This window comes from Brienomyrus brachyistius, chromosome 23, assembly GCF_023856365.1.
Source record: "Brienomyrus brachyistius isolate T26 chromosome 23, BBRACH_0.4, whole genome shotgun sequence".
NCBI lineage: Eukaryota > Metazoa > Chordata > Actinopteri > Osteoglossiformes > Mormyridae > Brienomyrus > Brienomyrus brachyistius.
The window spans coordinates 19,024,162-19,167,338 of NC_064555.1; the positions used below are offsets into that span (position 1 = coordinate 19,024,162).

At 44.9% G+C, this 143,177-nt stretch overlaps 7 protein-coding genes across 28 annotated transcripts in view; 4 read left to right on the forward strand and 3 right to left on the reverse strand.

Annotated features, from left to right (window-relative positions):
* Positions 1-7,874: 7,874 nt before the first annotated feature.
* Positions 7,875-11,380, reverse strand: LOC125719514 (stathmin-like). The gene is made up of 5 exons (XM_048994373.1): positions 11,274-11,380; positions 9,680-9,720; positions 9,307-9,479; positions 8,906-9,097; positions 7,875-8,478 (listed from the first exon to the last, which is right to left on the reverse strand). The coding sequence occupies exons 2-5, from the start codon at positions 9,693-9,695 to the stop codon at positions 8,422-8,424; spliced, it is 438 nt and encodes a 145-aa protein (XP_048850330.1). The 5' UTR covers positions 9,696-9,720; positions 11,274-11,380; the 3' UTR covers positions 7,875-8,421.
* Positions 11,381-28,248: 16,868 nt separating this feature from the next.
* LOC125719266 (serine incorporator 1-like) lies at positions 28,249-35,180 on the forward strand. The gene is made up of 10 exons (XM_048993882.1): positions 28,249-28,400; positions 29,100-29,261; positions 30,072-30,259; positions 30,472-30,551; positions 31,053-31,190; positions 31,293-31,462; positions 31,551-31,641; positions 31,962-32,106; positions 33,012-33,227; positions 33,965-35,180. The coding sequence occupies exons 1-10, from the start codon at positions 28,362-28,364 to the stop codon at positions 34,101-34,103; spliced, it is 1,368 nt and encodes a 455-aa protein (XP_048849839.1). The 5' UTR covers positions 28,249-28,361; the 3' UTR covers positions 34,104-35,180.
* Positions 35,181-36,351: 1,171 nt separating this feature from the next.
* Positions 36,352-49,544, forward strand: LOC125719413 (transcription factor HIVEP3-like). 4 transcript variants are annotated; one of them, XM_048994159.1, is made up of 6 exons: positions 36,353-36,842; positions 41,521-41,782; positions 42,049-45,705; positions 46,158-46,338; positions 48,565-48,688; positions 49,284-49,544. In XM_048994159.1, the coding sequence occupies exons 3-4, from the start codon at positions 42,490-42,492 to the stop codon at positions 46,251-46,253; spliced, it is 3,312 nt and encodes a 1,103-aa protein (XP_048850116.1). In that variant the 5' UTR covers positions 36,353-36,842; positions 41,521-41,782; positions 42,049-42,489; the 3' UTR covers positions 46,254-46,338; positions 48,565-48,688; positions 49,284-49,544. The 4 variants fall into 4 exon arrangements, with proteins under 4 accessions (XP_048850118.1, XP_048850116.1, XP_048850115.1 ...); XM_048994161.1 differs by lacking the exons at positions 48,565-48,688; positions 49,284-49,544 and having other exon boundaries at positions 36,352-36,842; positions 42,049-45,468; positions 45,579-45,705; positions 46,158-46,296; XM_048994158.1 differs by having other exon boundaries at positions 48,565-49,544.
* A 10,659-nt stretch (positions 49,545-60,203) lies between these two features.
* edn2 (endothelin 2) lies at positions 60,204-64,262 on the forward strand. 2 transcript variants are annotated; one of them, XM_048994499.1, is made up of 5 exons: positions 60,204-60,369; positions 60,981-61,131; positions 62,217-62,330; positions 62,451-62,543; positions 62,688-64,262. In XM_048994499.1, exons 1-5 carry the CDS (start codon positions 60,306-60,308, stop codon positions 62,698-62,700), a joined length of 435 nt encoding a protein of 144 aa, XP_048850456.1. In that variant the 5' UTR covers positions 60,204-60,305; the 3' UTR covers positions 62,701-64,262. The 2 variants fall into 2 exon arrangements, with proteins under 2 accessions (XP_048850456.1, XP_048850455.1); XM_048994498.1 differs by having other exon boundaries at positions 60,230-61,131.
* A 12,615-nt stretch (positions 64,263-76,877) lies between these two features.
* Positions 76,878-113,401, forward strand: LOC125718669 (phosphatase and actin regulator 4A-like). 18 transcript variants are annotated; one of them, XR_007384873.1, is made up of 15 exons: positions 89,105-89,895; positions 97,110-97,277; positions 97,409-97,489; positions 97,642-98,862; positions 100,061-100,492; positions 101,732-102,488; positions 103,151-103,350; positions 103,878-104,049; positions 105,676-105,731; positions 105,980-106,041; positions 106,215-106,352; positions 106,499-106,575; positions 106,704-107,469; positions 107,514-107,557; positions 107,602-108,450. XR_007384873.1 is itself a non-coding variant. In XM_048992621.1 (14 exons), exons 2-14 carry the CDS (start codon positions 83,610-83,612, stop codon positions 106,717-106,719), a joined length of 3,393 nt encoding a protein of 1,130 aa, XP_048848578.1. In that variant the 5' UTR covers positions 76,878-76,994; positions 83,586-83,609; the 3' UTR covers positions 106,720-108,450. The 18 variants fall into 18 exon arrangements, 2 of the variants coding, with proteins under 2 accessions (XP_048848578.1, XP_048848577.1); XR_007384876.1 differs by having other exon boundaries at positions 106,704-107,425; XR_007384877.1 differs by having other exon boundaries at positions 106,704-107,337.
* LOC125718670 (DNA-binding protein HEXBP-like) lies at positions 104,180-105,667 on the reverse strand. Its single transcript, XM_048992622.1, has 2 exons — positions 104,619-105,667; positions 104,180-104,450 (listed from the first exon to the last, which is right to left on the reverse strand). The coding sequence occupies exons 1-2, from the start codon at positions 105,604-105,606 to the stop codon at positions 104,269-104,271; spliced, it is 1,170 nt and encodes a 389-aa protein (XP_048848579.1). The 5' UTR covers positions 105,607-105,667; the 3' UTR covers positions 104,180-104,268.
* Positions 113,402-138,159: 24,758 nt separating the features above from the next.
* The window catches only part of LOC125719541 (terminal nucleotidyltransferase 5A-like), a 7,185-nt gene continuing 2,167 nt past the window's right edge, over positions 138,160-143,177 (reverse strand). The window contains exon 2 of the mRNA XM_048994413.1: positions 138,160-139,244. Within this exon, the coding sequence (XP_048850370.1) occupies positions 138,219-139,244 (1,026 nt within the window). The 3' untranslated portion in view covers positions 138,160-138,218. The remainder of the gene's footprint in view (positions 139,245-143,177) is intronic.

Consider the following 143,177-nt stretch of genomic DNA (forward strand, 5'->3'; position numbering starts at 1 on the left):
GCTAGTTCTGCCCTCTGGATAAGAAACCACAGTGAGGAGATCTGTGACCGTTTGAAGCTTCTTTAAATTTTGGTAGCAGGAGCTAATTAGGCAAGTCACAAGAAATAGCAGCCAGCTCCTGGTTCTATGGAAACACGCAGACCTGCTGTATGGAAGATTCCGTCAGCGCCCTGCATTTCAGGTGGCTGCTATCATGCACACATAAAACAGTTTTTCAATTCAATTTTATTGGTGTAGCACATTATTTTATTTGTGTTCACATTGCATTGTCTCAAAGTGCTTTACTTTATCCCTGCCCAAAGCCCCACGAGAGCAAGCCAGAGGCAACAGTGGCAAGGAAATTCTCCCTAGAAGAAAGAAGCCTTGGGAGGAACCAGACTGAAAGGGGGAGCCCATCCTCCAGGGGGCAACAGAGGAAATCATGCCCTCAAGGATTGCCCAATCCCAGTGAAACCCTTCTAGTAACATCATCAGCTTGTAGGCTACATGTGGCTGGAGAACCGCCCAATCAGAGCGAAGCCCTTCTAGTAACATCATCAGCTTGTAGGCTACATGTAGCTGGAGAACCGGCCAATCACAGTGAAACCCTCCTAGTAACATCATCAGCTTGTAGGCTACATATGGCTAGAGTACTGCCCAATCATAGTGAAGCTCTTCTAGTGACATCATCAGCTTGTAGGCTACATGTGACTAGTGGACTGCCCAATCACAGTGAAGCCCTCCAAGTAACATCATCAGCTTGTAGGCTACATGTGACTAGAGGACTGCCCAATCACAGTGAAGCTCTTCTAGTGACATCACCAGCTTGGGCTGCACTCCTGCACTGAGAGTGGATATTGGAACCCTATAATAGCTAATACATTTCCATTTTACAAGGCCATTTGCAAAACCATGACCTGCAGTGAGAGAGAGGCTGCTCAGCAGTCAGGGCTGGTTAGTGTGAAATGTATTAATAGTAGCTCATTTGTGAACAATATGGCTTCAGTATAACACAATCAATAAAGGTTAGGCAGGAACATTACAGTGGAATAAATGTGGCTTCCTGTCCTGATAGCCACACAGAAATAGCCCAGGAATGTTCTGCCTGATCCCCCACACGTTTGCCTACTGCAGCCTTGGCTGACATTTACGTTCACCCAGCAATATCGCACCCCCTCATATCTGCCGCCTGCTGGGTAAGTCAGTCTTACCAAGGCTGCTTTGTGAGCTGTTGATGCTTTTAAAAATCTGTGCAGTCTTGAGGCTGAAAGGCTCTATACTGCCCTTTTAAAAGACATTTTTCTGTCTTAGCTTGTTGGTTCATATCAATAAAAAAATCTGATCCCCCTCCCCTGCAATTTCACCCCCACACTGGGTATTACACTCATACTCTATGATGGCCCCACACTGGCAGACATAATGCACACGGCTCCCTCTCTGCAGAGCCATGTACTTTCTGAACATAAGACAGGTCACATGATACCATGAAAGACAATGGATTTCTGGCTAAGTATCATTGAATCCAGCAAGAAAAGTACAAGCCAAACAGAAGCAGACGGAGATAATTGGAACCTTGCATGTGATAAGTTATTCTCGATAAGACAGGGAGAGAAAAGAAGCTTCTGCAAACAAGCGAATCCTCCCTGACCTCTCCGGAAGAACAGCCGTGCGCTCAGCGATATGCTGCGCTCCCGCCATATCAGCTGTGCGGTATTAAACATCCCCGCCAGGTTATCGAGCGTGCTTTCCGTCCCTCATGCTTATCGCCATATGCCAGTTTTCCTTCCCACAGGGGAAGCAGAATATCAATGGAGCAGAAGCAGCGCAAGCGGTCATGGGTCCGAGGGCTCGGAGGCTGGACGTGAGGCTGTGCGGGAATGGCTGAGCAGCACGTAAAATGAGGACGACAATCAGCGTCCTGCCCTTGAATGTCACAGCACAGGACTGCGAGGCGCTCATTGTGGGGAAGCGTCCTCCAGGGGCCCAGGGATGCTGCAACGTGAAATACTCTGAAGTGCTTTTGGGATCCCATCATTTACTTGGATAATGAAACGACACATATTCATTTGCAAAGTTGCAGTTGTTTACAGTAGGTGACAATTCAAGGGTTTTTACTTGAATTGTGCAATAAATCAGCCATTTCATTTACCGACTGACTGCTAAGATTGACTAAATTATCTGCATGGGTTGTGTTTCAGCTGAATGAGAAACAGCAATCTGACTGCTGGTGACTTTTTCCTTTTTTGATGTTCCCTCATGTAGTTAATAAGTTAGTTAGTTATCCCCCATCCATATCCCAGCAGACATAGCTCATACACTAAATGTACTACATCCACATCCCAGGACTCAGCTCATGCACTAGATGTGCCACCCCATCCACATCCCAGGACGCAGCTCATGCACTAGATGTGCCACCCCATCCACATCCCAGCAGACACAGCTCATATACTAAATGTGCTTCACCCCATCCACATCCCAGCAGACACAGCTCATACACTAAATGTGCTACATCCACATCCCAGGACGCAGCTCATGCACTAGATGTGCCACCCCATCCACATCCCAGCAGATACAGCTCATATACTAAATGTGCTTCACCCCATCCACATCCCAGCAGACACAGCTCATACACTAAATGTGCTACATCCACATCCCAGGACGCAGCTCATGCACTAGATGTGCCACCCCATCCACATCCCAGCAGACACAGCTCATATACTAAATGTGCTTCACTCCATCCACATCCCAGCAGACACAGCTCATACACTAAATGTGCTACATCCACATCCCAGAACGCAGCTCATGCACTAGATGTGCCACCCCATCCACATACCAGCAGACACAGCTCATATACTAAATGTGCTTCACCCCATCCACATCCCAGCACACAGCTCATGCACTAGATGTGCTACCACATCCCAGCACACAGCTCATACACTATATGTGCTGCTCTATGGGAAGGAAAGCTGACGGAGAGAGTGTGATGCTCTGGGCAATGTTCTGCTGGGAAACCTTGTTACTTTGGCATGTACCACCTACCTAAACATTGTTGCAGACTAAGTATACCCCTTCATGGCAACTGGATTCCATAATGGCAGTGACCTCTTTCTCCATAATAATGCACCATGCCACACTGCAAAAATTGTTCAGGAAAGGTTGAGAAATATGAAAAAAAATTTGAATTCCACTGATCTCAATCCGATTGAGCATCTGTAGGATGTGTTGGACAAACAAGTCTGATCCATGGAGGCCCCACCTCGCAGCTTTCAGGACTTAAAGTATCTGCTGCTAAGGTCTTGGTGCCCGATACCACAGGACACCTTCAGAGCTCTTATGGAGTCCATGACTCTGTGGGCCAGAGTTGTTTTGGAGGCACAAGGGGAACCTACACAATATTAGGCAGGTGGTTTTAATGTTATGGCTGGTCAGTGTTTACATATACAGTATTTCTGTACTTCTGGTATCATCCTTTTTTGTATATTGTATATTTCTATATCTAGCCCTGTGTGTCTCTATATATGCCATGTTGCAATGACAATAAGAGATCTTACTTTTTCTTACCTACTATATTACCGTACATTTCAGATGCAGCAAAGCGATCCGGTCCCAGGGCACTTCTAGCCTAGCAGTATTTCCAACGGAGAGTCTCATGCAATGCCAGTCTTCGTGAAGGTTAGGTCCTCAGCCAAGGCTGAGCTGATGAATGTGTCTTTCAAAGTCAAAGTATACAGAGAGATGAAACGGCGAAGCTCAGAGACCACAGTGTAAAGATAAAACAAGACAATGTGCAAAGGACATACAGGACAGTGCAATTTAAGAAGAGGTATGCATCGTGCAATATATGGTAATGTGCCGTATTAGGTAATGTGCAATATTGTTCAAATTATATTATACATATGTTAAGTGTTTAATTCAATCAGAGGTAGCAGGTTAGTCCTGAGGTTACCAACATGTACATTGTAGTAGCATGAGTTCACAGTGTAAAACAGTGTATGATGATAACAGCAGTAATATGTCAAAAGTTTCAGCTAAAAATAGGAATAGAAGCAGAATAATGGACCAGACAGAGAATAAAGAGGATTCTTTTCTCTTTATGCACGAGTCTCTGATTTAGTGTCTGTGAAATGTGTGCGTTAGTCTGTGTCTAAACGTGTTTGTGCGCTTGAGCTTATGAAATGTCTGTAAAATGTTTTCGGCCCTGAGACAGGCAATGAGGCAGCACTATCTACAAATCACTCTCTACACCAATGGTGTACATGTGTTTGAGAGCAATGCACTTCCAGTCTTCAGGAACACTCATCATTTAGATCACTGATAGTAAAGTAGTTAGCTTGTAGCATTTTTGTGTATACTTCTGTCTGAGAACGGTGTAATGAACCATTTTTGGCGATGTGTGTAATACTGAATAAAACATGCCAATTACTTGGCATTTGTCAATCAGTCTGCAGGATTTATATAAGTTATTAAGTCTGGCAGCAATTTCAGTGCTTATCAAATGGATTTAAAGGTATGGAACAAAAAGACTGTGATATAACCAAATCTACTTGTACTTTTAATTTTTATTAAAAAATTTCCCTCTAACAAACAAAATGATCATTCTGAATGCAATAACCACTGATGTAGACTTGAGGACACCCTATGTAATCAGTGTGAGTTGATCGAGTGATGATCCCAGGTGCCTGTGCTTGTGTAGGCCTCACTATGCTATCACCTGTGTAATCGGTGTGTGCCGATCGAGTGGCGAGCCCAGGTGCCTGTGGAAGGCCTCACTGTGCACTCAGCTGTGTAATCAGTGTGAGCCGATCAAGTGGCCCTGCCTTCGTCTCGGTCTTGTCTTGGTCTTGCCCTGCCTTCGTCTCGGTCTTGGTCATGACTTGGTGTCGTTTTAGGTGGTCTTGACTACATCACAACTTTTGATAGAACGGGACAAATGCAGCTAGATGTTTCCTTATAAAGTCAATTAGGACAAAATTCCACCTCCAGCACAGAGAACAATACAGTATGTGCAACATTGTGTTAGCATGACCGTTAATGGTGCGATGATAGACAGGTAAAGCACAGTACAGGCCCTTACATGGCGGTTTGCATTCGACCAACACTTTCTATTATTTTTTTACAGTTCACAGGTACTATATATAGTTATAAACCAAGAGCCCACAGATGATGCAGGCTGTCATGAAAATTACCTCTCCAGCAGGAAGTTATTTCTAATTATAATTTAATCCAGAGGACATCCTGTGTTTTTTTCTTTCCATTGACATTATCAGACAAACAGCTTCCTGAAAGTATGATTAAAAAAATCTCACGTAGCTCTTTCTTATTTCTGCTTAAGACTAATCGTGCTGCTTTCTCCCAGTGACAGCTGACATTATACGTTCAATACAGAACCACCAGACGTGGGATTGTTGTGGCGATGATTCCGCCAATTCCCAATGTGATCTGACTATGTCACAATGAAGGACAGTACATTATGAGGAAATCATATGCAGAGCATCATGGAAACAGAAGGAGAAGTTCTTGTTGTTCTTGTTCTTGTTGTTGTTGTTGTCACTTCAGTTTGGAAGGATGCAAAGATAGCACCATCTGTAGCACATTGGGAGTATTGTGAATGAGGAACTGCAAAAGTTAACGTTGCCAAAAAATAGCTCCTCAGACAAGACAAGAGTGCCACCTGCTGCACAAATGTATTATTGAATTCAACTTAAGGCCAGCAAGGACAAAAGCAGAGGGAGGAGAGAGGAATGAAGTTTTTGCAAACTGAAAACGTCCATCCAGCCATCCAGTTTCGCTAACCGCTTGTCCTATTCAGGGTTGCAGAGGGTCAAGAGCCGATCCTGGAGGCTATGGACAGAAGGCGGGGAACAACCCAGGATGGGGCGCCAACCCATTGCAGGGCACATTCACATAAAGCTGAAAATGTATTGCATCAATTCAAAACAGCAGCATGTGACTCGACATAAAACACATAATTTGCAGTGATATATATTATCACTCGATGTCTGTTTGTGACCAGTGTAAGGCTGAGATATGTAAGCATACTGTCGCTAGCAGAGTGGACATAGATCTTGTTTCCATTATGGATCCTGAACCTTTGGTTTACCATTTGTACATATGCAAGATGGTTTTCTTATCCCTGAAGAGCAGAGCGCAGGCAAATAGACAGATCTGACATTGTATACACGGCTTCATGTGTTATTACATTTAGTAGACTAACAATTAACACATTAGCAATTAATATTTTTAGAGGTGTAAGTCAATGACTTGGCCTAATTCACATTGTCCAATTATAGCCATTGCAGAGCAATAATTGTTTTAAAATGAAGAGACCATTCTATATTTAAAAAATCTGCAATTTTAAATCATATTTTAATTATGGTTCTGCTGGCAGAAGGTTACACTCAGCAGAAGGTTACTTCCAGGCTCAAAGTTACAGTAGACAGTAGTTGCAATACACAGGAACAAGGTGAAGCAGGAGATACAGGCAATAACCAAAACCCAGCCAGTTAGAGAGCAGAAGTGACTTTCTAATGTCAGAGATGATAGTCACCTCACCCAGCAGTGCCTCATAAATCAGAGGATGACCTCTAGTGACCTTCAAAAATAATGGGAAACATTAAGTGCAGATCTGAAGTGCACTGCTAGGACAATTCATAACAGGCTCCCAGAAGCAGGACTGAAGACCCATAAAGCAAGGAACAAGCCCTTCATCAATGAGAGACGGAGAAGAATCAGGCTGGAGTTTGCAAAAAGATGTATGTTTTACCAGGGCGTACGCCCATAAATTGACAAATGAGTGAAACTGGTTTTTCCAGAGCTCTGTATCTCTCTCTCTCTTTCTCATATATAAACAATGCAACCTGCATTATGGCCTTAACCATATTTCCATTGTTTGATAGTATCCATTCAAGGCTGAGGGTCTTTCCTTCCAGGCATTTGCTACACTTTATTTTGAATTTAATTTAATGGGTTTCACAGACACATGGACGGTAAGGGTGTAATCAGCTTGTGACAGGAAAATATATTAAATATTTTGTATTAAATATATTAAAATATATTGAAAGATGAGATATCAAATGATTTTTCACAGCTAAATAAAATTTAGCAACATATTTCATATTTTAAACAGATTTAATACAAGCCTGAGTTAATACAAAACATTCTGTAATGTAATGCAGTAAATGAATTATAGGCCCATAACAAAGAGAGCTGATACCACAGTATATGTAACTGAGTTTGTATTCCACTGGAATAAGCACAGGACACCATTACTATCATATCGCATGAATACAAAGCTATATAATGCTGAGCTTCGATGTACTGATTTATCTTTCTTGCTTGTGCTCTTAGTACAACCCCAGCGGGAAGCGATTGTCCCAAAGCTTGTGTCAAAAATATTCAGTTCACTGGACTACTTGCCCCTTTGTCTCAAAGGATAAAAAATATTTTTAAGTATCACTACAATCTTTGGTTCTCAGTAAAAGTCCTTCGGCATCTACTTCAAATAGTCATCTTTTAAATCCAAAGCTCATGGTCACATTTCTGCAGATCTCTGCCCCAGGCTCCCTTTAAAAACCGAGTTACGTTTTTTTGTGTTGTTTGCAGGCAGGACTTCTGCCTACATACAGTATTTCACTGACACACTTCAATATGATGGTTAACTAGAAAAATAACCGAATAAATGACTCATCTAAAGTTAAACTCATCTAATCTAAAGCATTGTCCTGTTGCAGGTTCACGTTGACATTTCTCATGAAAATGGGCGTGGCTTGAATTCCTGTGTGCCTCAACATGAATCAACCAATGAGAATGCAGGACAATAAACATTATCGAGAACATTTCCGACCAAAATCTCTCATGCCATCCATCGGAATTAATTTCCACACAAATCAGCCACATTATTTTCTCAAACTTTTATTTTGTAGAACACAGTCATGTCACCCAGTTATGCACAAACCTGCCCCAAAGTGCATGAACCCTTTGTGCCACATCAGAGCATCAGGCCCCTCTGGAAGGTGGTAGAAACAGTTGTGCTTTAAATCGTACTAAACTAACTTCGGCATTCAGCTCCCCAAACAGTAAATACAGCAGCAAGGCAAGCAGGAGAAGCACGACTAGCAATGTCTAAACACCACAGCAGACTAATATACTGGCGCTAATGTTAAGTCAAGCACTTTCTACTCTGACAGTGTCTGATGGGTAGAAACTTTGCTTACTTAGTTTGCTCAGAAGCAGTGAGAAAGCGTATAAACAGACGGAGGCTGATGGTGAAGCACACAAAAGAAGAAGCCCATCAGTAGTAAATGTGGACAGAGGAACAGGAGAATTAAAAAACAATTTCCATGTCTGCCCAGCCTTTTTGGAGAAAGGCTGAAGAGATAAAGGAGGGAACAAAAAAATAGATCTTTAGATACATCAAAACCCTCCCTGAAAAAAATCCCATGTTCAGTTTTCGTCGTCCTTTGTCTCTTTGTTCTTCCGCACCTCCTCCAGCTTCTTGTCCTGAAACAGACAAATGAGAAGCATTTAGCAGGCAGGCATTTCAGCACGTGCAGAAGGTGGCATGGCACTGGTGATGTCAGACAACCGGGCACCTACAGGTCCAAACAAACTCCACTCCGGGGGAGCGATACCACCCAGTGAAAGCCTGAGGATGCAGTGGCTGGCCAACATCACAGCCCTTCCAAGCCTTCAGTGAAATTTATCTGATGCAAGTTAACTGGCAATTCCAGGCAGGGGTGTTCTGCTTTTAAAACAATCAAGACACCCAGGAATTTGAAAATCTCAGAGAATTTCCCCCTTTAGTGAAGAGCAGGTTGCCCCATTGCACTGCGTGAAGGTGGGAGGCTTTGGCTGGCGTTAAACCTCAGCTCCCGACACAAACACTGTCGGAAAACACGGTATGGCCGCTTGCTCGCCAGTCACATGCCTTCTCTTTGAACTTCTCATTCAGGGCTGCCATCCTGGCCGTGCGGTTTTCCTTGTTGGCCTCCATCTTCTGGTTGAGCTTCTCCTCGGCCATCTTGCTGAAGTTGCTGCTCTCCTCCTGCGCCTTCTGCTGCACCTCCTTCTCGTGCTCCCTCTTCTCTGCCAGGTGCTTCAGCACTTCTGCTTCATGAGACTGAGGAGAGGCTCATGTTACAAACAAACTTGCCGTTTCTAAACCAAAATTACACACATGGAACTGGTAGGAACTTATGCTATTACTCAAGCTGAAGTTTAATGCTCAGATAAATACTGTGCACTAGTCGGGAAGCTTCCTCTATTTTTATCCTGGAAGTTATTGAATAGTTCACAAGTATCAGTCAGGTGCCAGAAGGCTTGCCATACTTTGCGCCTTTCTTCGGCAGCATCCAGTTTTTTCTGGATCTCTTCCAAAGACACGTCCTTCTTCTTGGGGTTGGTCAGGGGGAATTCGCCCTTGGAATCCCCACTGGTGGGACTCAGGAGAACTTCGAAGGCCTGCCCAGAGGCGCGCTTGTCCAGCTCCTTCACCTGAATGTCTACAGATGCAGAGACATCATTGACCAATTCACTGCCTTGCTCAGAGGATTGCAATTCAGTCCCTTTTATAACCACACATGGCAACATGAACACTTCTCAGTTCTCTACACTTTTGGGGTCAGCTGGTTTTGTGTTGAAAATGCAAGCCACGCATTATCATTATTAGGTAAGCAATATATCCAAATAAGAAGGAACTTACTCCCAGAGGATGCCATTCCGACAGGAAAAAAATCGGTTCACCTAAACATACAAAAAAAGTAATTGTGTAATTAGCATTCCAACGTTCAAGTTGAAAACAGCCATCAGCGCCCTCTTATGGCGGAACTTAGAAAATCGCCGCACTTAGCGATTCCTCATACTGGCGTATGGAAATAGACTGACGTGTTGTAACACAGCAAACCAGTTTCTTTTAGACGCACAAGCCCCACCCGTATGGAGTCGCAAAATGTCCATCCAGGACCAAAAAACAATTATATAGGTCAACATTCTCTGGCCCTGGAAACCAAGATATGCAAGATTTGTACCCAACGAAAATGCTGTAGTAATATATTAGGCTCATTTAAAAATTAAATTAATTTCAAAGGTACATGAAAATTGATATTAGCATCTTTTACAAAGAACATTTTTAAAGCTAAGGAATCACTTTTTATTCGACATGGTTAAAATTTTGAACAAAGGCGAACGCAGTGATTGAAGCACCTGCACAGGAAAAGTAGCGTCTCCCTTTCATTCTGTCAACTGTTACGCACAGAAACAGGTCCACACAAAGGAGTGCCATCTTTAACCAGCACGTCCACAGCCGCCCATTGTTTCTCACAAACCAAACATGTTCCCACAAAAAATGATGACATTTTTACCCAATTTACGCGACAGCCATGATGTCGTTGCGTCTATCAAGAAAACAATTCCGTAACTCGGAGCCACCCTCTCCTCCATCCGCATGGTTAATGTGACACTCCCAGGTTTTTTTACTGCACATTTTTATAACGATATTTTGCTGTAACGTCTGTGTCATATGTTGGAAGCATAATCTGATGTAAGTAGCATATTTCTACATTTTAGTTACTGCTGTTACCAGGGTGGTTCTTCATTTTGCATGAGGAGCATCAGCATCCCTCCCGTCGGATTTTCTCCGACAGGAGATGCCAGCTGCGAACAAAGGCGAGCCGGGAACGCGCCCAGCACCGCCCGCACGCCCGCGACCATGCCCGCGCAGCATTGCCAACAAAGGGGGAACCCATCGAGCGCAGTTTCGAGGGCTGCGTCCGTCAACATCACGGAACACTCCGGTGAACACACGCTGCCATCGCCGCATGCACCTGCCGCGCATTGTGTGTGGCTGGCATGGGAACGAGTATCCCCGCCTTAGCATCAGCACACCGCCTGCAGATTAAGACGTTTAGCTAACAGGCAATATATACTGCGAAATTAAGACGAGTCAGAAAACAAACGAAATTTATCCCATTTGGGTTTTTATCTTCTCCCCCATCGGACTCCGCCTGTCGGTGTCAGCACACGCCTTTCTTCCAGTATAACAACGGACTATTAAATAAATCTCATCACGCACTACCCGTAACAAAAACACGGCACAGATAAAACGAGTCCAACACAATATTGCGTCGATACCAGTTTTAAAATGCTATTTTCATTGAATGTTAGATACCTCGCTGGCTACAGGTCTGCCATAAAATTTTGATTGAAAAATTGCATCCTTAATATAGCATTTCACATTTTTAACAAGAAAATATTTGTTATAATAATGATAATTCTCATCTATTTTTAGTTACACCCACCTTCACAAGAGCAAATGTGAAATCATACAATACGCCCCTCACAGGTCTAAATTTCTTCTACAGCCTTGTCTTACCAGTTCGCGCAAAAAAGGACTGAAACGAATGTCGTCATGTTTGATCCTCTGCCCTGATTGGCTATGCATAACCGGAACCCGAGTCTGCAACGTTCCCCCGACCATCTGGAAGTTGTAGTTTTTTCACTTTTAAACCGTCAAAACAAAAGCACGCGGCCTGTATTTTTTTTTCCAACCGTCCATCCTTTGGTTATGAGGTAAATGTGTATGAGCTCCGTTTTTCTAATGATACAGTTTATATCACAGTTGAAGCATTACAACATATCATATGAACTGAAAAGGGTTCTGATGGTTATTTTTGTTCATGTTCATTTATGGTTTTAAGATTGGATGGTGTTTCGGTTTGAATCAGACAGGCATTGTACCTTCACGGAGCCCGAAGTCCAGAGCCTAATCGCAGTTCTGTAAAGCACTCTGATATTCTGATATGTGTATTTTTAAACTACTGAAAGTATATATATATATATATATATATATATATATATATGTCTGAAATACTATAGGCCTGACAAAGGGGAAATTGGATGAGTTGTGTCCATAAAATGGTTCACCAGTCACTCAGATGTCTGACTCATCAAGAAATGCATCAGCTAGGTGGACTTTACCGTAGGCTGTCTAAGGAGTCCTCTGCTATATTTGGTCTTTGCCAGTGTTTTGCACTGCACATTTGCCTTGTGTTAGTACTGACATGTTGTTTCCAACAATGCCAGTGAACCTTCTTTTGCTCTTCGTTTTAAAATCGCCAATTAGGTACCATATTGTAGCTAGATGCTATCCGTTGCTCTGTATCCAAGTGTGGACTTTCCATAGAATCATGACGGAGGTACCGCGCAATGGAGTCTCACTGCCTATAAGAATGCATTGTCAGCACTTGTTCCTTTTTTTTGTCAGAAAGTGAGGCATATGAATACTGCGTAGTGCAACCTGTGCTGCTCTGGTTTTTACCACATGGGCAGGCTGACAGGAGCATAAGACTGAAACCTTTGTTTGAAAACCACGCACCCAAAAATAGTGACAATGTTTCATAGCTTCCCAGGAATCAAAGGCGGTTTCCTGTCTGAGAAACTTAGAAGTTACATTTATGGTTTATCATGATATCATCAAATGATACCTACTATGTATCATCTTTTTTTGCCATCAATTATTATTCTACTTCATCTACCATTTTAAGATTTTGAATACTGACTGTTAAATATAACTTACGTTTTATCCGTTTCCAGTCTCAGTATTTCGACAAACTTTTGAGGTTTATGTAAATATGTGAAAACTATTTAATTTCAAATCAATGTGTTTTGACAGTGCTTTTTTGTCACGTTCATCAGTATGCAGTTTCACAATCCAACCATACTTGACCCTTTAAAAAGTGTATTGTTATTCTCAATCTTACTCACTAAGGAGCCCAAATACAACTTTAATACACTTAAGCCTTCATCTTTTTTTATTTATGTGCTGTTCACATTTCATGGGCTTTTTATAGCAATGTCACCTACCTTTGTTTTTCCTGAGAATGTCTATCCTTGGAAATTCTCAAAACACTCAAGGGGAGTTATGTGGTTTGTATGGTTTCGTGTATGAATTCTTCATGCTCCCAGATCTGTCTTGGAAGACAGATGCAGTACTGAAGCTGAACACGCATCCTGGGCAAAGCTGCTGGGTCCAGCTTTACCTGATCTTCTGCTGGACATACTGACCCTGACCCTAAACAACACAGGTCATTCTTTGAAGTGAACTTTGACACTATTTAAAGCAGGCAAGTCCCATTTTTGGGAGACAAGCTGGCTCTGTCTCTATCAGCCACTGGGAGACTTGTCGTTCTTGTCAGTCCTTAATTCTCCATCCTGCTTTTTATGCATTTTTGTGTAGCTTTGTATTCTTCGGCATTGGAAGGGTGACTGAAGTTCTTCAGCCTCATTTCACTAGTATCACTGGCCCCTTTTCAGGATGTCATTGTATGACTTTTGATTTTCAAGGTTATTGCCAACTTCCATTTAAAATATCTTCATTGGGTTCAAAAAGCCAAGATATAGTGCAAATATGCATCACGACCCTCCATTCCCTTTTAATGCAGTAGTATGCACCGTACAGCAGTACAGTACAGCAGTCTGCACTATGACCCTCCATTCCCTTTAAATGCAGTAGTATGCACAGTAAAGCAGTACAGTACAACAGTCTGCATAATGACATTCCATTCCCTTTCAGTGCAGTAGTATGTACAGTACAGCAGTACAATGCAACAGTACAGTACAGTATTCTGCACAGTGCCACTCCATTCCTTTCCAGTGCAGTAATATGCACAGCACTACAGTACAGCAGTACAGTAAAGCAACCTGCACAGTGACTCCCCTTTTTCAGTAGCAGTGACACCGATGCTATTGACTGACAGTCACTGTGCATCAGTAATAAACTGTAATTATAAAGCAACATGGTTAAACGGTGCCATTCACCACATAAGCAAAGAAAACCTGATACCCTCTGAACCGAACATTTCTGCTTCCAGTGAAATGTGATAGAACTCAGATTATGTGGTTGTAGAATACGACCCTCCCCCATCAGTGACTGAAACATCCCTACTGTACTTCTTCTGTGCTTGTGTAGTATTGTCGAAATTAAAGGTGGCCATGTGCAAATAATATTGCCGATATTAGCTAAGAATGAAGAAAACGATTCCTTTGACTATTGACCCAATTCAAGTATTAGTGAAAGCATTGGAGGTTATATTTAACGGAAGTTTTCCACCAGATATGGATCCAGACATGGAGCAGGTAAGCGAGCTGTGGACTATTGGGAACAAACCTGGTTATGAACTGGAGTCCAAAATCGTAGGTCGGACACCAAAAAGCAGAAGCCGGAGCTACTGCCCCGAGTGTAGCTCAGGAATAAGAGACAAGACTTTTGGGTTTAAATGTCAACACAGTGAAAGAGCCACAGGTGAAAACAGCCAGGTGATTGGCCTTCCTGTGAGAGGGAGTGCTGGTGATTGGGCGAACCAGAAGCATGTGATAGCGTGACATGATGTGAGCAATGATGATGGCACAGGAGGCTGTCTGTGCCCCGCCAGTAGAGGGCCTCATACTGTAGCCCATTAGGTGGCTTCCTCATGCTGTCTTCAGTGCCACTGACCCAGGGATAGCTGACTGAAGCTAGGGTTAGGCGTAGAAATTTTATGCCTTTTTCACACATGAAAAGGTGTTTTTTTATGATAGTTTAGGCCCCTGTATGATGGGAAGCCAGTTTAGTTGGATATAATTGCAGATTTCACACTTTCCAACAGCCTGCTGTGTCACCCTAAGACTCCAAATTAGGGTTAGGGCCCATCAGACTGAAGAAGAGGCACGACCCACTCTCATCTGGCTGCACACTGGAACAACAGGAGTGTACAAGCAAGCGCTGTGTATGGTTCATTACATGGCAGCCCATCTTGGTCCTGGAGGACTGTGTTTTGTCTTGATCCCTGTTCTGGAAGGGAAGGATATCTTCAAGGATATCTGATCAAATCATATTAGCCACAAATATTCCACAAATGTCAACCTTTCCTTTGCAAAGCTTTACTTCTCAGCAAGTTAACGAGAGAGCCGCAGACAGATAAGCTGCAGGTAAAGGGCTGGATGCCCCTGCTGTGCCACCCAGCACTTTGTCATTACAGGGCTGCCAACTCTCACGCATTTGGCGCGACACTCTTCTGGGCTCATACGCTCACACAAGAAACCTTACAGTGAATCTGGAGTGTTCCATTATAAACCTAAAATTATCTACTTCAAAACCATTGGGGTCATTTTTGCAAACCCTACAGGCTATTCACAAGGTAATGAAACTATTACATAGATGCAAATGTGTTTACAGATTTGTCTCAAATTGAACATCTAAGTTTGCGACCCTGCAGTAGCTGTCTGCAAGGCTACACCTAAAATTAATTTGTGCTGTGACACCTGCTTGAAAAGCAGATACACAGAAACCATCACAAGTTGCTGTTTAAACTCTCTCTCACACACACACAACCATACATGGACAGACAGTCTCTGTGCTGATGGACTTTCGGTGCCCAGCACACTATCAGCATGGGTCTGGCTCACTGCTTGGATCTCACTGCTTGGATCTCACTGCGTGTTCCAGTGAGGTTGGCCTGATGATAATAATCAGGACCCTCTGACTAGTTAGTTGCTGGAGTTTGCAGGCTAACAGCATATTTTGACCTAAAAGCTACTCCGCATTAGAAGGTCTGTTAATAATACACTCAAAAAGAACTTTTAATGTTTATATAGTTTTGGCTTATGCGAAACAGCATTCACAGGCTCTGCTGGACTGGTACAGACACTGGGCATGACTCAGTATCATAAAGTTATTCATGCCACCCCATGAGGTATTCGAATGATGAAGGAACCACATGGAGTGGCACATGCAGAGCACAGCCATGGCAGTATCACTTTAAGATGTAAGAACATAAAGAAACCACCAAACCTTCTTCCCGTCCAAATGATGTCATGCTACAGTATATACAACTGTATTTCTGACCTCTCATTATTTCTATCCTCTCATTAATATGCAAGTTTTCTTGGATAAATCAGAACAGGGAGCTGAGGATATATGAGTCTGCTTGAGACTTCAGGGACTTGCATAAGAAGACCTGTTTGAAAAGGCCATTTTCAATACTGCACACAGCCGAAGTCTCCACATTGACCTTCCCTTGGTCCTTTTCATATTTGTACTGGAAAAAGTTTCAAACGGATACCTTTTCGGATGACTGAGTGGAAGGCAGTTAATCTTGCAGTCTAGACTGAATTTGGTCAGCATTCTGCCCTCAGCCATAGAATGCAGATGAAAGAGCCCCCCCCCCTTTGGCAACACAAATGGGGAACTGAAATAGGAATAGGACAGGGTGAGCCCCCTCACCTGTAGACCAGACAGCGGAAGGTGGTCTGGATGTTATCCCCCATAATGCAGACTACCAGATCAATCAAATAAAGGTAAGAGTCGATTCCGTCGTCAGGCCTGGTGTCATTTGTGCTGACAGTGTTTCAGCTCCCACCGTCAACTGCCGCTACATTACTGATGTTCCCCTCCAAGCCTCAGATGGCCCACTTTCATTTGTCCCATGTGTGGTTATTTTCTGTGTCAACGACAGCTCCTTCGGGGCAAGGTTTCCATTAGAAACTACAGGCTCTGCTGAGGGTAAGAGGAGGTGCAGAGGAGGTGTTCGGCACTGATCCCCTCTATTACAGCCATGGGAGGAAGACGCTGGAGATGTGGGAAGGAGGCAGGATGCTGAGTGAGAAGGTGAACAGAGCACTGTGCAGATGTGTCAGGCAGCCAGAGGGAATCATGTGTGGATTACATTCATGTTGGTGTAAAACTATGACTTAATGTCTGTCAAAGTGTGTCAGCTTGTCCATTTCAAAACTGTTCTTCAGGTTACCCCAGTACCTGCAGCTACCATCTAATGAGCTACTGGTGAAATCTGATAAATACATAAAAGGAGAGGTTAAGGAATCAAACTTGTAAAGTTCTATACATACAGCAAGATTTCAGGAACATTTTGGAGAACATAACACATTCTTATATTTTTTTTGACTTTTTATTTGTACATTTTCTAATGTTAGCATGTGTTTTTTTCCTGAACAGATATACATTTACTACCAAAACAAATGACTTTAAGTGAAATGCCCTTGACTGCCTCCAACATTGATAAGCACTGTTTATCTGCCCACTGCCATGATGGCGTGAACTGAGCTGTGCTAGAAACTGCTTCGTTTGTGTGTCAGTAGTACAGTGGCATTACTGACATTCACACGGATATGATGAATATGCGAGTGAAACTCCGACTGGTGCCAGAGCTGCTCTGTGGGGCTTGGGTCAGGAGTCTGTGGCGTGCAGTTTAGTGATGCAGTTGTTTTGTAAAGTGATGAATTTCTGCATGACGTTTTCTCTCCATTTAGCAGTTGATTGTGCTTTTTGGTCACTGACGATATGGCTGAGATCTGTGGCCACACTTTCTGCAGTCGCAGTGTCAGCCACTCAGATGTCTACAGCTAAAATGTACGCAGTCGCGTTATCTATAACCGCATTGTCTACCTCTGTGATGTCTGCAATCGAAATGTCTGTAGCCGCGTCGTCTGCAGCTGCGATGTCGACGTCCACACTGCAGGACTCGTCGTATTATTGTGCTCTGATTAGAAGCACCAAGGCTGTGGTCACTGTAAGAAGCTCTACAGTGAAATTCTCCAGCAGAGGTGTTTAGTAGACATTTAACGCTGGATTCGGACAGATCGGGGGGGGCAGGGGGTGATCCTGTTATCCCTGCCACAACACATGGAAGGATGCATTTATGAGACACCTAGTGAATAAATAACTACTTCTGTTAATACCAAGCTGGGGCTGACAGTCGGTCTCCTTGTCACAGGAAGATGACATCACCGCCCACTGAAATCCAGCAGAGAGAGTGAGGCTATGCTGCTGGTCAGGGCACAGTGTGCCTTCCTCTGGGCTCACTTTGCATGTGAGAGCAAGTCATCTAGGTGGGTGCAGAACTGCACCTCTGATATGGTTCATGTTCACATCAGTTTACTAGCATTTTATTATACAACTGTATATTATTACAGTATCCATCCATCCACCCATTGTCTTGTTCGTTATTCTGTTCAGGGAGGCAGAATTATTACAGCATAAGTATAATTGGGCAGAGAGTATTAGAGACGATGCGAAGTAATGCAAGTAGATTCCATAAAGAGAATCTGCCAAAAATGGTCAGTGAAATTTCGTATTTGTTATGATTGTGTAATGTGCAGTAATGTGGGATATAACAGCGCTCTCAAGAAAAGCAGCCTCAGTGCTCCGCTGTATCTGGATGTGGTTTCCATGGCAACAGTGCCTGCAGACTTAAATCCAGACAGCCAGCCTGCTGCACTAGCTGCCATGCATGTTTACCCGGAGATGGCACCCTCTCTCCTCCGTGTCCACCTTCAGCAGTCTGTAATAACAGGCCAGGCTCCTCACAAAACACCCTCCGTTTTTCTATATGGGCAAATGGAACCATCTAGATTTCCTGATGGTTTATGATTATGTCAGCAAACCTGAAAATGTGTATAAACAAAGCCAGAGATCCTTTCTGAAATGTGTAACCTTATTGTTCAGCCAGCACCCAAACCAGTATTTCACCCTGTGCCTAAAAAAACAACATGGTAACAAAACTATAGATTTCTTCTTCTTCCTTCTGTTCGGTCACGGCTTACAGGTCTCTTACCTATTCTACTTGGAAGTCTGTCTGTCTGTGTTGGTCTGTCTGTTTATCCATGTCGGTCGGTCTGTCTGTCTATCTATCAATCACCCTTCCATAACAATTCCTTGAAATGTTTACATCTATCAGAACTCGCAATGTCTCACCATTTTGTTCTTTTTTTTAAACGGCTAGTTTTCTGTCAGCGTTTTACCTGTAATAAGTAAACAAATGGCTCCCTCTGGTGGTAAAGAGAATCATAACGCATTTCTGATACCGCAGCAAAAAAAACACTGAAGCGATTAATCATCCATCCCATAGGCGAGAGTTAATATTTCACGTGGTCGCATCTGCGCGAGAATATCATAATAATTCGGATGTTTTCCTCCGGCACGGGTATTGTGTCATTGAATTGTGACTGCAAGTTTTTTCTTCTTCCCTGGCTCAGTGTGTCTCTTTCTTGTTTTGCTGAGTTGCTCTCTCCCTACCTGCACGTGGGAATACGTACGTATAGGCGCCGATGATAAAACGGTGGTGTTAACGTGTTACAAAAACGAAGTGGTCTGTAGCTGATTATTTTATAAAGATAAATGATAAGAAAGAGGAGCATGCTGGTGGAGAGGAAGAGCCAAAGAGAGGTCCACTGACCGACAGACTTGAGTGACAAAGAAAATAAGGTTATAAAGCTAATGTTCAGATTAACCTGACCGACATGAGGCCCGTCTCCATTATGCTTCACGCAGTCATAGCTAGTGAACAAAGGTGGAGGCGGCTTTTTTTAATTAACAAAGCCACAGAAGTAAAGGACACACCAAAATGAGCATTATTACTGTTTTAGCTGAGGATCTTCAGACGACATTCAGTCTGTTAGAAGAAGACAGTGTGTCAAGAAAATTATTGTAATTACATTCTTTCAAGGTTAAAGTATAGGGCATGCTTTTTGATAAAGCATCTGTCCAAAGTGCACAACTATGTGTGTGTGTGTGTGTGTGTATTTGTGTGTATTTGTGTGTGAGCGGGTATACCTATCCTTATGGGGACACAATGTCCCCATAACTTGATAAATACCCGTTTTTTTTCCCTTATGGGGACCGGTTTCCTGGTGCCCATAAGGGAAAACTCTATTTTATAAAAATCAGTGACTGCTATGAAAAAACTAAAAATGCAAAAACTCTTGCATTTTACTTGGTTACTTATGGTTATGGTTAGGGCAGGGTGGGGGTTAAGGTTGTCATACTTAGCGTTAGCATTTTTCCCATAGAAGTGAATGAATGCCCTACATGTGCGAGTGGGTGTGTTTGTCTATTTGTGTGTGTGATCGAGGGTGTGTTATTTCAAAATAATGGTTAATAATGGTTAAAATGATTTAAAACATAAGTTTCTATGCCTTTTTAGTCGTTTTCCGATCATATTACCATTAAAAGGAATATATTTATTGTATTCCAACATGGATGCCAGTCGAATTGTTCACTTCCAACTATAGCACTCAACCCTCAAAGCATGCTGACATCAGTGTCCGTACTTCCATACGGGTCCAATGATCAGTAATCTTATGATCAATGATCATAATAGTTATTCAGAAAACAAGCTAAATTTGGCAAACAGCTAAAACTACCGCTGTTTAGTGGTCAGTGACGTCCTCCACATTTACCTGTGGAAATCACCATTTACCTGCAGGTACACTTAATTCAGGCCCCTTGAAACAAATCAAGGCCTGAGACAAGCCAGTTGATTTAGTTTTGGCTGATCGGCAAGTGTTTTAACCAAGCCCCCCCCCCCCCCCCCCAAACGTGATAACTATTCAGCCTCCCTTTGGACGGACCTCTCAGACACCCAGTAACCTGGAGCCCTTTGAACATGGAAGGAGCAAATAACAAATAAAATGAAGACGTCACCAACATATCACAGGGTCCACCTCATGTGAAAGGCATAAGGCAGAGCAGACGAAAACAGCACAACCGATTTCGATAGTGTTGATCATTAATGGGCACTGGGCAGATGGGCTGGCATGTGGGGAATCACTTTTTAAAATAATAATAATAATTTGGATCACATAAAATCATATATAATTATTAGCAATACATAATATTTGCCAGAATAATTTACATATTATGTCTTTGATATTAAAAGTTTTGTCTTGCGTACGCCACACCTCTTTGTTTCAGGAATGAGTCTCACTCAGACTGTCTTTCTGAATCTCGAGTTTATCACGGTAACTTTTAAGCCTTTCAGTGCCATTATATACAAAGGTCTTGATGGGAAATGACACAGCAATCTGATGTGGAGCACTGTCCTGCTTGTGTAGAAACTGGTCATGCATGACCTTGTAATGCTATCGCTCAGGCTGGCTGACTGTCATAGGCAGCAGGTAGGGGGCCCAAGTATTATTTTAAAATTTTCACATTGACGTGGATCTGCTGCCCCTAACCCTCAGTATGAAGGAGTTACTGTATCGAGTTTTGAGTCACTGTCAATCTTTCATCAATACAAAAACTAGGGTATGCAAATCATGACAACTGTCCATCAGCATGCTGCACCAAAGGAAGGGTGCGACCAAATCATGTGCTGGTGCGATCAAGTGAGAAAGCATCAGTGCTACCACTGGAAAAGTGGGGCTGGAACTCTACACCTGAGCCATGCACCTACCTGTCATCAGCACGTCTTCTTCAGGGTCACAGTGGGCAAGATGCTACAGAGCTTGCATCATGCATCCAGACATGCTAATTGCTGTACAAGGATCTGAGGTACTGCAGTCTATAAAAGATGATCAGCCTCATGTTATAGGGCTCCACACGCCTATTCCACACGCCTACTCCACACGTGTACCCCACGCGCGTACCCAACACACATACCCCACACGCCCACATGCAGGGTTTTGTTTCTGCCACTTTCTCCCATTTCATGGATTGATCACTTGAGGCAGTTATTCTGCAACTAGGCGCTCCAGTTTTGATTTAGGAAATGAAATGTTACCTATTTGTTTGACTCTAGAAATTCTGGGGAAGTACCTTATGTTAAGGTGCATGAGCAGGGCTTCTCCCTGTGTGTGACTCCATGCCACACGTGCTGTCTGTTCCGTCTTCATTGAGGTTCCCTTTAATAACGCACCCCTGTCCCCCACTAAAAGCTAGTCTGTGCTCCTCATGCTAAGGAGTCTGCTTCTCTGAAGACCCCTTGCAGATTATGCTGTGTTGACACTCAGATCTGACCTTATTCTGCACACTCAGTGTCAGGTGCATCCAGAAGATTCAGAGTAACCAGCAATTCCTTCTACACAAGGCTAGCTGCTGAACAGCTGATGGAAACCTCAGTCTTCTTCTCCACACTCATTCCTCTGTGTGGTCCCCCTTCCACTCCCTTTATCCATCTTCTTCTCCAAGATCGACTCCTCCTTCTCTCAGTCCCTGGTTCTCCCAGGCTCCAAGGCTTGGACCTTGAAATCCATCCTTCATCTCTTGCATACTCACTGTTTTCAGGGAACTCCAACACTTCAGGACACTGGACCTAACCCAGCTCGTCTAGGAGAGCCCAACAGGGAATGAGGTCAGTATGCAGTGCACATGTGGTGAAAGTGGGGCAGATGCAGTAAGGGTCAGTAAGGGGATGGTGCATTTTAGCACCATTAGGTGGTTCTGTAAAGGATGGGGTCATAGTGGGCTTCAGCTAGTTGAGGGCAGTGCTGATATTAAAGTGTACGAGGCAGCATGCTGTAGCATAATGAATGGGTTAGGCTCATACTGAAGTGTACGAGGCAGCATGCTGCAGCTTAATCAATGATTTAGGCTCATGCTAAAGTGTACGAGGCAGCATAATGAATTGGTTAGGCTCATACTAAAGTGTACGAGGCAGCAAAATGAATGGGTTAGGCTTATACTAAAGTGTACGAGGCAGCATAATGAATGGGTTAGGCTCATACTAAAGTGTACGAGGCAGCATAATGAATGGGTTAGGCTCATACTAAAGTGTACGAGGCAGCATAATGAATCGGTTAGGCTCATACTAAAGTGTACGAGGCAGCATAATGAATGGGTTAGGCTCATACTAAAGTGTACGTGGCAGCATGCTGTAGCATGATAAATGGGTTAGGCTCATACTAAAGTGTACGAGGCAGCAAAATGAATCGGTTAGGCTCATACTAAAGTGTACGAGGCAGCATAATGAATCGGTTAGGCTCATACTAAAGTGTACGAGGCAGCATAATGAATGGGTTAGGCTCATACTAAAGTGTACGAGGCAGCATGCTGTAGCATGATAAATGGGTTAGGCTCATACTAAAGTGTACGAGGCAGCAAAATGAATGGGTTAGGCTCATACTAAAGTGTACGAGGCAGCATAATGAATGGGTTAGGCTCATACTAAAGTGTACGAGGCAGCATAATGAATGGGTTAGGCTCATACTAAAGTGTACGAGGCAGCATAATGAATCGGTTAGGCTCATACTAAAGTGTACGAGGCAGCATAATGAATGGGTTAGGCTCATACTAAAGTGTACGAGGCAGCATGCTGTAGCATGATGAATGGGTCCTTTCTGGAACCCACCTGTCAGGGCCAGCTTGACCATCTTGGCCAGCTTGAGGGGTAGATCAGATGGACCCAGCTTTGCCGGCGAGCCCAGTTTGTCAGGCAGAGTGTTTCTATGACTGCAGCACCCTGATGAGGAGAAATCCAGCACAAGCTCCAATTCCATCATCCTAGAAGAGGCGCCAGCTAGCCGGGATGGAGGAGGATAAGCATTACCCTTATTAGTCATCTGAAGATGCATCACTGCATGAGTCTCTCAATGCACCCTGGGCTCCAGAACTCATTTTACCTTCATTGCCCCCTTGTGGGAGTTCCTGAAGTACACACATCCAGATATGAATGTTTCAAAACATTTGCAGCACTGCATTAGAGTGGCAGAGGATCTTAAAACCAGGAAAGGCAGATGCGATACATGGCACTGTCACTAATGCTGGCTAGTGTAAGGATAAAGGTCATCTCAAGGTCTGCTCCTCTGTGTGAGACACATATAATTTACTAGAAACTTGCTGCATACATGTACACTTACCCATATGCAAGGTGCTTCTCAATGCAACGGAAAAAACCTGGATTTGCGCAAACATCTCTGTGCTACGGCTTTCTTTAAACAGACTAGCAGATTTTCTTGTTAACTGCTAATGCTGCCTGTCACGGGTCTGTGGATAAAGATGGCAGCCCACTTTAATTGCAGGGGATTCCTGTCACTTCCAGAAGGGTGACCGGCAGCCAGCGACACTCTTCCTACAAGCATATGTGCCGCCGGATTTGTTTGTGCTTGTGCCTGTGCCTGTGGGGGCAGATGGCGGATGACGGTCTTTTCAGGGAGACTGTCCCGTTACCCGCAGTGTGCTTCTCATTACAGATTCGCATCAAGACAGACGTCGATGGCAAAGCATTCATGGGTTTGACTATGAACAGCCAGCTATTAATTGCAGAGGCATCACCCAGGTGCTCCTAAAATACCGGGATATCATTATGAAATATGTTCTGTTGGTGTAGAAAGTTCCAGTGTATTTCTCAGGATAGATATAGAAAGGGTGCAGTGCTGAACTGTAATACCACTGCAGGGCACATCTGTGGAGTCTGCTGTTCCTCAGTCATTGGAACTGATATTAAAGAAACTGAGAACTGATTCATCAAACGGCATTCCCAGCAGAGCTTCTGGACTGTGGTCACACAAAACGGTACAGCTGATACAGGTTAAAGTAAACCAGCACAGAAGTGGAATTCAGCCCCTTGTATTGTTTCAGGAATAAAAATCGCCTGTGAAGGCAGAGGAGCGATACATGTAACCTGCCTTTTCCCAGGCAGCCAGCCATGGGGTTTGCTGCTAAATGATCAGCCAAGCAAACGCCTCCCTCGGATCCTGACTGGCCTCTCTGTGGGGTGTCCAGGGGCCCAGTGTCAATGTGAAGGTGCCCCTAACCCCGGGAGGAGGAGGTGACACACTGTAGCTTGTTTTAGCTCTCAGGCCTGCTCTGCCTAAGCCTATAAATGGTAGAGAGCAGAGCCAAACCAATGGGTCCTAAGGCACCAGGGACCCAAGTCAAGGGCAGAAACGCAGCATATCCTGCCTACGCTTCAGCACATACTCCTCACTGCCAAACTAATTAACTGCACAACAGTGCAGGAAAGGAAAAGCAGGGTAACAGGCTGCCTGCAGGCCTAAACAAGGCAAGATATCCTGCCCCCCCCCCCATCCTGTGACGTCCTCCCTGCCCCCCCTCCTGCCAGTGACGTTCTGCCCCCCTTACATGTGATGTCCTGCCAGCCCCCCCGCCTATGATGCCCCCCCCCACCTGTGACATCCTGCCTACCCTCCCACCTGCCAGTGACGTCCCCCCCCTTCTACCTGTGATGTCCTGCCTGCCCCCCCCGCCTGTGATGTTCTTCCTGCTCCCCCCACCTGTGACGTCCTTCCTGTCTCCCCTCCTGCCTGTGACGTCCTGCCTGTGACGTCCTTCCTGCCTCCCCCACCTGTGACATCCTGCCTGCCCCCCCGCCTGTGACGTCCTTCCTGCCCCCCCTACCTGTGACGTCCTGCCTGCCCCCCCTACCTGTGACGTCCTTCCTGCCTTCCCCACCTGTGACATCCTGCCTGCCCCCCCGCCTGTGACGTCCTTCCTGCCCCCCCTACCTGTGACGTCCTTCCTGCCCCCCCTACCTGTGACATACTGCCTGCCCCCCCTCCTGTTACGTCCTTCCTGCCTCCCCTCTTGCCTGTAACATCCTGCCTGCCCCCCCCACCTGTGACGTCCTTCCTGCCCCCCCTACCTGTGACATCCTGCCTGCCCCCCCCACCTGTGACATCCTGCCTGCCCCCCCTACCTGTGACATCCTGCCTGCCCCCCCGCCTGTGACGTCCTTCCTGCCCCCCCTACCTGTGACATCCTGCCTGCCCCCCCTCCTGTTACGTCCTTCCTGCCTCCCCTCTTGCCTGTAACATCCTGCCTGCCCCCCCCACCTGTGACGTCCTTCCTGCCCCCCCTACCTGTGACATCCTGCCTGCCCCCCCCACCTGTGACATCCTGCCTGCCCCCCCTACCTGTGACATCCTGCCTGCCCCCCCGCCTGTGACGTCCTTCCTGCCCCCCCTACCTGTGACATCCTGCCTGCCCCCCCTCCTGTTACGTCCTTCCTGCCTCCCCTCTTGCCTGTAACATCTTGCCTGTCCCCCCCCACCTGTGATGTCCTTCCTGCCTCCCCCACCTGTGACATCCTGCCTGCCCCCCCTCCTGTTACGTCCTTCCTGCCTCCCCTCTTGCCTGTAACATCTTGCCTGTCCCCCCCCACACCTGTGACGTCCTTCCTGCCCCCCACACCTGTGATGTCCTTCCTGCCCCCCACACCTGTGACGTCCTTCCTGCCTCCCCTCTTGCCTGTGACATCCTTCCTGCCCTCCCACCTGTCTGTGACATCTATTAACACCTAATTGTCTGTATAATCATTACCTTTTCAAATAAGCCCAGGTCCCGGTCCCACTGACAGGCCGCAGCAGCACCAGAAATCCTTACCTAACCGCAAAAAAACCTTACAACCAGGGCTCGATTGTCATGGGATGCACATGAAAGAAAGGCTATTATTAGTGTGGATAAACGATTATGCAGATTGCAGGTGATTGCTTATCTGAGCCTATAACTTGTGATCTGAGGCTATAAATGCAAATCTCGAAAAGGATAAACCATCATCGGCGGAGCCAGGCATGGTGAAGCAGCCAGTGCCGACAAAAGGGCTGCCGAAAATTACACACACCACTTTGAAACCATGACACAGAGAAATGGTGAGTACAGTATGAAATTGTTGTTTCTGCTAAGCTAGGTACATTTTACAACTTTTTGGTGAGTACGCTAAGAAAATTCTTGGTGTTTCTGGGAAATTACGCACATTATACAACCCTTTTTTATTATGAAAAAGTTAGGTAAGGGGTGCTTTGGGAGGTTCGGAACGCATTATTATTTGGGGAAAATAGTCTCGACTTACGACCAACTTGAGTTACGACCAGCCCTCACAAACAAGTTGAGTTCGTAAGTCAAGGGTCCGCTGTATATCAAAATGCTATTCATGTTTTACGAGAAAATGCAATAGGCCTACATACGTTGACATGCTGTTGTTGTTGTTTGAGAATACAAATTAAATGTTGTCAGAAATCTTTGTTTACTACGCTCTTGGAAAAGTGGATTCAAACTTTCAGAATGCAGTGTGTTAGAAAGCAGTCGTGTATCCACCTGGAAAAAGGCTTATCGGACAGGGAAAACCACGCGAACTAAACTTGGTTTAGGTTGTTAGCAGTAATGTTTACTTACTGATACATACATCGCGAATGGTTCAGCTTGCTTCTTATGGTAAAACGTAACATACAGAATGAAGCTGCACTGGAGAGTGCCGGCGCTGTTGGGGGAAGCACAAAAAGTGCTGCTATTTCTAAGAATTAAAATATCTGTGCCACTTATTGGTCCGTCTTGCTAAAATATAGAATGGCTGTTTCATGTGTCTAGTGGTATACCGTAGCATGTAGTGTAATTCTGCATCAATTCACATCTGGTGTGGACAGCCTCGGGTTGTTATACAAGGGTGTTTGCAGAATCCGCGAGACATCCGGTTTCAACAGCGTATTGGAAATGTGGCTATAGTAATCAACAGGTCTGATGAATAACACGCATCTTTAGGAAATGTAGCTGTTGGGGGAATTAAATATCAAAGCATCAATTTGGAAATGTTTTATGAATCGTTTTATTCATGGTAGAATTTCCAAATAATAAAATATGTAATGTTTTAATTACTCCTCATCTTTAGACAAGTCACCAAAACCTGATAATATTGTCTGTTCTTATAGCTGTAGAGGAAAAATAACACAACGTTGTCGAATGTATGTTACGTGATATGCAACTTTTATTGAAATGCTTATAACGGTCAAATAGTCTTAGATGTCGATGGCTTGGTGCGATTGTATTTCAGATCACTAAGCTTTTATAATCAGGTCATATTTCAGATATCTCAAGCTTTCGTGATGAGGTTATTTTTAGTTCTCAATGGCTTGTAGGAAGAGGTCGTGTGTCTGACCGCCAGTGTTTGTGTTACAAGGTGACGATAAGCTTCTGCGGACAGTTTTCTTTCTGCATACTTAATTACCACCCCCCTAACCCTAACCCAACCCCCCCTCCCACACACACACACACACACACACACACATACACATACACACAGACACACACAGACACACACACTCTGACCAGTAGAACCCCAGGCAGTGTCCCTGATACCATCACTGTCCCTAAATACCATCTTTATTCTTTAAAAATGTTTGTCATCGATATTCTAAATCCTGTAAAGAAACTGCTGTATAGGCATGAATTCGGAATGCACATTTTACACGTAGTGTAATTACAGTAGTGTCCCCGTGGTTCACTGTTGGTTTGCTTTGAGTGCCATCTTGCGGTCCTTGCGAGTTTTATTAAGGGCTGTCTACGATGGTCTATAAAAAGCAAGTATCTCCCAGAAAATCTAAGTGCATCAAGCGGTAATGGAACTCTACTCTAAATTTAATATTTAGATGAGATTTATTTGCATATGTATATTTTGTATGAACGGTCTATGCTTAGCCTATCGATGGGCCGAAGATTGTGGATCGGCCAATCAGAGCAGAGTGTGAAAAATATTCATGAGCCATACACCTTGAAAAAACGTGTTATGAGAGTTTGGCTCCGGAGCAGGGCGGCGCTGGATAGTAATACCGCCGCTTGTGTGCCTCAGTTTACTCCGGATTTTGGCAGTACTTAAAAAAATAATACGATGGGCGCTTGTATGGCGTTGTGTTCGCTGGCGAGCTGTGTAAGTAGATATTTTGGTTGATGTGGAGTTTGTGCGTTGTTTTCTAAAGATATAAACTATGCTGAAATGGAACTTGTATTTTTGCTTTTGATCTTTAAGAATTGATTCTACTTCATTGGTAGACCGCACTGATTATTTACAATAGACACCTGAAAAGCAATTTTTGCGCCGTATTTGTTTTTTGCTTAGTTCGATCCAATTTCATTACTCTGAAAACTAGCAGACTTGATATAAAACAAGCCAGGTTTTCGTGGTACGAAAGAACTTCCGCGTTTCTTGCATATTGTTTTTGCCAGTGTAAGAAGAAGGCGTGTCTGCAGGTACACTGGGCCTTTCAGAAAATGTTACCAAGATTTTTTTTAAGTGTTGTACGACAACAAATTAAAGTTTACTTATATTTTGGTAAGATGTCATCAGTCCTCCCTGAATATGTTACCGACTGTTTCGATCAACTGCAGATACCCAGATGGAGCTAAAGTGAATATGTACCTAATTAATAACTGTACCTTATTCATAAATGAAATACTTCTATGTGAAACTCTGCTTAAATACACGGTGCTGTCATGTAAATGGCCTGGGGTGGGGTGACATCTCATGATTTGCTTGCTATTCACACCGAACCAATGTGAGCACGGGTAGCATTTACAGGCCAAAGTGAGAGGTGATGAGCTGCTCCCTCGTAAAGCCTCTTGCCCGCAGGCCTCCTGTCTGTGCGGCTCTGCCTCGTGCCTCCTTTCCAGTTGCTGTCCCAGCACCAACAACTCCACTGTCACCCGGCTGCTGTTCTCTCTCCTCCTGCTACTGGGAACAGCGCTGTCCGTCATCATGATCCTGCCTGGCATGGAAGCTCAGCTCAAAAAGGTACCGCAAACTAGTGATGATTTGTGCTGTCATGGAAATGTTTTTGTCTCCAGCGGTTTACACAAAACTACAAATCAAAGTATAATCTCTTTCCTTTACACTCTTTTGAATTAATTGAATGAGTTCATTTATAAGAATGACAAATGAATGATCTATATGTAAATTAGTAGTAGAATGACTGGAATTATCATAAATACTGTAACAGATGAATGATTATCCATCCATCCATTTTCCAAACCGCTTATCCTACTGGGTCACGGGGGGTCCGGAGCCTATCGCAGGGCACCCTCACACCATTCAGATGAATAATTGAGTGAGTGAATGAATGAATGAATAAATGAATGTTACATTAATATAGTGCTTTACAGAACCAAATGGGGAGCCACTTAACCCACCACCACTGTGTAGCCCCCACCTGTATGATCCGACGGCAGCCATTCTGCACCAGTACACTCACCACACAGTAGCTACGGCGGTGAATGGGCAGGAGAGAATTCACCAGTTAGATATAGGGGATGATTAGGAGGCCAGATCTGATAGGGCTACAGCAGGCAATTTAGCCAGAGCAGATGCTTGGAATAAAAGTTAAGATAAAAGTGGACTAGCAGAGAAAGGACAGCTTGCTGAAAGGGCAGCAGGGAGCCTGGCAGACACCATCCGTTGTAGAGAATGCAGCTAGTGGCAAAGAAGTCTGACTTCCTGCGTCTCTCTCTGTGCATGTGTGCGTCTTTGTGTACATGTGTGTGTTTCTGTGTGTCTTTCCGTGTGCATGTGTGCCTTTGCCTGTGTGTGCGTGATCTCTACCTGCAGATCCCAGGCTTCTGTGTCGGGGGCAGCTCTGCACCGTTAATTGAGAACAAGGTGAACTGCGACATCATCGTGGGCTACAAGTCTGTGTACCGCACCTGCTTTGCCATGGCTTCTTTCTTCCTGCTCTTCTCCATCATCATGATTCGAGTACGCAACAGCAAGGACCCAAGGGCCGTGGTCCAAAACGGGTACGGGGCGCTTCTTTGCAGGCAGGCTCTGCCAGCATTTCCTGGGAGGGTGCCTTGTGGGTGTGTCTTAAGGTGATGGTGAGACTGTCGATGCAGGATTTCTGGAGGGTGTGCTGGGGGAGTGCACATTGTGGGAGGGGCACTGGTAATGGTGTGCTGGGGGAGTGCACATTTTGTGGGAGGGGCACTGGTAATCTGCCATCTCATTGTAGGTTCTGGTTCTTCAAGTTTCTCGTGTTGGTGGGAATAACAGTTGGAGCTTACTTCATCCCTGATGGAGTCTTTAATACAGGTAGAGTCATACCATGAGACTATGATCAAGATTGAAATACCTTGCAAATAAAATTAGAATATCAAATAATGCATTTCACATTGAATGTTGTCAGATATGGCAGACTGTGAATCTCTGGTCTGGGCCATGTCCAGTCAGAGCTACATTAGGGACAGAAGCATAAAACTCTGTTCCCAGGACACACTGCTCTCGAACCGGAAAAACCCAGAAGGTTAATTTTCTCTCAAAGCTAGAAAAATATTCTGTGCCTTGCTGAAGTGGGTAGTTCTCACTGAAGCTGTGCCCTAGGGACATTTTCGCAGTGGCTGTGTGCTGACCAACACCCCCACCGCCTTTGAGGCCCCGCTGCCTATGTTGATGCCTGTGACAGATGTTAGAAGGTCGTCCAACCTGCTGGACGTCTGGCTTCTTAGACGAACCCAGCTTTTGTTTTGGCCAGTCGCAGTAAAACACCAGGCTGTGTTGTATCCCTGGGAATGACCCCCCCCCCCCCTTTTACAGTGTGGTACTATTTTGGCATGGTGGGTTCCTTCATCTTCATCATCATCCAGCTGATCCTGCTCATCGACTTTGCTCACTCTTGGAATGAAGCCTGGGTGGACCGGGCCGAAGAGGGCAACCGCCGGTGCTGGTTCGCAGGTAGTAGCTGCACTCTGCTGCCGCTCTTTGGGGATCACATCACGCGATGGGTATTCTGATATCAGTGCGGCCTCTGACCAGTGTGTTTGCCTTCTCTGCCAGCTCTGCTGTCCATCACAGGGCTCTTCTACAGTCTAGCTTTGGCCGCTGTGGTACTTCTCTACATATTCTACACCAAGCCTGATGGCTGTACCGAGCACAAGCTCTTCATCAGCCTTAACCTGATCCTCTGTGTCATCGTCTCCATTGTGTCCGTCCTGCCCAAAGTTCGGGTGAGAGCAGGCCGCACCTTTTTTTCTGACTGATGATGCTGAGCATGTTGGTATCTGGGAGATTGACTGTGTGTATTTCCACTTCCAGGAAGCCCAGCCTTACTCCGGCCTGCTTCAGTCCTCGTTCATCACCATCTACACCATGTACGTTACATGGTCTGCTATGACCAACAATCCCAGTAAGTAACATACCGCAGCCTGATGTCAGCCCCATATGCAACCTGTGGCAACCTTGCCTAGTTTCGAGTGACTTGGGCTTCTTCATGCGTCAGATGTTCTCCTCACTGCCTGCTGACTGCGTTTCTTCTGGGTGTTTCCGGGGCTCCGCTTCTGTTCTTGGCATTTCTCACCGCAATATGACTCTTCCCATGTTTCCATCAGTTGAGGCTAAGACAGAAGGTTGGAAAGCTGTTAGCATCTCTGTGCTCTACGTGTCTCTGACATATGTTCATGTAAGCCGGGCCTGCCTGGCGCTAACCAGCCCCTTCCCCTCCTTCAGACCGCGATTGTAACCCCAGCCTGCTGAGTATGGTGTCCAATACAAGTAGCCCAGTTCCCGGCAGTGCCCCTGGACAGGTGGAGTGGTGGGATGCACAAGGCATCGTGGGGCTAATCCTCTTCATCCTTTGCGCGCTCTTTGCCAGGTACGCCCTTCGCCACTGTGTCAGGTGGACATGCCAGGCACGCCCGTCGGCGCTGCCTCAGGTGGGCATGCCAGGTGCGCCCGTCGGCGCTGCCTCAGGTGGGCATGCCAGGTGCGCCCGTCGGCGCTGCCTCAGGTGGGCATGCCACGTACGCCCGTCGGCGCTGCCTCGGGTCCGCATGCCAGGTGCGCCCGTCGGCGCTGCCTCCGGTGGGCATGCCAGGTGCGCCCGTCGGCGCTGCCTCAGGTGGGCATGCCAGGTGCGCCCGTCGGCGCTGCCTCCGGTGGGCATGCCAGGTGCGCCCGTCGGCGCTGCCTCCGGTGGGCATGCCAGGTGCGCCCGTCGGCGCTGCCTCAGGTGGGCATGCCAGGTGCGCCCGTCGGCGCTGCCTCAGGTGGGCATGCCAGGTGCGCCCGTCGGCGCTGCCTCCGGTGGGCATGCCAGGTGCGCCCGTCGGCGCTGCCTCAGGTGGGCATGCCAGGTGCGCCCGTCGGCGCTGCCTCCGGTGGGCATGCCAGGTGCGCCCGTCGGCGCTGCCTCCGGTGGGCATGCCAGGTGCGCCCGTCGGCGCTGCCTCGGGTCCGCATGCCAGGTGCGCCCGTCGGCGCTGCCTCGGGTCCGCATGCGTGAACCTCCCAGCCGTGCTGGTCATGGCTGTGAGTCAGCAGGTGCAGAAGTGCCTCTTCCTTTTAGCAGCTCACCATCGACATCTAATATACTGGGATTAAAACAATCAATAAAAGACTCAAAGTGTACAAGCTAAGAATTGTTATTGCCTGTATATGAAATACAATTATTACATTTCCAAGTGAAGCGGGAATAGTCTTGGGCCAGCATTTGATCATATGCCCGTCGTCCCTGAACCCCAACCCTTGTGAAACTGGCCTCCTGCATCCTCCCTCCAGCATCCGCTCATCCAGCAACAGCCAGGTGAACAAACTGTTGCAGACAGAGGAAGGGAAGGCTGACTCTGGAGAGGCTTGGACTTCTCCTGGGGAGGACGGACTGAGGCGGGCGGTGGACAATGAGGAGGACAGTGTTGCCTACAGCTACTCCTTCTTCCACTTCTCCCTCTTCCTGGCCTCCCTCTACATCATGATGACCCTAACCAACTGGTACCAGTGAGTGTTCCCTGAGTCGCTCGTATACATGGAGATATCTGCAGTACAAGAGTATTTCTTGTCCATGTTGCTGCTAAGTACTGAGGTTCCCGACGGAGGTACATCTCTACCTCCTCATTTGCAGAAGTTAGAGCAACGCATGTTGTATTTTATAACCTGTCCTGATCTATCGTTGGTCAACCAAAGAGTGAAGCATCTGAGTTTATGCAAGGCTTAAACAGTCTTGAACGATTTTGCCCATTGTGCAATTCTCCTAGTGGTGAGCTAACTTTTGTGCCGTTTTTCAGAGCGAGTGCTTTGGTTATCAGTCAGCTGCCGGCTAAAAGGCTCGGTGACGCACTCATTCTGGTTTTCAGGGCATTATTGTCCTGGCCATTTAGCTTCCTTTTATTCTGGGGTTGGGGCCAAAGCTTTGCAATGAGGCCGAAAACAGGTTAAACCGCAATCCAATATTTTGTGCTGTTGTTCACTGAAGTAGAAATATGAAACCCACCAGCGGCAAATGCATAACCTCCATTTACCCCTGAGCAGCATTCAGAGCTTCGCCTCTGTCAGTCTGGCCATGGTAGGTGACCTGTAATGTTATAGCTGCTGAGTCTCTTGGGCGACCTGTACGTAGCCTGTCCCATTGTTTTACACGTCATCTCCAAGATAGTGTTTCAACCAGAAGTCAGAAACTTGTTAGGGGTAAGTGGGCCATGGAGACCCAGCGTCTCTCTGTGGTGCTCCCCCTGCAGGCCGGACACGGACTATAAGGCTATGCAGAGCACGATGCCGGCTCTCTGGGTGAAGATTTCCTCCAGCTGGCTCGGCTTGGTGCTCTACCTCTGGACCCTGGTAGCGCCGGTCGTGTGCACCAGCCGCGACTTCAGCTGAGCATGGAGACCAGCTGGCCCTCAGCCCTGCTCAGAGGGCGGGGCAAAGGGCCCCCACCTGAAGGAGGCTGCCTGTGATTTGGCCATAGTCCTGACCCTTCTTATGTTTTTTTTTTTTTTTTCCTGTAATTATCTCTATAGTTTGCAAATGAATGTCTTTGTGTGACTCTCTCTTCATTTTTGTCTTTCTAATTCACTGTGACCTAAACTTCTAAAGCTTTTCGTTGATTGTAAAATGGTGTTTTTAGGCATCCCAGCTGAGTTTTTGGACCATTCGTCCTGTATCGTTTACAAATGATTGTGCTGAATGACATTTGCTGTTCACTGTCTGTCCCTGCTCATGTGCGGCAGGCAGCTTTGTTCAGCTAGAAGGCCCAGCTAAGCGAATGTTTGGCTGCCGTGGTTGGAGCATTTGGCAAAGGCACCGACTCTAGCTGTGTGGGGGGAACATGTCCTTCTGCTTCCACAATGTTCCCTGTGCACGAAGACAAGGGGAATTGTCTGACTCGCAGAAGGCCGAGCAGGCTGTGCTTCTCTGGGAGTGAGTGCTGCTGTCCTCGCTTAATTCTGTAAGTGTGACTGCAGGCCTGTTCATGTTCTCCTGGGAATCCAGTCACTCCTTCCTTCGTTCTTCGTCCAGTGTGTTCAGATCCAACAGGTATGAAAGCATCTTCTCCCTCGGCAGGTACAGATATCCAGGCTGTGTGTCCTCAGACAGGCTTCCATGGTCACGGTCAAATCATTACTTTTTATTCCCTGACTGCCAAATGGTGCTGGTGAGGTACCTTTCTGTACGCCAGGTGGGCTGTAGGCTTTTTAAATAATAAATGTTGTTTTGCAGACACTATTCAAAATATTGTGTTTTTCTAAATGCCTTTTATTTTCATACTGACAGTCCTATAATCTGAAATTTTAGATGTCTCGTAGCATATATAATGTATAATGTCCATGTGGCTTTTTATTTACAGCAGTGATTGTATAATGAAGCCTTTTTGTAATTATAAATGTAGTTGAGAGCCTGATGTACTTTTGGCATTTGGCTGTATTAACAGCAAAAATAAACACGTTCTGCATAAAAGCTCCACCTCCTTCTTTTCCTGCCCTTGTTCCGCAAGCAGACAGTGAGAAGATTCTCTTGGTGCCCAGATGGAGGTGCTGTTCTTGCCACCTACATTTCAGGCTTGATTCATATACCCAGATGAACTCCCTTGGTTTTAATGTGTTGCAATGTGATTGATTAGATCACAGAGGATTTCCCGGGAGCTGGTTAGGCATGAAGTCAGTAAAGATTGGCTTCTGGCCTGTGTTAAAATCCTGCCGTTGAGGTATGGTGGACCACCGGGGAAACGGATTCGCTTTCAGGGAGTACCTTACTGCAGTATAGGTGTGACTCCTCCTCCAGAGCAGTGCAGACAACAGGCAGTGACTCATCCCGTTTGCCGTTCTTTCGTTCTCTGAACAGTTTGAGTTCCACAGTACCGCCCACTTGCTTTCTCTTCTGCCTGCACGATGCAGTCACTTGTGATCCTCTGAGCCCCACCCCCCTCCCCTTTATGTGACAGGCCCCAGGTCAGTGAGAGCAACCTGGTCCAAGCAACAGGACACTGGGACCTTGCATCGGTGTTGCTCGGAGGAGTGCTAAGGGGATCCTCCACACAACTGTGACCTCCAGATGGGCAGCGCCATGGAGCCAAAAGCAACTGATGCAGTGCCTTTGCCCAGTGCCAGCCTGCCTGGTTTGTCGTGACACATGTGATCGCTCTGCGTGTGCAGTCATATGCCCGTATGTTTACCCTGTGCTAGTCTGTCTTATCGTGTGATCACTCTGCTCATATGTACTGATGCCCAAATGTTTTTGCTCGGCTTACACGTGGATGTGCTGCTTTTCATGAACCTTCCCTGGGCATAGATTATGGGGCGGGGGGGGGCAGACCATTTGTAACACTGGAAGTTGCTCAGTTTGATTGTCTTGTGTTTTTTTGTATCCCATTTTAATGAAGTAACGCTCCGTTGTGAAACTCGGCCATGATGTAATATTCAATGCATCCAATTTCATCATTTCAGTCCTGCTCTATGTGGGAGGATGTACCACAGGCTAGTTATGAAATGTAAGCCCCTCACCTAGATGAGTGGGCAGCATTTAGAGGCTGCTTGCTGCCTGCTGCAGCATACTGCAATTCATTCATCAATCTATATCCCTGGAGTCCCCTTTTCTCTGTAGAATACCCCCAGCACTTTTTTTTTTTTTTTTGTGGAGGACACTGATGAGATATTACACAGGGCACGTTATGCCCGCTCTTCGCTCCACCTAGTGATACATGCACGGGTTCAGACCATGGAGAAGGGGCGGGGACATCGGGACGTGCTCAGTAGTGCGCCGTGCGTCGTTAGCGAAGCGGGAGATAGTGTCCCTGTAGTGGCCATCGGCTTATCGTGGAATTGCAGCTTCCGTTTATCGCTGAGGGAAAGCCCCCCTCGTAGCAGCCCACCGCCCAGACGCGCTGCGAGGACGCGCACTGCCACACTTGCCCTCGTTCTATTCGGTGGACGCACTGAGGAATAAAACGGTTACTGCACAGTTCCTCCCGGCAAGCAGTGAAGTTAACGTCGGTCGCCTGCTCATTTTATGTCGTCGTTATTGATGACAATAGTTTAGACTGCTAACAGATGAAAAACGCACGCAAAATAGTGTCTGAAAGAGATCATGCACCAGAATAGTTCAGTTAAATTGCTCTGGCTGGTAAGAAATTTTAATCTGATATATCTTTATGATTTTCCTACGTATTGTTGTATTGTCTCATTATTTAAACAACAGTTGTACATATGATGATACCGGCGATTGAACTATTAATTCACTGGAGTATGTTCTATTTAAAAATTGCATTTTGTGTCTGATGTCATCGGTAACAAGTGTGGAGCTTCTATTGTTAAGGTGTACAGTTTGTTCGTTTGCTGTTTACAGTTAGCAGTGTTTCGGCTTACTGTATAGTACAGTAGGCTATTGTTCTCTTGTTATTTTGCAAAAAAACAAAAATTGCCCGTACATTTTTATTGCCGCTTCCCTCAGTGTACAGTTGATCACTGATTTTTTTAATTTTTTTTTTATTGGCTAGACGTACCAAAGCTTTCTGTAACAGCCGTAAGTTTGAATGCATTTACTCTTTTTTATAAGCATGATTCGCCTGTTATAATGCTGTTGGTGACGATGCCCGTACATGCATCGCATTGTGACAGTTTCAATCGTGCGCGTCTACAGCCAAACTGAGATTAACATGAGCACGCGCAGACTAGGGGACTCTCTGTTCCCAAATCTCCGGGAAGCAAACGAAAGAAAACAAATTAGCCGGCAATTTACGGGAGACGGCACTTCGGCTGCAGAGTGCTTTGCAGGCAGCCACTGTCCGTGCACAATTTGAAAGGGTGAAAAGTTTAGCCTTATCGCAGCATCCTGGCGCTTTCGTTTTCGATGAAACATTCAGCGGAGTGCAATAACATTACATAATAACTGTTACTCGTGGTGCAGGATGCGGTGCGCATGGGTCCATCACTGTCAGCGCAATGCTCAGTAATGAAATATTTATATAGCACTTTGGGCAGCTGTTATTTTTGTTTTCTGCCATTTACGCGCAGACTTCGGGAGGTCTTAGACGTATCTGGAAAGCAGCTTATTTTTTACAAACCTGCCACTAATTAATTGAATTCTGAGTTTCCGCCTATTCTAATATACTGTAGATTGCGACTGTTACATCTCAAATAGTACTGATCTTACTTGCTTACTTTTCCGTAATCGTTTTCTGAAACGGAAAACTGCTCCTCTCTCCAGTTGTATTTCCACAGTACCATTACGTCATTATGTTAGAAGGGAGCTGCAATTAGAGTTCATCATGTACATTAAGCCGGTCCTTCTACACTTGAGCTTGCATACTCTGCCTATCGTTTCTATTCAGTGCCTGTACTGTGGCTATTCTTGTGGATTTGGGCAATGCCATCGAGTCTCAGTGGATTCTGCAGCTTTGCCGAATGCATAAAGGGGCCTCAGGCTTTTTTTTTTGGGCAAGAAAGTATCTTTTGAATGGTAAAATATCTTGGAGGAACATGGCAAATATTCACCAAAGCTATTATTGTGTGGACTGCTCTACACTAGTCCGTGTGCCTTATCTAACAGAAAAATAAAAATAGCTTTGGCGTCGTACAAATGACAGCGTGGGGAATGGGGGGGTCTCCTGTAGGATGCAACCCTGTCCACTGTCCCCTCACTCTGTGGGAGGGGGAGCCCTGTCAGCTCACTGTCCCTTTTTTGTTCCTGATGAAGTCAGAGGTTAAAGTGGCCGCTAGCTCTGTGATCCAGTGGCTGGGTACCTGCCCTTCCCTCCTAGAAGAGGGGTGTCATGGAGACCGGCCAGAATTGTCAGGGATGGTCGCTCGCGGCGCTGTGATATCAGCGGTGATCCGAGCCGCAGATGGTGCCAGCGTATGGCGCAGTGTGGGCGTTTGCCACTGTACTGTCCGTCACCGTGGGCTTGGCAGTATTGCCCTGACAGGCTATAGCCCACCTGTAGCCGTCCTGCTTGCTTTGCTCTATCCCACCTACTCACCCACTACACTCATGTGTCAAATGGTGTCCTTGTTTACAGTCTTAATGGTAACATTTTCTCCCAGTTTTCATTTTTATCAGGGTTAGGGTTAGTTAGTTAGATTCTGTACTTAATAGGATACCCTTCCTGGATTTTCACCCAAAAATGTTCCCATTGCAAACGTATGCTTTCAGACACCTTAATTATTACCCTCTAAGCAGGTGCCTGTGTGTGGGATGTATAGTTTGCTTCTGCGTATCTTTCAGTGGAGAGATAGAACTCGTGATGCTGAGCCGGTGGCTGAGGTTCGCAGATGCTGCTCAGTTATTTTGAAATAAGACACAGCATTAATCATTTGTGTCGGTCACTTTATTGCTCTGCGTGCTTCTTACAGCCGAGTGCATGCTGGCTAAAACATTTTATGTTAAGCTTGACAAATCTCATATGCAAGCCGCCTTGTCACAATGCTACATGCTTCTCGGAGATTTCTAAGAGGCTGCATAGGTGGGAGAGCGCGGCCGTCGTGCTGAAGGCGTGATGTGTGCCACTAGTAGCAAGGCAGCTTGGCCTGTAATGAAGTGTCGAACGTCAAAGCCGCGAAGCACAAGGGGAGCCGTAGGTGTGGACTCACCTCATTTGGTTGGAAGAAGCAGAACGGAGCCAAAGGATGTGGGGGGGGTGGGGTGCAAGGCAGGCCGTCTAGAGAGGGCGGCACTTCCTTCAGGCTAGCGTGTGTCTGTCATCAGGAAGGATGCTGGGAGATAAATTTAGACTTCCAGCTCAACCTCCATCTGCTGCTCCTCAGTTTGGGTCTGTTGCTATGGGAACCAGCATGGGGATCCTGTGGATATGAGAGGATATTTACATGAGCTCTTAATCATAGACATAGAAGCACAACAATATCCCTCCTGTTTGACCAGCGATGTTGAAATTGTGCATGGCACCATAGATTAGGATCACTGCCGCCCATGCACCTCCGTAGGTGAGCTAAGGCAGAGATACACAGGGGAAGATTTGACAAACTGTGAGCCAGCACGAGATTTGAAGATTAAAACATTCCTCTAGCCCATGGTTGGTTCTTTCTTTGTGTGTTTTTTTGTATTGTATTGTAAAACAGTGGCTGATTTTTCTGCTGAACAGCAATCTCAGATTGGCGTTTTATTCCTGCCAAGGAGATTGGGGTCTTTCATGTCACAGCATAATGTCCAGCGCTCCTGGGCCACAACCATTTAGCTCCGCTAAGCCTGTGCACCCCTATCACCTGTATGTGTGAGCTCCGCTAAGCCTGTGCCCACCTATCACCTATATGTGTGAGCTCCGCTAAGCCTGTGCCCACCTATCACCTATATGTGTGAGCTCCGCTAAGCCTGTGCCCGCCTATCACCTGTATGTGTGAGCCCTGCTAAACCTGTGCCTGCCTAGCACCTATATGTGTGAGCCCTGCTAAACCTGTGCCTGCCTAGCACCTATATGTGTGAGCTCTGCTAAACCTGTGCCTGCCTAGGACCTGTATGTGTGGGCTCTGCTGAACCTGTGCCCACCTATCACCCGTATGTGTGAACTCTGCTAAACCTGTGCCCGCCTATCACCTGTATGTGTGAGCTCTGCTAAACCTGTGCCCGCCTAGCACCTGTATGTGTGGGCTCTGCTGAACCTGTGCCCGCCCAGCGCTGGTATGTGTGAGCTCCACTGAACCTGTGCCCGCCTAGGACCTGTATGTGTGGGCTCCACTGAACCTGTGCCCGCCCAGCGCTGGTATGTGTGAGCTCCACTGAACCTGTGCCCGCCTAAGACCTGTATGTGTGGGCTCCACTGAACCTGTGCCCGCCTAGCACCTGTATGTGTGAGCTCCACTGAACCTGTGCCTGCCTAGCGCCTGTATGTGTGGGCTCCACTGAACATGTGCCTGCCTAGCGCCTGTATGTGTGGGCTCCACTGAACCTGTGCCTGCCTAGCACCTGTATGTGTGGGCTCCACTGAACATGTGCCTGCCTAGCGCCTGTATATGTGAGCTCCACTGAACCTGTGCCCGCCTAGCACCTGTATGTGTGAGCTCCACTGAACCTGTGCCCGCCTAGCACCTGTATGTGTGGGCTCCACTGAACCTGTGCCTGCCTAGCGCCTGTATATGTGAGCTCCACTGAACCTGTGCCTGCCTAGCGCCTGTATGTGTGAGCTCCACTGAACCTGTGTGCTTCTGTTGATGCTGTAGTTCCCATGTGTGATTTGAAGCTTCTTATGTCTCTATATATATTTATATGTATGTATATCTATGTATAATATGTTTTTTTTCATGTGTATTTGGCAGTGGGATGTGTTCATTAATCAGGTTTTTAGCCAGTCAAGAATGTTTGTCTCAATTTGTGATATACAGTCAACCCTTCTAACCATCTCTGATGTATTAAAAACTGCATGCAATTGTTTTGGCCTCCTTGGTGAGCAGAGTGAAGGGAAGCCAAAAGATGAAAAACACAATATACAACAATTGCTGCGATATATCACGCCAGAGGCTGCCCTAAACGTTCTTGCCATCCCAACCAGCATTGTACATATATTTTATACATTTATGAGTTACTAAACTTTTTGTGTGCTGTCTGCTGGTCTTCACTTATCTGCAGCTCTCTCAAAACTCCCCAGAAATGCTTCTTTAATGGTGAACGTTGCAATTCAGAAGGGCCCAACTACACATTCAAGTTGTATTACACAGCAAGTCAGACATTTGGTTTGAATATATGTCTGATTCAAATGTTGTGGCCCATTTGTTTTAATAACGTTTGTTTTCATTAAGTTATTTTTAAAAACCAGTTTAAAACCCCCATCCAAAGCCACTGTTTCTTTTCACAGAGCCTTTGAAGCAGCATCAAGCCGCAGTGTAAGGGTGACTGAGTAATCCTGTCAGCTGCCTGTGGTCCCTGCAGCGCACTGCACAGGGCTGTGCTGTAGCAGCGAGCTCAGGCCAGGAGGGGTCTGACATGGCAGCCGGCTGAGCCCAGGTTTGGGAAGATCAGTGTCCAGCAGAAGGATAGCTGTTGCCACCTTGGACGTCCTCAGTCCTGCTTCCAAGGGGCCTCTTTCTTTAGGGTGCCAACAAGGAATTTATCCGAGGGTAAATAAGACAGGACATAAAAGAAGGAATAACCTCTGTTCTTTTTTTTTTTATTGAATGTCCATCCATCCAGACATTAGCTGCTTTGCTGGCTGAGCTGTGATGCCCCAGTGAGGCAGCAACTCGAGGTCTTCCCAGGGCCTGCATGAAGTCCCTTCTGACCATGTGGCTTCAACTCAGTCCAGCAAAAGGGCAACATTCAGTGAATGACAGCTTTCTCTTTCTTAGTCACCTTTGAGGAATTACTTTTCTGCTGATCCCCACAGCTGATCAGCCGGGCAGCAGCAGAAATGGCGGCTCCACCTTGAGGCCCAGCGGAGGAAGTGTCATCGTTCCATTCTCTTGGGAGAGAAGACAGCCGGTGCCGCACTGAGAGGAGAGAGATAGTGAGGTCCAAATATTTCAGGGAGAGCCTTGGCCTCAAACCAGCAAGCTCTGAGTGTGTAACTTCAGGAAGGTGTCCCTAGGAGGGAAACCTGACTCCAGAAACCTGGGAAGTACTTGTTGAGGTACTGTCTTTGTGCCGGTAGCAAGCCCAGTGTCCTACAGAACCACATCCGCTCACACACTGGGCAGAGTCCCTGTCCCTGCGGGCCGCACCACACGCCCCGTACCCGCCGAGCTCCGTCTGGTGAGGAACACAGTCTGAGTGGTTCTGAAGGTTGCCGACCAGCAGAGGAGCGGGCGAAGCAGCCGGAGGCAAAAGCATGAGCTCAGAGGGTGAATCTGGGCAGCGTGGGAGCACCTCCTCATCCACAGAGGAGCACGGACGGATTGCCTCGCAAGAGAGCAGCACCACACCATTATCTTCTGTTAAGGAGGCCCAGGGAATAAAAGATTTTCTGCCAGCAGAGGGCGCCCATGCAGTCAAGCAGCGGCTGGCCCTGCGACTGAGTGAGAGGAGGCATGCTCCCCTAGGGTCCTACGAGGAGGCCCCTGCCTCCCTGGACCTCTGGAGCAGGGGCAGCACCGAGTCCGGCTATTTCTCCCGCTCTGACAGCGGCGAGTGGTCCCAGGCAAGCCCCCCAAACACAGAGGCCAAAAGTTACGCTGAAATTATACTCGGCAAATTTGGACGGTTAGATCAGTGGCACAGGAACCAACAGCAGCAGTGTGCAGGGTCTGCAGAGCCAGGCGAGAGACGGAGAAGCGTCCCGATAAACGTGCCGGCCAATCAGGTCATTGAACACATCACCAAGCTCATCACCATCAATGAAGCTTTGATTGACACCAGAGAAATTGACAGTGTGAAACCTAGACGATCTTCTCTGTCCAGGAAGAGCAGCATAGAAGTGCCCAAGATCTCAGCTCCCAAAGCACCTGCTTCCAATAGCAGCGGCTCAGTTGATGTTGGATTGTCCAGGGACCCCCTACATCCGCGCTTTCTGAGGGTGGGCTTGCTCGCCACTCGCCTGTACACAGCCCCCCTGCTTAGGAGCCACTCCCTACCATCGCCGGCTGGTGACGCGGACTCTGCCACCCGTAGATTCCGCTTCAGCCACTCCTTCGATGAATGGCAGGCCTCACCGGCCGGGAAGCGACTGGGCCGGCATCACGGCACACTGAGACGTCAGCCTGCCCTGGAGGTACCTGCTGAGACAGAGCCCATTCTCCATGAGGTGCCTCATCGGTCCAGTGTCACCACGGTGATGCCTGGTCCTTGGCAGCACCAGTACATCAACACGCCCGGCGGCCAGCAAAAGGAAAGCAAGAGCTACATCTCTCATTGCCGAGGGCAAGAAGTCTTAAGGGCTGATGGATCCAGTTTCCCCACTGGATATCTGGCGGAAGAGCTGAACAACATTTCCAGAAAGGAAGTATTGATCCAGAGGTTGCACAAGAGGCAGAAAGCGGGAAGCCAGGAGCGTGAGATGGATCCTTCCAAGGTGCCTGAGATAGCTGCTCCTTTTCCCCCTACGTCTACATGCACAGGCAGACAGAGGAACAGTGCCATAGGGGAAATGTGGGACAGGGCAGAAGAGGCGTCACAGTCAGGTTTAGATGGGACAAACACCGGAAAGGGTATCTCCGTGATTCAGCACACCAGCAGTTTTGAGAAAAAGGAAAAGGTGTTTTCTGCTTTCTCCTTCAACAAGGACCATCACCCACCGCAAAGAGAGCTGCCAAAGTCACACTCCCACGCCCGTCTGCTTCGCCAGCCCAGCGTTCAGGTGCCCGAGCTTTCGTTTACAGAGGAGCCAGGCAGCAGTATCGCAAAGCCCTCCAACATGGACACAGTGTTCCAGTGGCCAAAGCGCAGCTCAACCTTGGCCCAACTCCCAACAGAAAAACTGCCCCCCAAGAAAAAGTGCTTACGCCTGGCTGAGGCGGCTCGAGCCTCGAGGGGTCTCTGTGCGGGTTCGCTGCCGTGTAACTCTGCTGTGAAGAGCAGCACATCCCTCCTCCGCATCTCCGCATCTAATGACAAAATACCTCAAGCCAGTCCTGAAGTGGCGCCTGCAGCAGCTCCTGAGGGTGTTCAGGTGAGCCGCACAATGACAGCACTTTCGCATCCTCAGCACCAGCGGATGCTGCCCAACTATTCAGCCCAAGCCAGAGATCCCTGCTGCCCCCCCGCATGGAACAAAGGACAGAGGTGTCAGCCCACGAGAGACCCCATCTGTGGAGCATCTGGCCAGAACAAACCTTCATGCCAGACAAGTGGAGAGGAGCTTCTGCAGGTCTGCCCCAGTAACCCAGACCCAGCTGTGCTTCATGCTAATTTCAGCCCAAGTCCAGCATCTGATTTTAACCACAAAACAGCAAAAAATTCTAGCGAATCAAGCCTGGCTTCTCCTCCTCCTGAGCCTGTTACGGACGTGAGAGCTGCCTGGTCCCCCTACGGGGTGAATTCAGACCCCGTGGAGTTCTCTCCGTGCCCAGTGCCTCCTCTTTCCTGCAGTCAGTCAGCTGTCTGCCTCCTTACTAAGCCTGCCCTTCCCTCGCCCTCATTAAGGAGCAGGTCCAATTCTGCCACCATGCAGCCGGGGCTGCAAACGGAATCCAAACCATCCCCATCTCTCTCGCAGAGCCAGATCCCCGTGGTCCATCAGGACCCCGACCGTTTGCCTGATCCCTCTCCCTCTGAGCTTCTGAGGCCCGTTACTGCACTGGAGGTGCCGGTTCGCACTCAGACCCCTGTAGCCAAATACGGAAGCGCTGTGTACACTACACAGTCACAGATCTCTGCGCTGAAACAGAAGGATCTGCTCTGCTCTGCTGTAACCAAAAGGAAGCTGGAAGATGACTGTCAAAAGCCAGACATAGTGATCGCCGCCTCTGACATTCAGGGGCACCGGGGCTTATTGCTGCCCCTGACACCAGGTCCTATGGAGACAGAGAAGGCACAGGGAAGTGCCCTCTCGCCACTGAGCGTCCTGGAGCTCAGCCCTGACACAGAGCACCGGCAGAAGCGCGCAAAGAGGGAAGAGGAGACTAATTATAGTGACAGGGATGGTAGCAGGTGTCTCGGAGGAACAGGAACTGACAAGCATAGTTTGCTCACAAACCCACCTCTGATGTCTGAAGAGAAAGAGGAAGATGATGCAGCAGCAGAGGAAGTGGATTCCAGTGACAGCAGGAAGGGTGATTCGGTGATGGGACAGACGCAGGGAGACAACAGCCAAAGAAAGCCGCTGGAAGCCCTGAACTCTGAGGCGTACCCCTGCCTGCACACCGCCACCTCGGTAAGCTGGTGCTTCCTCTGCCCGTCCCCCCAGAGCGACACACAGCCCCCAGGCAGCTCCTCCCAGCCCAGCTCTTTGCCCAGCCTGAACTCACTCGGTCTCTCCACCAGACTGGCCCTTTCCCTCCTTCAGTCCAAGCAGAAGCACAGGCCTGCACTCTACACCACTGCCAGCACGCCGCAGCCCACAGCCTCTGAGCTGCTTCCTGCCGGGAAACCGCAAATGTCCCATGGAGATGTAAGTCCACCAGAGTGCATTCAGTCCCCTGCAGATCATTGCATCACATACACCTGAAATATTTCGTTTCGCAGTTCCTCTGGAAAATACAGTTGTTTCCAAATTTAAACATAGCTGTAACATTGAATTCTAGAATGTGCCATACCTATCATACAGATGTATTAAATCATTATTAGCTAAATTTAAATACTTTATTGACGTAAAAATATTGATTTATAATACTGCTGCAGTGTTATGATTTTATTATATACTTCACATACATATTTGATGTATATGCAGCAAAACTATACACAATGTACATACATTCAGCAACTTGTGTCTTAATCGTAGCTGTTGTTGATGTAAAGGATCAGATGCACGCCACGGTTTCGGAGTTAATGCCGTACTTGTGACACAGACACTGGCCTTCGCAGTGCGGCCTCAGTCACGTGCTCCTCCTTTGCCTCCTCTAGATGCGGCAGGGCAGTGCTGATGAACGTACCCAGGCAGAGGCTGCCACACCTAGTGCACCAGCAGCATCCAGGGAACCCACTCCCACTGCGGAGTAGCAAGAGAGGAGTGACCATCCAGGATGAGGCAGGATCCAGCTCCAGGCGACGCCGTTGCAGAGAGAGGCACATCACGAGGTTCTGGGTACATAAGTCATTCCTTCTTGGGTTATTCACAAGATCCACTTCATTTGAATTTGAGCACATCACCTGTAGCACACGCTGCCTATACCACATGAACGTGAACACGTCAGCTATACCATATGAGTGCGAATACATCACCTATAGTTATATGTGTGAACACATTGCTACCCAGCTATACCATATGAGTGTGAACATGTCATCTATGCCACGAGTGTGAACACATCCCCTATATCATATGAGTGTGAATACATCACCTATAGTATAGTAACGTGAACACATTGCCTGTACCACGTGAATGTGAATACCCAGCTATGCCATATGAATGAACATGAACACGTCATCTATACCACATGAGTGTGAATGCATCTCTGACACAGCATGAGTGTGAACTGGGCTTGGGTGGTATGACAGTATTACGGTATACCCTTGTATTAAGGAATTCCGAAGGTATTTTTAATACCGTCCAAAATACAGACACTCGTCTTTCTGTGAAACTGATACGGAAATGCTGTATTGAGGTGACGTATTACAGTGCACAGCACCTGCCACCAGAGGTCACTCTACTGGTGAGAAAGATGGTGACTGACAGTGGTACAGATACTGGACTAGTAAAAAACGTTTCTGCCCCTGTTTGGGAGTATTCTACATTTTTTCCCAATGCAAAAGGTGGGCCAATCAGTCTGTCCATTTCATTTTCAGTCTACATTGGGAATATTTGTGAACATCATGCATGTAAATAAAGTTACCTGAAACATAGAAGTCGCAACATTTTTTTAACTGATGGAAAATGCGAATGGGGTGGCAATGTGGTGCATTGGTTAGCACTGTTGCCTCGCACCTCTGGGACCAGGGTCTCTCTCTCTTTTACTCTATTATTACTCTAGCTATTGCCTTTGTCCATAGTTAACATGCACACAGCAAATCTAGACAAATCCAGGTAATTCTCCAAATTGAAAAAGTGTAAATGAATGTATTCCTCCACCTTAGTGGGACCGCTGGCACTGGGAAGATGCAGCTGGGTAAAAACTGACTGTTGGGCTGCTGACTGACTTTTCAGTTCTCGTACTTTTCGGCTGCGTTTGGCCGTTTTAGCCAGGAACTCGTAGCTTTTGTGCACCGTTTTGAAATGCTGCTCCAAATTGCCCTTCTTCAGTAAACCCACACTCATATTGCATATAAGACATATGGACTTCGAATTTGAGTAAACAAAACAATAATCCTCTTCCCACTGAATGAAAGTGATACGTTTGTGATATTTTGGCTTCTGACATGTTTGTGTGCTAAATGTTTAGAGTACACGATTAGTTGCACACTGAAAAATGGGCTTGTGCGTGCAAGTGCACGGATGCTTGTGACGCACTTGCCAATCGATTGAGAACACCGATCAACTGTCTGGGCACCCCTGGCCTACAAGATTTATGTTTTACGTTTTTTTTTTACATTTTTTTTATATACCGTCATATACCATATACCACGGTGGAATGTCTAAAAGTTTTGACAGTATGAAAAATAAGTGCCACCCAAGCCTAGTGTGAACACATCGCCTGAACACATCATGTATACCATGTGAGCATGAGCACATCACCTATACAACATCAGTGTGAATACATCACCTGTACCACCACTTGAACTTCTCATCTGTAACACATGAGTGTGAACATATCACCTATGCCATATGACTGTGAGCACACTGCTTATACTGTACTATCTGACTGAACGCACCACCTGTACCATATGACTGTGAGCCTATCAGCTATACCACATGAATATGAACACATCAACTATACCATATGAGCATAAATGTCATCCACTCTAAATTATGTCAACACTGTCCCCTTCATGGGTATACATGTACACGTAAATGACAACAATGCAAACTTCACCATTTGTAAACACTACGTCCGTTCTTATGAGATAAAGTATAGGTAACCAGTGTGATGTTTTCTGTTTCAATGAATTTTTATTGATTATAATACATTTGCTGGAACCCCGACGTAGTGAAACAAGTAACAAATATCTATGATTACACATACATGGAAAAAACAGTGGAGTGAGTATTTAATATAAATCTAACATTGAGATTTATTTTTTTATCTAAAACAAAAATGTGCCATATTTTAAGTCAAACGAGGTCTGAATATATCTTGGTCTTAACAGGTATGAGTCCAGCACTGAAATGAAAAGTTTCTTCTCTGGTTTCCATTTCATGACCCCATTTGGTGCCCAGGCTTGGAAGTCTCTTTGGGAACATCGAGAAGGTGATGGGAGCAACCTGGAGCTGGGGACGCGGGCGCCAGCATTCTGTGTCAGTCAGCTGCATTATGGAAGATGACAAAGCATCTTTTCTCACTGTAATATCTTCTCATTTCATTTTGTTTTACTAAAAAACCTCTGGGTGTTTCTGCGTGGTATCACAAGGTTCTGTGCCTGCAGCTTCTGGCTGAATGTGTGACAGGTGTGTGTGTGTGTATGGTCCAGGTATACATTACATTGTGGGGACATTTGTTCCCCACAATGTGATTAAAAACCTGTTATTTTGATGTTGCGGGGGACATTTTTTTGGTTACTACAAAGAGAAATTCAAAATCTGCGACTGCAATCAAAAACGTAAAAAACCTATTTTGTTTTTATTACTTATGGTTAAGGTTAGGCTTGGGTAGGGGGTAAGGTTGTCATTGTTGGAAGAAATTAATGGACGGTCCCCACAAAGATACAGTATAAGTACAGGTCTGTCTGTGTGTGTGTGTGTGTGTGTGTGTGTGTGTGTGTGTGTGTGTGTGTGTGTGTGTGTGCATGTGTGTGTGTGTGTGTATACATGTGCGCACATACTCCTGCCTAGCGACTGCACAGAGCAATGGCCATCTTGTCTATTTGTATTGTATTTTTGTAGTAATGGTGGAAAAGTTTTTAGGTAGACTGACTGCTTGCATTACTCCTTCCATCCAGGAGAGGGCAGCAGGTCACACACATGCTGGGGGACCGATTGCCTGCATTGTTCTTTCACCATGGCGAAAAACGGGAGTTTGTATACAGGGAGGCTTTTGAACCAGGAGCATCTTAATTTCACAGGAAGGTCTCTAAAGGAACATGATGGTGATGATGATGAAGATGGGGAATAACTGATCATACAGTCTGCTCCAACAATAAATATATTTTGTGGGAGGACCCCCACTCCTTGGATGAAACCCGAGAGTGTGGGGGGAGGGGGTGATGAGGGGGCTCTGTGGGGTTGGGGGGGGACATGATTGTCAGCATCTAAATGTCTCTCACCGGCTTAGTGTCTTTATATACAGCTTTACCAAAAACATGTACTTGAGCAATATTTGTATACTTAGGGAAAGCATTTTATGGTGCATATGGATTTATATCTGTAATAAGCATGTTTTATAAAACCTATGGTTAGTATTCTTCTGATACCTGGGTGTCTTATTTGGTATATGAGTTTGTGTTGATAAATACACACGTTTGCATATCTACGTGCTGGAGGATGGAGTCACATGATAAATGGTTTTTCAATCACTAGAGGGAAGCAGAGAGTAATCAGCAGTCTGCAGTGACCAACCAGGAAACAAAAAACACAGTGCCAACATAAAACTACAGTTTCAGTGCTACAGTTAATGCTTTTAACCAAATATATTACCAGTTCTACGTAACTTTTACATAATACCAAAGTAATTCCTTTTTACAGTCTGGCTTAACATCAAGCTCTTTTCTGTAACTGGATCTCAACTGCAACCACTGCATCACCTTAGATTTATAAAATTGTTCATGAAAAAAATTAAATTAAGGTGTAAAATTTAGAATAATCTGCACAGGAAGGGGGAAATGATGTCATGGTCTATAAAAGAATCTTACAAATGACTCATGTTGCAAATATTTTCCTAAAGGCTTATGCAAATATCTGACTGTTAGTAATTGCTGCTGGAATGTAGTGTTAGCTTGGAACATGGAGCGGATGTCTGTCCACCAATGGGCACAAGGTAGGGGGTTCCCTGGATGAGAAGCCTGTCCACCACAGGAAACCCAAAGGGGACGACGTGGAGTGGATGTCTGTCCACTGCAAGGCACAAGGTAGGGGGTTCCCTGGATGAGAAGCCTGTCCACCACAGAAACACAAAAGGGGACGACGTGGAGTGGATGTCTGTCCACCAATGGGCACAAGGTAGGGGGTTCTCTGGATCAGAAGCCTGTCCATGACAGGAAACGCAAAAGGAGACAACGTGGAGTGTATATCTGTCCACCACAGGGCACAAGGTAGGGGGTTCTCTGGATCAGAAGCCTGTCCTCCGAAGGGAAGACGAAAGGGGGCGACGTGGAGCGGATGTCTGTCCACCCCAGGGCACAAGGTAGGGGGCTTCCTGAATGAGGAGCCTGTCCACCCCCGGGCACACCTTACACAGGCAATCATACTCTGAACAATTCAGACACCAATACTTTGTCTTTACAGCTGGTGAGAACCATCCTCATAAATGAGTGTGTTGTGGGTCAGGTATCAAGCCCTAACTCGAACCCTTGCAGGTGTGAGGCTCCTCTGGTGCTGTGCAGAACATCAAGCACATCATATGTGCTGTGCTTACCTCTTCAATTGACAGACATTTAAACACAATACACACACAGACCTCAGTGAATGCCAAAGCTTTGGACATTATACTTACCATTCAACATCCTTTCTGTCCCCAGCCTCTGTAATCTCTGTAACATACCCCAGTCACTCCGAATGACATCCGGAATAAGCATTTTGATTATAACTAGGACTCCAGACTGCGACCATTTAGTTGCATTTTTGAGACAGTGTGACTAAATTTTATAACTAGGTGCAACAGTTCTACTTGCCATTTTTTATTTTTTTTTTAAACCAGCATTGTTTATTGTGTGGGACAGCATGGTGGTGCAGTGGTTAGCACCGTTGCCTCACACCTCTGGGACCCGGGTTCGAGTCTCCGCCTGGGTCATGTGTATGGAGTTTGCATGTTCTCCCCATGTTGTTGTGGGGTGTCCTCCGGTTTCCCCCCACAGTCCAAAGACATGCTGAGGCTAATTGGAGTTACTAAATTGCCCGTAGGAGTACATGTGTGAGTGTGCCCTGCGATGGGCTGGTCCCCCATCCTGGGTTGTTCCCTGCCTCGTGCCCATTGCTTCCAGGATAGGCTCCGGACACCCTGCAACCCAGTAGGATAAGCGGTTTGGATGGATGGATGTTTATTGTGTAAAGCAGCAGGAGGGAGTGAGGATTGGTGTGTAAATTAGAAACGGCTTTAAATTAAGAACCTGGAATTTGATAATGTTTGCATGCATATTTGCATGCGTTGAAATATACAGTTGTGCGATAAAAATACAGATAAGACATTTGGATTATGGTTCCACGTATTGATTCCTACCAGGGTTAATGCAGGATGACTCCACTTACACGTCTGTACTTGAATTTACGAACCGAAAACACATTTATAAGTAGAACTACTGCCAGTGTCTGTTCCATAAGTTCTCTCGCTCTTGCTTGGCCCTTTGGTCACAGTGACACAAACTTCGGTGTTTATGTTTCAAAAAGCACCATTTTACGTTATGATTTTTTTTCTTTTCACTCTGTCACTTTTTCCTTTAAAACTGAATGAAATGAATTGTATGTTTATTACCAAAGCATTTATCAGTAATACCATTAAGATAGAAAAAAACATGAATGTGTTGTGTTGAAGATTTTGTGTTGGTGCCCTTAACATTTTCTGTAAGGATCGCCAGCGCTACTGGTGGGAAAAGTTAGTCAGGAGCCCTTGTTGTAACGTAATGACATTTAAACTTTCTGAAAAATAAATAAACAAGCAAGCATACAAACAAATAAATAAAAAATTAAAAAGAAAATCTAACACTTAGTATGGTGTTTTCTATACAAAAGCCGCAGCCAAATTCTCAAAGTGTTATTAAATAACTAGTATCTAATTTTCTTTGTCAACCTTAAAAACTTTGGAGACCAGTATTCATGTCTTTAGATGGCTAATTGTGGTTGATGTCCTCATCCAAGGGCATTTCACCTCAAGCTTTTGCAAAAGGATTTGTGTCAAAAGTTTGTGCCACTTTCAGAACGATAAAGAAAATTGGCAACTATGTGTCAAAAATAGATTGTTTTTGGAGTCAATGGGACGCGTGAGTGTGTTCTTGTATAATCTCACAGCATATTGCCGCCTGGCTAAACATATGCCCTTGTTGTAAAATACACTAGGAATGGTTACTGGATGGAGGAAATAAAAATTCTAATATCCATCCATCCATCCATCCATCTTCCAAACGCTTATCTATCAAAGAAAACACACTAGACGGGATGTCTGTCACAGGTCAAGTGTGAGTACGTACGTGTGCACCATCCTGATGCTTCACCATAGTGCACATGAGCCACAATGGAGCAGAGCATCTCAGAATCTTGTTCCACATATCAAGTTTGAGTATTTTCCCTTATGTTTCAGCATCTTTAATTCCAAAGCAATTTTGTAGTACAGGCTGTGTATTCCGTGGCGTTAACCATTCATTAAAAGGACTAACATTTCAAAGAGAGACCACAGACGCATAGAAGATGTGGATCCTGTGTCACTCTCCCTCTCTGAGTTGCTGTCTGTTGAGGTCCCACAGCATGTGACCATTAAAGGACATATTTCTCTTCACTCTTGCAACAGAAGGAGTGGATATGGGTCTATCTGTGCCCTTATTCTACAGCCGTGGGGCGTATCTACCCTCAGCTGACACTTTGCATGTGCACACTTAGTGTCAAACTTTACAGTCACTCATAGCCCGTGGGCTATTGGAGGAACGTATGAGAGAATCAGCCTTAGGCGCCCAGTTCATGGTGAACGCGAGGAGGGTCCACTCAGCTGAACTGGCCTCTGAAATCACAGCCAATCAGAGAGAGGTAGCTCCGGCTCACAGTGCTGCCTGGGGGGGGCATCAGTCCTGGTTTTTTTCCATTTCCATGAATCAGTGAGTCTCAGCAGTTTCTGTTTGCGGGTCTGAGAGCTTCAGTCTCTCTCTCTTTCTTTGTGTCTGGGTTGTTTTGTTGGGTGAAATGGGGGCAGAGACTTGCAGTACAAGTTGATTAATGCATTCCTGGGGCCCAAGGAATTCTCCGGAATGCACCATATCGGACTGTTTGTGTCGGCTGGTTTGCATTCCTGTGTCTCATTCATATGTGCCGGAAAAGGAAGTGGATAAGGCCTGTCTGCGCAGGCCGGCAGTGAGACTGCTCCACACTCGCGTCTATCTTTGGGGGGGGGGGGGCTGTGTCATTCTCTGTTCAACCTACAGTACTGTGCAAAAGTCTTAGGCAGTCCAAAGAAATATTTAAAGCTGTTTGTCTGGGTAGCAAGTGTACTTTAGCTTAGAACAAAAAAACACAATTTAATATTAGAACATGTGCAAATTAAGAGTAACACAATAAAAACTAGTAATAATTTCTTCTGTTTTCTAAAAAGTTACTGATATCTGGTTGGATGGCTAGATGAACACCGCTTCAGTTCCCAAACTTCTCCTCAGGGGCACCTCAGCCGTTCCATGATTTTGTTAAATTTCACCAACAGCTCAATTAAATAATTAATTATACTGGTTTAAAAAGTCAGTGAGAGATTGACTAGCTGTATGAGGTCTGCTAGTGGCCAAGTCAAAAAATACATGGCTGCACTGGACGGTCGCTGCAAATACTAGGATGATTTTAGCAGAGGTTCTGAAATGGCTAAACTGACACACTTTGACAGGCATCATATCATAGATTTACACCAACAGGAGGATAATCTGAACATCATTTTCTTTGCCTGCCTAAGACTTTTGCACAGTACTGTATGTTCACATTCCAGTAGTACGGCTGCTCCACACTCACCTCTGTCTTTGGGGGTGGGGGGGTTATTCTCTCATCTACCTCTGTTTACCTTTCAGCAGCAGTGAGGCTGCTCCACACTCACCTCTGCCTTTGGGGGGGGGGTCATTCTCTCATCTACCTCTGTTTACCTTTCAGCAACAGTGAGGCTGCTCCACACTCGCCTCTGTCTTTGGTAGGGGGGGGTCATTCTCTCATCTACCTCTTCACATTCCAGCAGCAGTGAGGCTGCTTCATACTTGCCTCTATCGTTGGTGGGGGGGAGGGGGTGTCACTCTCTCTTCTACCTCTGTTCACATTCCAACAGTACTCAACACTGGACAAATATTTGCACAATCCACTTGAAAGACAAATACGGCACAAGCGGCCTCTGACATACCATTGTTGTGAGTGTGATGACATCGCCCTCTGCCTTCCGCTACCGGTGATTCCTTACCTTATTGGATGAGGGGGATTTGCAGACTGCCTGTCTGGTTTTGCTGCTGGTGCTGATGTGACTGCTGTACAGGGAGAATGGTCATTAAGCTGCATTGGCGATAAGGAAGCTTTGAGATCCTTTAGAGAAAGTTCAGTGCCGTATAGCACAGCACAAAGCTGCCATTCTCCCCGTGATATCCTGTGGAATTAACTGCTTAAAAATGATTACATGTATATTAATATGGGTGAAACTACCTGCTAAACTAATAATAATTTGAGATGGCTATCAGGTGTATGACCTTTCTCAGTATTTAATCATCAGTATATGACTCAGAACTTGGCTCATTTTGTACCTTTGGTCAGTATTATGGCAACTTTCCTGCCAACAGCGATCCATGAACATGCCCATGAAGGTCACACAGCAAGGTCAGTGACGCTGCTGATATGAGCTCATGTTGTTGTTCATTTCGCCAGTATCACTGACTAACCGCCTTACAATTTTATGAGACCTGAAACCAGACATTGTGTATAAAGTGTATGATGCCTGTATGTGTGTGTACTGTGTCCCTGTGTGTGTAATGTTTCTATGTCTGTGATAGTGTCTGTGTGTGTGTGATCTGTGTGTGTGATCTGTGTGCCTAGGTGTGTGTGTGTGTGATCTGTGTGCCTGGGTGTGTGTGTGTGATCTGTGTGTGTGATCTGTGTGCCTGGGTGTGTGTGTGTGATCTGTGTGTGTGATCTGTGTGCCTGGGTGTGTGTGTGTGATCTGTGTGCCTGGGTGTGTGTGTGTGATCTGTGTGTGTGATCTGTGTGCCTGGGTGTGTGTGTGTGATCTGTGTGTGTGATCTGCGTGCCTGGGGGTGTGTGTGTGATCTGTGTGCTTTGGTGTGTGTGTGTGTGATTTGTGTGTGTGTGTGATCTGTGTGCCTGGGTGTGTGTGTGTGTGTCTGGGTATGTATGTGTGTGTGTGTGTGTGTGATGTGTGCCTGGATGTGTGTGTGTGTGTGTCTGGGTGTGTGTGATCTCTGTGCCTGGGTGTGTGTGTGTGTCTGGGGGTGTGTGTGTGATCTGTGTGCCTGGGTGTGTGTCTGGGTGTGTGTGTGATCTGTGTGCCTGGGTGTGTGTGTGTGTGTGTGTGTGTGTGTGTGATGTGTGCCTGTGTGTGTGTGTGTGTGTGTGTGTGTGTGTGTCTGGGGGTGTGTGTGATCTGTGTGCCTGGGTGTGTGTGTGTGTGTGTGTGTCTGGGTATGTATGTGTGTGTGTGTGTGTGTGTGTGATGTGTGCCTGGATGTGTGTGTGTGTGTGTCTGGGTGTGTGTGATCTCTGTGCCTGGGTGTGTGTGTGTGTCTGGGGGTGTGTGTGTGATCTGTGTGCCTGGGTGTGTGTCTGGGTGTGTGTGTGATCTGTGTGCCTGGGTGTGTGTGTGTGTGTGTGTGATGTGTGCCTGTGTGTGTGTGTGTGTGTGTGTGTGTCTGGGGGTGTGTGTGATCTGTGTGCCTGGGTGTGTGTGTGTGTGTGTGTGTCTAGGTGTGTGTGTGATCTTTGTGCCTGGGTGTGTGTGTGATGTGTGCCTGGGTGTGTGTGTGTGTGTCTGGGTGTGTGTGTGATCTGTGTGCCTGGGTGTTTGTGTGTGTGATGTGTGCCTGGGTGTGTGTGTATATATCTGGGTGTGTGTGTGATCTGTGTGCCTGGGTGTGTGTGTGCATGATCTGTGTGTATGTGTGTGATCTGTGTACCTGGGTGTGTGTGTGTGTGATCTGTGTGTGTGTGTGTGTGTGTGTGTAATGTGTGCCTGAGTGTGTGTGTGTGATCTGCGGGTGTGTGTGATGTGTGCCTGGGTGTGTGTGTGTGTGTCTGGGTGTGTGGGTTATCTGTGTATCTGTGTGTGTGTGTCTGTGTGTGTGATGTGTGCCTGGGTGCGTGTGTGTCTGCCTGGGTGTGTGATCTCTGTGTGTGATCTGTGTGCCTGGGTGTGTCTGTGTGATCTGTGTGCCTGGGTGTATGTGTGATCTCTGTGTGTGTTCTGGGTGTGTGGGTTATCTGTGTATCTGTGTGTGTGTGTGTCTGTGTGTGATCTGCGTGCCTGGGGGTGTGTGTGTGATCTGTGTGCTTTGGTGTGTGTGTGTGTGATTTGTGTGTGTGTGTGATCTGTGTGCCTGGGTGTGTGTGTGTGTCTGGGTATGTATGTGTGTGTGTGTGTGTGTGTGTGATGTGTGCCTGGATGTGTGTGTGTGTGTGTCTGGGTGTGTGTGATCTCTGTGCCTGGGTGTGTGTGTGTGTCTGGGGGTGTGTGTGTGATCTGTGTGCCTGGGTGTGTGTCTGGGTGTGTGTGTGATCTGTGTGCCTGGGTGTGTGTGTGTGTGTGTGTGATGTGTGCCTGTGTGTGTGTGTGTGTGTGTGTGTGTCTGGGGGTGTGTGTGATCTGTGTGCCTGGGTGTGTGTGTGTGTGTGTGTGTGATGTGTGCCTGGATGTGTGTGTGTGTGTGTCTGGGTGTGTGTGATCTCTGTGCCTGGGTGTGTGTGTGTGTCTGGGGGTGTGTGTGTGATCTGTGTGCCTGGGTGTGTGTCTGGGTGTGTGTGTGATCTGTGTGCCTGGGTGTGTGTGTGTGTGTGTGTGATGTGTGCCTGTGTGTGTGTGTGTGTGTGTGTGTGTCTGGGGGTGTGTGTGATCTGTGTGCCTGGGTGTATGTGTGTGTGTGTGTGTGTGTCTAGGTGTGTGTGTGATCTTTGTGCCTGGGTGTGTGTGTGATGTGTGCCTGGGTGTGTGTGTGTGTGTCTGGGTGTGTGTGTGATCTGTGTGCCTGGGTGTTTGTGTGTGTGATGTGTGCCTGGGTGTGTGTGTATATATCTGGGTGTGTGTGTGATCTGTGTGCCTGGGTGTGTGTGTGCATGATCTGTGTGTATGTGTGTGATCTGTGTACCTGGGTGTGTGTGTGTGTGATCTGTGTGTGTGTGTGTGTGTGTAATGTGTGCCTGGGTGTGTGTGTGTGATCTGCGGGTGTGTGTGATGTGTGCCTGGGTGTGTGTGTGTGTGTCTGGGTGTGTGGGTTATCTGTGTATCTGTGTGTGTGTGTGTCTGTGTGTGTGATGTGTGCCTGGGTGCGTGTGTGTCTGCCTGGGTGTGTGTGATCTATGTGCCTGGGTGTGTGTGTGATCTCTGTGTGTGATCTGTGTGCCTGGGTGTGTCTGTGTGATCTGTGTGCCTGGGTGTATGTGTGACCTGTGTGTGTGTGTCTGGGTGTGTGGGTTATCTGTGTATCTGTGTGTGTGTGTGTCTGTGTGTGTGATGTGTGCCTGGGTGTGTGTGTGTAATCTGTGTGCTTGGGTGTGTATGTGTGATTTGTGTGTGGGTGTGATCTGTGTGCCTGGGTGTGTGTGTGTGTCTGGGTGTGTGATATGTGTCATGTGTACGTATCCCTGAACAATGGAGGGATGCCAATATTATCACATTATAACAACAAGGGTGACAAACCCATCTGCAGCAGTGGCACATCACTGCTTGCTCTTGCTGGCCAGGCTGTGGAGTATCTAACAGAGCGTCTGCTGCCAGAGGCACAGTGTGGCTTCGGGAAGAGGCGAAGATGTCTACAGTAAGGAAGCTAGAGGAATGCTGTGAGCAACAAGACCTTTTCATAGCATATCACCACTCTCCTATACGGACGTCTATGTCACCACTCTCCTATACGGCCGTCTCTATCACCACTCTCCTATACGGCCGTCTATGTCACCACTCTCCTATACGGCCGTCTCTATCACCACTCTCCTATACGGCCGTCTCTGTCACCACTCTCCTATACGGACGTCTATGTCACCACTCTCCTATACAGCCGTCTCTATCACCACTCTCCTATACGGACGTCTATGTCAGCACTCTCTTATACGGCCGTCTATGTCACCACACTCCTATACGGCCGTCTCTATCACCACTCTCCTATACGGACGTCTATGTCACCACTCTCCTATACAGCCGTCTCTATCACCACTCTCCTATACGGACGTCTATGTCAGCACTCTCTTATACGGCCGTCTATGTCACCACACTCCTATACGGCCGTCTCTATCACCACTCTCCTATACGGCCGTCTCTGTCACCACTCTCCTATACGGACGTCTATGTCACCACTCTCCTATACGGACGTCTCTGTCACGACTCTCCTATACGGCCGTCTCTGTCACGACTCTCCTATATGGCCGTCTCTGTCACCACTCTCCTATACGGCCGTCTATGTCACCACTCTCCTATACGGACGTCTATGTCACCACTCTGCTATACGGATATCTCTGTCACCACTCACCTATACGGCCGTCTCTATCACCACTCTCCTATACGGCCGTCTCTATCACCACTCTCCTATACGGCCGTCTCTATCACCACTCTCCTATACGGCCGTCTCTATCACCACTCTCCTATACGGCCGTCTCTATCACCACTCTCTTATACAGCCGTCTCTATCACCACTCTCTTATACAGCCGTCTGTATTATTCATATTATTTCCATGTAATATGCCCGCAGTGATTACCTGGAGTGACCATGTACCCCACTCTCTAGGACAAACTGTAAGATCATGTAGACCACAGTCGCTGAGCACCAGCTGTACTAGCTTGGGCGTGTTATTAGGATTAGCGGAGCTTCTATCCAACCACCTCACATTCACAAACACCATCAGCTTGGAGGCTCACCTTGATGTAGATGTACGCTGTCTGCATTAGGGGATCTTATATCAGACCAGAGGCTAATACTAATGCACAGGCACAAAGCTCTTTATGGAAAGAACGTCTTGATTTCATTAATCTGATTAGGCTTGTGGGCACTTTTCTCTCTGGTGTTGGTTCCCTGCCAGCGGACAGCTAAGCCATGTGGGCCCTGTGGATCAGATTTGAGGTTAACTTTGCATGAGGTTACTGGCAGTATTTGCTTATCACAGTACATTTGGGAAGTTCCTCTACAAAGGAAACAAGGAAGTCCTCTCATTGGCAGTTACTGACCAGGGTGACAGTGTGACATCCTGGGTTAGTACGATTCATAGGGATAGGGTTAGTAGGATTCATGGGGGTGGCAGCTGGTTCTCTTGGGCCAGAGGGTACTGGAGTATAATGGTGTCATACTTTGGGATGAGTCTTATACAAATATAATATGTGGCTACTGAATTGTGGAGTCCTGCAGCAGTATTTGATATTATGTAGTGAATCATCAGAGTCAGCTAGCAGGAGCAAGTGGCTCAAAAACTCAAGGAAAGTTCCTGCTTGGACAGGAGCAGCGTGAAGGTCGACTCTTATCTTCTACACATCATGCCACCAGGGGAGCCCCCCCCCCACCCCCCACTGCAGAGCACAGAGCTGCTGATATTCCAGGGAACGAGGGAATAGCTGTCTGCTGTCTGTGTCAGCAACGAACACAATGGGGCTGAGCCAATGGAAATGATCTTTCTTCACTTCCTCTGCCCCCACCCACGGGGTTTCTGTGATGCTTGGAATGCAAGGAGGCAGCTGGAGTACTAACATTGTGTAACTATGGAGAGAAATAGGGGGTGTGGCCTCCGTGATGTCATTCTAAGTGGTGGTACATATAAGGACCGACACACAGCTCAGCTGTAGAGAAGCACCTGTTGGTGGAGCTTGTCTCAGGAGCCAAAGCTATCAGTCGTACCTTTGAGGTTGCAGATCAATCTGTGTTGTAAACACCGCACTGCAGATATTTACAATGGCTCTATCCTTAGTCACAGTGCTGACTCTCGCTGTCACCATCTGCGTGACACCAGAAGAAGGTAGGTGTCCTCTTCTTACTCTGCTGCTGCAGTGACACATGCTCTTGATTAGTCACAAGTGTCAGGCTCCTTCATGCTTCATGCATCAATTACAGACTGAGCTCATGCATTGAAGAGGCGTCGGAAATAATGCCTTCGATCTTTAAAATTTGTAGAATGACTGCAGGTGAAGAACTTTGCTTCTGTGCTGAACGCGTATAGTGAAGGAGCTAAGTGTGTCAGGGCAGGAAGCAGGGACTGGCTTATCTGATAGATGTCGTTAAAGGAGCCAGCATGCTTGATACCTCTAAGTGGGGGGTCACAGTCAGTATTTATTCCTTCCACCTCTGATCGCAGTTTGTTATCTGGGAAATTGCAGTAAAATACTGGTCTCTGCCAGGGGGGCCTTGACATTTACCACTCCGTGACTCAGATAAACTCCATAAAGCTAAAGATAACCCAGTACTTTGATGGACACATGACACATTTTAGGCTTTGTCTGCCTGGGATTCACACTTGTTTACTGATTGCTGGGTATAATCCATCACCATGGACAATGTATGTAACGAATATATCTGCACACATGACTTGGATCATTCTGCAGGTTCTGCTCATGCACATCCTCTCCACAGGTGCAGGTCTCCCTGTCCCCAGGGAGCACGCGGTCCACAGCCATCCTGCTGCTCACCGGATCCGGGCCAAACGCTGCTCCTGCAGCAACTGGCTCGACATGGAGTGCATCTACTTCTGCCACCTGGACATCATCTGGGTCAACACGCCCAGGTACTGATGTGCACGCGGTTCTGAAGCGTATGGTCAGTCCTGCTGCAGGGCAACTAATGCGTACCTGGAGAACCTCGGGTTCTCTAACATTATGTACCAAAATCCCATATCCAACGGGAAACGTATGGGTAGGTGGTTGTAACTCCAAACCAGTCACTTACTCCAAAGAAAACCAATTAAAAGATAAAAACGATTATACCAGTGGTCAGTAATTATACACATTTTAAGATTTTAATCTAAGAAATAATAATACATAAAAAAATATCATAGACATCTATGGGAAAAATACAGTACTGTGTTTTAATGTAAGTTACAATCAACGGCAATGCAATAAAAACTAAAACAGTGATGACCGTGTACAATAATACGTTATGATAAAATAATCTAGCTGTATGTTTTTATATGTTAATTTCTGAAATATTTTTTGATTTTTTAACACTTTGACCTATGTAATGCGTGGATGTACAAAAAATTTGATTCTTTTCAGATTTGAAAACCAGTTCAATTCACTGAAAAGAATCAGTTCATAAGAATAACTTGTTCATGAGTCGCTGTCACTCACTTGAATAGCTGTCTTTACGTGCAAGTAGTGTTTCTACTTAAGACCATATTACACTGTATTTCGCGTTGTGCTGTTCTCGCTGACTGAGAATCGCATCAATACAAATGCAAATTCATGTTATATTGGACTAGGCTACTAATATATCAATGGCGTTAGAACAGATTTGCACTGTAACATCAGCAGGACTGCTTATAGCTGCAGAAAGGGAGTGCCTGTGGATGGGGGGGGGGCTGCATGTGGCGCAGGGGCTAAGCCTGTGTGCCTGTGAGCAGAAGGTCACTGGTTTGAGCCCGGCCTTGTCACATCTGCGTGTCCTCAAGCAAGGCCTTAACCCCCAGCTCCCTGGGTGCTGCTATGCGTGGCTGCCCCTTGTCACTAGAGCAAGTTGGGGGGGGGGGCATAAAAAATATTTTCCCAAGGGGATAACAGACATGGTGAATATACAGAGAAAGATTGGCATTTGAAACATAGACTTTGTGTTCTGGTGTTTTAATGATACAACAATGTTTCCCCTCCCATGCAGTAAGACTATCCCCTACGGCCTGGGAAGCCCCCTGTCTAGAAGGCGCCGCTCTGCTGGCCGCTGTGAGTGTGTCGACTCCGACGACAAGGCCTGTGCTGCCTTCTGCTACCAAAGGTTTGTCCATTTCTCACCCTGTAGACCATAGCTCATCTAACTGAGATTTTAGCTGCCCCCCTCCCTCCAATTGATCCTGCCAGCCTTTGTCCCTTCTGATCTCTGGACCTTTTACTGCAGCACTGAAGATCCTATCCCACTTCTGGTGAGACCAAGTCACCGGGATGCCAACGTTCCACTTGCACCTCGCTCTAGCCTGCTGTCCGCCCTCAGGTAGGTACAGCAGCACTCAGGCAGGATCCCAATGACAAACAATAGCTGAGAATGTGTCATATCTGCAACAAGAGGAAAATGAGACCCAGAAATGTAAAATGTTTATGGCACAGTAAACCTGACACATCACACTGGCTCCTGCAGGCTGGCAGGCTAGGGCAGAGCCCTTGGGAAGATACCTCCGAAGGTTTGCCGTCCTCTCACCAGATGGAGCGGGGAGGTTGATGAGAAGAATGAGCATCTGATCAAAGGCGACTCTTCCCAGGAAGTGGAGCCAAGAACAAGAAAAAAAGTTGTGACTCCAGAAAGATACCAGGAGATACAGCGCTATGGAGCCAAGGAAGCAGGGGACCTTCAGAGTCATGTGACTCCTGCTCTGTGAAGCTCAGGTGTAATGCAAGGCCTCACTCCTCCAGAGATGGTGACGCTCATCATGAGAACTGGCTAAAAAGGCCCCCAAGCAGGGGGGTGTCTGTCAGGTGGAGGAGGCCATCTCTGTAGCAGGAAGGCAGAGAGGACAGACATGGCATCAGTGGCCATTGTGGACGTCGTGCTTTGGTGTGTGCAGTTAGCATGCAGCAGTGAGTTTTGACTACGGAGTTTGGCTTTGAGGCCCCTGACCAGGGATGGCCAGTGTCCATTGACCAAGCCAAAGAGCCGGTACCAAGAGTGTAAGTCAGTACAGCACCATGGTAAATTATGGACTTTTAGTCTATAAAAGGGTTTTAATGTGTTATATGTCAAGTGGTTATACTACAATGTCACTCCTGCAGTTTGGAAATGTTGAGTATGGGTGTGTGTGTGTGTGTATATTTGTGTGTGTATACATTACATTGTGGTGACCAAATCTCCACAATGTGATAAAAATCCATTATTTTGACTCTGTGGGACCATTTCTTCAGGTCCCACAAGGGAGACTCAGTTTATAAAAATCTGTGACTGTAATCAACAAAAACTACAAGTGGCAAAAGTCTCGTATTTTGTTTGGTTACTTGCGATTATAAGGATGGGGCTGGGTAGCCATAGCTTTAGGGTTTTTCCCCATAGAAACATTCATGTCAGACACTTTATGGGTCTCCAGTATGAAGGATATCATAACTTGCTTTCTGTCACAAAACACTAAAGTAATCCTTAACGTTTAGGTCTGACTAAAGCTGATCTCTTCAAAAGTGCTTATTGCTAAGGAGGTAACAGTATAGTACAGGGCAAATGCTAGATTTCACATCAAACAAATCAAGAGATGTGAGACAGCGAATTATCTGTCAGCATCAGAGATCAGTGATCAGTGACATTTAACAGTGATCACACCTTCACCTGCACTGCCGAGCTCTTGCTTGTTCTTGCCTGTTTGGGTTTTCAGTATGTTTGTCTTATACCTTCACTTATGTTACTGTTTCATTTTGTCAACAGGTTCTCTAATGTACTTGTGGTCAAATGATGAATTTATCCTTCAGAACACTGCCGGTCATTCACAGGGGACAGCTTGTGGGGTAGAGATGGCTGCTTATGCCTGGGTTACTGTGGTTGGGTTTCTGCCTCTCTTAGCTGTCTGCTGCCTGTACCCCCCCCCCACCCTCATTTTTAATGAGGCTTTCTGTGCCTGGGTCTCGCGTCCACCAAGTTAGCACAGATGTTTATTTAATTACCTGATCTCATAAAAACATATTTATTCTGTTCCTGTGTAGAAGGAATGTATTTATTTTAATAATATGATTTTAAGCAGGAATATCAAAGGTAAATAAATTATTTTATTCAGATATTTTCCCTGGTTTGCTTCCTTATTTTATACAGAAACAGAAAATGATGGGTGTGGTACTGTATGACATATCCATCCATCCATCCATCCATCCATCCATCCATCCATCCATCCAGTCATCCGCCTTCCAGCCGCTTCTCCTGTAAAAAAAGTTATTTATACAGCTCTTTACTCCATTAATTTCGTTGTTTGTAATACAGTTTTTGCTGTGTAGTTTATAACATAGAGACACGTTAGGCACTGATTATACTGAATATACTGATTGCGTGATTCTATCTTCTACCATGAGCAAACATTCTTTTATTCGGGTCGAAAAGAATTCAGCAGGAGTCTTTCTGTGCCGACCAGATGAAGGTCCTACAGATCTGCCTACATCTGAGAAATCGTTGGTATTTACATTGCTGTCTGTCAGTGACATTTCATGAGTATTTTTGTACTTTTTGTTTTCTTCCTAGAGTTTTGAGGTGTTTTCTCTTTTGAAGAACACCAGTGTTTTAACCCACCTTAATCGGCATTTCACTTTCCGTTGAGCTGGGTGACTTGAATTAAAATGCTCAATATAAGAAAAAGGTCAAGCAACAAACTTAAATATAACTTATTAAATAACAAAGACTTTGGTTGCCTGTGGAAAAAAAAAATGTATGTTCAATTGTGTGTACAACATATAAGAACTATTTACCATATGAGATTCCATCAATGAAATTACTGACATTTTCTTTGTCCATAATTGCTTATTTTCAGAACGTTATGCGCTGCATGTTGTGAGCTGAGCCAGGCTGGCTCCTCGTGTTTTCCTTCTCGTGTTGTTTTCCTATGTAGGACAATGAACACTTTGGAAAGGAATGTGTTCTAATGCGTCTATTGTGTGGTGTTGTTCATTGTTTGCTAAGTCACGATGAAAGGGCCGGCAGCAATGGCCATGCTTTTATGGATGACTCATAATAATCACACAGATTCCGGGACAGTTTGTATGCAAGTATTATCCATTCCTATGACTTCTAATAAAGATGGAACGGTTTAAGCAATTCAATAATAGTATATAAGGGCTCACCAATACAAAATAAGAAGCCTGCATAATTCTTCATATGGAGAATGCATGTGTTTTTAAATCCTTCCATTCATGCATGGAAGAGGTAAACTTGTTAACATGTTAAGGAACTGTATTAAAGATGGCTGTTTACTTAAATCCAATACACTGCAGTATCGTACACGGCATGGTCCACAGAACAAGAATTACACCCAGTTTCATGCCAGCGAGGCAGAAAAAGGTGTAAATGTGATTTCTGTGATACAGTAGGTACCTGTCGAGGAGGCAGAAATGAGCCTGACGGAGGCCAGCAGGGGGCTCTGCAGCCGGGGGCTCTGCAGCCGGGGGCTCTGCAGCCGGGGGCCACCACCGGGGCGGCTCACGAAGCCCCTCGGAGGGAGAAAAACAGGATGCTTTTTCTACATTCCTCACTCATCTTTCCAGCAATGGAGGGAGTAGGAGAGAGAAAAACAGCGGAAAGGCCCAGTGGGTGCCCCCCCCCAGCCAAGGGAGGTGGTAGGAAGTGATTGCAGGGTGATCGAGCCCTGAGCCCCCTCATTGTTTTAGTTGCCTTTAATGTTGCCTGTTGAGCGACAGCGTGTATGAGTGTGCATGTACGTGCGTACGTTATTATTGTGTCCCGCTCAGAAGGCCACGGGGGCCACTGTAGGCTCTGATTGCGGCTGTTCGGCATATCAGAACATTCTGGTGCTTCCTGCTTTTGTTTACAGGGAAGCTGCCCTGCTCCCAGGCCCAAATAGTGAGGGCCACATCATGTACAGCATGCCGGTAGGTTGTCTGGAGCAAGACCTGTCCTGGCATGGCTGGGGCAGGGCGGGGTATGATTTTGCTAGAGCAGGGCAGGGTCTGGCATGGCTGGAAGAGGTCAGGGTCTGGCGTGACTGGAACAGGACGGGGTCCAGCCTGGCTGGAGCAGGTCGCAGCTCAGTGTGGCTAGCGTGTCTGTCGGTTGCCAGGAGCTAGACCGGGTCTAGCGTTACTGGGGCAAGGTGGGGTCTGGTGTGGCTGGAACTGGGAAATACACATTGCTTGCCTTCTGCTGGATGGACCCCATTTGGGTCACCAAGCTATGTGGGGGTGTGGGGGATAGGATTTTTGCAGGTCCGTTGTTTCATGGATATGTTTTTCTCTCAGAGGACTTCCTGTTATTTCCTGTTTTAAAGTGCTTCCATCCACCTGCATCCAGTGACAGAAGCGGGGGCAGAAGATGCATGATGGGAGGGATGCTGAGTGAGAGCTGGCTGCTGCAGTCCAGGGCCTCCCAAGCTCACTTGTCTCCAGAGGGAAGTATGCTTGGATCTTGGAAGGAATTCAGACACCATTCACCTGGTGGCAGGGTGAGGGTGATCTGCCATGTGCTGCGGCACACGTACAGCAGATGGGGAGATAGCGTCAGGCTCATGAGGCTCTGCTAGGCTTTCACACACCCACTGATCAGCATCTTGGCTTTCCGCTCACTTGCTGGCAGGAGCCAGCACACCAGGGGGCTGGATCGCAGTGTACACTAGTTAGGGGACAGCTCTGACTTACAGCTCCTCTTTTTATTCAGTACATACTTACTCTTCTTAGTATGTGAGACAAACCAGACCTTTCAGAGAGAAGAGGGAACTTTGAGTTTAAAGGATTTCAAGTGTTCTTCTGCTCACAGATGGGGCTAGAGCTGGCATCGGGAACCTTGTACACAAAGCGTTCAGTTCTCCGTCTTCTTAAATAGAAATTCCATTTTCTGTACTTACGAGCATTCAGGGGTGCTAATGCTAATGCTGTTGCCATGGCATCAGGCTCAGGGTCTGATGAATGCCCTTAAGTAAATCATCAAAAATCATCCTAAATTTAAGATTCATGTGGCTACAGAATCCACAGTGTGTGTATCTGTCTGTCTGCCTGTCTGCCAGCCTGCCAGCAGGTAAATGAGGCCATCTTTCTTATAGGACCATCTGCAGTCTAGTGCAAGAAGAGCAGAAGTAGCCCCTTTTCCTAGATGTGACCTGTAGCAGAAGCAGCCCTTTTGTCTAGCTGTGACCTGTAGCAGAAGTAGCTCTTTTTCCTAGCTGTGATCTGTAGCAGAAGTTGTCTTTTATCTTAGCTGTGACCTGTAGTGGAAGTAGCCCTTTTTCCTAGCTGTGACCTGTAGCAGAAGTAGTTGAAACAAACCTGTGTGCTGGATGATTCACTGATACTGGTCCTGTTCAGTGACCCTGAACTGGCCTAATCAGACACCAGATACCCCCTGCCTTGCCGATCAGCCTGCTGGGGTCTGCACACAGTCACTCATTAATCTGGTCCTCCCACGGTGCCTCAGCATGCTGACAAATGCAGTAAGACAAATGGCACGTAGATTAGCTCCCGGCTCACGTCAGGGCAAGATCTTCAATGACTTCAGTCTGAAGAGAAGAATTATAGATGGGGAGACGCTTCCTGAAATCTGACAGAGAATATCATTCCTGTCATAGCTGTTGGTAAATGAGCCTCCAATCTTACCTAGCTTTCAGAATCAGGGCAAGATGCTGGTAAGATGCCTTTCCGTTTTTAGTTGTGTTTTTCAGCTCAACACTCCTTTCTTGCTACTTGCTATTTTGTTTTATTATTATTAATATTATTATTATCATTCAATCCATCCACCCATTCCAGGGACTTACCCAGGCCAAGGCAGTGGGGCACCCTGCATGCAATGCCAATTGAGTAGCTTAACTCATTGTCAAAAGCATCCTTCAGTATCATTATGAAATGTACCAATCAATACCAATGGACATCCCTATTATTGACCAAGGGGCTCTATCTTGTATGCTATCGTTAACAATCATAACTTCCGTGGCCTTAATGTCCTGATAAACACTGGTATATGTCGGCTCTTCATTTACATTTACATTTACATTTACGGGATTTGGCAGACGCCCTTAGCCAGAGCGACTTACATAAGTGCTTTGAGACTCTGCGATGAATTTCCGATGTTAGCTCAATAAGGACCAAAGCTATGAATACCATCTGTCTGAAAACTCCGTTGAGGTCGTTGAGGTCGTCTGGGGGAGTAGGCACAGATACTAGGGAAAAGTTACGTGCGGCTCTCCCCAGACACGCTGGGGATATCAATGCCGTTTATCAAGGTCTTCCACCTGCATGAGATCAGAATCGCTGCTGCAAGCATGTCAAGCTGTTGCAACCCGTGTCCTGTACTATGCCGGCTGCTATCGTGGTGCGGTGGTCATTGGCGCTAATCTCTGCGGGTGTCTATTTCAACTTTACAGTGTCACGGCTTTCTGGCCTCCCTGCCTACACCCTCCCTATCACATTTTTTTTTTGTGCAGCAAGTAAGGTGGTGCAATTAAATGTAGGCAGAGACAAAAGCCCGAGAGAGATTTTCCCTGCTCTCTAGATAGGGAAGCTTCCATCACCAACATGCTGTGGTCTGACATCAGTACTCGCATCCATCATATCATGCATGCTGTCAGGAAGTGACAGCACTAGCAGTGCTCTGTGTGCACCACTCTAACTCAGTCACTGATCTATGGGTGCAAGAATATGCTGCGCATTTATGTGAAGAACCCTTCAGTGACTAGAAGGTCTTCTTTGCAGGGAATGTGTATCTGTGACTCAGTGTGTTAAACGGCTTCAGGCAACGTCTGTCAGCCACGATAGGTCCTGAGTCCATTCCTCTTTAATAAATCACAAATTTGTTCAAAGTCCACTCTGCTCCTCCGATTTCAGCATTAACAACCCCTCCAAGTAAAATGGCCTCCACCCTTTCCTTGTATTTTCACACAAGGATCGACCCTGTCCAACCATCCAGGTGGCTGCTATGTTTGGGTGAATATTGTGTGAAAAACACTAAGTCAAATAGTATACATAAAACAGATCGAATCTTATAAAATGGTATTTAAGTACTACTTTCGGCATTGTTACTGGAGCTAATGGGGGAAAATGAGCTAACAGCCTGCAGATAAACACCTACTGGGTGTCTTGAATCTGGACATTGTTCAGTTTTGTAATATTTAAAGGGATCTTGAGAAAACACCTTTCTGCTTGTCATTTGAGAAAGCAGTTTGGCAACCTGTGAATGATTCAGGCATTACATAAGGGTCATAATCTAATTACCAGCTAAGAGATATCTGTTCCAAAAAGCATTGTCATCTTTCTCCTCTGTTCATTAATGAAGGGATAAATCCATCCATCGGCACCGATGGGAGCGTGACCACTCTCCCATAAACAGCCTCTCTGAGTTGCCGCATCTTGGCTCCCGGCGTGCCGTGAATTCCTCTGAGGTAGACGGGATTCCCCCACGTGCCGAGGCATTTTGGCGCTCCATGGCTGCATGTGAGGTGCACACTGACCATGGTATGTCTTAGATGGATGTCTCATCCTCACACACTGCGTCAGAAGCAAATTGGCCCTAGTAATGTGCAATTCGTAGTACAGGATAAGGAACACGGTCTTGTTGATTTATTTATTTATTGTGAAGGTGTGGAGGAGTCTGTCCATGTAGGGGGGGGGATGCATCTCCCCCGCTCCCCCTACTTTCAACGTCCCTGTTGACAAGAACTTTTTTGTAGAACAAAATTCACTCTGTTGACTTCACATCATCAATAAATAAAAAATATTCTTCAACCGGAGTTTAATATTCATTAACTGTATCCTGGGAATATTAAATAACTCATCCAAAAATAGTAAGGCACTGTACTGCCCAGTTTGTCTTGACTGTTGATGCATTTACATCGCATCATGGAAAGTAGTGACTTTTTTTCAAAGTCTGCTGAAATGGAAAATTGCATGATTTCATGTCTCTGTAGAGTAATGTCAGGATCAGTCGTGGCCTTGTATGTTTCCCTGTTTGGTCAGCTGCTAGCACTGGTCATCCCCTTCTGGGTTTCCCTAGATTTTTCACCTGTGGCCTGTACTACGAAGCGAGGTTACTGGCTTATCGGGGTAACTTGTCGGATTTAAGGTACCACAGTTTAAATGAACTTAATATTCGTTCACTTACATTTTGCCCAGACTACCTTAAATCCGACAAGTTACCCCGATAAGCCAGTAACCCCGCTTCCCAGTACAGGCCCCCGGCCTTCCTCACCACACAGGTCCCAGTATGTTTCCTTGCTTCCTGGGCCGCCAAGTGGCTGAATGGGCAGAGCATGTGCTGTGAAGCTAGCATCTCCTGCCATCATGGGTTTGTTGGACAACCTTGTTCTACATTTTGTGTTTTATTTTTTCCCCATTGTTGTTATGCCCTTGTATTTTAGTATAGGTCCGTGTTTTGCATCTTTGTTCTTAGTTATCCTTGCTTGTCTCTTATGTTGTACTTATTCTTAATTTCCATTTCCTGTGTCGCTCCTAAGCCCTAGTGTATTGCTTGATTGTCATTACCCTCACCTGTCCCTTGTTACCCTAAGTTCCCAGTATTTGGTCAATCGGTTATGGCTTGCACCTGCTTCTTGTCTAGCTTCATGTGATGTGCCTGCCTGTGTTTTTTTCCTTCAGCTGCTCATTGTATGTGTTGCTTTGCATTGCTTCCTGTGTATTCCCCACAATGTGTTTGGTGCTTGTTTTTTTCCCCATGTTTAGCTTTGATTAAGTTCCTGTTTGTCTACCAGCCTGTGTTGAGACCCCTTCTGGTCCCTTATGTTTCTTGTCTTTCTAAGTTCCATGTTAGATAGTTACCTTATTCCTTACCTTGTTAGTAAGCTGCACTGTGGATTGATCCTACCTCAACAACAGAATAGAATAGAGATTAATCCTCCTTAGGGTTGCCACCAGGCCCTTATAATACAGGATCATCCCTGGTGGTTAAGGGCCTTGATCAAGGGCCCACAGACATATGACTCGTCCACCGAGGCTGAGGCTTTAACCAGCAAGCTTCCAGTCACAGTCACAGAAGCTTAGACCGCTGAGCCATAAACCATGACATTTGCAATAGCTGAAATGTGTTGTTTTAACTATCATCAGCTTATATTCCTTATTTAAAGATACGGATTAGGGCCAGAGACAGACATGACATTCTCATACCTCCTTAAGCATCTCAGGAGCTCATCAGACACAAAGGGATGCCAAGAACATTTAAATGAATGATATTGTATATGATATCAACAAGATTATGAGTTAGGGAACACCGAGCTTCCTTCACAGTATGGAATACTTTAAACTCTAAAACTAAAGTACCATTTATCGTTTGCACCACCTTAAATTGTGACTTTCCATGCTACAGATTTCTTGTCAATGCCATGAAGTTCAGGGGAAGCACAAAAGAACCCATGCTAGAACCGCTAGAACCATGCTAAAACCCATGCTAGAACCAGAAGCCTAGGGAAGACCTCAAGTACTGTGAGCACAAGGTCCCAGTGGAGATGTGCCCTTGTACTTTCGTGTCAGTACTGATTCAGAGAAATCGGCCACTGATCAGGTAAAACTGTATGGGAACATCCTTATCTTTTTCTCTTATCTTCCTGCACGACAGCACTGTCAAGGATAGCGTGTAAAAGCCCAAAAAACACACCTGAGCTTTTACCCAGGGTGCTTACTGAAGTCATGTATGTGACCTGAACAGTCCCAAGATTCAACCTTCTCTGACTCTTGCATAGTAAACAGCACCACAAGGCAAACAACCTTAATCTATGCCAAGGGGAGCTGTAATGTAGGAAAAAAGAGAGCAATTAAAGCTCAGTGGTACAGAGACATGGCAGATATTTTCTCTTTCACTTATTACTTGCAATAAAAGCATGCAATAAAAGGTGTGTGGGGGGGAAAACATCTTAAACAAAGACATGCTTGTAAGATCCACAGCCTTCAAACAGAAAAAAGATGCACCTAGTCCCATAAAGGGTGGGGGGGGGGCAAACAATGTCTGAAGTCCAGTGTCATCCTAGCAAAGCTCTCAGTGGAATTCCGAGCACATCTGCAGGCCAGGATGGTTCACAAAGACTGCAGAACCACTCCAGCTAGAGCCCAGGGTATTCCGCCCCTCTGGTTAGAACTCAATAGCTTTGCAGAAGCATCATCCATGTAAATCTACTGTTGTGACTAAAGTGGGGGGCAATTAGGCTGTGTGTGAATGTTGGTCATGTTCCTCCATTTCCAGGCTGTCTGAGTGTTTTGATATGGACTTATCCATCACCTTAATTTTATGTGCTTTGATTTCATGTTTTAATGCTGCAGAGTTAGTTTCCACATAGAAGAACAGTCAGGCAAGCCTGTATCACATATTAATACAGGCCAGTATGTGTTGATATGTAGTGCACATACAGGCATGGCTGAGCCCAGATTTGCATAAATCCCATTTTCTGAAGATATAGTTGGGCCTATTGGTACCCATATGCCCCCACAAAGACCCCTTAACAGGAAGACAGCATTCTCATGGGGACCCCCTTAACAGGAAGACAGCATTCTCATGGGGACCCCCTTAACAGGAAGACAGCATTCTCACGGGGACCCCTTAACAGGAAGACAACATTCTCACGGGGACCCCTTAACAGGAAGACAACATTCTCATGGGGACCCCCTTAACAGGAAGACAGCATTCTCATGGGGACCCCCTTAACAGGAAGACAGCATTCTCACGGGGACCCCCTTAACAGGAAGACAGCATTCTCACGGGGACCCCTTAACAGGAAGACAACATTCTCACGGGGACCCCTTAACAGGAAGACAGCATTCTCATGGGACCCCATAACAGGAAGACAGCATTCTCATGGGGACCCCATAACAGGAAGACAGCATTCTCACGGGGACCCCTTAACAGGAAGACAACATTCTCACGGGGACCCCATAACAGGAAGACAACATTCCCACGGGGACCCCTTAACAGGAAGACAACATTCTCACGGGGACCCCTTAACAGGAGGACAACATTCTCACGGGGACCCCTTAACAGGAAGACAGCATTCTCATGGGACCCCATAACAGGAAGACAGCATTCTCATGGGGACCCCCTTAACAGGAAGACAGCATTCTCATGGGGACCCCTTAACAGGAAGACAACATTCTCACGGGGACCCCTTAACAGGAAGACAACATTCTCATGGGGACCCTCTTAACAGGAAGACAGCATTCTCATGGGGACCCCTTAACAGGAAGACAGCATTCTCACGGGGACCCCTTAACAGGAAGACAACATTCTCATGGGACCCCATAACAGGAAGACAGCATTCTCTTTAGAATCTCTTTTATTTGCCCATTAGAAACACCCTGGCCACTTACACTGTTAATCAGTGCAATCAGACCTTAATTGCACTAAGAACCTCTGCAATATCTCACAAAGATTCCATGTGAATCCTACGGCCTCTAGTGAGCATATCTGTCACTATGATTTAGAGGCGCAGCACACTTAATAGCTTTGCTTCCTCATCTCTCTCTCTCTCTCTCACACACACACACACACACAGATACAATCACACCCTCCCACTGGCACATACAGACACGCAGATCTGACTTAAAAAAACACACACAGAAGCAAAAAACAAAACTTGCCATTGGGTGGCAGTGTAGTAGCAAAAAACTCCTGCAGCATATTATGTATGGGGTGCTGAAGTGGGTAGCAGTTTCAGTTCCCACCTCCAGGGACAGAGGTCTGAATGACACCGCTGCTGTGTGTATTCTCCTTGTGTTCTCTCCTGCTGTAGTTAGGTGAACTGGCATTTCTAAATAGTCTGTAATATGTGTGTTTTCAGCAACAGACCAGAATTTCGCCCACAGTGTCCCTCTGCCTTGTGCTAAATGCAGTCTGGCATAGGCTCCAGGCCCCCAAGACCTTGTGCTGGACAGAAGCTTCATTCACGCTCACTGTGCCTAATTCCCCAGCCTGAGACAAAATTACTCCAACTGGGCCCCCACTATGCGCTTTGCTGGCTCCCCGGGCCTGGCTTTATGTTCAGTTTGGGATCATTTGGGATATTCTTAAGTGCAGTTTTGTTGCATTTTTATTCATTGGTGGCTCTCAAGAAAAAATGGAGCAGTTTGTTCCTGCACCTTCAAGTTTGGATGAGAAACCTGCTATGGAGCATCTCTTATCATATAGTAACATATATATTATCAAGATGTACTATTATTGTGAGGTATTTCTGCTTTGGAAAATCTTTTATATATTATTGTGTGCTACCCTTGCTGTGGCACATCTTTTATACATTATTGTGTGGTATACCTGCTGTGGAACATCTTTTATACATTACTGTGTGCTATTCCTGCTGCGGAACATCTTATATACATTACTGTGTGCTGTTCTTGCTGCAGAACACATTTTATATATTATTGTGTGGTATACCTGCTGCAGAACATATTTTATACATTATTGTGTGCAGGGACGGATTATGGGTTGTGTGGGCCCCTGGGCAAAACGTTTGCGAGGGCCCCCCCCACCACCAGCACCACCACCACAACCACCACAATTCAAGGGCCCTTGGCAGCCAAACGCCCTCGCTATAGGGTCAGGGGCCCTTGTAGGCAGAGGATCAAAGAATGTAGGCCCTCTAAAACAGACAAACGAAAATACATTGTTGATAAGCGGTGCAAATTGTTTTGGGCTAGGGGCCCCATGGGCCCCCTGCACCCCAAGAGCCCCTGGGCAGCGGCCCCGCTGGCCTGGTCCGTAATCCGTCCCTGATTTTGTGCCATACCTGCTGTGGAACATATTTTGTATATTATTATGTGCTATACCTGCTGCGGGACATATTTTATACATTATTACGTGCTATACCTGCTGCAGATCAAAATTTATGCATTATTGTGTGCTATACTTGCTGTGGAACATCTTATATACATTACCGTGTGCTGTTCCTGCTGCGGAACATATTTTATATATTATTATATACTATACCTGCTGCGGAACATATTTTATACATAATGTGCTATACCTGCTGCAGAATATAATATATATATTATTATGTGCTATACCTGCTGCGAAACATCTTTCATACATTATTATGTGCTATACCTGCCGTGGAACATCTTTTATACATTACTGTGTGCTATTCCTGCTGTGGAACATCTTTTACACATTATCATGTGCTATACCTGCCGTGGAACATCTTTTATACATTACTGTGTGCTATTCCTGCTGCGGAACATATTTTATACATTATTGTATGCTATACCTGCTGTGGAACATCTTTTATACATTATTATGTGCTATACATGCTGTGGAACATCTTTTACACATTATTATGTGCTATACCTGCTGTGGAACATCTTTTATACATTACTGTGTGCTATTCCTGCTGCGGAACATCTTAGATACATTACTGTGTGCTGTTCCTGCTGCAGAACATATTTTATATATTATTATGTACTATACCTGCTGTGGAACATCTTTTATACATTACTGTGTGCTATTCCTGCTGCGGAACATCTTATATAAATTACTGTGTGCTGTTTCTGCTGCAGAACATATTTTATATATTATTATGTACTATACCTACTGCGGAACATATTTTATACATTACTGTGTGCTATGCCTGCTGTGGAACATCTTTTATATATTATTCTGTGCTATACCTGCTGCAGAACATCTTAAATGCAGATAATGAAGATTCACCATTACCCCTGAAAAAAGGCTTTGCCTATGTGTCCTCTGCACATAAAACTATATTAAGCGGTACAATTCCATCAGTCTGTCTTCCAAGTACCTGTCTTAGGTAGTATATGGTACAAGGCAGGGCTTCACCCTGGATTGAATGTCAGTCCATTGCAGGGAACACACAAGTAAACACAGTCACACAATACGGGCAATTTGATTCACCTAATTGCATGTCTTTGGACGGAAACTGAAACCACAATACCCAGCAGGAACCCACACAACCTGAGAAGAACATGTAGATGTCACACGTGCAGAGTGGGGTGGGGACTCGAGGCTGCAGCCCTGGAGGGGTGAGGTGACAGGGCTACCCACTGCTGCACTAGCTTGCCAGGACTGACCATTTGCAAAACCAAACGCTCCATTGTTTTTACCTGCTTTCCCAGTACAGGGTGAGTCCAGGATTCCAGGAAATACAGGACCCGAGGCAGGGAACACCACTGAGTACATATCTCATACACATACTTGTGCGTGTACTATACGTACACACCCATCTGTGTAAACTGACAGCAAAAATGTGCATGACGTACTTTGTTTGAAACAATGTTATTTAATATGTATCGGAGGTCGATTATTGCAAAAGATCGTCCTTCGTTTAATCATATGCGGTCTAACGTATATGCAAAATGTCCTTGGCAAGAATATCAGAAATCTTTACAGATCAGAAATCTTTACAACATAGGTAAATTAGTCGAAACAGATTAAGTAATGGGTACAACGAGCAGATTGAAAAGTGTAAATAATAATAATAATAATAATAATAATAATAATAATAAAAACCTTCTCATAACACTCTAAAATGTTCCTTGTTTTTACAGCGCTAACGACTACACAGGATACCTGAGAATATACGCATGCGTTGTTCGAAACAGAACAAGGTATGTTGGGTTTTGTAGTCATAATTCCGTTCAAAAGTACTAAGCGTAATAGGTGTGTCTATTTTCATAAAACTACAGGTACCGAACACCTTTCGGAAAAGGTAAATATAAACGAACAGGTTGGGAGAGCCATATGCCGAGCTAAGGAAGGTCAGGTGTGGTATCGACCGAAACTATTCCCGAAAGGAGGGAGTTTGCAAGACCGTATTCGAATAGGGTGAGTATCGTTATTTACTGTCATTTCAGGGTGCGGTCGATATAAATTATCAACAAGTAAAAAGTACTACTCTTTAAAGTGTTTTCTTGGCTACTTTCTAACCTTGATCTGCTAATTATTTCTCTGGTGGACTATCGCTGTCTTGTAAACGGCTGTAGTACACAAAAACGACAGCGAAAGAAAGGGATTTTAAAGTTTTAAAACACTTAGGCTTTGTGCTTTTGTGATGTAAAACTGAACCTTGAACTGTTTTCACACGTATGACTTTTTCTGTTTTTTAGTGTGTTAATGAACATCGATAATTAGAGGAAAATTCTTGTGATGTATGATGATATACAAAGATGTATTATATTACAGGCTATGTAGTTTGATTTCTGTACTATGCACGTCGTTGTAAGCTAGCTTGCTCCATTATGCAATTCGTCAGCCAGGTAAATCATTGAATAAACCGGCGATTTCCTCGTGCTGTGCTGTCATATCGGCTGTAGTGTCACCCCTTTGTAAACACACCTATCGGGCGCGGTTGATCATCCTCCTGTATAATGAGCTAAGTAAGGTTATGCACACCTCTTTGTAGCTTATTATAATGAACAGTCCCATAATTGTTTTGGGGAAATTTGACCGCTCCGTAGTACAACCACTGCTGCAGACCTACAAACGTTTGTACCAGGCCTACCTTTAGAAAGGTCATAACTGGACACTTCTGTGAGGGAAGTATGTTGGTGTTCACAGTTGTGTTCGCGTTAGCAATGTCGTAAAAGTGGTGTGGTTTAGTGTGCAGGTTGTAAGACTGTGAATCAGTGCTGGGGCTGAGGAGGTAGTCTCCAAAAGGTTGTGACACACTGCAGACACAAATCTTCCGGAGTGTTTGGCTGTTGGCGTCACCCGCATTATGGTGTTTGGGATACATAAGAGGTTATGTGAATGGAATTCACCTGGGGCCACGGAGATCCTGCACACATTCTAGCAGGTTCTGTAACTGGGATACAGTCTGAAATAATTATGCGCACCCAGCTGAAGATATATTGTCTGAAATACCACGGTGTTCTGTCAGGATTGATTTGGGTGGAACACCTGAATACAGAAGAACTGATTTGGTTAACAGACAGTGTCCAGCAGATTAGAGTGGAAATGCCACTTTAGATGGGAGTTTACAGAAATCTGTACTTCAAGTCTCAGAAACCAAAGGGAATTTTACCCACATTGTTATGTGCAGGACGGCATAATTTACCATAAATTTAATGAATGCCCAGAAAATGTTAGCATCTATTCAGCTGCACAACCTGAAAATCCAGTTTTTATTATGGTGCTTTTATTGCATCTCTTGTACACCTTTTTCAGTGTGTAAATTTGAACTGATACTCAAAGGACTTGCCAATACAGACTCCATAGGGTGCCGGGCATATGTTCAGCATAAACACTGACCGAAAGCCAGTGTCATTGAAGCTACAGGATGCAAACCTCCCTTACCATTATGGCTGTAGCACTACAGGTTAAATACAGTCTGTGTGGTATTGTGATTGTTCATGTCTGTGCTGCTTTTAGATCTGCAAGTTGAGGCTTGTGCAGTTTGTCATGCTCCAATCAGATGGTAGTTTCTTTTCAAAAGCCTTTCTGTTCTTGTCAGCACAAGGAAGCCCCAAGCACCACAGCTAGGAGACAATGGAACGTAGGGTAGGAATCGTGCCGTTCCAGGTATTTCGATTTTAATTTGAATGGCAGCTGGAATACATTTTGACCACCCATCTCATCCTAGCTACGCTGCCCCTATTCCTGCATATGCTTGTGTTCTGTGTTCTATTAGGCAGAATTCATCCTACCACTTAGAACACTCCTATCTGGAAAGATGGAATTAGAACTTTTGCAGTTTAGCTGCAGATTGTACTTCTGCTGTCTTGTTTCAGTTACACAAAGGGAATTTGTTTATTTTCTTGTCTCGTCTTCTGCTTCACATGAAAACTCAGCCGAGCTAAGTGCAGCCATTTTTTTTCCCCCTTGGCTGCCTTGAGCTTCACGTCTGCATCAGTCGGCGTCCTTACCTTTTCAGCAACTTCTTCACAGGAAGAGAGAAGGAGGAAAAAAAATCAAGAAAGTGTCTCCTGTGTTCAGGAAAGCGTTTAGAAATGTGTGATTTTTGGAGGGCAACATAACTCAGGTGATCTAAGGAAGCCGACCCCCTCCAAACCCGGCCTGCTCATGTATTTTGCAGACTTCTGTCTGACGTGTTTCAGGACAACATTCTTCTGGGAGCTGGACTGTCCTTTGGCATTCAGCCTTTGTTCCTGATGTTTCTTTTTACTGCCCGTTCAAGGTTACTTAATGCTTTTGGTAAATGGTTTGAAACAGTCAAAATGCAGTAGTGCAGTGGGCCATGTAACGTATTGCTGAGCACAGAAGTATCTGCATTGGTTGTATTCCCTGGTTGGGGAATACATGTGGTTTTGAGACCATTGCAACACAATCGCAGATACTTCTTTGTTAGGCCTATAACTCTGTCAAGTATTTGACAGATGTTTTTCAAACTTTGCTGGCACTTTGTCTGAGTAACAAACTGGAACTAGCCAAATTTTGACTCTGCTTACACCATAATTGAAGCATATAATGTGTACTTTCACACTCCAGGAACTTTTTTCAGGGACCAGAAACTTCTTCCGGAACCATATGCTTTTGTCGTGCTCACATAGCAGGAAATCGGCCTGATTGCAGTTCCTCAGAGGCAGTATCAGAATTTGGTACCTTTTATTCAAACATGAACTACTGGAAGGGCACTTAGAGCAGTAACTAGCAGATTGGTTGGCGCTTACAGCAATACCTAGCAGATAGGTGGACCACAAGCAATGGCACTAACTTGGAAGTTGTGGGGTAAAGAGACAGAAGTAGCAGAGCAAAAAAATGAGCAGATCGAATTATTTGTACCTCAATTACTTTTAATGCATAAATGAAATACATTTTTTGCTTGCGTCTCCATATTTCTGAATAAGAAAATTCAGTTGATAACCAATATACTTTTGTCTAATATTGCCAGTCCCAGAGTTTATTGGCAAAACAACATTACATAATTTTTTTATTCTGTGGAAAACAAAAAATCGATCTGCTGGCCAGATTATTGATGGATTATAAACATGTCGCAGGTTGTATTAATGAACTATAAATAAAAGGCTGTGTGTTCTTTTTATCACGATTGATCCCCCCAATAGCTAAAAAAAATAAGTAACAAAATGACTTGTTCATCCTCCATTGTTTTGGGGGTGGTGGTGTAGTTTCATACGAAATGTGTGTGAAGTGTAACATACAAACGTTTTGTATCTCTTATGCTTTATGCTTAACATACAGGTTCCAGTTCCTGTTGTGCAGTATAAAAGCAACAAACAAAAGTTTCCAGTTGAGATAGTCAAGGATCCGGAACTTCGGTGTGAAAGTGGCCATTGATAAAAAATGCAGTTTTGACATTTGACCCCTTAGCATGATAACTAAGTATCTGTTAGTATCTAAGTATAGTAAGTGTAACGAAGTACAAAGTATTTCACTGATCTTTGTCAAACTTTGCAGACACATTATATGGGTGAGAAATTATAATTGATCAAATTTTGAGAAAAATTTCCCCAGAATTGAAGTAATGTTGCTTAGTGGAAGCAACGGGTAAAGGCAGACAGCATTTGACTTTGTGAATATTTTGTTGATCTTACTACTTCGCAAAAACCCAATTACATTCTGAGACAAATTGCCCCAAAAATTAAGTAGTGCTATAAAGGTAAGTAAAACTTTGTTTATAAAGCACTTTTCACAGACAAAGGTCACAAAGTCAAAAACAGTCAAAAATTTACAATGCACATACAACAAAAGGGTTGGCACAGTAGTGCAGTGGTTAGCACTGTCTCCTCACACTTCCGGGACCAGGGATCAAATCTCTGGATCAAATCATCCATGTATGTGGAATTTACATGTTCTCCCCGTGTCATTGTGGGGTTTCCTCTGGATGCTCTGGCTTTCACCACAGTCTGAAAACATGCTGAGGCTAATTCAAGTTACCAGATTGCCTGTAGATGTGGATGTGTGAGTGAATGGCGTGTTAGTGTGTCCTGTGATGGATTGGCTCCCCATCCTGGGTTGTTCCCTGTCTTCAGGATAGGCAAATGGTTTCAGAAAATGGATGGATGGATAAACAATAACATGTATAATATGAGTTAAATTTTAAATATCTAACCAAAATTTTGTTTGAATAAAAAAGTTTTAAGACTACCATATATGTCGCAGGAAAAGAAGTAAAGGGCAGATACAGTAGACACCAGGTCTTGTGAACAGAGTAACTCTAAAACTATTTTATGGATCTTTTTCAAACTTTGCAGAAACATTGGAAGAGGGAAGGTCTTGTCCTGGTCATATCTTGAGAGAAATGCCACCAAAATTGATGCAGCACCACGTAGTGGCAGCAAAGGGAACGTTGTCTCTTGACTACTGAACATAACTCTATTTGATGTTGTTACTCTGCGTACTGTTTTTGATTTTTTTATGGATCTTATTACCATACCGCAAAAACGTATGAATGAAAATCTGCACCTGAGACAAATCACCCTAAACTGAAACAGCAGCTCTAGGTGGCAGAAGAGGATGGAAAATCAGGCTACAGAGGCCATCTTGTGAATGCAGTAAATCTGAAAGTATGGGTCAGTTTCAAACTTCTCATGAACATTGTGAAGGTCTCAAACTGTGGGGCACAAATTGATCTTCTGAAATTATAAAACAATGTAAATTATGTGAAATTGATTTACTGTGGCATTTTTATTCGGTGAAATTATCATTGGCACACAATCCGCCCCCTGCACACTTGGCAAAATTTATTATGTGCTCCCCCATGCCAAGGTGCCAGAATAGCAGTTGCTTTTGAAAATATTGTCTGAGTGCCATATATTGTGGTATAGTGTCTGGACGGCATGACATATTTGATACATCCAAGAATAGTGTTAGGGGTCTAGAGATATTGGTTGAGGGTGTGGAAGGAGTAGGGATTAGATGGGGGTGATGGTGAGGTCTGGGGAATGCATTGCTGTCCTGCAAACAGTACCTAGATTATGGAAAAACAGATTTAACACAAAGGTTAACTCATTATTCTTAGTTGCAGAATTGGTGGTATTCTGATAATCTGCCATATTTCTTGGGAATCTGATAATATGCCTGATTTTCTACTACACAGGAGCTGTATTAGTGTAGCTTAATGTAAGTGTGACGTTTATGTAGCATTTGTAAGTGCTGAAATACTCAATGAGCCCATGTATTTGTAGTGTTTCCCCTAGGTTTACAGCTTTGGGGGGGCAGACGGACACCAACAGGATTCATGGTGTTCATGTGTTTCTTTTAATGACAGCAGTAAAAAAAAAAAACACAGATTTTTTTTGTCTGCTTTCAGGTGGTTGACGCGACATTTTCCGACACGCGCGCTCTGTCCGCTGGCGGGACTGTGCTCACCTGTGTGCGCGCACGTGTCTGTGTGCGCGCACGTGTCTGTGTGCGCGCACGTGTCTGTGTGCGCGCATCGGGCGGAACTCTGCCATGCGCAGTATAGAGAGCAGAGAAGAATTGTAAACCCGCGACCACGTAGAGACAAAAATGACAAGCTGTTGTGTAAATAAGATAAATAACATAAGGCTGTTTACTTTGTTTAATAAAAGGACAATGTATAGACCTGTTCTATAGGAAAGGTAATCACTGTTGTGATCTGGCGCTGTATAGAAAATAAAATTAAATAAGATTAACTTGACCTTCAAGGGGGGGCGGGAGGTGCCGTTGTGGGGGCGAAGCGCCCTCCTAATATAATGGTAGGGGAAATACTGTATATATATATGTAAATGTGGCTTTGACCACATTGTATTTACTTAAGGTGGGGTACAACTAATGGTGAGGTTGAATACATTTTATAGTACAAACAAGGTATTTCTGTGTTTTTGTAACAGCTTAGGTTTATTCAGTTCAATTCCATTTTATTTGTGTAGCACATTTTCACAACATTACATTGTTTCAAAGTGCTTTACATTATCCCTGCCCAAAGCCCCCAGAGAGCAACCCAGAGGCAACAGTGGCAAGGAAAAACTCCCCAGAAGGAAGAAGCCTTGGGAGGAACCAGAATCAAAGGGGGAGCCCATCCTCCACGGGCCGGAAGAGGAAGTTAAATGAACAAAGTTCAGATTTATAAATGTAAATCCAGAACGATTGGCAGCAGGGCAGGCATCTGGGTTTCCTGCCAGTACTCCAGCTTCCTGCTTCAGCCTAAAGACATGCAGTGCGGCGAAGTGGTGTCTCTAAATGCCCCATAATTAGGGGCAGTGCTATCTGATGCATCCCATGCTTTTTTTGGTGCTTGTGTTGGTGAAGGTGTGCATGTCTTTGCCCTGTGGCAAGTCATTCCTAATGATGGCAGCTTGCACTTTGTCCTGGAGACATCAGATATAGTACAAGATTGATGGCCGATGTCAGAATGTTACTATCTTTCACGTGGTTTGTATCCTGAAATAGATTACAGTAAATGAAAAGACAAACCAAGATGAAGAATGAAAAAGAATTCTTTTAAGAAAAACTGCATTTCTGTGTGTCTTCCAGGACCAGCAGAACATTGACACTGCGATGGAAAGTCAAGGTAGGAGAGCATCTCGCTTATGGTGATGGACGGTGACACTGTCACTGAGCAGTGAGGACTGCATGGTTTTGTTAAGGGAATGAAATGCTTGGAGTAAATGGTCAGGTCGCTAGCCCACTGAGCCACACTCTGCCATTAAATTTGTAGAGATAAATCATAAAATAAAACTGAATTCTACAGTGAACAGGCAGCCAGTGAAGAGAAGCTAGAATTGAAGTGATGTGATCCCTTTTTTTAGTGCTGGTAAGAAGTCGAGCTGCAATATTTTGAGCAAGCTGTAAATGTGATAATGAGAGCTGATTAATACTTAGATTGAGTTACAGTAATCATTGAGATTAAATAAAAGCATGAACAATTCTCTCTTATGCATGCAGTGGAATAAAGTGTTTCATTCTGGTAATGGATCTTAAGTGGAAAAAGCTGCATCTGATCACAGAATTAACTTGTTTGTCAAATTTGTGGTCTGAGTCTGAAATCATTTCTAAATTCCTGTGGCTTCACAGATGATGAAAAGTGCATAATGGAATTGGTGAGACCTAAAACATGGTTGAAGGACTAAAAATGATCTACTCTGATTTGCTCTCTTTTATTTGAGGAACGTTTTCTGCCATCCACATTTTAATATCTTCCAGACAGTTGGCTAAACTTTTTAAGGTGCTCAAGTCATTAGACTGTAAGGGAACATAGAACTGTGTATCGTCTGTATATCAGTAAAATGAGATGTTACATTTAATAATGTTCTCTAAAGGGAGCATCTGTATAGGGAAGAGCACAGGCTCCAAGACGGAATACTGTGGAACCCCACAGGAAATGGCTGCATGGCCAGAACAGCAACTCCCAATATTTACATTGAATGTTCCTCCTGCCAATTATGAAATAAACCAGTTAAGAGCAGTGCCCTTAATGCCAATATTTTCCAGATGCTTTATTATGCTGTGGTCTGCTGTGTCGAAAGCCATACTTTGGTCTAATAGCAATAAGAGTACACAGTTACTGGAGTCTACTACTGAAAGTGTAGCATTGGACACCTTCAAGAGGGCAGCTTCAGTGCAATGAAGTGATTGAAAATCAGATTGAAATGGATATCACAGCTAGCCAGAAAAGAGAACTGGGAAAGAACTACCTTCTATGCTTCTAATTCTTTTTTTATATAAATTGCAGTTTTGAAATGAGGGTTCTGGGACCAAGATTTGTTTTTTTTTTTTAAGCAGAGGTTGAACAATACCATACTCAAAACAAAAATGAACAATATTGGATGTTAAGGTCAGGTCAGGTTTGGGGGCATACACTGATACAGTGCCTTGCCACGGCCACCACACGACGAAACTCCTCAGGATCCCAGTTGGTGAGCCCCCAGGCCGACACGCAGTCCAGTCTCACCCTCCAGAAATGGCCGTCTACCTACCACAGCCTGCTGTTACGTGTGCGTCCCCTTGGCCTAACGAGGATTTTGCGAGTTGGATCAACCCCAGGGAAACTCACCACATGGCCGTAGTGCCGTAACTGACACTCATTCACAATGCAGGCAATTCGGCTCATTTGGGACTCCCTGAGCAACCGCTTGCTCGACAGTCAAACCAGCGGTACCCAAGGATTCTTCGAAGAGACAGTAACAAAAGGACTCCAGTGTTCGTCTTAGCTTACTGGATAGAGTCCATGTCTCAGAGTGATACAGCAAGCCAGGAAGCACCAGACCTGCTAAGGAGACATTGATAATAGATAATAGAATACTTAATTATATCAGTGGTTTCTTTGGTTAGTATTGGAGGAACGATATCTAGGGAGCAGGACAAGAGCTTCATATCTGTTACATCTACGAGAGTGGGAAGGGAGCTAGCAAAATCATTGCATCAGACTGCTTAAGGACAGCCTTACACCCCGTATTCACAACAAGCTGCTTAAGGACAGCCTTACACCCGGTATTCGCAACAAGCTGCTTAAGGACAGCCTTACACCCGGTATTCGCAACAAGCTGCTTAAGGACAGCCTTACACCCGGTATTCGCAACAAGCTGCGTAAGGACAGCCTTACAGTCAATGCTGGCTGGTAGATTCAAAGCAGACTGTGTGATACCTGCTCTTATCGAGTTAACCTTTCTTGGAAAGAATGTTTCAAAATCTTCACATAATTTAACAGACTTGGTGAGAGTGTAACAGGTTTATTATGGACTCGGTAGTTTTAAATAAAACATTTTGCCTTTGAAAATTTACCGAATAAAAGGTTGAGAAGATTTCCTTGTGATGTTTTAATTTTAAGTCATCAATTTTTATGTCATCAGAGAAAGCATGAGTAAGTCGGGTGAAATGTGTTTTTTGAATTTTCGTTCTGCTTTCCTACATTCCTGCCTCAGGACTTTGGTTGTCAGGGTCAGTACTGTCTGACCTGGCTCCTTGTGTATCTTCCTCATTTGGCCAGTAGGTGTCACTTGTCATCCTAACTTCCTCTGTCTTTGAATCCCTTAGCCCTAGTGTGTTTACTCCTGCTCCTTGACCACCACACAGCTCAGTGGGTCACTGGTCATGATTAAAAGGCTTACTTGGAACCTGCCATATCTGTTTAATTGTATTTACTGCATTTGGTTCCCCAGTGTTAATTTTCTGTCTTTGGTTTTCTTGTCCTAAGTTTGCCCTGCTTGTGTTCTGTTCTGCTTGTGCTTTTCTTATCCTCTTTTTGTATCCCCTTTGTGTGGTTTGTTTCCTAGTTTTTGTGTTCCCTGATTCCTCATTTCTTTCGTTAATTGTTTCTGGTTCCACCTGATGCTTATTGTCCTGTGCTTTCATTGATTGGTTAATTAGTTATTGTACTCACCTGTTCTGCATTATGTCTTCTTACCTTTGTGTGTAGTTAAGTGCCTGGTCCTGCTTTGTTCTCTAGTCAGTCATTGTTCATATTGTTCATATCATCTGTACCCTTGCCTGTTCTCGACCCCTTGGGTATTTGTTAGTCTGTTCTCTTCCCTCATAAACCCCTTTGTCTCGGAGCCATAAGTGAATTGTTACCTTCTTTACACCTGCACCATGCCCCCCCCCCGACATTTGGTAGTGTCATTGAACTGGCTTTGGCCTAGTCAGCCCTGGCTGGGAAATGTTTGACAGTACGAGTGCTGAGACTGCAGCGTTTTGCCCTTGTCTGTCTGATGTGTAAAGGTCACTCCCAGTGAGAACGGCCACGTACAAAATGAGTGATTTCATGGAGCCAGAGAGCTTACACAGTCTACAGCTGATCCACTGTAGTGTTGTCTGCTGCTGATATTGACTGCCTCCGTTGTCCAGAATCCAGTTGTGTGGGTTTTTTTGTATTATGGAGTCTTTCCATTTCCGGAAGTTGTTTGTCCCATAGTGCCAAAAATCTAAATTTGTCACCCGTCACACTTTACGCAAAAGACATTCTTGCTGGAACTAGTCAGTGCTCCGACTCGCATTCATGTTATCATGCTTGGATTAGTGACACTCATTTATACCACAGAAATGTAGTAAGAGGGATATGGGAAAATGTGTGTGTCACTGTAAATGTCGGGCTGACGGTGCTCACTGTCCTGTGTGTGTCGATCAGCACTTCTCACTGCGTAAGGTGCCCACCCCCAGGCCTCCTCCCTGAGATGCATCTGGCACCTTCTTGGCAGGTGCTGCACAGCTTAACTGTGGCTCACAGGCTAGTCTGGAGCTGGCTGTGGTCAGACTGGGGTAATGAGAGCTGCTGAGTGGCGTCCACTTCAGCGCTTTTCCTTCACACCAAGTACACTACTTTTGGTACTTTCGCTTTTCCATTGACTTCTGGTTGAGTACCAGTACCGAAAGTACCAGACCAGCTGGGGTACTTCTTTGCTACTCTTGGGGTGGGACTTGGACCGCCTTCTTTGGTTATGCAAATAGCCTGCCGCCTTGAAAACTGTTGCAAAAAATATTAATGCTAAATGAAGTAAAAAAAAAATAATAAAAAAATGCAATTTGGTCATAAGAACATTTACAACAAAAAGATCTGGATGGCACGACGACATTAAAGTATTTTGTTGAATATACTAATGCAGCACAAAATTTGGGGGTATTTATAAAACAAAAAAGGAGTTCACAAATTTCTCACAAACCCGTCTTCGAGTGATTTTAAACAGCACGGAAAGCACATGCAGCACACACAAAAAACGCGGAGGTAAACTTATTTTTAAACATTTAAGAATCTATAAAAGGAATAATAATTTAAATTTCAAAGCTTGCTAATTTTTTTTCTATGACAGAGTAAAAATGTTTTAGCGAATCTTTAACCCCCTGCTATAATGTACATACAGAATTGAAAGTAAGATAAAACCTTATTTTAATAGCCGACTAGCAATGTAAGAATTGGATGTGCATAACATGTGATATTGGAATTAATAATGTGCATCATCCAGCCCTATAATACAGTTGTGGTCAGAAGTTTACATGAATGTCATATTAATCCAAAATAAATTCAAACTTCTGCGACCAATTCTTGCTTGTAAAAATCGATGAAGATGTATGTTGTGTAATCATTCCACCCTGGGAAAAGAACGGTTCAAATAAATCATTAAAAGCCCAAAATTAATGACCGTCCAGTAGAGGAAAACCAACACCTGGAAGTACCGTATTTTCAGTGCTTTCTCGAACTACCGAATGTTCGGTACCTGGTGTGGCAGAAAAAGACCCTTATTCGTTGGCCAGTTGCATTGCATTTGTCTTGTCTTCATATCAGTAGATTTCTATCTACTAGAGAAAACAGGCCTTCCTGTTTCACTACTAACTGGTGCTCAGCTCTGCATTCCAGAAATTCTGATCTCTGCTAAGACTTTTGCCCTCTGAGGCTGTTTCACCTCCAGGGAATTGAATTGCTAAACACTCTACTGGGGATGTAGTCTGTCTTCCCTTCTGTCTATCACATCTTTTTGCTTTGCTATTAATGAACAACAGTCATTCATATTTCTTTGACTGTCCCCCCCCTTTGCCCAGGGGATTGTGGGTAGGTCTTGGGCTTCCAATGTTTAGCAGAGGAGACTGTGGCTCTGCCTCAGCCGAAAGATGTGATATAAACGGTAAACAATACACCATAATGCCGCCTGTGTGGGAAAAGGAGCAGGGAAGCTCTCCCTGACGGCCGTGAGCCCCGACCACACATCCACCTGGTTTCAGACTGCCTGTCCAGTCGGCGCCATGGTGACTGGATAGTAATGCTGTGAGAGAGCTGGCTGCTGATATGGTTTTTTTTTGGACCCCTTTTTATTCTCGCTGTTGTTTTTCTGTTTCTCTGTTTCCCAAGAAAAGTATAACCAGTTGCATGTCTTCGCAACTCGGATATGTTACCTCACACAGTTGACAAACTGGTTGATGAGAGAATGCATTGTTTTTCTGTTTTTTTTTTTTTTTTATGTCACTACTTCCTAGTCAGGCAGATTGAAACACCCACACCCACACAAACATAGGACGGAGACTTAGTGTTCATTAGGCCACTCCTATGTGGCGCTTTTGTTAGTGGGCGGGGCCTCACTGAGTGATCCTGAATAGACCTCTACTGCCCTTCTGTTCTACTCGCAATTCTCAATTCCTTCTTTCTAAGCTTTGTTCTCAGGGCAGCTGCAGACAGAAATGCTGTAACTTGGCATATTGCTGCATGGTGTTGTGGGTCTGTAGTCAGGTGTGTGCGTGTGTGTGTGTGTGTGTGCAGGTATGTGTGTGTGTGTGAGAGAGAGAGAGAGAGAGAGGGAGAGAGAGAGAGGATTGGAGCGAGTGTCAGGTGAGGGCGGGGGGAAGAGAGCCATGGGTGTTGGCACTCAGGAGTCAGGTCTTAGGTTACAGTAGCGCTAGAGGCGAAGGGCGGGTGGCTTCGGTTCACTCCTGTGCCTGCAGTCCGCTCAGTGTCCCCTGGGGCGGCCGGTCGGCGGCGGCGGCGGGCCTGCTAGCATGGGACAGGCTAACACCCTCCAAGAAACTGCTCGACCGGGCAGAGCTGCAACCGTTAAAGATGTTGGTACTGAGAGCGTCAGGAGCGCTAGCATAGGGAACTCTTGGGCCAGCAAGGACAGAGGCGCTGGCCCCGGGAGCGTGGCCTCTGATATGGACAGGAATGCAGCCGGAGGACTTGCTGCCGGCGATGGGGACGGCAGGTCTAACTCGGAATGTGTCACTGCTAGCGGCGATAAGCGCGCTAGCGTGGGGCCGCTTGCTACTACAGAGGCTGCTGGAAGGTACAGCTACGCAAGCGTGTGGGAGGAGGACTCTGGGGCGGGGGGCATGGCTGGAGAGCCTGAAGAGCAGGTCGAGAGCAGCGGTGAGTGCCCTCTACTCTGTCTGCCTGTGGGTTTGTATTACTGGGAGCAAATGTCTGCACAATATGGTAAAACCTATTAATTTTTAGTTTGTAGGGACATTTTTCAGGTCCCCCTCCCATAGGTCAATTTCATAAAAATATGTGACTGCAATCAAAAAATGGAAAAAAAAGAAAGGCTTATATTTTGTTTGATTACTTATGGCTAAGGTTGGGCTGGGTAGGGGTTAAGGTTGGCATTGTTGGGATTAGGATTATGCCCATAGAAATGAATGGAATGGTCCCCACAAAGATGAATACAAACGTGTGTGTGTGTGTGTGTGTGTGTGTGTGTGTGTGTGTGTGTGTGTGTGTGTGTGTGTGTGTGTGTGTGTGTGTGTGTGTGTGTGTGTGTGTGTGTGTGTGTGTGTGTGTGTGTGTTGCCGTGGGTGTGTACTTAGGTATGTGTAGAGAACGTTCTTCGGACAAGCATGGGCTGAGTACAAGAACCTGTTTTGTTGACAGCTGGAAGCGAACTGTGTGCCTGGAAGTTCTGCTTCCCTGCCTCATGCCCCTGTTTAATACTGTTCTCCCCTGTATATCCAAGACAGAGTGAGGGCACAGCAGCCTGGTTTTTTGTTTGCTTATCCAGTACAATATGGATCATAGGCTGGGGTGTTGACTGTTCTGCAGTAATGTAGTTTGAACAAATAACTAATCTCACAGCATACCTTGCAGATATTGCCAGATGAAAGACAATAATCAATCCAAATGAAATGAGCTGCAGTGACCTATCGCGGAAGATACGTTTCAGACCTATCAGTGATAGGTGAAAATCTGAAATACAAAAAGACCATATAAATAAACATTTTTTTTTTTAATGGTTTAAGTCTTAAAATACCCCTCCCACGTACTTTAAACACATGTAAACTTATTAAAACACACTTTGTAAACACATATGATATATGGATGTTGGGCTAAGGATATGAGTGACATAATATTAATAATAATAATATGTAGTGTGTGTGTGTGTGTGTGTGTGTGTGTGTGTGTGTGTGTATATATATATATAACACACACACACACACACACACTTCGCAGAGAACTGTGATGCGTTGGGGATAAATCCGCAATATAGCGGGGGCGCAATAACTGAACATTTATCTGTAAGTCAAATCAATCACCGTATGTGACATTCTGGTTAGCAACAGTCCTGATGCTTCCTAGTGTGACGTCGGCCCATAGCCTTCATGGCCGTAGCAGTGCCCTGTGTCATACTCTGTCAATGCTAACGGAAGCACCCCAACGCCTCTGCTCCCCACAGCGCCGCCCTGGCTGCCGTTCGTGTATACGTTACCACTGCCCCCAGCTGTCACTGCGTACGGTCAGCTTCTGGTACCACCTTCACACACACTTGCCTGGGGCTCCAAGCGTTCTCCCCGTTATGTGCATCAGTCAGGAGGGCTGTCTCGTTTGACGGTTTCCATGTATATCCAGGTAGTATATGCCTAAACATAATTCAGGCCTAATAACAAACTATTGTAGCTGGTGTGGTCCACAAGAAGGTAGTCTGCTGATGTTTAAATACTCTAAGGAATTAATGCTGTAACCTTGTGAGGAAATTACTTATCTAGTTTAGAATTGTAGTGCCCAGGTATAATAAATTTTTTAAATAAAATTTAATAGAACTATTTTAAAGTAGTTTATTTGTTGCAGACCAATGACAAGCAATACTGGAAAACATAGCCTGATATTGCCCCCTTCAGAGAGAAGTGACATAAGGAGTATTTGGATTTGCAGAATTTCAGTACAGTCAGTACGACATTTTATATTGTGCAAAACTCCCACAAAAAGGTTACAAAAACTGCAGGACTTGATGCCATGTATTTTGTGTCCGCACAGTCCAAAATCCAGCTATGTCAGCACATGCATGGGCTCTGTTTCCATCTGAGAAGTGCCCCTCGTGACCAGCTGCCTTTTGCTCCTGCCTTCTGGAATGTTTTCAGCCAACCTGTTTACCCCACTGGAATGACAGACTTGCCCTGTCTTGTACTTTTCCTAGATACTGACATTCCCTCATGTCCCAACTTTTATTGTTGACTTTAACAGCAGCGACTGGGATAACATGCTCTGAAAACCCTAGAGTGCCAGCATGTGATTTAAGATGCTAGCTAAGGTCATAGAAGACAAAAGAAAGATGTTCCGGGCTCCACAAACGTCTCACTTGCTCTTTCAGTGTGGAGTTAGAAGACCTCAAATGAGGCAACCCCAGGCTTCGCTCTGCCTCTGCAGGTCTAAGGGTAGGGAACACACTTTCACTGACTGGGGCATGGTCACACTTTTCATTCAATATCATACACTTAATTCATGGCAAATCAATTATTTCTTGTATTTGTTTTGGCATTAAACTCATCTTAATCTTAGTGCACTTTGTAAATATGTCAGATTTATGTGAAGTTTGTAATTTGACATCAAATTATAGACATTGCAAAATGCAGTTTGGAACATTTGCAGAAACATTATAAAAGTACATAGGAAGCAATGGTGGCAGTTTGTTTTGATCCCAGATATCTGATCACCAAAATCTTGGCTACATGAAGGTCCTGTAGCAGCTTATGAGTGACGTATTGGTGACTTTCCCTGTAAAGTTTGTGTTAAATATATTTATTTACTCTAGACGTTTTGAGACTGCTTGCTACACGTTTGTAGATCATAATTTTATCCGGCCCGTTGACCACCACCGTGACCAAAAAACTGTGTCGTGTAGTTCCTCTGATTCTAATCAGCACCAACAGCCCTTCCCCTCACCCCCGTTAGCAAGTATAAACATCTATCTGGTATATTCCTATTCTTTATTTCCTGCTTTCATGTTTTGCTTTCTGTCTGTGTGTGTGTGTGTGCGCGCGTGTGTGTGTACAATGTTATTTATTTTCAAATAAAATAATAGTGTATTATTTTGTTAGGCGCCACACAGGAGTATTCCGTAGTGTTCACATTACATAGTTTCAGATTTTGTTTCGTCTAGATATACGCCTACGCAGACCCATAATTCCTTGCAGTGATGCGAGGCTCCCAATCCTGCTCTGTGTCTGCTGAACAAAGCTGACTAATACATTAACAAAGACTTTTTGTTAACATTTGGATATGTCCACACCTGGTTTGGTGCAGCATTACAACACACGGTCCTGCCCCAAGAAGAGGTGTGATTCTGTGTCTGTGTGTCTATGTGTGTACGTGTGATGCATTTGCGTAGTCTCTCACACACACACACACACACACACACACACACGTACATGCACATATTAGTATATTACATAGCATCTATTAATTATGCAGCAAAAGAAATGTTGCTTATTCACAACCACAGAAACCTTTTTTTTTTTTTTTTTTTTTTTTTTGAACACCAATTAATCAGTAGATTTATCAATTTTTGCAGAACAGTGGTACAGTGGTTCCCTCATATCCATGGGTGATATATTCCTACTGCATATAATAGCGAATCATCTGTGGATCCTATATATGTGATTTTCATGCGCATACATATATAGTAAAGTTTAATTCATAAATTCCATGCAGTCATATATTACTGACGGGGGAGTAGCTAGACCTCCCGGGCCGCCTGAGAAAATGTCAGTCGTTCAGGTTATTTTTCCCGAGTGGAGTGGAGGAATTTTGGGGCCCCTACAAAGAGCTGGGCCCCCTGAATCTGTAATGGGATCCATGCCCCTCCGACACCACTGATTACCAATATTAAATATAACGATAAGAATAATAATACTGTACTCCCTTACTAAAATGAAAGGGGTGCCAACGTTTTAGCCTAATTCTGAAGAGACAATTTTTTTTTTTGTCTTTCAACCGGTTGGTTGATTCATCTAAATGAATAATTTTCCCCCAGAAAATTAAATTGAGCATTTTTGTTAATTTTATTTTGATAACAACAAACTGTATGTCATTTCAGGGCTTTGGATAATTGAAGCTGACTTTCCTGCAGTATACAGACATTGACGTTACTTAAACCCAATAAGCAGATTAGTAGTAGAGGCAAATTGTCCAAAACTTAATAATCTCTATAAATTCGGCGTGTCCTTATGCTCATTAATTTGCTTAAGCAGAGCACACCGCATGGTACACCACGAAAGCATTAAGCACTGAAGTTGCGGTGAAGAAAGGGACAGCTCAGCAGACACAACATCTTTTAAAATGGGAGATACTGTGATTAAGCAAGGTGAAAGATCTTGGTGGTATGACGATTCTTTTTGCAGTTTAAAGTCCAAAGTATTTTTTTATTTTTTTGTAAAAAATAGTTTTTATTATTTAATTTCTTGTTTCTTTTTCTTTATCTTTGTCACCATTTTTGTTTCATCTTTAGTTTATGATAAAAAAAACTGATTCCAACAAGCCCAAAGTGCACAGACACACACACTGGCATCGTTAATCCATGTAGAATAAGCCCAGATTCTAGCCTAAAAATTTTCTCAAACACCTGTTCAATGGAAATTCACACCTTTTGGCTTTAACCCATACATAGTTGTTTAATGATGATGAACCATAGTCTGATGTCAGTAATACCTATTTGGTATCACTGACAACAGTGGCAAACTGATATCTGAGATTGAAAGCGTGGTTGTTAACCTTATTTATTTTTTTCTTTAAACACTCTTTTTCTTTAACAGAATATGGAAATGACATCACTGCACTGTAAAGTAACCTTTATTGTAAAAGTTGAAATTTTTAAAGAGAATAAATGCAGTATGTTGATATTGAAACATTTTGACCATTTTTTTTTTCTTCAGTGTAATTGGAACAAACTAAATTGCAATAACGCAATTTGGGGACTATTCTGCACAGGATGTCATCTACCTGTGTCTGGTCCACAAGTATTCTCGCTTTCGCTTGACCCTTTCGTGACAAAGAAGCAAACTTTGGCATTTATTTAAAAAAGCACCATTTAGCGTTTTTCTCTTAAAGCGCTACATCATTCTGTTACTTTTAAAATAAAGCATCCCATTGTCACTTCTGTAAATTGAATGTTTTTACAAAAGCATTTGTCAGTAATACAGTTAAGAGAGGTTAAATATGAATGAGTTGCGTTGCATGTCAATGTAAGTGGTGCACCTAAGTTTGGTGCTGGTGCCAGTAAAATGTTCAGTAAGGAGTGTCAGCACTTGTAGCAAAGAAGGTTGGTCTGGAGCCCTGTGATAGAGCAAAGGATGAAGGAAAAATATATTATTATAAAAACATACTATTACACATCTTGCCGTGTAATATATAGTACCGGTACATAACCTGTAATGAGAATTTTATTTGTTAAAAAAATATCTTAGTCTATTGTGGGTACTCCCCTGCTGTACTGGGCCCCACTGGGCTGGACAATTTCAGTCTCAGTTGACCCACAGTTTGAAACTTATGGATGATTCACAGGGTAAATAACATTGTTAATGTTGTTACAGTAAGTACCTTCTATGCTGCCGCTGTGCGTGGGTACAATGCGTCACATGTGACTCATCACCTAAGACTCGGTTTGCTCGCAGTGTTCATGGGGGAGCACCAGATATCAATCTTGAATCGTGGTTTCGGCTTTCACAATGTTCCATTTTTGTTGGATGCCAGTAAAACGGGGCTTCTGTTACTGTAAAGCTCTTGGTCACCCATAGGGCTGCACCATATATTGTATCGGCATCATCATTGTGATGCGCACATGTGCAATAATGACATCACATCTGTCAGCACTGCTTCCTGTCTGTTGACACAACTCGCAGCAACGCCACCAATTGATTTGACACACACTATTGGTTAGATAAGTTCTATCCTGCTGTACTTCATTTATTTATGTCTTTTTTTTTTTTTATAAATATCGCAGTATTTATTTACAGTATTTCACGTTTCAATGTGATATTGTGTAGCCCTAGCGACACAATATTTGGCTGCTGATTTTTATTTTTTTGTGAGTAATGAGAATTGTAGTACTGTAGGGCTGCTGTGGTATAACACAGCGATGCCTGAAGAGAAAACATACAGACGCTGTTCTGGGTGATGGACCGCCGTAGTAGGCAAAACTACCGTGTTGTCTATTCATGTTTTTATTAACTTGCTATTAGTATGGTGAAGTTTTAGTATCTTTCGTCCTTTACTGTGTGTTAGTTACTAAATACACTCATTATTAAAACCATAAAGTTGTCTGCCTGCGACCTTAGAATCTGCATTGAATAAGTGTTTGAGAAAATGTTTAGATTTGGTAATATCCGGGAATATTCCATATTGATTGACGGTACCAGTGAGTGTGTTCGTGCACGTCGGATTTGCTGGGGCAAGTTTTATTACCGTAAAATAAAAGTGAAAGGAAAACGGAGACTAATTTAAAAAAATTCACTGACATAAAAATGAAAATTATATTTACCAAAAAAAACATGTCGGGCTTTAATCAGCAACAAGTTCTGCCACCCCACCAATGTCTTTTTACCTAGTTTAACCACGATATCTGCTCTTTTAAAAAATGTTGTAGCTGCTAAGCTGTCCCTTTTCTTCACCGCAACTTTAGTATTTACTGCTTCCATGATTTACTAAAACAATTGCATGTGGTGCTTCGATAAGTGAATTTAAGCATAAAGGTACACTGAATATAATTATACAAAATACTAACTTTTGGGCCTGACAATACGCTTCTCATTATTGTTATTTTAGGCATACTACTAATCTGCTTATGGAATTGTGGGTGAAAATAACATCCATATAGTGCTGAAGAGCAGGCGTCCCTGCACTGACATACTGTTTATTGTCACATAATTGCCACATGACAAATGTATCTTGTCAAATAAAATTTATTTAAGTTAAATGGTCAATTAGATTTTCTGGAGGGAAATTTAATTGTTTAGATTAATTGACCAATCAGTAAAATAGTTGATAGATTAAACCATATAAAAATAGTCATTAGTCCCTAGATTGTAGTATTCATCAGTCTTTCTGCCATGAAATTGGCCAGAAATGTTTATCAGTAGAATATTTATCTACTGCCTTGCAAAATGCACACAACTACAATGTAATGTTTGCAAAGCTGTACGGCATCATTTTGTTTATGTAATTATTTCTTAATTTTTTTGTCAACCTACTGTATGGTTTCTCATTATTTCCTTTGAAAACCACTTGATTGAAAGACCAAAAATATTAGCTAATTTCTCCCTCAGTTCTGGCCTGGCTACTGAGCTCCTTAATCTGACCTTGTCCATCTTTCCCCTGAGATGTCGGAATCGGCTCTCGGCGCAATACGATGCGGAGTGACGCTGGCAGTTCTGAGGATGGCACACCATCTGTGAAGCAGAAGGGCAAGTTTTCCATTGGCAAGATCTTTAAGCCCTGGAAGTGGAAGAAGAAGAAGACTAGCGAGAAGTTCAAAGAAACCTCAGAAGGTACTTTAACCATTTAATTCTCTCAGTTACTTTCAGTTAACTGTGCAATTCTAAGCACCATACAGCTTGCTAAGAAGTATGATCTGTCACTTTCTGGTTAGGCTGTTTATTCTTGTATTTTTGTTCCAAAGTTCTGGAGAGGCAGTTGTCAGTAAGAATGACAAGGCAGGAACTGATTGACAGAAAGCTGCTGAAAGAGGTCCCAGAGAATGGTAAGTGATCCTAATGAAAGGATATTCAGACAGGATGGCAGAGGAACTGAAACTTACATTGTTGTGGGTCACACATAGACAGCCAAGGGGCCCCACCCCCAGACCCATGAACCCTCACCTTACCTCTTTTTTGTCTTTTGTTTATGACCTAGAGAGCAGCACGGAAAAAGGCCCCAAGAACGTCCATGTGAAGAACGGTCACACCCCGTCTAGGGATAGTGTACAAGGGCCAGAACGGAAACGACTACCCTCTGAGACAAATGTTAAGGTCAAGCCCAACTGGTTGCCTCGGGGGGAAGACCAAAAAGGGCACATCTCATCTGACAGAGACCGGCAGTATATCCAGCCGGATGAGAAAGATCCCAGGAAGAGGAAGGAGGAAAGAGAATCAAGAGATATCAGGGACAGGAAAGAGGACAGAGAATCAAAGGATCCCAGAGAAAAGCGAGAGGACAGAGAATCAAGAGATCCCAGAGACAAGCGAGAGGACAGAGAATCAAGAGATCCCAGAGAGAAGCGAGAGGACAGAGAATCAAGAGATCCCAGAGAGAAGCGAGAGGACAGAGAATCAAGAGATCCCAAAGAGAAGCGAGAGGACAGAGAATCAAGAGATCCCAGAGAGAAGCGAGAGGACAGAGAATCAAGAGATCCCAGAGAGAAGCGAGAGGACAGAGAATCAAGAGATCCCAGAGAGAAGCGAGAGGACAGAGAATCAAGAGATCCCAGAGAGAAGCGAGAGGACAGAGAATCAAGAGATCCCAGAGAGAAGCGAGAGGACAGAGAATCAAGAGATCCCAGAGAGAAGCGAGAGGACAGAGAATCAAGAGATACCAGAGAGAAGCGAGAGGAGAGAGAATCAAGAGATCCCAGAGAGAAGCGAGAGGACAGAGAATCAAGAGATCCCAGAGAGAAGCGAGAGGACAGAGAATCAAGAGATCAGAGGGATAGGAAAGAAGAGAGGGAATCAAAGGATAGAAGAGAAGACAGGGAATCAAGGCATTCCAGGGACAGGAATGAGGATGAAGAAGTAAGGAAAGACACAAAAGACAAACGAGAAGTGAGAGATCCCAGAGACAAGAAGGAGGAACTGAGAGATTCAAGAAAACCTAAGGATAAAAGAGAGGAGAAAGAACAAAGGGACCAGAGAGAAGACAGGGAGCAAAGAGGGGAGCAAGAACAGCGAGAGCAAAAAGACGGAAGATCCGGCATTGGCCCTGCAGAACGGGAAAAGCAGCATACAGATGTGAAGCCACGTACAGGACGGCCTCAATCTGAAATGGAGAGCAGGTTCAACCTGCCAAGGGTTGTGCTGGAAGAGGCACCACGTGCACGTTCTCAATCAGAGGCAGACACTTTTATCAAGGGCTCTTCTGGTAAGACATCAGGGAGACTCCGCTCTCTGATAATTGCTTTTACTGTTGCTGCCTGTGTTGCCCCCCCCCCAAAGAATCCAGGCTTTCTTCTATGACAGGGGTCACTAATCATGTTTCCCTGGGGGGCCAAATTCCATCCGTAACACAAAGCCAAAGTCCGCTGCCCCCAGGGGATGGAGAGAAGGTATGGGTGGTAACAGACTGGCACAAACATTCGAAAGGGTTGCAGCATGAAAACATTCTTTCAAATGCAGAGGTATATATTTATGATCTATTCGATTTTTGTTAGAATTTACGCTGGAGTATTTATTGAATATAATAACAGTAATTTATCCCGCATTTACTCCAAGTTTCATTCTGACTGCCTGCTCCCACACACTACGTTTCTGCTGCTCCCGTAGCACAGCTGTAGTTCAGCCTTCTAGCCCACAGTTTAAAATCACACAGACACACCAAACACGCACACATAAACATGGGGGGAGGGGGGTATGTTGGACTACTCTATATTTGCTATATGTGGTATTGGATGGATGGATGGATGGATGGTTGGATGGATGGTTGGATGGATGGATATCACACGTTATTTGGAAGTTTAAACTTGATCAGAAGAAATTAATGGGAAATACAAGGGCAGGTTTGAAATCTGCATGGTTCTTTGGCTTTTCATTGGCAGCATGGGGTAAAGGTGCATGCTGGAGATCTGCCTAAGGACAGCACTGCCCCAGTATCCAGCCTAGAGGCTCCTTAGCCAAGAGTCCAGCTGGGGAAAATCAGGAAACGTAGATGATCAGACTGGAGTGTTTATAAATGACTCAAGGAGTTATTCCTTTTTTGCAAAATTTGCACAACTTTCCTGGTTCAACAAAATCTTACTCCCCACTTGATGCGCTACAGTACTGATGGAATATCACACAATCTGTCTGTTTTGTTGATCAATATCATGCTTTAATCTGAGCCTTTGAGGAAATAATATACAAGATGAGTGTCCTCATTCATCAGCGATGCAATGGCATGTGCTATAAGCCAGCTGAAATGCCACATCTGTTGATGTGTTCTAATAGTAAGAGTTTTAATGAGACATCAGCATTTGTTCTGCCAAACATGTAGTTTGGTTTATGAATAGCCAAAGCAGTATTTGTGGGCATTCCAAAAGCCGTGTGTGTCTGAATTTACACAGATGATCCTCCTTGTTCTACAGAGTTCAATGCCAGCCGCCAAATCCTGGATGCCAAGTTGCCTCGGGAAACACCAAAAGAGCCTTTGCCCAGACAGGCCCTCATGCCTCCCAAAAGACTGATGAATCCTTCCCCCCTACAATCAAGTGACCCACCTGCACAGTCCCCAGGGGGCAGCATCAGCCCCACCTCCACTGTGGCCCCCATCCTGCCCTTGAGTTCTACTGGCACTAAGCCTGCCCTACTGCCCAACCCTCCCCTCTGCTCTGATACGACTCCTTCCTGCTCTGAAAACCTCCCGTCCCCAACTGGGGACACCTCCCACATGCTGCCTCCCACACGAGCACTTGATACAGCTACTCCCTCCTTGCCTACTTCGGCACCTCTGCCAGCCAAGCAACCACCCATCCCCCCACCTAAGCCCTCCAACCGGAACAGCATGCCCATCTTATTAGGTGAGTGTGCCCAGGAAGACCTCAGACCACTGCTCCTGGTCTGATGGCGCCCACCCCCACGTGGTGACTGTATGAGCATGAAGCCTAGACCTTTCAGTTGTGGAGCCGGCCTTCTCTGTGCTCCCCTCCCCTGTACGACAGCGTCTGGTAGCATGGCCCCACCTTTGTCCTGCTGCCTTTGCCTTCCTCCCTTGGATGGAGATGTAGGCTTGTCCCAGTCACCACATCGGTGGGTGTTGGCTAGGGTTGGGCGGTATGGCACATTATTTCATCTTGATCATTTTTCTTTACATCAAACAATACTGATAATTATCACAATATAATTCAAGTCATTATTTTATCGATGATCCATTTTTGCTTAAAATTACCATAGAATTGCCCTTAAATACATTCAAAGCATGAAAAAAGCCAACAGATTGAATAGCCTGCAAACTGAAATCTGATTTTAATGAATAAATCTTAAAAAAACGTCATAGGGCGTAACGCTATAAAATGCCAAACATACATTTTGTTGCTTAGCTGCCAGGTTTTTTCCTCTGACTGCCTGGCTGTTTGTTCTAGGGATCCGGTTTGACTAGGGCTGGGCAATATACCCTAAAAAACATCTTTTCGGTGATTTTTCACAGTTGCTATTTATCACAATACTCCAAAATTCGAATGTAGGAAACAGTAAAATATGACGGGTGATTTTCAGCTTTTCTGAACAGGACGACTAACTATTTTATTAAATGTTATGGAGCATGTGACAGGTATATTGATAAATTATATCAACAACAACAGACTCATGCCTTGATGGAGTTTGTGTAAAAATAGTGCATTACAACTGGAAGAAAACAAGTGTTTAGTGTCCATATTAATGATGATATAATCATGATATAACATTTTATCTATATATTGCCCAGCCTTAGTTCTGGTAGTTTGGGTCTTTGGTCCAGTAGTTCTACCTTTGGCCCTGACTGGAGGGATGCATGGAGGAGCTCCCCTGTCTTCATGGCCTACATTGCCTTCCATTTATTGTCACAGACAAAGTCTTGAGTTGTTATGCTGCTAAATCTGGGCCAGTAGTTTTGTTAATTTGAAAAAAGGAATTGAAACCAAAAGTTCAACATTACACATTAAAAAACACAGCTATATATTCAAACATAGTCTTTTGCTCCTCAGAGGTCCTCTCCATTCCTGTGCTTGTTACTTTGTAACACGATGGTGTATGGCTTCACCTTCCTATGTATTCCTCCTCAGAGGCCCCACCGGACAGCGCTATCCTGCATCCGTCTGCCAAGGCCCCGGCACCCACGCCCCCCAAGAGGACAACTCCAGTCCGTGGCTCCCTCGTGGTCCAGCCTGCACCTGCTGTGTCGGCAGAGGATGCAAAGGGAGATGCTCAGTCCCAGAATCCTGCTGACATCTCCTCTGTGCTGCCCACCCATATACCTCCATCTCCTCCCCGGCCTCGTCACAGTGCAGCTCCTGTCTCAAGCCCTACTTCAAAAACTGGCCCTGCCCTAATTCCTGCCTCCGCCCCAGACCAATCATCTGGCTCTGCTCCTGACCCTATTCCCCCCACTGGTCAGCCTGCTGATCCTGTCCCACTGCCTGTCCCTCAACCTGCCCATAGTGAAGCCCCTCTGCTTAAAACTGGCACTGGACGAGTGCCTGTCCCAAAGCCTGTCCCAGTGCCTGTTCCAGTCCCACGTCTCCTGCCCAACCCCAGCCCTGTCTATGTTACTGCCCCCAGTACTGACTCTGCCAGTATCTCTCTGTCCACCCCTAGTCCCTTTACCCCAGAGGACCCACCCAGTCCCACAACTGAACCGCCCAGCCAGCCGCCTCTGCACATTCGTATTCAGCAAGCGCTGATCAATCCTGGCCCAACAGAGCCGAATGCCGGCAAGCCCGGAAGGGCCCACTCACTGCTCTTTGACGTGACTCCAGACATTCCGCCGGGCCCTGGGGGTCGTGTGTCCTTTCTGCCCATCACCTTGGAGCCCATCCGCCTGTGAGTCGCATAAAAACCTCAAGCATTCACATATGACATGGTTGATTATGTCCCGTACAGCTATACGAGGTCTAGCACACACAAGAAACAAAACTAACCCTGTAGCTTGGGAAGGAATGGGAGGGGAGAGACACACTGATGTTCTGATCTGTCAGTGTCACAAGGCTCAGCTCAGTCGCTTCACTCGGTGCAAGTGGACACATCTTCAAATACTGACGTGTTCTTACCCTCGGTCCGAAAATGTCGGATTGCAAAAGTAAATAAGTTACCATGAAGTTTCTTGTTAAACTGAAGAAATATGAACTTTCGGAAACATGAAATGTATGCCCAGACCATCCACTACAACTGTTACCATTGACAATATTAAAAAAGTACGAGATGTGATTAGAAAAGACTGACAGCTGGGGGCTTGAGGAGTAGCCAAGGATGTCATTTTGAATTTGCTTAGAACATTGGCTGCGTATCAACTCAGTAGGGCACTATTTTGAGGGAGATCGTTGTTGATTTTCAGAATTTGTTAAATAGAATGAGTTACAGGCACAGTCTTGTTTTTTTTGTGTGTCAGACCTCGTAGTTAGTGTGACACCCAGGAACTGAGAGAGAAATATATTTCATTCCGAGTCCCTGCATAATGTCCATGTTTCTCTGTCTGGGCATCCCAGGCCTGAAGATGATGACTTTGATGAGAGAGAGCAGATGTCAGAGTGGGGGCTGGGGCCGCGGAGTCGCCAGGGGCTGGTGGTGGACCCTGGTGTGGCCGCTATCCCAGAAGACTCCGACAGCGAAGATGAGGGACCAGTGTGCTACAGGAGTGAGGAGGAAGATGATGAGGAAGATGATGAGGAAGATGATACCACATCAAGTAAGTACTTCTGATATTCTGAGGAACAAGGACGTCAAAAAATGCAAATACGGATCAGCTTTAACCAATCACTTTAATTGTCTCTTTATATTCCCTGTATAGTCTTATTAGGTTCTTGCTTTGTTGAAGTAGTTGTGTAGCTCCTGCTCCAATACTGCTTACACCTGTACCTGGACATTCACTGCACAGCCTTGCTGCACTTATGCCTAGTTGACTTGTTGACGGCCATATGTGTGTAATGTGCTATTTGCCTCACTCATCTGTCACTTTGAATGTCTTTCACAATGAAGATCTCAAACTATGGCCCACGCAGGTTGGGACTGGTAGAAACTGCTAAAGTCCCACACATTCCTGTGACTGACCATGGTTTTTAAGGGAATAACTATTGCTTTTGGTTGACTGCCCCTCTTTTGTAGTATTGGGGATATTTAGCACAAGCATTAGCCAGGGACAGGACGACTGGCTCCCAGTATGAGACGGATGCCTGTGGAGTCTATGGGTCTGATCCACATGTTTGTCTGCAACAGGTGCCTTAGCCAGCAAGGTGAAGCGCAAAGACACCATGGCTCTCAAGCTGGGTGGGAGGTCGGCTGGCATGGAGGCGGGGCCTATGATGGGGCGGGGCTCCGAAGAGGTATCCTGGAGCAGCAAGGAGCAGTGGGAGACTCTGCGCATGCAGATTGGCAGTGCGCTCACACGGTATGGGGGTGTTGCTGCATTCGGACAAGAATAGAGAGTTATGCCCGTGGCGTTGTGCCTTTAACATCGTGGCCATAACGCTTTGCCCATACTGCATTACCCGTAACACTATGCCTGTAACTTTATACCCATAATGCTGTGCCTGTAACACTATACCTGCAATGCCATGTGCATAGCACATTAAAGTGTGCCTGTAACACTGTATCCGTGGCGCTATACCTATAAAAGCGTGCCTGTAACACCCTGCTCGTAGCACTGTGCCTGTAACACCCTGCTCGTAGCACTGTGCCTGTAACACCGTGCCTGTAGCACTGTGCCTGTAACACCGTGCCTGTAGCACTGTGCCTGTAACACCGTGCCTGTAGCACTGTGCCTGTAACACCGTGCCTGTAGCACTGTGCCTGTAACACCGTGCCTGTAGCACTGTGCCTGTAAAACCCTGCTCGTAGCACTGTGCCTGTAAAACCCTGCCTGTAGCACTGTGCCTGTAACACCGTGCCTGTAACACCGTGCCTGTAACACCGTGCCTGTAACACCGTGCCTGTAGCACTGTGCCTGTAACACCGTGCCTGTAGCACTGTGCCTGTAGCACTGTGCCTGTAGCACCGTGCCTGTAACACCGTGCCGTAGCACCGTGCCTGTAACACCGTGCCGTAACACCATGCCGTAACACCGTGCCTGTAACACCGTGCCTGTAACACCGTGCCTGTAACACCGTGCCCGTAGCACCGTGCCCGTAGCACCGTGCCCGTAGCACCGTGCCCGTAGCACCGTTCCCGTAGCACCGTTCCCGTAGCACCGTTCCCGTAACACCGTTCCCGTAACACCGTTCCCGTAGCACCGTTCCCGTAGCACCGTTCCCGTAGCACCGTGCCCGTAGCACCGTGCCCGTAGCACCGTGCCCGTAGCACCGTGCCTGTAACACCGTGCCTGTAACACCGTTCCCGTAACACCGTGCCTGTAGCACCGTTCCCGTAACACCGTGCCTGTAGCACCGTTCCCGTAACACCGTGCCTGTAGCACCGTTCCCGTAACACCGTGCCTGTAGCACCGTTCCCGTAACACCGTGCCTGTAGCACCGTTCCCGTAACACCGTGCCCGTAGCACCGTGCCTGTAGCACCGTGCCTGTAGCACCGTTCCCGTAGCACCGTGCCTGTAACACCGTTCCCGTAGCACCGTGCCTGTAACACCGTTCCCGTAGCACCGTGCCTGTAACACCGTTCCCGTAGCACCGTGCCTGTAACACCGTTCCCGTAGCACCGTGCCTGTAACACCCTGCTCGTAGCACCGTGCCCGTAACACCGTGCCCGTAACACCGTGCCCGTAACACCGTGCCCGTAGCACCGTGCCCGTAGCACCGTGCCCGTAGCACCGTGCCCGTAGCACCGTGCCCGTAGCACCGTGCCCGTAGCACCGTGCCCGTAGCACCGTGCCCGTAACACCGTGCCCGTAACACCGTGCCCGTAACACCGTGCCCGTAACACCGTGCCCGTAACACCGTGCCCGTAACACTGTGCCTGTAACACCGTGCCGTAGCACTGTGCCTGTAACACCATGCCCGTAGCACTGTGCCTGTAACATCATGCCTGTAGTGCCATGCTGATGCACTACTGACTGTGTCACAGGAGGCTGAGCCAGAGACCCACTGCACAGGAGCTGGAGCAGAGGAACATCCTGCAGAGTGAGTCTCACTCTCCTCTCCTTACTGGCTATTCTCTCTTGGTCTCTCTGCTCCTCCTTTCTTTCTTGACCCTTTATTCTTCAGTCTGCCTTTACTGCTTTGACCTTTTGCATTCTGAGCTGCTCCCTAACTCCCTCTGTCTGGCTTACGGAGTAGACTCCTGCATTGCTTAAGCAGGGATGTAGACTAGGAGTCCTGTATCTCATATGTACCCTATACTGAATGATGATGGCTGTTTGGTTTTACAGCTAAAAATGAGGAAACTCGGCGAGCAGAGAGAAGCGAGATCAAACGGAGACTGACAGGGAAGGTGAGACGCCGCTGATGCCGACTGCTGACCCTAACCTTCACTGACCCTTACCCTCATTGTCCCTAATCCTAATCTGCACTGACCCATAACTCTCACTTACCCTAACACTAACCCTAAGCTGCACTCATCCGTTGGCCTGCCTCATGGGCTTCACCTGCTCGCCCTCCTTCCAGCTCATCCATAGGCCCACAGTAGCAGAGCTGCAGGCCAGGAAGATTCTGCGCTTCCATGAGTACGTTGAGTGCACCAGTGCCCACGACTATGACCGGCGTGCGGACAAGCCCTGGACGAGGCTCACTCCTGCTGACAAGGTGATGTAGTGTGGGGGTGACCACCAGGACATCTGTATGAATATGGGTGTTCCTAAGAGGAACAAGAGCCACCTCACTCAAAAACCAGTACGGGACTCACTACAGACTCTGCTACTTGTGTGTGACTGATTTCTTGTGTCCCACAGGCTGCCATTCGGAAGGAGCTCAATGATTTCAAGAGCCTTGAGATGGATGTCCATGAGGACAGCAGGAAATATACAAGGTGATCACTTGGGGTGGAACATATTGTGCATGGACAGTCTTCCACAGGATGATTACTGTGTCGGATTGCCGTGTGCCTGTCAGGCAGTAATTGGTACTGATAATGTTTCCGCCATCCCTGTTCCACAGATTTCATCGTCCATAGAGCTTCTTCCTACTAGAATGTGTGAAGAAACCAAATGGACCAAATTTTTAAGATGTGGAGCACTGAAACTCAGGAGTCCCTCAATGAGTTACTTTCATAAATGGTAGCAGTGATGTCACTGATGATGTCACCAGCCACCATGTCAGTGGTGGAAGTGGAAGGTCAGAGCACAGCTTGGTGGTGGGTGGTGCCTGGGCGTTGTGGGTGAGCCATGTGCCAATGCCAGCTGGGACAGCAGTGATTGGCTGAAGAGTGAGGAGCAACTCCCTACCCCAGGAGAAGGTGCAGCTGGATGTGTTTCATTCTCTTCTCTTTTTCATCTGTCCTGGAACATTTAACAGCACCACCAACCAAAACTTTACTCAGAATAATAAAAGGTGAATATAACAGAAATGCTCAACATCATTTGGTGAATAAGAGATGGACCTGAAGTGGAGGATCATGGGATGTGACATTTAGGTATTAGAGTTTTGGGGCACTTGAGTGTCAGTAGGTTGGAGTCTTATTTTGAAGTCTGAAAGACGTAAGTAGAAGGAAAAAACAACCACAAGACAACAAGGCCTTGTTCACTTCTAGGAGGTGCTGTACACTAACAGGGCCTTTTTCCTCCTGTAGGAGGTGCTGTGCTGTACACTAACAGGGCCTTTTTCCTCCTGGAGGAGGCGCTGTGCTGTATACTAATAGAGCCCTTTTCCTCTTGGAGGAGGTGCTGTGCTGTACACAAGTAGAGCCCTTTTCCTCTTGGAGGAGGTGCTGTGCTGTACACTAACGGGGCCTTTTTCCTCCTGGAAGAGGTGCTGTGCTGTATACTAATAGAGCCCTTTTCCTCTTGGAGGAGGTGCTGTGCTGTACACAAGTAGAGCCCTTTTCCTCTTGGAGGAGGTGCTGTGCTGTACACTAACAGGGCCTTTTTCCTCCTGGAGGAGGCACTGTGCTGTATACTAATAGAGCCCTTTTCCTCTTGGAGGAGGTGCTGTGCTGTACACTAACAGGGCCTTTTTCCTCCTGGAGGAGGCACTGTGCTGTATACTAATAGAGCCCTTTTCCTCTTGGAGGAGGTGCTGTGCTGTACACAAACAGGGCCTTTTTCTGTCTCGGAGGTGCTGTGCTGTACACAAGCAGGGCCCTTTTCCTCCTGGAGGAGGCGCTGTGCTGTACACAAGCAGGGCCCTTTCCTCCTGGAGGAGGTGCTGTGTTGTAGACTAATAGGACCTTTTTCCTCCTAAGCTGCCTGTGACCAGTAACAATGGGTTTTGCCTGCACATCCCAACCACCCACAACACAAGCCTAGATATGAGTATTTATAATTGTTAAAAACTAAATGAATTCTTCCTTCCTGCACTTAATTGAAAGAGGGAGAAATATTTTAGTGGTGAAAGAGAATGGATCCAGTTTTAATTTAAGAAGATGAAACCTTAATATGAGTTTTAACATAACAGTCAGAGCCAGATTTTAAAATACAAGTGCACAGCAAAACTACACAGGAAAAAAAGAGAGCAAACCATTCTTACGTGTGGAAACATTGCAGGTGGGTATGCATTAGCCTCAATGCAGATTTGTGCATAGATGACCTTGTTTTTAGCTCACAGAGTAAAGTGTTGCGGCGGTGCCCTTGTGAATTACTGTTGCTCATCTTTTGTATATATTTTCAATGCAGAATTTATCTGCAGTTAAGCTGTTAACTTCCCTATGGGTTCCTTGGACTCTGATTATAAACCTTCATTTCACATTGTGGTGTGTGTGTTTCTTGCATTTAAATGTTATCAACATTCAGACCTTATAAACTGTAGTTTTGTTTCATATTTATGTGTGTGGATTAACAATGGCCATCAATGTCATGTCTTTTAAAGGGTAAATGCGTGCAGCATCCCTTTGGCCTGGTGAATTACTGGATTGTGAACCTAGAAAGGGGGAGACACGGTCCTCCTTAGCCCTGAGCGATGTGGTTCCCAGTGCCCATGCTTGGAACCTCTATTAGAAGGATGGCCATACTGCATGACTGTGTTACACAGCAAGTTATTTACTGAATAACTGGCATGGCTGACAAAGGGTAAATCTGTGTTTCTTCTCAGTAGTATCCTTCTGTTCCTGTGCAGTACCGCCATAACAGACGAGGACAGCTTATCTGCACTCCAAGCTTTTACATGCGGTCAGCATTTCTTCCTCTTACGGGATCCTCGGTGCAGACCTGTCCTCACCTTCCAGGGAAAAGGCTCCCTTGGCTGGTGCCCTACATCACGGGTGCAGACCCATCCTCACCTTCCAGGGAAAAGGCTCCCTTGGCTGGTGCCCTACATCACGGGTGCAGACCCATCCTCACCTTCCAGGGAAAAGGCTCCTGAAATAGATTTTTTGCTAATTTCCTGGAAGAACAAACGGAACAAACTTCGCAAGATGCATCACGAAATTTGAGAAAAATGCCACTGCAAGTGTTTCTGGCCACGACAATCGCAAAAATGTTCCTTGGAATCCTGTAGGGACAGACTATTACTCGCCTCACTCTGCAGGATCCCTGGCAGCTGGTATCCGTTTCAGCAACAATAACAAAACAACATGTCTTTCAATGACTCTCATATTTCGTTTTCATTAGCAAGAATGTACTTTCAATTCAGTTCAATTCAATTTATTTTTATATAGCGCCTTTCACAACAGAGTCATCCTGAGGCGCTTTACATGGATGTGTTGTGATACTTTCTTAAATCATGTTTAATGTAATACAGGGAAAAAGGAAGGAAAGAAATTAAATAAGGAAAGCCAGATGGCAATAGAGGAGAGGAACCAGAAACTCTGGGGGTCCAAGGTCAACTGGTCCCATTCTCGATGTCACCACTCTGTGGGACTGAACCAGGACTCCAGCTCAGATGGTGCCCATCCCGGGCGCCATCCAGACACATTGGAAAGAAGAAAGCATGGATGGTCAGAACCTTCGTTCACACATAAATGGACAAGCATAGTAGATAAAAATGGCATGTACAGCAGCACCAATAGCCATAGTTACAGTCTGTAAGCTAAACTGAAGTAATAGGTCTTCAGTTGAGATTTAAAGACTGAGACTGAATCAACATCCCGAACATAGGCTGGTAAACCATTCTGCAATACAGAGGCCTGTAGCAGAATGCTTTACCTCCCACTGTCACTTTATTCATAATTGGAATGACAAGGAAACCTGCATTCTGTGACCTGAGTGAATGCTTGTAAACTTGAAGTAATTCTGTAACATAGGCAGGAGCTAGACCTTTAAGTGCCTTGTATGTAAATAGGATAACTTTGAACTCAGCTCTAAACCTAACAGGAAGTCAATGCAGGGAACTAAGAGTGTGGAGATTATAAAATTCATATCTGCAGACTTACTTCCAAACAGCAGAACCTCGGTTTTCTGAGCGTTTAATGATAAAAAGTTTTCAGCCATCCAGGTCTTGACTTCGTTAAACCAATTAGCTAAAGTGACAATAGATGCAGTGTCATTAAGGGTAACCGAAATGTATATTTGGGTGTCGCTGGCATAGGAGTGATAGCTAACTTTATCTTTTTTCATTATGTTTCCTAATGGCAGCATGTACAGAAAAAACAATAGAGGATCAAGCACTGGTCCCTGTGGTACTCCGTATATGACTGGTGACGATGGAGTATCTGACAGCTGACCATACTGACAACGATTAGTCAAATATGATTTGAACCACTTTAACACCGTTCCACCCAACCCAACCGCAATTCTAAGTCTTTGTAATAGGATAGAATAGTCAACTGTGGCAAAAGCTGCACTAAGGTCCAGAAGAATTAGGAGTCAGCATCAGTTGTCATTATGTCATTTACGACTTTACTCAAGGCAGTTTCAATGCTGTGTCTCGGGCGGAAGCCCGACTGGAAACAATCCAGTATGTTGTGTCTCTCCAAGTATGACTGAAGTTGAGCAGCAACAATCTTCTCCAGAACTTCTGACAAAAACTGTATGTTAGAAATAGGTCTGTAATTGCTGAGCTCATGTGGATCCAATCTTGGCTTCTTCAGTAGTGGCCTGATTACTGCAACTTTAAGTTGGTGAGGGACATCACCTGATGACAGGGACGTATTCATTATGGCAGTTATAGGTCTTACCAGAACACCCAGGGATTCTTTAAGAGGCTTAGCGAGGATTGGATTCAGTGGACAAATGGTTGATTTGATCTTAGTTATTATAGTTTTTCCCTATTGTTCATTCATTGACAAAAACATTAAGGGTGTGTTCACGTTCCATTTGCATCTAACTTAATTGTGAGCTATTTTGAAGTCTAATGTTTGTAATTTTATTATTAAAGAAGTTCATAAAATGTTCACTTCTGAAATTACTCAGTAGCAGAGGTTCTGCCTTATTTGTTAGATGAGCTATTGTCATAAATATGTAGCGAGAGTTATTTCTATTGCGATCAATTAGGTTAGAATAATAGGCTGAATGAGCCCTCTAAAGGACTTGCTTGTATTGTTGCAGGCTGGCAGACCATGCCGACTTGAACAGTTCTTCACCTGTGGATTTCCATTTGTGCTCCAATCTGTGGCTCTCCTACTCACATGAGTGTGTGTGATCATTAAACCATGGGGAATGTCTGGTGGTTTTTACCACCTTATTTTTCAAAGGAGCTGTTTCATCTAAAATCTAACCAACCACTGTATTGAAGTCATGGGTGACTTCACTGCCATCTGTACTAGTTCACATTACACACTGCATTAATAAATCGTAGGGAATTTTGATCATGTAGGTGACGTATCCTGATAATCTTTTCTGCGATAGTCAAAGAGGGTGGCTCAATCACGAAGGTGATTAGAAAATGGTCGGAGAAGGAGAAACGGATACATGATGAGCATGAACTCTGTGAGTAATAATCAAGTCTAGTGTATGACTGTGAACATGCGTTTGTCCTGTTGCGTGTTGGTCACATTCAATAGAGTCCAAGAGGGACAGGAATCTTTTGCTGAAGGCATCAATCTCTATGTCCACATGTATATTGAAGTCTCCAAGTATTATAATATTCTCCATTATATTTTATTTTTATTTTGTATTTTTTTTTTTCATTTCCATCTGAAATATTTTTCTCCATTGTTTTGTTGTCCTTGTCAAGGGTATTTTGCCCAAAGTCTGTTTCATTCCCATCAGGTCTCGATCATTACATTTTATAGTGGCAAATTAGGGTCAAAACGCTACACATTCTTAAAACACCTTAACCAAACGACAACACGTGATCTACACTAACAAAGGTACATTCAGATAACACTTTAGTGAGAATGGTTTGTACCCATGCTTCATTTCCAAATGCTGCAAATTGAGAAATGCAATTTGTGACACATAGTTACACTGTATGGACAGAAGTATTGGGACACCAGGCCATTACACCCACAGACACTTTTATGACATCACATTCTAAATCCACCCATCGATCCATCTTCTGTAACCACTTGCCCTGTTTAGGGTTGCGGGGCCTCAGGAGCCTGTCCCAGGATGGGACACCAACTCACACATGCACACCTATGGACAAACTGGTAACGCCAGTCAGCTTCAGGATGTTTTTGGACTGTGGGGGAAAAACCAGAGGAATCCATGGAGCTGGTCGCCCTTCCACAGCCGTCACGGCTGCCATTCTTCTGGGAAGGATTTCCACACGATTTTGGAGTGTGTTTGTGGTCATTTTTGCCCATTCATCCAGAAGAGCATTTGTGAGGTCAGACACTGATGTTGGTCTGGCTCACGATCTCTGTTATAGTTCATCCCAAAGATGTCGGATGGGGTTGATGGCAGGGCTCTGTGTGGGCCAGTCAAGTTCTTCCACACCAAACTCACCAAACCTTGTCTTTACGAAACTTGCTTTGTGTATTGGGGCACAGTCATGCTGGAACAGAAAAGGGTCTTCCTCAAACTGATACCATAACATTGGAAGCATAGAATTGTCCAAAATACCTAGGTATGCTAAAGCTTTAAGAGTTCCCTTCACTGGAACTAAGTGTCCCAGCCCAATCCCTGAAAAACAACCCCACACCATTATCCCTCCTCCACCAAACTTTACATTTGTCACCATGTAGTCAGACAGGTATGATTCTTCTAGCATCCGCCAAACCCACACTCGTCAATCATGGAAGTGTGATTTGTCATACCACAGAACATATTTCCACTGCTCCAGTGTCCAGTGGCGGCGTGCTTCACACCACTGCATCCGATGCTTGGCATTGCGCTTGGTGATGTGAGGCTTGCATGCAGCTGCTCGGCCACTGAGGCCCATTCCATGAAGCTTCTGGCGCCCAATTTTTGTGTTGGGCTTTATGCCAGAGGAAGTTTGGATCTGTGCTGTTACTGTGTCAACAGAGTGTTGGTGACTTATACACTATGTGCCTCAGCACTGGGTGACTCTTCTCTGTTATTTTACATGGTCTGTCACTTCATTGCTGAGTTTCTGTCGTTCCTACATGCTTCCACTTTGCAATAATACACTTACACTTACATTTGACTGTGGAATATCTAGCAGGGAAGAAATTTTATGAACTGACAAGTGGCATCCTATGACAGCACCTCCCCTGAAGTCACTGAGCTCTTCAGACTGACCCATTTTTCACAAATGTTTGTAAACCTGACTGCATGACTCGGTGCTTGCTTTTATATACTTGTGGCATTGGGTCTTAATGAAACACTTGAATTCAATAATTAAATAGTGTGACACAATACTTTTGTCCAAATAATGTATTTGTTGTAAAAATCCCACAATGCAATGTGTTAGTAGAGCATTCCTGGAAGCGCTTACTCTGGAAACGATTATGGATGTAACTTCCAGGGAAACAGTGGAAGTACCCAAAAGCCGCAACAACTTACTATGCTTTCGAGTGGCTAGCCAACCGTGGCGGTCCATTCAAACACGTCTGACATGTATAGTGTTACATATATTGCATTTCAGGGAATATATTTCTTCCTTTATTATTAGCATTGCCTGAAATGGCATTACGGAGCTCTGGTACAAGTTGCACTGTTCACGAATGTACTAATAACCAAGCTAAATTAAATGTGTGTCTTAAACATCAATGCTTTGGTCATACAGCAAAAAATAAAGAGGGACTGTAGCTGTCAGTGTTTGTACCTCATCCGTCACCTGCCAAAATATGACGAATCGAGGCAAAATTGAATGAGCAGATTTGACTGAATAACCTAAACTTAAAGAGACCAACAAAAACGCTCTATGTATGCTTATGTCACTTTGACATTGACAAGAAGACAGGGTCGCCTGTCTTGTCCGATCCTACAGGAGAGCTTTTGCTGAAAAAGTTAATGCTGGTTATGGCAGAAATGTGTCTGATCACACAGTGCATCGCAGCTTGCTGCCTATAGGGCTGAGTAGCAGCAGACCAGTCAGAGAGCCCATGTTGACCCCTGTCCACTGCCGAAAGCACCTGCAATTGGCACATGAGCATCAGAATCACACCATGGAGCAGTGGAAGGTGGCCTGGTCTGGTGAGTCACGTTTTCTGTTTCATCATGTGGACAGCTGGGTACGTGTTTGTCATTTACCTGGGGAAGAGATGACACCAGGATGCACTACAGGAACAAGGTAAGCTGACAGAGACCATATCCTCTCATGGCAATGTTCTGCTGGGAAACCTTGGCTCCTGGCATTCATGTGGATGTTTCTTTGACATGTACCCCCTACCTAAACATTGTTGTAGACCAGGTACACCCCTTGATGGCAACTGGATTTCCTAATGGCAGTGGCCTCATTCAGCAGTATATTGCGCCCTGCCACACTGCAAAAATTGTTCAGGAATAGTTTGAGGAACATGAAAGACAGTTCAGGGAGTTGATTTCTACTCCAGACTCCTCAAATCTCAAACCAATCAAGCATCTGTGGGATGTGCTGGACAAACAAGTCTGATCCATGGAGGCTCTATGCAGCTTTCAGGACTGCTAAGGTCTTGGTGCCAGATAGCACAGGACACCTTCAGAGGTCTTGTGGAGTCCATGACTCTGTGGGTCAGAGTTGTTTTGGAGGCACGAGGGGAACCTACACAATATTAGGCTGGTGGTTGTTATAATGTTATGGCTGATAAGTGTTTATGTAAATGCACTACTTGTATATTAAACACCTGCCTGTTACTTGGTCTCCTTCAAGAGGGAAGTACCCAAAAAGCAAAAGGTTTTTATGTTATTTTTGAGTCTCAAAAAAAGGCATGTGACGGAGGGGTAGTTTTTCACCTAAAGTGCTCTTTACCTGCTTTCAAATAACAAACAATGTGTTTTTACTGAATGGGGTGTAGGAGTTACTAAGATACCAAAACTATACGAATCTCACTCTCTCTATTTGATTATTTCATCAAATACTCTTTTTGGGCTCTCCGTCAAGCTATAGTTGAGGCAAGTAGCTTATTTATGTTTTGCTAGGTTAAATGGTATTACTGTGTTTGCACTGAATTTATTTGAATTGAAACCAACTAGATTATTCTTCCTGTCATTCCAGTTCACAATGGCTGTATGTTGTGGTCAATTCAATTCAAATTCCAATTCATGAATATAATATTGCCACAAAATATAACTTCTTAATTTTACACAACCCTGGACAGCATTGGCGTTTGTGTCAGGTTGACAGGCTTTGTTCCCACATATTGATTTGTTATCAAATCATATCGGAAGATGGCAAAACATTGTATCCTTTAATAACATTCTGGCTCCAGAGGGAATTGCATCAAAAACTACATATTCCTTGACTGTCACAGGAATATCAATTTTCTGTAAATTGTCAGAATAACTAAAGGTTTACCACTGAAGTTAAGTCGCCCAACTAGTACAATGTTGTTCTGGAACCAGTGTAAGAACAGTGTTGTGTGTTAGTATAGAATGTCCTTAATATTCCAGACATACTATCTATGTGACAAAGCACAATATTGGTAGGCTACTTAAATTTCATCATCTGCAACTGCTGCACCTGGGGTAGGTAAGCCCTAGGTGTGAATTTGGAACGGGGGGTGGGGGCAGGCCCTAGGTGTGAAGTTGGAAAGGGGGGGGGGGGTGCCCATTATACGTTTTTGCCCATTGGTCAGTGTACAGTTGTTCCGTCACTGATCCAGATAGATGAAGAATGATGGCTGAAAATTTTTAACCATTTGATCTTAAAATTATTGTTTAAATAAGTCACTCCCACATCATCCATTTTATCTTTTAAGTAACACAGAAAAGACAATCATTTAAATCCACCATCAATGAGTTAAGCGCCCATACACGGCACACTCACTGAGTAATAGGTCAGCCTGAATGGAACATCCCGATCTCAGTAAACATGCATTTAGTTATTTTGATATACCAGTACATATTCTTCGAGCAAATACAAAATCATTCATTCCTGAGAGTGACCGAAATAAAAGAGAATTATGGTATCACGATACCGTCAATGAAACGTATTTACAGACAGCAGCAGAATCTGATTCGTCTGTGGTTTCCCAGAATGCACTTAGTTTTACAACAGCATTCTGACGTTTCTGATCAGTAGATGGCGCTCAACCCATTTAAGCAGGAATTTCACTGAATTACATACATGAATGAATAACGTGCAGCTTGTCCTGCATTAACCCTTATTTATTCTCCACTTCCCTGGCTGACTGGATCAGTCGGAAATAATAATATTAAATAATATAAAAATACTTATATTACAGCAATCATATCATTTATTGTTTCCCAAAGTACTCAATCACAGTTCCTCCTATAGGAGGCAGTACTGGCCTAGAAGAAAATTTCTGGTAAATAAATGAATGCGATGCCCTCTGTTATACTCTTGTCAGATGAATGCCAGGTACAAATATGACTATAGCAAATTTCAGAATAGGGAATATATATTAACTCACTGCATTGAGTTTGTAACCAAATATTGTAATTCTGTTGAGCTGTTAGCTTTTTTGAGAAGCATTTAGCCTCTCAGTCTGGCTTACCTCTCTGTCTCTTCCTCCAGTCCTGTGGCCCACGCTCACACCCTAACCCAGTGCTACACTTCCTCGAGTTGCCATGAGTTAGGGGCCCCTTCTCTGTTCCAATGGCATCCAGCCAGGGCTCCAGACTAACTTTTTCCACCAGCAGCGCTGGCGCTCCTTACAGAAAATGTTAAGAGCACCAACACAAAATCTAGGGGCACCATGTAAATCAATATGCAATACAACACATTCAATTTAACTGTATTACTGATAAGTGCTTTGGTAATAAACATACAGTTTACTTCATTCAGTTTTAAAGTTAAAAGTCATTAAGTTAAGTGGTGTTTTTTAAAACATAAACACCAAAGTTTGTGTCGTTGTGACCTAAGGGCCAAGCGAGAACTTATGGACCTCCTGTGCAGAATTGTCCCCAGCCCGTGGGGGGCTGATATCGTGTTTACATCCTCGCATTAGCTCTCCACTCTGGTCTCCATCACATGCACACACCAATAGGGTTGGGTATCATTTAGATTTAATTTATTCCAAATCTGAATCCAGTTCTGCTCATTGAATCCGGTTCTTATCGATTCTTGGTTCCGATTATAATACGCCTAAGACGGATTTTCATATTTTTCAGGAACAAAATACTGCATTCGTTCTCTTTAAAGAGTTCAGCTTCAATGTTTACAACAAAGGTTATTTGAAGTAGTTATTTCCATATTTTGTTAAAACAAGACCAGGGTTTTCAAAATCAAATAAATAAGTTGAACAATCACACATGAATCTTGGATGTCAGTTTGCCACTGATGTCAGTAATACTGTACATTTCTGTTTAATCGGCCTGAACTTAATAGTATGCAGTTTTAATAATCAGTGAATGGTAAATACAGGTATGTCGGGTTTATTACATATTTGGCTCACACGTTTCTGCATGCAGACCAGGACCAAACACCTAACACCTCCCTATCTGCCCCCACCATAATTTATTTAATTTTAAAAATGAAATAACATTTCAATATTAACCTGTTACAGCCTGTTCCTTTCTTGTATTGCCCGTCTCCTCATTTGTCTGCCAACATGAATTAATCATAATTAACAGTAACTTTTTCCTCCCATAGTGGGAAAAAGGATATCTGTGATCACAAAACCACTGCCTGAAGTGGATGTGTTACAGGAGCAGAAGATGATTAATACTTAATTGTTGCATCTAATAAAGAAGCAACATACTGTAGTGTATTATTAGTTACAGTTAGATTTGGTATTTGTCATTAAACTGAACCCACAGTTCCCACTGCAATCACCAAAGAATAAAATCTATGTGGTAATGGAGCTGGATCAGGGTGGGTCTACTTCTAGCCCCCCAGTCCAATGCCAGTACATTGGAGTTCACCCTGGCAAATGAGACGGTCGCCCTTCTCCATTGTTCTGCAGAGGGACTTTACTACAGACATGGATAATGACAGTGAAACCTGGAAGGGTGTGACTGGGAGGAATGACCTGCTCAAACAATCCGAGTGGTGATCACTTGCTGGATTTATTTGACTTCTGTGCTAACCACAGTTTGTCCATAACAAACTCTATGTTTGAGCATAAGGGTGTTCATAAGTGCACCTGGCACCAGAGCACCTTAGGCAGCAGTTCAATGATTGATTTTGGGTGGGTGCTGAAGAGATTACATGTCTCGGCTGGCCTGGGAACGCCTTGGTATTCCCCGCTGGTGCTGGAGGAGGTGGCTGGTGAGAGGGAGGTCTGGGCATCCCTGATGCCCCCCATGCTGCCCCCATGATCTCACCCTGAATAAGTGCAGGAAGATGGATGGATGGATGGATGGATGGATGGAACTATGTGGAAGTCAAGGACTGAATTTTTTTTGTTTGTTAAAAAATCTTTGCTGAACTGAAGTAATTTATAAGCCAATTCACGACTTTGATGAAATTCATAAGGTCCCAACTTCAGGGACCTCAGTGGTACATTCAGCCCCGATAATATCTGACCTTCGGGTTTAGTAGTGGGCAATTTCTGAAGTAACAGCTGCCTTAGCAAAGCAGTATTTTCAAACTAAAAACAGTGGCTTGGATCATATATAACCAAAATATTGACTATTAGTCTGATATATAATTATTGATACCATCCAGATGTTACGCTCAGGTATATACAGTACTTCGAGTACATTTTTAAAAAGCAGCACTATTTTGAAATCCACCAAGATACAGTTTTGCTGAAAGGAAACACGGCACGGTATGCTGTGATGCCAGGATACTGACAAAGCCTAAACAGCAGTTTTACTGACAAATGTGTTCGCAGTTTGTAAACAGGAAAAAAAATTCTAGTTCAAATGTGTAAGTGGAGTTGCTGTGCTTAACCCTTACATAGCCGATTAAAAATGCATGCGTAGGAAACGATACGTGGAACCAGAATTCCAATGTCTTATTGAATTCCTGGTTTTTAAAAATTTATAACCGTTTCTAATTTGGATCCAGTTCTCAATACCCAACCCTACGCATCAGTCCTTGCTCCCTCATGGTGTTTCACGTAATATAAGATGATGGTTTAAATAAAAAAAAATAATTAAATGGCAAGTCCCACTGCTCTGTCTAGTTATAAGGTTTAGCCACACTGCATCCAGCTATCTTCCTGCTTGCTGCAGAAGCTTCTATAGTCACCCTGGCTAATGTCATACTAATTTCGCTTTGTTCCTTCTGCCTGTATAGATTTGTAAATATGTAGATGTGAGTCTGAGCATAACTATCTAAGTATTTATGAGATGATGTTGGCGATGCTTATTCACCAGGGGGCAGTATGTCTTTATGCACTATATCAGAGCCAAGAATTAGGCCAGGTAATCCTGCAATATAATATATACCCCCAAGCAGAATTCACCAAACTGAGTTGCCTTGTCTCTCGGTGTTCTTCAGAACATGATAACTTCATCTCTGTGGAGCACTAAACCAGCTGTACCAGAGGGTTGTCCGTTACCTTCGTATCTCGTGGCCAGGACTGTGGAGGTCCATGCCATCCCATCACTGCACAGCCTCCCTACTCATCCACCTCAACATTAACTCCCTGAAATACCGCAAAGGCCCTAGGTGGGGCCTCCTCAGTATGTCACTGTCTTTGGCCACCTAAATATCCGTGATCCTTGTCGTGACGCCATTGTCTGCGTCTGCAAAATCAAAACTACAGAGGATGAATGGATTCAACAGCGGTGTAGGGCTCAGCTCTCACAAAGGTTTCATCTTCCTGTAACCACTGTTGGAGTCCATGAATAGATTATATGCCATTTCATTGCTACCTATCTGAAACCAACTATAAATTACACATGGCCACAGGCAGGCATGGGACACTTTGAATATAAGAACTATGGATCATGATCCTATAGGTCTACTTGGCGTCTGTGCTGTTCTCCCTTCTCCTTGTACAATGCTAAGGGGCTGGGGCCCAGCACTGGGAAGGCGTGTCACACAACGCCCTGCACAATACACCGACAAAAGGTTTCTACAGTTTTGGATTATTTCAGTACAGGTGATGCAAAAAAAATATCATTGCTCTTTGCTAACCTCTGCTTGCCCTTTTCTCCTCTTCACGAATTCAGTGAGAGGTAATTCTGTAGACTTAAGAAAGGAACCCATTTCTTCGAGATTAATATCCAGCTATATATAGGGCTGACTCTTCGCAGCTCTGTCATGTTGTTTTCAGGATGAGCAGAGGCTGTGTGTCTTTGTGTTACACTTGTGCTTCTGTGCATGTTTGATTTATTGGCAGTACTGACATAAGCTCCACCTCCACTGCTTCGCTCTTCAGATGACAAGGCCTTGAAAAGCTTCCAGCTGGGTGTTACGGCAGATAGTGACCTAATGTCATCCTGCCCCAGGTGAATAGGGCATTTGAAAAGGCACAGTGACACAGAGCCAAAAGCTGCAGTACATGGATTAGTGCAGACAGTTTTAATGGACAGAAAGGAATGTCCAAAGTCCACAGCCACGTGTGGATGACCTGGATTTACCGGGTCCCTAAGAATCCTAGGTAAATTCTGGATGTGTGAAACAGGGTGCCTGGACAATCCAGTCGTCCTCCTGTGCACTGTTAATTCTAACCAATTCATCTCAGCTACAGTTCAGCTCCAGCTATTTAAGATTCCAGTTCCTAATGCAATCTAATAGCTGGACTTTTTCCAGGCTCCCACCTACCAAAAGTCCAACATCAAGTTTATCCTCATCAGGTCAGGTCAGGTCCGGCTGGGGAGCATGCACTGGTTCAGCGCGTCGGTGTCTCCACCACAGAATCAAACCCCTCGGGATCCTGGCTGGCAACCCCCCAGGTCAGCATACAATCCAGTCCCACCCTCTATCTGACGCAGCCAGGTGTTACATGGGCATCCCCTTAACTATGTCTAGCCGATCTGGTCATCTGCAATAACAATTGTTTTTCTTTCCGGACTCCTTGAGCAACCAGTCCTTTGACACAAAGTCAAACCACCGGTACCCAAGGACTTTCCAAAGAGACACCAAAGGAGTTCATTCTTCATCTCAGCTCACGGGACAGGGTCCATGTCTCATAGCCATACAGCAAAACAGGGAGCACCAAGACTCTAAAGACTTGGACCTTTGTCTTCTTACAAAGAAATTAGGATTGCCACACACCCCTTTCCAGTGACCTCATGAGCCCCCCTTGCTTTCCCAATCTATCTACTGACTTCATATGCAGAGTCAGCAGAGACAGTAATATTGCTGCCGAAGTAAGTGAACCTCTGGAGAAGGTGGACATTCTCTCCACAGACAGACACGCGGCTGACAGCTGTGCCCAAGAGGTCATTAACCCTTTCAACCCAATCCATTTTACAGCACTTTTCTATCCTTTTGATTTTTAGGGTTATAACCCTTGAGCCCCAAATTAGGGTTAGCAATCTGAGGCTAGGCTTAGGGTTAGCAAAAGTATTTTATATCCAGACAACAAGATATGTTTTTATAACTGTTCTGTTCCCCAGTAGGATAGGAAACCACAGCTTAGTATGTTTTAGTAGCATAATTTCTACTTTACAAAAGCCTACTGGTTCACCCTAAGGCCCCAAATTAAGGTTCCTACTTTCCAACTGCCTGTTCTATAACCCTTAGGCCCTAAATTAGGCTTAGCAATCTGAGACTAGGGTTAGGGTTAGAAAAAGTTTTGTTTATCCAGACACCAACATGTCTTTTAATGACAGTTCTGCTCTGCAGTCGGATAGTAAACCACAGTTTAGCAGGCTTTAGTAACATATTTCCTACTTTCCAACTGCCTGTTGTATTGTATGATGTATGTTTTTGTGTTCAGTATGGTCACAAACTAAAGCGTTGACTGTTCACAACCTGATTTATTGGTCAGTGCTGCCTTGCTTTTATAGTCTGCGATATGTACATTTCTGCAGATATATCCAGATACATCCTGACCTGTTAATGGTACAGAAGAAAGAGAATAAAACAATTTGCACATTGTAAGACACTGAGTCCTGCATGTGGGTGAGCATCACAGGAGAGCCGCTGTGTGTTGCAGGAGTGAGAATTCCTTTTGGGATTAGCAACAGCTGCCAGTGATACAAGATCTATGGCTGATCAATTAGGATAATATCTAGTGATAAAGTACTCAGCTAAACTAAAAATCTCCCCAGAATGCTGTTGAGAATCTGAGTTGTGATAGGTTTCATTCTTCCTGTGTCATGCCCATGCCCTTTGTTTGTCCTAAGTTTTGTCAGTTATTCACTGTACTGTCTCACTGTCTTGGGTTTTGTAGGTTATTCACTGTACTGTCTCACTGTTTTAGGTTTTGTAGGTTATTCACTGTACTGTCTCACTAAGTGTGTTACAGTGATTCTGCCCTTGGAGAAGGACACACGTACAAATGAAACCCCACATCCATACTCAGGTAAGCATATACGGGTATGCATGTATTTACATAGAGCCAGAAATATCCACACATTGTGTGCATATACACATATGCACACATGAAAGTGTCACAGTAGCATGCATAGTGGGTGACCTTGAAGCTAGACATGTGTAGACTGCAGGCAGTGCAGGCTGACCCAAAGGTAGAACTTTATAACCTAACACATATAATTTTTTAATTGACTGTTAGGTGAAGACAGGCTGTACTGTTGGCGATGATCCCTTTAACATATGGGCAAGAGCAGCAGACATGCCCCCCCCCCCCCCCGACCTCCTGGTCACATTACCTGTCATTTAAATGATCTTTTTTCACCTCCTCATAGGTTTAGCTGCTAATTGTCTCCATACAAAATGCAGACAAGATTATTAAGATCCAATATTCTGAGATACATATCTCCCTTGTTCCCTCTCCCCGGTTTCCCTTCTTTTTTCTAGCTCTCCCTTCTGACTCTGGGTCTCACCTCCCAACTTCAGCAAGATTCTGTGCAAAACAATTATCTACAAAATGATCCCCAGCCAATGTTAACCTTTCCTCTTTTTCACAGACTAGAGTAGTTTGCCCAGAAAATCCACCAGGGAAGACCCAGACTTGAACAGTCAAACACATTTTCCACTTCTGCTGCAGTCAGTGAGGAATGCAGACTGTAATCCAGCGGCTCAGCCGGCAGTGGCTGTTCTCGGCTGGTTTTTGTGGTTTTATGCAGGCAACCCTGATGGTTGTGGCATCATTTATAAGTACGGAAAATTCTTTCCAAATTATGGGCACAGTCTGGGACTCATTTGGATAAATACAGGGCCCATCTGAGCTGAGGTAGCTTCAGTAGCTCTTTGATTACAGAGTAAGTGGTGGGAGGCAGAATAGCTTGACGCTTCCCTTGAAACCAATGATCCATATCATGGCTGTACAAACTTGACTAGTTTATTGGACAGAGATGAGTTCTCTTCTCAGTTCTGGTTCCACACTTGGTGACATGATGAAGGGCGATATCCTGCTACTCTCACTATGGAAAAGGTCCCATTACGGTGGAGCCAGATACATATATTGTTACCCATTCCTGAAGTAACATGCCCGACTGAACTAAATACTGTTGAAACAGTGTGATAATTACAATGGACAGTGTAGGTCAGTATAACTCAGTGGTTCTCAAACTCGGTCCTCAGGCCCCACTGCCCTGCTTGTTTTCCAGCTATCCCTGCCCTACGCACTGCTGATTACCTGGATCAGGTGTGTTCAGTCAATCAGAGGCTGAAAGACAGCTGGGACTTGTGTGTGGGGCAGGGATAGCAGGAAAACAAGCAGGGCAGTGGGGCCCGAGGACCGAGTTTAAGAACCACTGGTATAACTCAATTTATAGGAAAATGACATAGCTAATCTATGTCATTTAATATTCATGCAAATGCAAATGTAGTACACACACAAACATATGTGTGTATATACACATTATGTACATTATATACAGTATATACACACACAAACATATGTGTGTGTATACACATTATGTACCATTATATACACACACAAACATATGTGTGTATATACACATTATGTACATTATATACAGTATATACACACACAAACATATTAATGTATAGGCAATATATGTATGTACTACATTTACTTTTTCATATATATTAATGTTAAATTGTTTTTTTTTCTTAGCAAATACACACTTACAGTACAATCCAGAGAAATATCTTCAATGACGTTCTCTGATGATCTACTGTATGACTTTTGCATAGTACTGTACATGTGCACAATAATACAATTGCAGTATATACGGTATAGTGCAAAAGTTTTAGGCAGTCAAAGAAAATGATGTTTAAATGATCTTCATGTTGGTGTAATTATGTTTGCCAAAGTGTTTTATCAATTTCAGCCTCTCCCAAAATCACCAAAGGATTTTCAGCAAGGGTTACGCCAAAAGTAGTTTTGGATTCAACCACCGGTACACTTTGGTATAACCTCATTCAGTTATTTAACTGATTGTAAACAAGCAGGTGGTAAAATTTAACAATTTTTTTTTCTGAGTAAATATACACTTACTGCAAAGTTAAATAGGTTTAAATATTTTCATTAAAATACTTTTGTACAGCGCTGTATGGGTTCCATATTTGCGTACCATACATATGTAATATGTATGCATGTGATATACATTCACTAGCAACGAGGACTAGCACTATCTGTACCACATATATGGATGACATATGTACATGCAATATGAGAAATATTTGTACTTTATGTATCAGTGCTATATGTGTGTTCCATACATATGTAGTCTTCATTTGCATTATATAGGTGTATTATATATATGCACTACATTGCTAAAAGTCTGCAATTGCTGGACTGCTTGTACTACCTTAAACAGTTCAGAAGAGGGCAGCAAAGCAAGTTTCTATGTAGCTTTCAGCATATCGGTCCAGATGGAGCCTCTATGTTGGTAAAAGAGCTACTATAAGAGCATTTTAAAATTTCATATTTCTATTACACATATGCTGCCTGAGTTCCCCAAATGAAACCCCACATTCTACACTCAGGCAAGCAGATGCAGGTATGCATGCATCTACGTGGAGCCATAAATATCCACACATTGTTACTAATGTCTGTATATATACACATATGCACACATGAAAGTGTCACGGTTATTTGCATGGATGCCGGGGCTTTGAGTGATGGGGGTGGGACTGAAGTGGGGTGGGTGGGGCTTTGAGTGATGGGGGTGGGACTGAAGTGGGGTGGGTGGGGCTTTGAGTGATGGGGGTGGGACTGAAGTAGGGTGGGTGGGGCTTTGAGTGATGGGGGTGGGAATGAAGTGGGGTGGGTGGGTCTTTGAGTGATGGGGGTGGGAATGAAGTGGGGTGGGTGGGGCTTTGAGTGATGGGGGTGGGAATGAAGTGGGGTGGGTGGGTCTTTGAGTGATGTTGTGGGACTGACTTGAGGGGTTAGGGCTGAAGTAAATTTTAAGCCATACTACAAGAATGTTGTGTTGATCAACAGTTTTAAAAAATGTCATACAAGTTGAGAGAGAAATGAATGAGAATTATTAACACACACTGATATTTCTTCAAGTTCAAGTTAGAATGGCATGTTGCTGATGCTGTGGGGACCCATACATATGGGTGAGAGGGATGTAAGTTTGGTCTACATTCTTCTCTCAGCCACCTCCTCAGTGGAGTCCAAAGAGCAGCCCAGGACAGAGCCGGTGCTCCTGACCAGCTTGTTTGGTCTCTTCCTGTCCCTCTCTGAGCTCCCACATCCCCAGCAGACCACTGCTCAGAATGTTGCAGATACTACCACTGGGTCATAACATTTCTTAACAGTGTCCTGCACAAACTAAAGGACCTCCATCTTCTCAGCAGGTGGAGACAACTTTGGCCCTTCTTGTATAGAGCCTGTGTATTGTGTGACCAGTTACTGATGGGGACACCAACCTATTTGTACACTGGAACAACCTCTACATCTACTCCCTGAATGTTTACTAGTTTGAATGGAGTCACATCACAGCAGAAGTGAATCATCGTCTCCTTCAAAGATCTACAGGTAAAATGTGTTCACATTATACCTACACCTGATAAAGGCGATGCACATGACCAGCAGACCATTTTTAAATGTATTGATTTGTTGATAGGAACCATGAAAACTTGTTTGTTATGAGTTATGAACATTGACAACAAAATCATTGTTTTCAGTTAAATAAAATCTGTTAGGCTGGGTTGTTAGTGGGAAACTATAGGGATACCGTGATTCCACAAGCTACAAAGGCTTCTCTGTTTTTACCATAACAAGATATCCACAGGCTGAATTACTGAACAACCAATATCCCAACAAACGCACATAAGTCAACACTTCGGAACTTCTGGAAATCATATAGTACATTTATTGAAAGATCATTATAGTTTATCTTTTCTAAAACGTAGTTTCAATATTGCCTTGCTCAAAAACATACAATAACTACTTTTTCTGATAAAGGAACTTGAAAGAGATGTTATTATTACATACCAGCTTCCTCAAGCGCATTATCAGAAGGAACAATTCTGAAACTGTACAATGGTATCAACTGGATTGCTAATTGATAGCTAAGTCTGTGACCTTCATTTAACACAAAATTAGTCTTCCAAATCACATATTTAGATGATACAATATCAATGAGAAATATACTATAGCTGAATTGTAGCTGAATAATAAATTATGCAGTAAATAATACCGAAAGTATTTGGGTCAATTTCAACTTTTGTTATAATAGATACTGTCATGTCTGCCCCTGTGTCAGGGTTCACCTCCAGGGCTGGGATGGAACACCCTCTTTGCACTCTGTGGGGAGTGTCCACGGTCTCCCTGTGTTCTGCGGCTTCCCTTCAGGTACTGCGGTTTCCAGTGCAGTCTGTGTGTCTGTGTCCTGTGATGGACAAACACACAGTGTACCCCTGCCTTGTGTGTAACGCCCTATATGATGCTGCCCAACATAAGCAGTTGAAAGACTAATTCCTAGACAGCACCCGAGGGAGGAAGGGACCGGCTGGGTGGGAGGGGGGGGGGGAGAGTTCTCCCACATTCCATCACCTTATCCAGGTTTTCTGGAAAATCTAATTAGTGGCCAAAAAAAATATGCCGACAGATGATCACAGACCCCAACCAAAGTAAACCAAATTCCTTTAAGGGGAAAAAATAAAATAAAATTCCTTTGTGCACATCCTGAAATGGTCTTCATTCAAAGAAAACTCCAACTGAGGTAAGTAAGGTTTGCTTTATAAAATGGACAGTCAGTGAAGCAAATGAATGCCCAGTCTGTCTTGCGGTATATACACACCAACACCACTTCCTTGGGGCATCTGAATGTGGCTGTCGTACAGCTATGGAGCCCAGAAGTGTGTCATTTCCTCCATCGCCTATAAACACAGCTAGTCAGGGACAGGCATCCAGATGGAGATCCAAAGACTTCGTCGGAGACTGTCAGAATGCCACACTGTTACTGTCTGATAACAGGAAGTGCATCACGCTTCCAGGTCCCGTGTCAGGGGCCAGCGACCCTGAGGAGCACCGTTAATGTGCCTGTGCTGTGTGGCTGAGACCTCACACATTTTCCGAAGCTTTCTGCAGGCCTTCAGGCCTCCGTGAGGAATGGCGAATTGCTGTGTTTGAAGCTTTCTGCAGGCCTTCAGGCCTCCGTGAGGAATGGCGAATTGCTGTGTTTGAAGCTTTCTGCAGGCCTCCGTGAGGAATGGCGAATTGCTGTGTTTGAAGCTTTCTGCAGGCCTTCAGGCCTCCGTGAGGAATGGCGAATTGCTGTGTATGAAGCTTTCTGCAGGCCTTCAGGCCTCCGTGAGGAATGGCGAATTGCTGTGTTTGAAGCTTTCTGCAGGCCTTCAGGCCTCCGTGAGGAATGGCGAATTGCTGTGTTTGAAGCTTTCTGCAGGCCTTCAGGCCTCCGTGAGGAATGGCGAATTGCTGTGTTTGAAGCTTTCTGCAGGCCTTCAGGCCTCCGTGAGGAATGGCGAATTGCTGTGTTTGAAGCTTTCTGCAGGCCTTCAGGCCTCCGTGAGGAATGGCGAATTGCTGTGTATGAAGCTTTCTGCAGGCCTTCAGGCCTCTGTGAGGAATGGCGAATTGCTGTGTATGAAGCTTTCTGCAGGCCTTCAGGCCTCCGTGAGGAATGGCGAATTGCTGTGTATGAAGCTTTCTGCAGGCCTTCAGGCCTCCGTGAGGAATGGCGAATTGCTGTGTATGAAGCTTTCTGCAGGCCTTCAGGCCTCCGTGAGGAATGGCGAATTGCTGTGTTTGAAGCTTTCAAGCTGGCCAGCATCACTTTAGAGCTGACTGTGATAAACCTCACATGGAACTTTCATTATTATGTCAGAGGATATTTGTAATTATAGACTGCACAGTAAACAGTTACACAACAAACAAAAACACACAACATGCAGTACCACGTACAATGACTTCTGTATGAAAATAAGTGCTAATAAATAGGTGGGTCAATGTAACAATACGTACATCAAATTTTGCACTAGGAAGATAAATGTAGAACTCCGATATGAAAATATGTACAACTGTTTTGTTCAAGCAAAATATAGAAAGATAAAGGACTATTAACTTCACAACATTTAAGGAGACCACTATTGACATATATTTACTAGACCTGCTATCTTGTGACTGCAAGTGGAACAATTTGACGGCCATGTTGAGGAAGTCGAAGCAATGCCTGCAGCTTTTATACTCTGCAGCTTTTGGCTGCAAACACAGGCATGGATCCTGTTCCAGGGATATGACCTTCTGCCAGTTGGTGTGTTTACTGATCATTGTATAGTTTTGTATTCACAGTTGCAACCATACATTTTGTAATTTTCAGAATAGTGCTGGGCGCCATACCTGTTCATCTGGATTTTTAATATACCGCAATTCCGTAAAATTGCTGAAACAACAGCCGTGACTGTGTGCATAATGTAATAAAACTATTTTGAAATAGGGAAGTTAACCATGTTGATTCAAGAACTGGGTATGTCATATACGACATTTTTAGCTTTAGTATTCTTAATTGTTTGTATTTGGGAAGTTGCAGTGACATGCAGAATTTCATTTTGAAGAGATAATGGATTATCCACAATATGCCAGCCTTTGTTTGGCCTGCTGAATGTGTTATGTTTTACTACCTATTAATCTTGTGCAACTGTCAAACGTATTACACTGATAAACCACTTAAAAAATGTAGTGGAAGCTAATGATAAACGTTAACCGCTAACTTTTATTATATGATTTTAGCTTTGGTTTGGTTTTTGGCTCTGACACCCTTAAAAACATAACGTATAAAGCTAACATTTTAACCTGTTTAATACTGAAGTTCCATCTATAGGACTAGAGTGATTACCAGAGGGTATTTAACACTTTCTCAGTTGTGTATCATTGGGTTTTGTAGAGTCTCCGGGATAAATCTGCATTGAAATGTTCTTTCTATGATATTCCGTTTGTGAGATATAAGTGTTTTTGGCAGAGAAGCCCTATTTCATAACTGGCTCATGCTGACATTTTACTCTCAGTGAAGCCGCTTGGGGACTACAAACATGGTGGTGTTTGGCCGGAACCAGGAAGAAGGGCCTCAGCTCTTTATTGGTTTATAGCTCTGCCAATCAGAACCTGGAAAATATAACCAGAGACCTGTATCACAAAGGAGGATTTCTTGTTTAGCTGGATAACTTATCGGATTTAAGGTAGTCTGGGCTAAATGTAAGTAAACAATGATAAAGTCCATTTAAACTGGGGTACCTTAAATCTGACATGTTATTCGGCTGAGAAAAAAATACAGATTCATGATCCAGGCCCCTGTTCTTTGCTTAGTTCAGGGTACTCCAGTTCAAATGGACTTAATCTTCATTCACTTACATTTAGCTCAGACTATCTTAAATCTGACAAGTTATTGACCAATCACTTCTTGTGTTTACACATAGTCAGCCAACAGTATGCCAGATAGATTGTTGCAGACATGCTCAGAACAGACTGGAACAAATATGATTTTAGAGTTTACAAATATTTTTGCCCATTAAACTTTATTGAAATGAAAACACACATTTAAAGTTAGGAGAACTTAGTCTAGCAAAAGCTAACTGGCCCACTAACAGTCTTCAAAGTTAGCCCAAACACTAACCAAAAGGTTAGCTTCAAAAGGTTAGCTTCATTAGCAGTTAGCGGATTAGCGGAACCTGCCCACTGCTGGCATACAATGCAGTTACCGCTGCCTGAAAAAAAAACTTTCTTTTCTAAAAGTTTTGGTTGGAGGCTGTATTTAGTTGTAGCCTCGTTCAAAACAATCACTGCTAAGGCTAGGCGTAGACCTCAGGCACTCTAAGAAAAATGCATTAACTGTATTTTATATGTCTATTTATTTGCATACTTATTTTTAAAATGAAAAGCGTGGAAAAAAATATTTGTGGATGAAAGTGACTGTAAGATGAAAGACTGTAAAGTGACTGTGACTTTTGTAGAATTCTGGGAAGCAAAACCCAATTGTGAACTCTGACTCACCCGGGGAGCTGTGTTATTATATATAATGAATTCAGTGGAATAAAGCCATTTACAGCCAAGTCGGGGTCGCCCCCAAATGAAACAGCCATGTGTGACTTAGATATTTCTGCAAAACCTAAATTAAGGAGTGTAAAGGCAGCTAGAGGAGCACATTCTGGCCTGTATGGCCTGCTGGAATTTTCTACCCCTTACCACACAAATACCAGCTGAGACTGTGGATTGGGGAAAATTTCTTCTATGGCAGGACTGCAGCTATGTGAGCGTGGGCAAGGCACAGCAGAGAGTTAGCACCTATCTAGAGAAAATTGTGCTGTCCAATTCTTTGCCTTGATGGAAATATGCATTTGGCCACTCTGTGACAAAAGGACAATCAGGTGACTAGCTAGTGAGCAGTTACTGATTACTTGAAATTGTCCCTGTAAGTTATGTAACAGAATGAGGGAGTTTGCACAGCTACCTGTCAATATGTGTCAGTGTAAGTTATTCTTCCTGCATTGTGACAGTGTGAGATAATGACCAGGCCCCACGGACTTCTGCACTCCAAGACTTTATTGTCCTGCCTCAGATAAAATCAAAATTGTAACTGTGTGAATCTGTTAGCAAACAGAACCTCCCCAATTCCTCTTCCCATGAAAAGGCAACCAGGAAAAGGTCAAATAATTTACAACTGAATACATTTCTTAAGAATAAAAATAAACCACAACCAGTTTTTATGTCTCTCTGTCATATATACCAAACTAATGGGAAGAGGGAACAATTGGAAGATCTACATTAGCAGCCATGTTCCAAAGTCAACAGCACGTATCAAGACACAAAAATCTTCAAGCAGGTTTACTGAACTGACAACAAATAAAATTAGATGCCCCTGATAAAATAACAGCTGAGATTAGTGGCAGACAGAATGTTCACAGTTGCTATAAGAGAGACCCCAATAAGCCATGGCACTGTACAGTAGCGATAAAAAGACTGTAAAGGAAACACAAATAAGCCATGCCACTGTACAGTAACGATAAAAAGACTGTAGCGGAGACACAAATAAGCCATGCCACTGTACAGTAACGATAAAAGGACTGTAAAGGAAACCCAAATAAGCCATGCCACTGTACAGTAAAGATAAAAAACACTGTAACTGAGACCCAAATAAGCCATGCCACTGTACAGTAACGATAAAAAGACTGTAGCGGAGACCCAAATAAGCCATGCCACTGTACAGTAACGATAAAAGGACTGTAAAGGAAACCCAAATAAGCCATGCCACTGTACAGTAAAGATAAAAAACACTGTAACTGAGACCCAAATAAGCCATGCCACTGGACAGTAACGATAAAAAGACTGTAAAGGAGACCCAAATAAGCCATGGGACTGTACAGTAACGATAAAAAGACTGTAAAGGAGACATTGCTCAAATATAGTGTTCTATGCATTCATATGACATATTAATGTTATCAAAGTGATATATTAAATAGATGACTATATTGATATTATGGAAAATTTCTGCAAGGGCATGGCATAGCTGTCTATACGTGCAGGAGCAGGAAAGAGAGAGAGGAGGAGGAAGATGGTGAGGAGGGTTCCAAATACTGCTCAGTAAACAGCAACCTGAGTGTGAGTATGCAAGTATATTGAGTATATACTGTAGTATGGTAGATAGTATGGTTCACCACGAATAATACCAAAGTAAACCACAAACAATATTGAGGTTTTTGTGTAATTAGTATGTTACTATTTTTATTATGCAACCTGTTGCAGGAGCACATATTTCTGTTTAGTGATTATTACCTCGTTTCCACCAACACTGGTGCCAGTGCTGGACTGGTTTTGGCGTCGTGCCTTTTGAGAACCAACCTGCGTTCCCACCGATTTCAAAAAAGGACGGAACAGAAATGATATGTAGCAGAAGTGAAAGTAAAGTAAATGTTAATCTGTATTTTGTTTTTATTTGGACGAGCTAAGAAAAAAAAAGTTTTCAGAGTTTTCACTCATTGCAGCCTGTCTCTATTGCCTGTATCCACTTTGGTCTCCTTATAGGTTTCCCCATCTGTGCATGTAAGTGAGTTTATTCTTTATTCTCGATCATTGATTTTCCGCTGTCTTTTTAAGGATTGCGCAATAATGCTAAAAACTGAACTTTGCTGTCATGATCTCCTCGCCACTCAAACGCTAGAATATTTTATTTATTCAGCCTGTAACATATTTATACTTTATTATTAAATCTGGCCAGCATATTGATCTTTAGTTTTTCTCAGAATAAATAAATGATGTAGTCTAATTCTGCTAATAATATGGCAAGTTGTTTCACCGACGGCACCGGTGTTAGTAGACTAAACCTTATCGGTTATGGGTTGGAAGGTTTGGACGCCATAGCACGCCCCACTTTCACTGACCTTACAGTGCCACATTCTGAAACCAGCCTTTCTGTGGTGCTGGAGTCGAATTTTTCTGGCTCAGGGATTATCTCGTGTGTGGTGGAAGCGCGTGGAACCAGTGCCAGATTGGGAGATAATCCAAGGCTCCTGTGAGCCTTTTAAGTATACAAAAGAATCTGCAGTCACACGTAGAAATCGGGGGTGCGGTAGCTCAGCCAGGCCATTAGTACAGCGAGGGGAAGCCTGTCTGAGTGTGTCTCAGTGCCGAGGTGTGAGAGGACACTACTGAGATCCATTTGAATGTGAATGCCAGCCTTAAACGGAACTGTTTACCCCAAAATAAAAAATAGTTATATATATACATATATATATATATATATATATATATATATATATATATATATAACTCTTACCACACCAATCTAGATAGATAGATAGCACTACAACATATCTGAAACATAAGCTTTTTAAATTTGTGGTGAACTGCAACTTAGTCTGCCTTCATGCATGGTAATGGACAGGGTCAGTCAGATGGTACACACACTGTCTGGTTGTTGATCCTAGGGTCCTATAAATGAAATCATACTAATTAATTCCTAAGTTTGCAAAGAATCAGAAAGGTCAGACAGAAAAAGCAAAGTGTTATCTGGGGTTTGTGGTGTCTCTGTAAGGCATTCCAGGTCTAGAATGTTACGTAATGACGGCTGGCCTCCGCACTGCCTCTCCAGCATTCCGCAGTGAGCTTAGCCCAGCCCTCTGAGCTGTTTATCCTTCCAAAAGCAGACACTGGCTGATCTGTTTGCCTGTTGATTCTAGACATGACTGATCCATCTCACATCTGGGAGACAGGCAGCCTGGACTGGGCACTTCAGACGGCAATAAGATCCAAAATCAGCATAGACTGCAGGGATGAAAAAATAAACTGAGCTCATTGCAATTCACAACCTTCAGATTCACAACCTCTTCCTCATACAAAAGTGAGCACCAAAAAGAACACCTAGATGTGACATCTCAGAGTATATACACCATATATACACCGTATATACACCATATATACACCATGACATCTCAGAGTATATGCTTTCTCTGTGAGAGAGAGGGCGACCAGCTTTCACTGTAAGAGAGGGCAGTCAGCTTTCACGGTCAGAGAGGGCGACCAGCTTTCACTCTCAGAGAGGGCAGTCAGCTTTCACTGTAAGAGAGGGCAGTCAGCTTTCACTGTAAGAGAGGGCGGCCAGCTTTCACTGTCAGAGAGGGCGACCAGCTTTCACTGTCAGAGAGGGCGGCCAGCTTTCACTGTCAGAGAGGGCGGCCAGCTTTCACTGTCAGAGAGGGCGGCCAGCTTTCACTGTCAGAGAGGGCGGTCAGCTTTCACTGTAAGAGAAGGCGACCAGCTTTCACTGTCAGAGAGGGCGACCAGCTTTCACTGTCATAGAGGGCGACCAGCTTTCACTGTCAGAGAGGGCGACCAGCTTTCACTCTCAGAGAGGGCAGTCAGCTTTCACTGTAAGAGAGGGCGGCCAGCTTTCACTCTCAGAGAGGGCAGTCAGCTTTCACTGTCAGAGAGAGGGCAATCAGCTTTCACTGTCAGAGAGAGGTTTCACTGTCAGCTTTCACTGTCAGAGAGAGGTTTCGCTGTCAGCTTACACTCTCAGAGAGGGCGGCATGCTTTCTCTGTCAGTGTGCGAGTGAGTGCAGGAAGGACAGACAATGCAGCTTGCTGGAGGAGAAGGTTGTTATGTGCCTATTATTCTGTGCATAACACACTGACGTCAGAAAGAAGCTCTTATAGGAATTTGACCAAATGATTCCGGATTTGATTTCATTCCGGAATGTTAACAGAAACCTGACTCCACTTATTATTTCCTGTTATATTACTGTGACACTGTTTGGTCAATATAATCCTTCCTGCAGTTGCTTATCCATCACAGGGTTACAGGGGCATACTGGACCCACAAGAAAACTGGACTGCGCAGAGAAATGCTGTAAATGCACAAAAAACTAAATTGAAATTAGATGAGAGCTAGATAAGAGCTTAAATCAGAGCTAGATAAGATTTTAACGACTCTGAGCTATTAGTTTAGTTCTCCCCAAGCGAGCTTGATGGGCCGAATGGCCTCCTCTCGTTTGTATAGTTCTTATGTTCTTATGAGAGATGTTCATGACATTATAAGCTAGCTTGTGTAAAAAAAAATACCAATTTTACTTGCATAGTATTTATTAGGGGTGGGAATTTAAAAAGATAATCTAATTAATTAGAAGCTTTGTAATTAATTAATCGAAATTAATCAAATTTTAATCACAATTCAGTATTTGACACGAGAAATAAGAAATTTAAGTTCGGTTGATGAACGAAGCTTAAACTTCAAAATCTTGTTTATTTTCCCTTCAGTCTACTACACAGACCAATACATGAGTGCAGGAAACACAGTTAAGTTGTTCGGGCTGTTAAGTGGTTCGGGATCTGTGAAAAAGGTAATATTAACACTGAAGTGCTAATCGTGCTAGCGCGCCAGTGGGATTTACGATGTTATATTAGCATCCCGCTAGTCAATTTAACCACTTGTAAGTGCAAAGTATTTATTGTGTATTGTTTGAGTTGTAATATATGTATTATCAGTTTTACAGTGCCTCTTTTAGTAAATATCTCAAACTGCAAGATTTGCTTCGCAGATGTTTATTGGTGGAGCCTGTTAGCCATCTGTCAAGCTAAAAACTGTGCACTCACATTAGCAAGGACAGAATAGTGAGAGTAAAATGTGTTAATTTTTTTAATTCATTATTTTCTCCGTAATTAATTAATCGAAATTAACGCGTTTAAGTCCCAGCCCTAGTATTTATGCAAAATATAGAGCTGGAAAGGAGCTTTAAAATTGATATGACAGCTATTCCTGTGCAGCTCATATTAAGGGAGATACAGCCAAAGAAAAAGTGCCCCCCCAGTAAGTTCAAACTTTGTCATCTGAAATCTCCCTTAGTATTGATCTGAGACGTATGCAATTATCATGTGTTACTCATATGACCAAGTCAGCATGCCAGGTTTCCTTAAAATCTGTGACGATGAGGTCCAAAAGTGTGTTGATTTGACACGGAATTACCCATAAAGGAAATACAAACACCTGTTTCAGCCTCTGAGGCTACAGAAGACAGTCATAGTGGTTTTGAAGACTGGGAGCACAGGGCAGGTACGGGCGAGGGGGAGTCCATAGCTTGAGACATCTGTATGGCATAATGGGTGACATGATTATGCCAAGGAATGTAGTCTATCGCTAGGAAGACCTTACTGGCTATGGAAAGAGCACCATAGTCATGACAGCGACTTGGTCTGGAGGGGCATCAAAAGCAGACAACTTTATTCTTTGATAAAAAGTACCACTTTATTTAAAAAAAAAAAAAAAACAGAACACTTATCTAAAGGTCCGGAGAACTTTCAAACTGTCTCAGCTCATGGCCTGGTTCTTTTCCAGAAGACCAGGTGGTCTGGCACACTTGCGACATCAAACAAAAGCAAGAAATGAAATCCTAAAGAAAGAAAATACCCATGTATTTTGGGACGATTTGAGAGCATGTATCCTCCCTAGAGAAGAAAAGGTGATTGGGTTCCCTGCATGGTTCCCATAAACAGACACAGCAACGCCTTTCTCGCATTATGGCCACTGCTGCTCCTCTGTCACTGCCTCCCTCTTGAAGGGAGACCCAAACCACTGCCCAGGGCCAGAGAACGGGCGTGTGCCTGTCCCAGGCTCAGTTCCCAGGCTTCTCCGCTGTCCCCACACAGTGAAAACAAGATTTTCCTCTCCACACCATGGAAGGACAAACTCTCAAAGACAGCAGACCGTTCCAGAACTTACATCCATGAGGCCGCCGGGCCAACACAGAAGCGACGGCCAGCCTTCACGCCTGGGTCCTACAGCTATGGAACAAAAACATGACAAACCGTGCAGAGTGAGGAAAGCCTGGCTCTATGGAATAAACTGCTCACCTCGTCTCACCCGGGAAGAAAGGGGGAACTGTGGGACAGCGGGCCGGGCTCATGTGGTAGGCGTTGTCTAGCAAATCATGTGGCTGTGTATTGCTGCAAAGTGGCAGAATGAAGCCAGAGAGCTGCTGAAAGGACCTTTGTTTTATGCTCTTTCAGATTTATTTGACAGACTGAGCAGGTATGAGGTCGACCGGCCTTAATGCTGAGTACACCACACAGCAGTAAATACAGTGCTCCTGTTCCCCATCGGTTACCTGATACCTCTGTTCTGCTTGGCTCTCATAAAAACTACAGTTTTCTTTGGCTCCAGTGGCCACCAGGTGAGGCACCGGGGCCAATCGCGTTCCCACATGCAGCCAAGCCCACCCACCTTCAGTCTCTCCGGGCTCTACGCCACGTGGCCAAGGTCCCCCGCCTACCTTCAGTCTCTGTACAAAACGACCAAGCCCACCTGCCTTCAGTCTCCGCAGGGTCTGTGCAAAATGGCCAAGCCCGCCCGCCTTCAGTCTCTGATTGCTCTATGGCAGGCGACCAAGCCCGCCTGCCCACCCTCATTCTCCGCGGGCTCTACGGCATATGACCACGCTCACCGACCCTCCGCCTCCATGCGCTCTACACCACACAGCCAAGCCTGCCCATGCATGGTCTCCATAGACTCTATGCCACGCAGGAAAGCCTTCTCGCCCTTGGTTTCCAAGGGCTCTACACCACACGGCCATGCCCGCTTGCCCACCCTCAAGCTCTGCTAGCTCTACACTACGCAGCCCCACCCTGCTCGTCTGCTCGGCCTCAGCCTCCGCTGGCTCTATGCCACATGGCCAAGTCCACTTGCACTCGATCTCCACAGGTTCTGCAAGGATACAAAACATGAGCACACTTTGCAGGGGTTCAGTTTCCAGGCAGAGCAGGGACCGGGGACCAGCAACATCACCAATATGGGTTTTTTATGAATCACTTCAGAAAGAATAGCCCCATGCCTGTAAGCAGATGTACAATTACCCAGATCTGTTACAGGGCCACTTTACAGGAATGTCACATGACTGTATAGCTCTCTTTACCTCAAACAATTTTAGACAAAACTTCTTTGGTCCACTGTAAAAAAAACTGTGTTACACACAAAACTGAAAGTGCTTCAACTCCTTCCTCGCCACCTTGTTACATATCAAAAGTAAAACTATCAGCGAAAATCTAAATGTGAATGTGAGCAGCTCACGAGAGGAGAGTTACATTGAGAGGAGAAAGGAAAATATTTGAGAAAAGAGAAACAGTTAATCCCCTTTATTTATGGAGTCACACTGTATCCTACCCTCAGCCACACGGGCTCAGTTGCAAGGCAACCAGGTCCGAGAGCAGTTCCTACCCATGGCCACTAGGGGTCGCACAACTGCCACGTAATAATTGCTAAAGTTGACGTCGTGTATGTAGGGTGCAGGCTGGTAGTAGCAGGTCACATTGGAGCAGGCAGGGATGGCGTGCTGCTCAGCCAGCACACGCAGCGCCAGCGCTGAGATCAAGCGCAGCGTCTGCCGCCGCTCGTGGCCCATCAGGCAGACGGTGCTCTCGTCTACCACACGCCGCAATGTGCCCAGGTACGCGTAGCGCTGGTGCTCCACGCCGGCAAAGTGGCTCTGCAGGTAGGCCTCCAGCTTGTGCCGCTGTTCACTGATGTCAGGGAAGTCGATGAAGAAGCGCGAGCACATGTAGCGCTGCAGTGACTTCATCTCCGCCTCGGAGGCGGGCCGGAAGCCCCTCACCAGCAGGTGGCAGTATTTCAGCAGCCCACCACCCCGGATCTCCTCGGGGCTGTGGGTGGCGATGGTCCTGTTGTGCAGGTGGCCCAGCGCCTCCAGGAAGTCACCGTAGACACTCTCGCCCAGCACGGTGGGGTGGAAGTTCTCAGACATGGGCGTCTCAGAGCAGCAGCTAAAGAGCAGCAGCGAGTCCAGTGCAATCTGGAAGGAATCCACACTGAACTCGAACTGCCGCCGGAGCGAGTCCACAAACTTGAGCTCCACATTCTTACCCGTGTTGTTAGAGAGCGAGATGAGGCTCCAGCGGTCGGTGTCATTGCACACCTTCACCAGCTTCTGTACGTAGGCCTCCTTCAGAGTCAGGGGTGTGAGGCGCCCCTTGTTGACACCGGCCGGCAGGAAGTCCAGCAGGCAGTCCAGCACCACGTCCATCACCAGACGGAAGGCCTGGTCATCAGCCAGCCTCAAGCCAAAGATTAGGTCCAAGTCCTTGTAGCCCAAACCCGTGTCCCAATGCAGAACATGGCTCGCTGCAGAGCCATTCAGCTTCACGTCCTGCACCACCAAGCCCTTCTCCTCCAGCCGTGCCCGAACAACCTGGATGAAGAGGACAAGTGTGTTGGCTCCGGACCCAAGGCAACACGCTCATAGGGCAGGCTAGATGAAGACAATGCAATGCAAATAAAAATAACCAACACATATATTCTTCATCGTTTTATAATTAAAACCTTCAAAAGAAAACAAGGAATGAAACAAAAAATTTGTGTCTGAAGGTAAAAGAAGAGGGAGCTTTAAAAATACTTAGAGTAGGGAATTTTATACCAATCATCTACATTTCTGCCAAACACATATCACATCATCTTTGCAAAGTAACAGCGAGAGATTCAAAAAGCATCCAGATCTGCAAAGCATAATAAGGGAGAGATAATCACTGTCAGCAGAGCATGCTGGGGAGCTGCAGCCCAGTCTGCTGGCAGGAAGAGGGTCCACAGGGGAGCGGGACAGCTCCAAGTGTTACATAAGCTCAGGGTGGGCAGAGATCCAGCTGTGCAAAGGTCAGTTTGCCAAGTGCTTCCCTCTAGTGGCCATCCTAGCACAGCGGCACCCTCCATCAAACCCAACACTCTGGGACTGCAGGGGGGGCTGCCAGCTGTCACGCACCTGGCGTGACACTCACGCGTTCTGACTCTCATGCTCAGGCATTTGATCTTATGGCAAACATATTATTCCATTATAAACGTACAATTAGCTACATCAAAAGCACTGGGGAAGTGTGCAAACCCTACGGACTATTTACGAGGTAATAATAAAAACTGCTACATGCATGTAAAAGTGTGTGCAGACTTGTCCCAAATCGAAAATCTCACACCAGCCAGCTCACCATAGTTGGCAACCCTGCCAATACCTGGCCCACTCTCCAGCAGGCTCAGCTGCCCTTTAGTTGGGTTATACCTGAAGCTAATTCAATTCATTTTTATATAGTGCATTTTCAAAGCATTACATTGCCTCAAAGCGCTTTACATTATCCCTGCCCAAAGCCCCCAGTGAGCAAACCAGAGTCTTTCAGTGGCAAGGAAAAAAATTTCCTATACGGAAGATACTTTGGGAGGAACCAGACTCAAAGGGGGGGGGGCATCCTCCAGGGGCCGGCAGAGGAAATCCAAAATAAAGTAGAACTGTGTATAGTCCAGGTATAAATGCAGAAGATCCAGTGGAATTGCAGAAGCTGATATCAGGGCAGGCAGGTGAGGAAGCTGCTTCTGCCTCTGCACAGCAGCACAAAGCGAACAGACAGGAGAAGCAGGCAAAGGGGATTTACTGAACTGCTCAAAAATCTGATTCATCTGGTCATTTCTAATATATAAAAACTAGGCATAAACCTCAATATAAGTGGCATTGAATATAACAGAATTACACAGAGAGCCAAGACCATATAGCACATGCTGAGCCAAGACCATATAGCACATGCTGAGCCAAGACCATATAGCACATGCTGAGCAAAGCCACTGAGCAATTCTGCTGATACAGCAGTAGTTACCCTCGGCCAACTCGGACTGGGCCACCAGTTACCAGCCTGTTATTCAGCGTGCTTGTACGTTCTAAAGCAGTATGTTTCAGTGCTTCATAAATGTTATAATTATGCTGTTAACCCAATGAGTCCCACAATTTAAATAATCTTTCACTAAATATACTAACGCATAGTAAATATACTATCTTTTATGCAATTCTATGCTTAGGGCCGGTCATTAAGCACACACCATCTCAGACTGACATATTGTACACATTGCACTCAGACACTCATACTGTAATAGGACGTCTGTCTCTTTTTGTGTGTTATTCTTATTTCTTATTTATTACTTTAACTTTTGTTGCTACACTGTTTTTCACTGTTTCTGTAATAGTGACAATAAAGATTGATCTATCTGTCTAATGCAGTATTGAAATTTTCCTTAAGGCTTTCAATTTCATATTGTTGTTATAGGAATAATTTCAACAATATATAATAATCAAAATCCCAAAGCAGGACAAGCAGTCATAAAATGGATGTATGGAGAATAATCTAAACATCCTTCCCTGCCTTCAAATCAATAAAGCCGTTTACATAATTTAAATTAATGATATTTCAAATATTTCCTCCAGTAACGTATCCAGTAGGCCAACTAATTAATTATAAGGCCTGCTGTAAAGACACAGTGATCTTTGTAACTCAGGGCATGACCACTGTTCTTTGGATCAATTGCTTATCATGGAAAGCAAAATGTCACCGAGCCCAACCTGTACGGGGCAGAGTGACAGGTCAGAAATGGAAGTGACTGCCTCATGCAGCAGCCCCCACCCCCGTTACTGAGGCTTCTGGAATTAAAGAGGGACTGAAGGACTGGCCCCATCCTGAGATTTAAGTGATGCCAGGTGTTACCACTAAGGGGCCTGTAACTGAAATGAAAAGCCCCCATCCACAGCAGAATCCACTGTCAGAACAGATACATGAATATCCTGACAAGCTCACCTCTCACCACGAATCATATACTGGGTCTGTCTGTTCTGTCTCAGAAAAGTAAGGAGCATGCAGTGATTACAGTGCATTGCCCCCACCACACGACAAACCACCTCAGGCATGAGAACCTGAGTGTAGCCATGTGGCGAGTGATACCTCAGCACCACACTAGTCCAAATGGACCAGTGTGAGGTTTTTTCCAGTAGCTGGGGTATCAATCCTGCCACCAACCCCCAAGTTTTCCCTGTAAGTTGGAGGACCTCCTTATTGGACAGGATGTAGATTAATATCGTACCCAGGATAAAGTAATGGCAGGTTAAGGGTCTTGCTCAAGGGCCCAACGGAGTAGAAACACTCCAAGCATTCACAGGATTTGAACCAGCAACCTTCTAGTTGCTGGCACAGCTCTCTAGGCTCAGAGCCTCCGTCCCGCCGTTGTAACCCAGTAAAATCAATGGCTTCACATCAATGGTCTGACTAACCCCTCCACTTCACAATGAGATGGGAGAATGAGAATGTAGGTGCACTAACAGCAGGTAAGCCTGCAGGTAATGGACCTGGTCTGATGTGAATCTGCTTCTACAGACATAGTGGTTCACAGTAATTCTTCCGTGACTTACCTGACCAAGCCTTACTAAATGGCAAGGACAACACTGGAGGAAGCTGGACAGATAGACATGGGCTCACTGAGAAACATCATGAGGAGACCAGCATGACCTCAAGTGGCATGTTCCAATTGACAGGCAATCCACAAATTTATAAAGAAATTAGTCATCAACCACATTATCAATCCCTAAAACCTCCATCAGCTGTCCAGGGACAACGGACTCATTGATACCAAAAGCAGCAGATGCAGACAGCGCCCTCGTCTCACCCTCAGAGCCAGGCCATGTTTTTGGATGACTATACTGGTACAAGTACTGGTTTTGTTTTCCATTCCTCTCTGCAACCGGGCCCTACCTGCCAGTACAGCAAGGACAATAATCACACAGTGATTATGAAGCTCTGCTGCCAGCAGAGGACGCTCATGTAAAGCTTTCAGTCACATGCCTGCTTTTCCAGTAAACAGATTACTGTCAGAGACCCGAGGCAGTGAGCACCTTCAACAGCACACAAGTCAACCCAGCGGCAGCCTTCAACTTATGGACAAGCAGCCCCGATTCCAGTGTCCCAGTCAGACTACAGTACAAGCAGCCCCGATTCCAGTGTCCCAGTCAGACTACAGTACAAGCAGCCCTGATTCCAGTGTCCCATTCAGACTACAGTACAAGCAGCCCCGATTCCAGTGTCCCAGTCAGACTACAGTACAAGCAGCCCCGATTCCAGTGTCCCAGTCAGACTACAGTACAAGCAGCCCTGATTCCAGTGTCCCATTCAGACTACAGTACAAGCAGCCCCGATTCCAGTGTCCCAGTCAGACTACAGTACAAACAGCCCCGATTCCAGTGTCCCAGTCAGACTACAGTACAAGCAGCCCCGATTCCAGTGTCCCAGTCAGACTACAGTACAAACAGCCCCGATTCCAGTGTCCCAGT

What these genes read in the sequence shown, in the direction of transcription:
- LOC125719266 (XM_048993882.1), top strand. Translation starts at nt 28,362, where the DNA reads ATGGGCGCTTGTATGGCGTTGTGTTCGCTGGCGAGCTGT. An exon ending in TGTGTTCGCTGGCGAGCTGT is followed by an intron (nt 28,401 to 29,099) that starts GTAAGTAGATAT and finishes TCTTGCCCGCAG; the next exon opens with GCCTCCTGTCTGTGCGGCTC. An exon ending in CCGTCCTGCCCAAAGTTCGG is followed by an intron (nt 31,463 to 31,550) that starts GTGAGAGCAGGC and finishes TTCCACTTCCAG; the next exon opens with GAAGCCCAGCCTTACTCCGG.
- edn2 (XM_048994498.1), top strand. Translation starts at nt 60,827, where the DNA reads ATGACACATTTTAGGCTTTGTCTGCCTGGGATTCACACTTGTTTACTG. An exon ending in ATCTGGGTCAACACGCCCAG is followed by an intron (nt 61,132 to 62,216) that starts GTACTGATGTGC and finishes CCTCCCATGCAG; the next exon opens with TAAGACTATCCCCTACGGCC. An exon ending in GCTGCCTTCTGCTACCAAAG is followed by an intron (nt 62,331 to 62,450) that starts GTTTGTCCATTT and finishes CTTTTACTGCAG; the next exon opens with CACTGAAGATCCTATCCCAC.
- LOC125718669 (XM_048992620.1), top strand. Translation starts at nt 89,529, where the DNA reads ATGGGACAGGCTAACACCCTCCAAGAAACTGCTCGACCGGGCAGAGCT. An exon ending in CAGCATGCCCATCTTATTAG is followed by an intron (nt 100,493 to 101,731) that starts GTGAGTGTGCCC and finishes ATTCCTCCTCAG; the next exon opens with AGGCCCCACCGGACAGCGCT. An exon ending in GGCTCACTCCTGCTGACAAG is followed by an intron (nt 106,353 to 106,498) that starts GTGATGTAGTGT and finishes TGTGTCCCACAG; the next exon opens with GCTGCCATTCGGAAGGAGCT.
- LOC125718670 (XM_048992622.1), bottom strand. Translation starts at nt 105,606, where the DNA reads ATGGTGTTACAGGCACAGTGCTACGGCACGGTGTTACAGGCACAGTGT. An exon ending in CTACAGGCACAGTGCTACAG is followed by an intron (nt 104,451 to 104,618) that starts GCACGGTGTTAC and finishes ACGGTGTTACAG; the next exon opens with GCACAGTGCTACAGGCACGG.
- LOC125719514 (XM_048994373.1), bottom strand. An exon ending in CTGCCGAAGAAAGGCGCAAA is followed by an intron (nt 9,098 to 9,306) that starts GTATGGCAAGCC and finishes GCCTCTCCTCAG; the next exon opens with TCTCATGAAGCAGAAGTGCT. An exon ending in ATGAGAAGTTCAAAGAGAAG is followed by an intron (nt 8,479 to 8,905) that starts GCATGTGACTGG and finishes TGTCTGTTTCAG; the next exon opens with GACAAGAAGCTGGAGGAGGT.
- LOC125719413 (XM_048994158.1), top strand. Translation starts at nt 42,490, where the DNA reads ATGAGCTCAGAGGGTGAATCTGGGCAGCGTGGGAGCACCTCCTCATCC. An exon ending in CGCAAATGTCCCATGGAGAT is followed by an intron (nt 45,706 to 46,157) that starts GTAAGTCCACCA and finishes TGCCTCCTCTAG; the next exon opens with ATGCGGCAGGGCAGTGCTGA.